The sequence below is a fragment of the Delphinus delphis genome, chromosome 6 (genome assembly GCF_949987515.2).
Source record: "Delphinus delphis chromosome 6, mDelDel1.2, whole genome shotgun sequence".
NCBI classification, from domain to species: domain Eukaryota; kingdom Metazoa; phylum Chordata; class Mammalia; order Artiodactyla; family Delphinidae; genus Delphinus; species Delphinus delphis.
This window is the reverse complement of record NC_082688.1, coordinates 12,403,827-12,528,251: the sequence shown is the minus strand read 5'-3', so window position 1 is coordinate 12,528,251 and position 124,425 is coordinate 12,403,827. Positions and strand designations below refer to the sequence as shown.

The following is a 124,425-nucleotide window of genomic DNA, read 5'->3' as shown; positions in this document are numbered from 1 at the left end:
CATTACCTTTTAGAGATGGGAAATCTGAGGTTCAGAGAAACTAAGTGACCTGCCCTAGGTCACACGGCATTTGAATCCGAGTCTTCCTGAAGGTAAAGCCCAGCTGTTTTTTGTTTGTTTGTTTACTACAAGCTGCCTGCCTTACCAGTCTTGATTTCACAGGGCAGTAGGACAGGATGACTGTGCCCAGGCTCACAGCTGCTATCTTCCTGTAAGCCCAGAAACGATTACCCAGGACTGCCTCTTCCTCTCGGAAGCGTCCCTATCTGAGCTTCCTACCCTAAGCACGGAATCGGTGGGGTGCCACAGACAGAACGCAGCTTCGGCATCATACACACCTGGGTGTGAATCCCAGCTCCATCACAGGGTATCACACAACCTCGGGCAAGTCACCTCACTTCTCTGAGCTTCAGTCTCCTCATTTGTAAAATGTATGATGCTGCTTAAACCCATAGGGTAGCTATGTGGATTGAATGAAACAATACAATAAAGGAGCTGGCTCTTAGCAGGTATTCAATACCGCTTGCTTTAAAAACTAATCCGTTAGCTGTGCATACAGAGTAATTATTCCTCAGAATCACCCCCAGGGATCTCACGTGTCAGCTGAAAACCAGCAGAGGAAGGGGTAACACGTTCCAGGGCTGTACCTGGGCCACAAGCAGCCTGGATCACCTGGATCTTTGCGTAGCTTTCCCTCCTTAGAGGCTGCGAACCCTGCAGCCCCCTGCGCCTTGTCCCCTGGCTCACCAAGGGCTGCTCAGGAGAGGGAGTCGGGCCTGGGAGGGCTTTGCCAAGGTCGCAAGGGCAGGAAGCTAGCCTTTGATCTAGGGCCCCATGAGCGGCCTGCTGAGCCAGGAGTCAAGGGAGACCTGGGCCCGCTCAGCTGCGACACAGGGATGGGGGATCACCTTTCCCCGCCAAGGCAACAGTCACTCACCTCAGTAGAATGACAGGACTGATGTCCACTGGGGGTTTCCAAACTGTGTTTTGAAAATAAAGTATATTCATGTAAAGGAACACACACACACAAACTTCCTTTTCAAAGATACACACATATCTAAATATCTAAATGATAAATGGATTGGAAGACAAGGATGGGGTCAAGGATGGAGAATGCAACAACTAACCGGGGGGCCCTGCAGGGGCGATGGCCACGTACACCCTGAGCTGAGGCTTCGGAGTGACTCTGTGCGGGGCCACGGGGTGAGGTTGGGGCGCCGGGGAAGCCTCTGCGCCAGGCAGAGCCATTCCACTCCCTTCCTGGTGGGCTCTGGTTTGCACAAAAGGTTCTGCTGCTACAAGAACATCTGGCGGCCGGCAGAAGGATGCGCTCTCCCACTCCCCAGATCACAGGGTGGCTCTGGAACCCGATGAGGCCAGTATGAGACCCAGACTCGTGTGGAAGCTGGAGCCCTGTGGCCCTGTCTCCCATCGCATATTCCCTTTCACTTCGCAGTATCAGATTCTCCCCCATCTCCCACTCAGGCTCCTCTGTGCCTCCCTCCCTGGTCCCCCAGCATCTCCTCCATTGAACTTATTTCCGTGAACTTCTCATCTAAGGGTACAGCTCAAACGCCCCCCTCCGTCTCGACAGCACGTCGGAGGGATCTGTCTGTCTCCAGCATTTGCTGGGCTGAGAGCCCCCCTTGGACCCTTCTGAGGCTGCAGGGCTGGCACGGGGCCCAGCAGAGCACGGTCAGGAGTGGGACGGAGGACAGCAGCCAGCCTGATTTCCTACACAGCTCAGATTAGAGAAGAAACCCACCGCCATGCCTTTACAACGCTCCGTTTCCTAGCTGGGAAACAGAACCAGTCTTCCGGGAAGGGGTTTCACTGTCTAGCAGCCCAGATATTCTGGGGGCCAGGCCTGAGCCTGAGCCCTTAACCAGAGAGCAGGAAAGAAATGGAATTCCATCGTGCTCCGGATGTCAGTGCCAGCACTTCTACTTGCATTAACTTTATTTATTACACAAATAAGACATTTACAAAGCACAACATGAAAGGTATGTAACAAAACAGACATTGGTTTTACAAAAAAGTGCTTACAATTTTTTTCCGTGTGTGTGTGTTTTCCTCCTTTTGTTTTGTATTTAAATAAATAGTCTTGATGGCCTGTACGTTCCCAGGCTGTTCTAACAGGCTAGTGGAGACGTGTCTGAACCGCAGCATGCTACGACCATGTGATCCACGCAAGGAACAGACCCTGGGGGGAGGCTCAAGGCAGAGTGGGTACTGGGTGACCCTGGGCATGGCTCGGCTGGCCACTGACCACGTCAAAGGAAAGATTAGAGCTCCCCAGTCACCAGGAACTGGGCCCAAGCTGCTCCGGTTAACGTCAGCTCCAAGGGTAGGGCCAGGCACACTCTATTCACCGGGTGAGTTCTGAACCAAGCTGCACTGATCACATTCTGAGGGGTGTCTTTCCTTTGCCCTGAGTCAGCTGGAACTGTCTTTGAAAGGGAAAAGAAGCAAGTTCCCTTCTTGGGCTGCACCCGGGCCCAGCCCTCCTCCAGGTCCCAGAGTAAGAAGAGCATATCGTTTTTCACGTTAAGTGCCAACTTCAAGCATGTGGATTCCGAACCCTTATCCAGACTCGGCGAGATAGAGAGTGCTGCGATCGATTAGCGATGTCTGCCATGGGTGAAACCGGGGCAGCAGACACCTAGGTACCATGAACTTGCTTTCCCTGTCCTAGAGTCTCCTTCCGAAAGCAACATATCAGGTTAATCAAAGCAGGAAGGAGGACTTGGGCTGAAACATGCTTACTAGCAGCCTCTAGTGGGAAATGCATCAGGACACCCAAGTCATTCTAAAATTACAGGATTAGCCTGGGACAAACGGGGTCCCCTGAAAACATAAATCATGGTCTTGTGTAGCCCAAGCCCTTTTGTTTGGGGTGGAAGAGCTGCAGCGGGACAGGGTGGATGTGAGCACAGCTGTGTCTGGCCTGCGTTCTCAGGAGTGAGTGGGACTGGCTCTGGGCAGGGTTGGTGGGGAAGCCCAGAAGTGCTAGCTAGAATCCTGGGGTGCTACCACCTAGGCAGCAGGCACCCTCTCTCTACTGAGCCAGGGGCTGAGCCAGGGCCTGCCCCGCCTGGTAGCACCCCAGAAGTACACTCACCTAGGCAGCAGGCACCCTCTTTCTACTCAGAGGTGGGTCTAGAATGAAAGCTCTGCCCTTTCCCTGGGCTCTGTTCCCCAGCTCCCCCATGAGAGGTCCCCCCAAAGAAGACGTGGCCCAAGCACCCCCATCAGGAGTCAAGTAGCCAACAAGGGTCCCCAACTCTAACTTGTCCAAGCGTTCAGAAATGTCACCACACAGATCAAACACCACCTCTGCTATGTCTCCTGCACATATGCTGGATAACTAGGTGAAAGCAGGGTCCCCGACACACATCCCGAGTTTCCTCTGTCCTCTCCTTAAAATGGCTAGTACTTCTCCCAGCCCAGTGTGCCGCATCCTTCTCCTGGGCCTCCAAACCCATGGGGGTCCTTGCCCCGCCCCCTCCCCCCGGCCCCCGCTTTTCCCCCTGCCTCTTGGTCTGGGCAGGCCTCCATCTGTGCCCTATTGGGCCTCTCAGGGTTGGTCAGTGTCTCTTCTCTCTCTGAATTAACTTGACATAACCAGACAGATGGAAATGATAAAATTAGAACATAGCTTTCCTTTGGGGACATCCCACAAACACTGTAGAGTTTTCCAAACAAAAGCAACAGAGTGGATAACATTGGGGGTTGTCCGCTATTCAGAATTCAGAGATGGTTCCAAGGAAGTAGTAAATAAAGGCCAATATGGGAGGAAAGAAAACCTGTAAATTGGAAGGCTGTTGGCGTCGTGCGATTCAATTCGGCCTTTTGCTATTGTAATCAGCTTAAGTTGAAGACGACTCCTGTCTAAATGGGAAACACAGGCTGTTGTTTTCACCCTGGCTCCAAATTTCAGGGAGCTCTGCCTTCAGGGAGGAGGGCTCCGCGGTGCTCCTGGCGGGTTCTGGTTCTCGGCAGGAGAGGGGAAGGCCAGGCCCAGGGGCCCAGCTGGTGGTGGGCAGGATGGCGGATGAGGGGTGGAGGCAGAGCGGGTGGATCCCTGGCAGCGGCTCGGACTCCGGATTTCAGCGGCTGAGGGGCAGCTGCCGGGCGCCCATGCTCAGATGCGGAAGTGCCGGCAGCGTTAGTACTGAAAAAGGATGACCTGCAAGAGGAGGGCGTGGGAGGGGGCTGAGCCAGGGCCTGCCCCGCCTGGTAGCGCCCCAGAAGTCCTCGAAGGCATGGAGAAGGAGGCGGGCCCAGGGCCCACATCTAGGTTCAAATCCTGGCGCAGACACTTACTTGCTGCGGGGCCCTGGGCAACTCACTCCCCCTCTCTGAGCCTGTTTCCTCATCTGTAAAATGGGGATGACAACACCTCTCTCTCAGAATGGGGAGGATCTGGTGAAATCCAAGAGCAGCAGCAAGTGTCTCCTGGGCACTGTACCCGGCACTGGGTACAGTGCACACTTGCACGATTTCACAGAAGCCTCACCTCAGCCCCACGAGGGTGTCCCACCACCATCTCCTCTTTACAGGGGAGGCCGCTGAGGCTGGGGAGGTGAAAATCAGTGAGCCCGCAATCACACAGCCAGGAAGAGGTGGACCCAGCACTGCAACCCAGGCCTAGGCTCTAGAACAAGCTCTCTTCATTAGACCCACTGCCTCTTCCTCTCCAGGCCACCCTGACATTTACCCGCAGTGCCTATCAAGCACCAGGCAACAGGCCAAGCCCTTCATGCAGCCAAACACCTCGACGGGCAGGTGGCTCAGACACGCCAGGTGCCCGACACACAGTGGGTGTGTTCCCAGGTCTCAAAGAGAAAAGGTGGCTGAGCTGGGGTCCGGTCTGCCTGACTCCAGAGCCCACATCACACGGCCTCGCCCACTCACCCCACCTTGGGCCGTGCTCCCCTCTGGTCTCTGGGATGTCTGCCTGACTTTGGACTCTTCCGAACAGAAGCCCTCTCAAGAGGGGTGACTCTGAAAGACGCTTCCCCTCCATAAGCCTCAGTCTCTCCATCTGATCGATGACGGCCGGGCCCTGATTTCTAAGAGCCTTCCAAGCTCTGAACTGTGGGATCTGGGCCCATGACCGGGAATAAATGTGGTCCTGGGGCTTCCCTGGTGGCGCAGTGGTTGAGAGTCTGCCTGCCGATGCAGGGGACTTGGGTTCGTGCCCCGGTCTGGGAGGATCCCACGTGCCGCGGAGTGGCTGGGCGCGTGAGCCATGGCCGCTGAGCCTGCGCGTCCCGAGCCTGTGCTCCGCAATGGGAGAAGCCACAACAGTGAAAGGCCCGCGTACGAGAAAAAAAAAAAAAAAAAGTGGTCCTGGAAGCTCACAGGCAGGTGTGGCCAAATGATGATGTGGTGGAGGCGGAGGGTGCTACCCCAGATGCCCACAGCGCTGTTCTCCCGGCCAGGCCAGTGCTGGTCTTGATGAGTGGGTTCAGGGGGCTGCTCTAGGGGGCCCTGAGTCTCCTCCTCACTAGGCTGGCTCAGGCCCGGAGGGACTTGGGAGAAAAAGCCCATGCCGTTCTGCACTGACTGGCCATACACACAGCCCGCCAGGCTGGCAAGACGTGGACAGAAAAGGTCCCTGGCCGCTGGCAGGAAGGTCTGGCAGTGAGAGGGCGGAAGGTCATGGAGGAGGCGGAGACATTTTTCTGCAGAGCCGCTGGACACGAAGTTGGGGATATGGCCCAGCAAGAGAAAAACTCTGGCTCAGCAGCCAAACCCAGGGGCCAGAAAACTTCCACGACCAAAGCTGCCAGACCCCAGACCGGCTCATCCTTCAGGCTGAACCAGACATAACCACAGGCTTAGCTGAGAAACCAGGAGACGAGGGCTCGACTCCAAGAGCTGAGCCCAGCCCTAATCTGTTGCAAGGCTCCCCTCTCCCCTCCAGATAATAGCCGCTCCCAGGCCCCTTGCTTGAAGGTGCAAGGCCTTCATTATGTGACCGCCTGTCAGCTCCCACCCCACCCAAGGCCTCAGCCGCACTAAACCCCCCACCATCCCTCAAATCCAGGTCCCTCCAAGCCTCCTTGCCTCGCACGGGCTCCTCGTGTCCCCTGCTTCTTCCCGAGAGCTGGCCACTCCCTCTTCTGAATCCTCGAAGGCCACGTGCATCCCTCACCGCAACTGCCCTGTCAAGCTGGGATGTGGCTGCCTGCCTCCTGCTCTAAGCCACCCACCCCCTCCCTGAGGACAGGGACCACGCCAGCTCGCCTCTGCAGTCCCGGTGCCAGGTCTGACAGGACAAACTCTCTCCCACAGGACGGGGGCAGCTCCGAGGCAGGCAGTCCTAGGATGGAGGCCAGCTGTACCCACGCTCACTGTGTGACCCTGGGCAAGCTGCTGCTCTGACTGAGACCCAGTTTCTGCAGTTATGAAATGGCATCAACCATAGTCATCCTCCTAGGGAGACAGTGAAGGGCGAGGTCAGAGAGAGCGCTGTGTAAACTGTAAAGTGCGGCACAGAAGGAGGTCACTACTGAACCAGGCGGACTTCAGAGTCTGACAGACGTGCTGCATCCCCGGACAAATTGTGTCACCTCTCTGAGCCTCTGTTTCCTCATCTTTACCGTGACGATGCCATCCTCATATCCACAGGGTGACTGGGTGGCATCAGACAACACGTGTAAAGTGCTTCAACCAAAAGCAGCTCTTCCTGTATGACTATCTCGGAGGGGACGTTCCTGGGGCGTGCTCACCCGCCACTGGGGTCTGCGGGATGTGGGGCTGAAGATGTACTACCATTTACTTATAAACCTACTGCTCCTACTGGGCTGTCCGTACCTCCGCACCATCTACTTTCCCCACGGTACCCAGCACAGAGCCCAGCACAGAGCCCAGCACACAGCAGGTGTTTAATTAGGAGGCAGAGTAAGAGGGGCTGTCCTGGAGGAGTAGTCCCACGCCTGTCTGCCTGCCAAAATCACTGGGGCTGGGTATTACACCCGCAGATCGCGGGGTCCCGTCCCAGAACTCCCCACCAGCTCTCTAGGGGCGAGGCTGGGGAATCTGCATCTCTACACGCTGCCCAAATGATGCTGCGGCACATGAAGACTGCACTCAGCCCGAAGGCCTGGCCCTGCCTCCGTGGCCCAGCACACCCAATGATTCCTGGGGCTCCCTGCCTCTCCGAGGACCACTATAGTGATGCTTCTAAAAGAGGCCTCCAGGGCCCACCACGGTCCCCACGCCTTCACCTGGCAGCCCAAGGCCCCCGCCTCTCACTCTGTTTCCTCCCAAGCCTGTGTGCCAGCAGCACTGAATTGCTCTGGGTTGCCTGAGAGCCGTGGCGGCTCATGCCTTCCCGGCTGAACTCTGAGGTTCAGACGTGCCTGCGTCCAGGAAGCCTTCCTGTGTCTCTCCCGAGCTGCGCCCCACCCCCCAGCTCCCTTGGCCTCTGCGTCACAGTTTGATCACCCTTTGGTGTAACTGTTGGCCTCCTCGAGGGCAGGGACTATGCCTTCCTCATCTCTGTGCTCCTGGCAACTGACTCGGGGCTCGCGGGCACAGTCAGTACATAGTGAATGTCGGCTGAATGAGTGAACGAACCAAGGCACAAGTTCTCATTCAGGCTCTGTGACCTTGAGCCACCTGGGCCTCAATTTCCCCGTCTCTAAAATGAGAGGGTGTCTGAGAGCAGTGGCTTTCAAGGCTCGCTGGGAAGTGTCTGGGAGCTGAGCCGGAGGTGAGGGCCCTACTCACTCCGCAGTTTCACCCAGAGCAGCTCCACCCCCTTTCATCTGCATCTTGTGTTATGGAAAAGAGTAAACAAACGGGTTCCCGGGCTTAAAACAAAGCTTTCAAGCCACTGGACTGAGCGATGTCCAAGCACCTTTCTGGGTGTCCAGTCCTAATGCTTGAGACAACTAGAGATCGGGTTCCACAAAGGAGGCCTTACCAGTTGACCACGATCACTGGCTGGCCTGCTGTCCCCGGGCCCCACCAGCTCGGGATATTCACTCCCAACAGACAGGAATACAAAGGAGGAAGTAGGAGAAACCCGTGAGGTGGTGGGAGGCGGGGTGGTGTGTGATATAAGGCCTCCTCGGGACCGCCAAGTTTGAGCAAAGTAACTAAATCCACAAATCTGAAAAAGAGAAGGCCAGCCATGGGCGGGCGCGCTGCGAGGAGGCTGGCCATGCGCACCGAACACACTGGCGCCTGCTTGGGGGACTACTACCTCGGGGGCACAGTGGGGGCCTGAGTGTCTGGGCAGAGGGTCTGCCACAAAGTGGCATGGTGCCTGCTCAGCGATGAGAATCCTGCCAGGAAGCCATTCCTGGCAAGGTGGCTCTGACCCACCCAACCCAACCCAGCTCCGTTTACCTTCTCACCCCGGTTGGAGAGTGGCCCATCCATATCGGCTTTGAGGTGGACGGGGGGCGCGGTGTAAGGCAGCCGGCAGTGCACCTGCCCACACTGTACCTGACCTGTGGACGAGAGGATGCCTTGGAGCCCATCCCCCAGCCTCCATGCAGGATCCCACCAGCCCCAGGCTCGGTAGGCTGGAGCCCTGGGGCCAGTTTCACCTCTGCCACTTACCAGCTGGGTGGTCCTGGGCAAAATTTCAATAGGGTACCATTTTTCTACGTGAAATTCTTTATGAGCTATAAAGTGTTACACGATAACTGTCTAGCTCACTGATAAATAAACTCAAAAATGAGTATGGACAGGCACCCCTATGTTCATAGCAGCGCTATTCACATTAGCCAAGACATGGAAACTACCTAAATGTCCATCGACCGATGAATGGGTAAAGAAGATGTGGTACATATAAACAATGGAACACCACTCAGCCATAAAAAAGAACGAAATAACGCCATTTGCAGCAACATGGATGGGCCTAGAGATTATCATACTAAGTAAAGTAAGTCAGAAAGAGAAAGACAAATACCATATGATATCACTTATATGTGGAATCTAAAATATCACACAAATGAACTTTTGTGCAACAGAAACACATTCATAGACATTGAGAACGGACTTGTGGTTGCCAAGGGGGGCTGGGTGGGAGAGAGGTGGAGTGGGAATTTGGGGTTAGCAGATGCTAACTGTTATATATAGAATGGATAAACAGCAAGGTCCTACTGTATAGCACAGGGAATTGTATTCAACATTCTCTGACAAATCATAATGGAAAACAATATAAAAAAAAGAATGTGTGTATGTATATATATATATATATATATATATATACACATATATATGTACATATATACACATATATATATAACTGAATCACTTTGCTGTACAGCAGAAATTAACACAACATTGTGAATCAATATTGAAATTAAAAAAGTAAAAAAAGAAAAAGAAACGAATATGTACAGAACACCTCCTACACGCAAGGCTGTACCCCATCCATTAGAATCCTCCCTTGCTGCACTGTACCTTCTTATCTCCCAAGAATCACCAAGGCTTTACGCCCACACCCTAGAGGACTCTGCACTCATATGTCACCTTCTTTATGATGCTCTCCCTGACCATCCATTTACAACTGCAACCCAACGCCAACCCTACCCTCCCTGTCATCCTTCTCAGCTTTATTTTTCCTCTTTAGCACTTACCATCATCTGACTTACTGTGTATTTTTATTTTTTATTTGATATTATCTGTCTTTGCCAGCTATAATGCAAGCGCCAATGAGGGCAGGAATTTTTGTCTGTTTTCTAGATTCTAGATCTTTGTGGATTTCCAGGATCTAGAATGAGGCATGGCATCTAATCTGTTGAATGGGTCTCTGTACAACACCTAAAATGGCGGTGGCGGGGGTGGGGGGAGTCCATCCTTATGTCTGACCCAAATCTCTCATGCTTCAGCCTCTTTACCACTACAGTGGAGAAGTCTATGGCCTTGCTCTTCTCTGCACTTCATCCTCTTTGGTCAGAGGCGAAAGAGCTCTGTACAGAGACTTACAATTGATATGTAACTTAGGACAAGTCACTGTTCCTTTCTGAGCCCCAGTTCCCTCGTTTGTAGAATACGGTGGTTGTATAAGATGGGGGATTCTTAACCTGGGGGGTTTTAGGGGTCCACAAACAGCCTGAGATTACATGGGAAACTGTGTGTGTGTGCACATTTCTGGAATCTGATTCCAAAGCTTTTTTATCATATTCCAAGTTTGAAGTCTCCGGGAAACTCAGGAACCTGTGAATTTAGTAAACGGCGAAGAAGAGTGCTAGGGTGACCTTCAGTCATGCAGCAAGAGGCAGCAGGTCCAAACACCCTTGATGCCTCCTGCCCTGAGCTGGGTTCGCCTTAAGGGGAAAAGGAAAGGTTACCTCAGCCCCTTCTCTAGACGTCCAAGACAGTTCTAGACTTGGCCGACAAACTGTGTGGGCAGAGTCCTGGCACAGCTCCGGAGGCCATGGCCCCACTCTCCACGGGGCCACCTAGATCCATTACCAACTCCACAGCAAGTGCCGGCTGGTGGCCCAGACTCCTGGTACCTAGAGAGCCCCTGGTCCTTGGCTCCTTTAACAGATGAACTAGATCAACAATGGGCTCTCTGCAGCCTCAACATGTCATTGTTTCAAAAAGAAAGGGGGAAAAAAGTCCCTCCTACTAAGCAGATGGTTCAGAAATGCAACAGAACAAAGAGACACTGTTTGCAACTGACAGCCTGGCGCGGTGAGCAGGGCTCTACACTCTCAGCTCCACCAACCAGAGCCACTGCCACCACCACAAGGGCAGCTAGTACTCATCCAGCACTTACTAAATGCTGAGGACGTTAAGTCAATGATCTCATTTGATGCTCGCAACACTGCTTTGAGATACGTATTCTTTCCGTTTTTTTAAAGGGCTTGGATTCTTACTGTCCTCATTTTTTACAGATGAGGAAACTGGAATTCAGGGATGCTAAGAAGCTTACCCAATGTCACACAGCTAGTAAGTGACAGGGACGGGATCCGAAGCCCCACAGTCTGATGCTAAAGCCCACATTCAATCATTAAAGAACCTGGCTCCCACTAACTTACTGTTGGCCCTTGGTTTCCTCATCTGTACAATGGGATGGTGATGTTTAGAAACATGTGGTAGGACAGTGCCTGGCACATGGCAGGGACTCAGGACACAGCTGTGCTCTCCCTGACCTCCCTTCTCTTTCCCTTGGAGCCAGAGAGGGAGGGTTTGAGTTTGTGGGTATGTTGTCATCACTGCTACATTTCTGGTCATGCCCAGCTTTGAGGAAACAATCAATAGAAACAACCTCAAAGGGAAAGAAAATCTGTGATAAGCACCTGCTCAACAGCAGATTCACTGAATGTCCATCCCCCAGAAATGCACAAGCCTACTCTCTCTCTTTCCCCCAGGTTCCTGCTCGAAGGTCACTCCACCACAACCTGCCACCCCCTCTCCACCACTGTGCTCAGTCCCCACTGACATGCCTGCCCTCCATCCTTTATTCGTTTATTCTCTCTCCCCACTCTCCCGTCCTGCAGCGTGAGCCTTGGGAGCACACAGGCTTTGGTCTGTTGTGTTTTCAGTTGTATCCCAGAAGGCACAGAAGGCACTCAAAAAATATTAACTGAACACATGAGTGGATCCTCATAACCCTGTGAAGTAGGCATTATTAATGTCCCAGTTTACAGATGAGGAAACTGAGGTTCAAAGAGGTCAGGTGAATTGCCCACGGCCTCACAACCTTGGGTACTCCTGCCACCCTGGCTTTCTTCTGCAACCCCAAACGCACCCATGCCACGCTTTCTGCCTGCATTCGGTTCCTCTGCTGCCTGCAGCCCTATTTCCCCACTCCTTGTGTCTCACTAATTCCAACCTATCCTTCTGGTCTCAGCCCACTGATAGGCAACATCTCCAGACACTCCCAGCCAGCATCTTGACTACAGGAATCACCACAATTAACACCACACGCTCATCTATCTCGTATTGTTCCATGTCTCTCCCACCAGAACCCAGGCTCCCCAGGACAGGACTTTAGCCATCTTGTTCTCTCCCTAGTCCCCGGGGCCTGGCACCGAGTGGATGTTTGGAAAGTACCAATATTTTTTGAACGGCTTAATGGCTTGCCTCTACTAAGGGTCGAGCCCCTCTAAGGCAGAGCCGGGGCACTTAACTCCTCTCCACAACCACTAGGTCCGAGGGACTGCGGAACCCTCGTCTGCACGCACGAGGCTCCCCATGCCTCCGCCGCCCACGAGCGCTCATCTACACCCCCCTCTCCCACAGGCCGGGCGACCAGGCTGTGGCGGTCACTTACTCTCAATGTAGCCGTGCAGGGTGACCATGCGAGCCCGCTCGGGGCTGCTGAACGGGGAGTAGTGGATGTCGTCGGACAGGGCGGAGGGGAGGCGGGACGGCGGCGCCCCGGAGGGCGGCACGGGATGCTGTGGTGTGTGCTTTTTATGACGCGCCCGGCAGTTTTGAAACCACACCTGGAACGACAGCCTCAGCAGCCTCAGCCTCGCGGAAGAGAGTCGGACGCACCGCCGGGGGACCCCAGGAGGGACTGCCTCGTCGCCAACTCAGGAAGGGCGGCCACGTGCGCCCCGAACCCGCAGCTCCGCAGCCCAGCTACGCGCTCGAGGGCCCACCCCCAAGGTCCCTAGGCCCCGCCCCAGACCCGAAGGCCCCGCCCACCCCCGGCCCCACCTGGATGACCCTTCGGCTGAGGCCCGTCATGTCCGCAAGCTTCTGCAGCGTCTGCGCGTCGGGGTTGTTGTCCTGCGCGAACTGCGCCTGCATAACCTGCCAGGCGCCGCGGGGCGGTGAGGCACGAGCCCGCCGAGGTCGCCAAGGCCCCGGCCCAATCAGAGGCTCCGGCCCGGAGGCCACGCCCCAGACAGCTACAGCCCCTCCCCGCCACCCGCGGGTCGGGCAGAGGGGCGGAGTCAGGAGGCCCGTTCAGCCCCGCCCACTCCGAGGCCCGGCCCACACCCGGCCACTCGCGGCCCGCCAAGGTACCTGCAACTGCTCGGCGGTGAAGGATGTCCGCGCGCGCTTGGCCGGCTTGGGCTGACTGTCCTGTTCCGAGGGCACTGCCCCCTCCAGCGTGAGGCCGTTCCCTGAGGGCGACAGAAGTGGCTGACCACGCGTCCCCATCTCTTCTAGTGGCAGCCTGGAAAGGACGGGGGTGGGGGGAGCTGGTCCCTGGAAGTGTCGGGAGCGGAGTGGGCTGGGAGGGGGGATCCCAGGGTCCTAGTCCCTGAGCTCAGTCTTTGGGGAAGGGGCTTCCACTTCTGAGCGTCTGCTCAGTACCAGACGCTTCTCTTTCGGTGTGCCCTTTATGTCTCACAGCCCTGAGCACGGGCGACATTATCCTCGTGTTACAGCGGAGGAAACTGAGGTTCAGAGAGAAGAAAATCCCAGCTCTGGACCTTTCGACTGGTATTCTGACAGCTGGCTGACTCTAGCGCCCCAAATCGGGCTCCCTCCTTGATAAACTGGGGAAACCAAGGGCTGGCGGAGATGGGAAGCAGGCAGGTTACAGAACTGTGATCCTAATTTTGTAAAAACAGATGGGAGCAAAAAAGGTTGGAAGGATATACACCAAAGTGTTCGCAGGAGGGAGTGCAATTATGAGGACTCTACTTTCAATGTTTCTGCAACTTTTGAAGTTTTTTCAACAATCACGTGTCTCATCACCTTATTTCTCTAAGGTTTAACTTTGTTAACTGGAGTATACGTTAGTTATTCTCTTTCCATTTACATTACTTTTATAATCACACTAAATGTATCCCCATTTTAGTTTTTAGTACCTCATTTTTTGCAATGCAAAGGTAATAAGATGCTCCTTGCCAAAACCTCAGAAAATTCAGGTAAGCACAAAGAAGAAAATAAAAATCTCCAGGAATTCCACCACTGTTCATAATTTTTTTAATTAGGAAAAACACTAAACAAACACTCCAACATACAGACATAGAACGAAATCTGGGAAGATAGACACTAAAATATGAGGGGTGGTGGCATTCGAAGTGGTCTTTATTTTCTTCTTTTTGCTTAACCATCTTTTCTTAATTTTCTATAATGGGCATGTGTGTGTTTAAGATTAAAAAGTAAACCAGTAGCCAAAACTGAGGGCTGCTCAGTAAAGGAGTCCTGAGACCATAAGCCTTCAGGTTCCCTGCGTGGTAGGAGTCTGGAGTCAGGCCTGACTGTGAGAGCTGGAGTGTAATCGGCAAGGTTGTGACTAGGGGTAGTCCTGGTTGGTCCAGGTATGGAAGGAGCCTGGAGTCACTCCTGAGCCATGGTGTGGGGGAACCTCTAACGCCTGGCCTTCCATCCCAGCTCCACAACTGACTTGCCCAGTTACTTGCAGGTAACTTCAGAGCACCCCAGCTTCACTTGCTCCCCACCTAGACCCACTCAGCCCTGATCCTGGCTGGAGAAAGTGATGGCTCTGCTGTGGCCATGGCCAAGAACACTCTGGGGACGTCTAGACTAGTTCCTCCTCAGAGGCACTGGGGACGGGGCAGACACTTTATGACTCAGCCCCCATGATCCCAGGAAGACCTGGACCCTGTCCCTGAGCCTAAGTGTCTTGGGAAATCACAGTATCAGAGCCAGAAGAGATTTAGGGATCTTTCTAGTCCAATATCCATCTTGAAACTAGGGAGACTGAGGCCCAGAGAGAAAAGGAAACTTTGTATGTCAGCACAACACGCCAGAAGCAAACCTGAAGCTTGGGTCTCCAGACTCAAAGGCCTCTGTCCTTACAGTCCAGGATGAAAACCCCACCCCCAAATCTCTGGCCTGTAGCTGCTGCGGTGGGAGTTGGGAGAAGAGGGTCACTTCATCTCTTGCAGACGGGCCCAAGCCTGGTTCCAGGAAACTGGAGGGGATGAGCCTCCAGGCCAACCAGAGCTGTCCAAAGGTGGACTAGGCTGCCCCATTATGAGAATCATCTCTAGGGTTCACTGAGCGCCTCTCGGCTTCACAGCACATCGGCTCATCTAGCTTTGAGGTGTCCTACCATCAGCCCCATTTTACAGATTAGGAAACATAATTTGCAAGGACCGGCTGTGACTTCCAACTTTCAAACAAATGGTGGAGCCAGAAGCGGCCAGATCTGTGTGCAGCCCCACCCCCATGCTGCCTGCAGGTGATAAAGGGGGCAACTGGCTCTAGCGAAGTGTGGGCAGTCCCTGGGGTGCTGGGGGGGGTGGTCAGAGAAGGCTGGGGAGCCGAGGGGCGGCCAGTTTCAGGGCGGGGCGGGGCGGGTTGGGTACCGTTCTCGGCGGCCCTCTTGAGATTCTCAATCATGGTGTCGTAGTGGATGCGGCAGAGCACCTTCTCCTCGACCAGGCCAAACTCCTCGCCCGTGGACAGCTGGCGCTTGCACGAGAAGCAAGCGAAGCAGGCCAGGTGGTAGGCATTGCCGCGTGCCCGCCGGACCCAGTCGCTGGCGTAGATCTGTCGGCCGCACCTTGCGCACTTGGTCCCAAATCGGCTGAAGGACACGGGGTGGGGGTGGGGGGCGAAGGGGAGGGGGTGGCGAGGCTCAGACAGGCCATCCAAATCCTAGTGGCCCGGCCGTGCCCAGGTTCCTGAGGGCCTTCACGCGTGCATTTCCCTTTGCCTGGATTCACCACCCCCTGCAGCCAAGTCCCACCTAGAAGGCAAGCTGGTAGGTGGTTTTTATTTTCTTCCTGGTGCTTTTCTGAGTTTTCCAAATTTTCTTCAATGATCACTTAACATTTGTATATAGTATTAACCTGCTCATTAAAATATAAGTGTTAGGGAAAACTTAATAGTAGTAATAATATAGGCAGATTTATGAGCACTTAACCACTTGCCCAGCAAGATTCTAAGTGTTTTATGCTGATCGTCCCAAGTAATCTTCATTTTGCAGATGAGGAAAACGGGGACCAGAGAGGTAAAGTAACTTGCACAAGGTCACACAGCTTGCAAGGAGAGAACTCCTAGCCAGTATGACTCCAGAGGTGAATAAACTGTAACCCAGCTGTAGAGAAGCTCAGAGTTTCTTGGAAGCATAGACAGATATGCCCTTACTAGCTTTGTGACCCTGGGCACGTTGTTTAACCTCTCTGAGTTCTCATTTTCCTTGCCCTGAGCTGAACTAGGTGACAACAGCAGCTACGGCTATTTGTTTAGTGCTTTGTAGTCTATTAAGTAACCAGCTAGTCCCAGACTCTGGAGTCCTGTGTCATTCTAACAAGACAAAAAAGCCCAGATCAAATGCCCCACTCTCCCTTAAGCCTTCCTTGATTCTGCTTCTTCCCCTTCTCCCTCCCCCTTTGTGGTGTGGCTATTTGGGTGTGGCTGCCTCCACCACCAGACTGGGAGCCCCTCCAGGAAGCAGCAGTCTGATTTGCCCTGTCCCAGAAGTCAGCCCAAGGCCTGTCCCCAGAGCACCAGGGAGAATTTGTTCTTGAAGTGAATGACTCACTCTGTGACCCTGTCCGGACCCTCTGAGCCTCAGTTTCCACTGTTTCAGGGAATGGTGCTTTCACCCATCCAGCCTCTCAAGCTTAGACACCTAAATCATACACTCCTCCCTCTCCTCCATCCCCCATCCAACCAATCATCAGGCGCTGCTGGTTCCCTTTCCTAAGTATCTCTGGGACCCATCTCCTCCTCGCCACCGCCACCACCACCCTCCTAAACCAGGCTCCCACCATGCGCCCCTCGCTGCCAGTCTCCACACCCATCCTCCACGTAGTGGCTACAGGGAAGTTTCCAGCAGGCACACTTTACCCTGTCCGCTGCCCTGCTTAAAATCCTCTGGTGGCTCCACTCTACCCTCAGGATCTGGTCCAAGATCCTTGGGAGTTTACAAAGCTCAACAGACCACATCCTCTCTGGCTCCTCTCCTCCCTAACCTTCCCCAAGATCCCTCACCCTACACTCAAGCATGAGCCCCAGTCAGCTACAGTGGAAGGTTGGTTCCAGGTCTTATGGCCCCCTCTGAAGCACTTTCCCACCCCAGGCCTTCGCACAGGCTGTTCCCTCTTCCCACCCTCCCCCCACACCCCCAGTCCCACGGCTCCCAGCACCACCTTCTCAGCAATGATCACACCGGTTTGTTAATGTCAGGTTTCTTGGCTCTCCCTTCCACCCCTGGTATTCCTGGGAGAGGAGCTAGAAGATTTGCCTCTGTGTCCCCAGAGGCACATTTCCACCCAAAAGAGCACTCGGAAATGCCTTTGAGTGCGTGGAGGAACCAGCCCAGCAAATGCGCCCTGGTTACAGCCTCGCCTGCCTTGGCAAATGCAAGCAACTGCCGGTTGAATAAACGGTCTCGGGTTGAACTGAGTGCAGCAGAGCGGAGGCCTCTGCCAGCCCCAGCTCTAGAAGTACCCCCAGTGCCATGCCGCTCTGTCAGACAAGGAGCCCTAGGGGACCCTGTCGGCGGGCGGCGCGGTTCGCTCAGGCAGCGCTGCGCACCTTTGCGGGTTCGGTCAATTGCCTCCCAAACAGAAGTGGTTCCCGACCCCGGAAATTCGGCTTCCCCGGCACAGCCCGCCGTCTCCGTTCCCAATCTCTCAGTAAAAAGGAGAGGAAACCGCTTTGCCCACCGGAGCCTCCTCCCGCCGAGGGGCCGACCCCAAATTCCGAGGTCCGGCTCAGGATTGGGAGAACTTCCGGGCCTCTGAAGGGAGGAAGAAGGGCCAGCCGGGTGCAGAACCCTCGCTGCGCTCCAGCGTCCTGGGGCGCAACACTTTCTTTGCATCCCCCTCGCCGCAACCACGTGAAATGGGGACTCTGGCACCCAATTTGCACACGTGGAATCGGAGGTTCAGGGTGGACAAGTGACTTCGCCAAGACCACACGGAGTGTGGGGCAGGGGTTGAGGTCCCCTCCGAAGTGCAAAAAGAACCCCTAGAACCTGCGAAAGCAGCCGGACGGGAGATGCGTAGAGTTGAATCCCGGTGTATGAAAAGGAAAGGGGCCTGGTCTGACCAAGTCGCAATCCCCACTCCGGGCCTTGGGACCTGGAAACTCCCGCGCGCAAGGCATTGGAACCCTCAGGGTCCGGTAAGCTGGGAGTGCGTTCCCAGGGAGTTGAAAGGGCCGGGAGGCGAAGGTCCGGGCCCTCAGAGGCCGGCAGGAGCCGTTGCGTCTCCAGCCTGTCGTGTTCCGGGATCAGTGCGCTGAGCCAGAGTGTAACATCTCGGATCCCGGCGCTTGGCTCTGCGGGATGCCTCGTTCTCGGCCAAGACGCATCCAAGACTTCCCGCGCATCCCTGATCTTCCCGCTCCACGAGCCCCGACGCCCGGGCGCGTTCTGCGCCTACGCTGGCGGCTCACAGTGCCCTCATCCCCTTGCTCTGAGGCGGGAGCCGCTAGCGACCTGTCAGAAAGTTTCTCACCCTCCGCGTGTCACCCTAAATGCCAGGAGCTGTCCCCAGCTCTAGGAGCTCCCTGCGCTCGCCGTGTCTCCGCCCAGTCAACGAAATCATCCTCCCGCTGGATCCTTGGATGGAGTTGGGGGGTCGTTTTGCAGTTTTCGGGCCGCTCCTGAAGCGTGTCCCCCACCCGGGGAAGGGGTCAGTGGCACAAACAAGGGGCACGAGGAGGCTTACAGATCCAGGCTCTGACAAACCGACAGACTCCTTCCCAGGCGGGCTGCGAGGCCCGAGCCGCCGGATTCCGGAAGCAGCGAAATCGGCGGCGGAGACAACGAAACTTCAAGAAAGGGGTGTTCGGGAGCTGCGAAGGGAGCGCCAAAGCGATTAGGGGGCTCGGCCATCGCCCGCCACCCCCAGTCTTGTGCGCGCCCCTCCCTGGGTCCCCGCGCGCGCCACGGGGCAAAGGCTCAAAGCACAAAGACGCTTTGAGGATGGAGAGATGTTGGACGGAGGCTGCGCATCCTGGCAACTGCTGGAAGGAGCGGAGTGGGCCACGCGCACCGCCTTGCCCAATCTCCCCGGAGCAGGGAACGGAGACATCTGGGTGCTAGTGGCTCCGCAGAGGGAGCTGTGCGCCACTGACCAAGTCAGGCTCGCTCTCCCGGCCTACCTATCCTGGATACCGAGTAAGAGCTCGGAAGTCATTGGTTGGGCGAATGAGCCTCAACGAAAGAGCCCATCGGAATTTCACTGCGACCCCTGCCCATTACTAAGCTACCCCTTTTCTGCATGAGGAAACCGAAGCTCAGAGTGGGAAGGGCAATGTTAATTAAGAAGCTAGGGAGCCAAGGCGGTGCCACTCAAACCAGGCTTCCCTTGTTTTGCGTTCGGGACGCTCGCTTGAGGGCCTTAGAGCGAGTCTATCAAGCAAACTGGGGGGATCAGAGGTGGAGTCCTTCCTATTCCTTCTGCTCCTCCCCTTCCCGGCAAACCATTCGGAGAAGCAGCCAGAAACAACAGAACCAGCAACTAAGAGGTTAAAACGGCCCACTCCTCGGAGGTCCCAGCGCAAGGCCCCTCCCCGAACGCCTCTCTCAGCTCCCCCAACATCTGTCCCCCAACAGCTGGCGGACGCTGAGCTGCTCTCTGCCGCGGTGGGGGGCGGCTTCCCAGCTCTGAACCTCCCGGGGTACCCTAGCTCCGGGGGAGGGGGTGGGGTTCTCCCGCTGGAGTCCGAGGTCTGAGCGTGGGTTCGGGGCAGAAGGAGGGAAAGAAGGCTGCGGGCTTGTCCTAAGTGTCTCGTGCCAAGCTGGGGACAGCAGTAGGTAGGGCCCCTCCCAGGCCCAGCCCGGGGCACTCTCTGAACCCCACCCGCATAAACACAAGGAGAAGCAGTTAACCCGTTACTCCCCACTCCCATGGTCAGGAGGCAAGAGGGCTAGAGACCCTGGTGACCCGATCCTGGCAAAGTTGCTCCAGTCACTGGGACTCTGAGGTCACTTCACTCCAGCCCTAGTACTCCCAGGGCCCACCATGGAGAGTCACACAGCACAGCAGGTGCTCCCTGTGGGAGCCCTAGGGCCACGGGGTGGGGGGTGGGTGGGGGGAGGTGGCCTTTGCCATTGCATGGGCCCCACCTTGCACAGGGTGGGGCCCTTGCACCTGCTGACATGTCTCAGCTATAAAAGAAAAGTATTGAGTATCTAGACCCAGGAATGGTGAGTCAGGCAGCCCCGGGGCTTATCGCAGTTCTGCCGCTTATTAGCTGTGTGACCTCACCACTCAGGGCCTCAGTTTCCCCTCCTATAATGTAGGGATTATGACAGTAGCCTACTCACAGGGGGAATCTGAGGAGTCAATGACATAAAACAATGAGATGTAAAGGGTTAACACAGCTCCTGGCTTAGAGAAGAGCTCCGTAAGGTCTCCTGACAGTGTCCTCGTCCCTGTCTGGTCCCTTCTTCCACTCTCTCGCTGGTGGGACCCGGGGCACAGCACTTTCCACTCTCTCAGGACATCACCTCCCCCACTCTACAATAGGCAAGACGCTTCAGGAGGCCAGGAGCTTGAAGGGCACTGCAGACCAGTCCGTGCCTGCCTTTGGGGGGCGGCAGCCACAGGTTGGTGGGCAGGAGGAAGCTGTCTGGGGTTTTGATTGCTGAGGGCAGTGGAGACATGAATGCCCCAGAAAGGAACGCTATTTTACCCCCAGGACTTTTTTTTTTTTTCACTTCTTGGAAGAAAATAAAAAACAGTCTTAAACCCAAAAAAGTGAAGAAATTAAAAGCAATACACATTTTCTTGGTGGTAGTTTTTTTTTTTTTTTTTCTGCTAGGACTCAGGGGGTTAGGGGAGGTGGGAATCTGGTTGAAGCCACAAAGGCTGGTGAGGTCCCTCTTTGGATGGCAAATGGAGAAACTGAGGCAGAGAGGTCCAGCGACCTCACACTGAGGACACACAGCCAGTGGAAAACCAATCCCTTCCAACAATGCAAAGCCAGGAGCAGCATTGGACCCCTGGACCACCTCCCCACCCAGGCTCTGCAGCCTCCTGCCCCGATGAGCTTGGAGTGCCTTCCTAACTTCTAGCTTCCTGAGTCCCCAACGCTGCCAGCTCTGCCAAAGGAGATGGAAGAGGGGTCTACAGGCCAGTGTCAAGGAGGAGCAAGATAGGGGATAGAACTGAGAGGAAACGTTTCCCTGGGGAATAAGACCAGAGCCAGAGGACCTCGGAAGCTACCAGTGCCCCCTCCAGGGGGTCTTGGCCACTTCCTCCCTCCCTGCATCCTGTCCAGAGATCTTGGCCTCTCTTTGGGGTGAGCGCTCCAGTCCACTTCCCATCAGACTCTCGACCTTGGGCTTCAGGAAACAGAGGGCTAGAGGATCTGAGCGCTCAGCCCTTTCCTGAGCCCCAGCTCTAGAGAGGGGCTCTGTCTCCCGTGCTCCCATTCCTGCTCTCTCCAGGAGGGGTTCCTTCACAGCAGCCGCCCAGAGCCTGGGCTGCCACGCGGGGCACTCAGTAGTCCCCGCCTGGCGCTCCGCCTGCTTTTTTCTCTCCCTTTCTGTGGGTTTTATTATTTTTGTTACAGGTGGGGCTGCCAGGGATGAGTTATGCCTGCAGGGAGACCTGGCTGGGGGAGAAATGATCAGAAGAGCCACAATTCTTCTCTCATCCCAAGGAATGTGAGCTTTTATTCTCTCCATTTTCTTAACCAAAAATCTGTTTTAGTTTTGCTTTGGGGGCTCTTGTCACTGCTGGAAAAGGATTAGCGTTCAGAACCTGCAGCCCAGAAATGGCCCATCCCCATCCTGGCTCCCCAGACTGCCTGAGGAAATGCCATTAGGGGATTATGTCTGGAATCCTGTCACCAATGGTGACAGTGGTGACATCCGTAGCACCTACACTTTAGGGAGCCTCTGCTGAGCCTTCCTCCCTTCACTGGCCTCCTTGGCAGCCCAGAGAGATAACCCTGGTCGGAGGACACTGAGGACAGAAAGATGCAGGGATTTGCCCAAGGTCACACAGTGATCAGGGCTGGCCTGGTGGAGCCTGGTCTCTGTGTCTCCACAACAGCTGGACATCCCATTCCCCACCCCACCGCAGTGGGAAGGGGGACTCCACAGCCGGTGAGGTGCTGAACAGTGAGATCAGGATCTGAGTTTTGACTAAGCCTTGAAGGTCTAGGAAAGCACGTCAACCACGGGGGCTTGGTCCAGCCTGGGCATGAGCTGGGGCTGGAGCTGCAGCAAGGACATGTGGCTCACAGGGTGGCAGGTCTGTCCCCACCAGGACAGCAAGGAGAGGGGGCCAGGCCTGCGTTACTCTACGAGAAGAGGCCTGCTGGGTTTCCCAGGCCTCAGCCATGTCCCTGGATAACTGATGAACCCAAGGAGCCCTGAAAGAGTAGCTGGCTTGTTTTTCTTTTTCTTTTCTTTTTTTTTTTTACCAACTGGAGTCAGGCCTAGAGTAGGGCACTGGCTACACAGGGACCCTAACCTCCCTCTCCTGCCCTGGCCAGCTAAGTGTCAGATGGGACAGTGGAGGGGAGACATCACACTCTGGTTACACACCACACAATGATAAGCCCGCTCTCACATACACACACACACCACAGCCCACATCCACATCCACAAATCCACATTCACCTCACACCGTTGAGCCCCCAATGCCTGGGTTAAGGCTGTAAGCAGAAATGCCCCCTCAGAGGAGGGCTGTGTGGCGGTATGGGGAATGAAGGGATTTCAGAACCCTCACCTGCTCACCTCCAGATCCCAGTCCAGATGTGAACTTGTCCTGACCACCTTGCACAACACATACACACACACACACGTGCACACGCGCACACACACACGGTCCCGACATTCACACAGCCACACACTCTCTACACTCACACATAAACTAAAAGACAAATGCTTGTTGTAAAGGAACACCTACGCTGTCCACACACCCCTCACCCTGCTCAGTGACACATTCCCCCAGCGCCACTGCACAGATCCGGACAAGACAGACACACAAGCATCCTTGAGTCCCATGAGTCCCAGGCCACCTGGCAGAGCTGCCCCTCCCCATGCATACCCCAGCTGCACTGCCACTCACAGCCATGCACCAGGAAGAGTCCGTTTTTTCGAACCAGGCTTCCTAAGGTTTCCTTAGAGTACCCCAGCCCCCAATGCTGCTAGCTTCTTCCTAGATTCAAGGTCCTCTCTTTCCAAGTTCCCAGAGACTCAATGCCGGGGAAGGGGGCGGCACTGCCTTCTACTGCATCCCCTGACTCAGGGGATCTTTCTGGGGCTGGGGTCTTCCCAGGGAGACTGAAGCCATGACGTCTCCCGAGGCAAGGATGGGAAGGATGTCGGCGGACTGGGGAAGGGGGTGGTGGTGGTTATAGGGGAGTAGCTTTCTCCACTTCCTGAGAAAGCCCTTGGGAACAGGCGTGCGGCCCAGGAACCAATCTCACTCTGCTCTCTTTGGACTCCGTAGGCCCGCTGGACGGGCTTCAGGCCTGCTTCACGCTTCCCGCCGGGATCGAGCCGGCAGCCGCTGCTCCTCTGACCTCGCAGTGACCTCGACCCCGTGACCGGGTCAGGCCCGAGCTGCGCGGTGAGAAGCCAGGCGCAAGCGACGGAGAAGCGGCGGGAGGACTAGCCGGGCTGCTGTTGAGAGCTGAGCGGCGGGGACGCGGCACCGCGGCACAGAGAGCGCAGCCCAGGGTGATCCTACTCGGGGCCCTGGCTACGGCGCCCGACTCCCCCTTCCTGTGCCGGCGGCCCAAAGTCAGAGCCTAGACCCCAGAGAGGCTGAAGCCGGGGCCCGAAACGACGACGGAGCTGGGACTGGAACAGGCACCTGGGATGCAGGCAGAACCCAGACTCGAAACACTATACTCGAGCGATGCCGGGGTCTGAGTTGAGGCGGAGCCGGAGACCGAGGTCGGGAGTTAGATCGATGAGCTTGAATATGGGTTCGGATCCGAGACCGATGCGAGGCTAGTGCTTGGGGACGGACCAGACTCGAATCCAGCCTCGAACCCGGCCGGGGTAAAAGCCGAGACCAGAGCCAGGGCAAGAGTCTGGAGCCCAGCTCAGGGTCCTGCCCGGGAGAGACGCCGGCTTGGCTGGAGTAGGAGTAGGGTTGGAACCCAGAGCCGGAGCGCACCGGAGATGCAGCCAGGTCGGCTGGGATACGAGCGGATCGGGGCAAGACGGGGACATCAGAGCTCGACCAACGCGCTGGAAGTCGGAACTTGAGCCTGAGACTCGGGCAGGATCCGAGACCGAGCCAGAGACGCGACCAAACCCGAGTGGGCCACAGCAACCGGAGGCGGATCAGCGGCCCGAACCTGTGCTGGCACCCGCGCTCGGCCTGGAGCTCCTGGTTCGTGGCGCTGAGAGCCGGTGGGCTGGGCCCTCGCGGCGCGCCAGAGCATTCGGGACACGGGGGCTCCGGAGCCAGAGACAGCGCGTCGCAAAGGCGGCCTCCGCGCGCCGGTGGCCTGCCTGCGGCGACATTGCTGGCCCAGCGGCCGCAGCCTACCTGAAGTAGTCCATCTTGCAGAAGATTTCCTTGTTCTTGATGTAGCAGCTGTTCTGCTGCCTCAGCGACGTGCGACACACGGAGCACTCGAGGCACCGCACGTGCCAGATGAGGTTGTTGACCTGGGGAGGGGGTGGAGATGGGGGGCGGCTCAGCGCGGGCCTCTTTTCACGCCCGGCCCCAGCCTCCCCGGCCCCATTTGCAGACAGATACGCCAGAGCTCTGAAGGTTCATGGGACTTCCACCAGTTTTCTTCTGTAACACAGACTCAGGGAGGTAGAAATCAACTCTGCCCATTTTTCAGACAGGAACCCGGGAACGCAGAGAGACGCTACGATTTGCCCGAAGCCACGCAGTCAGGCAGGGATGAGCCAGGTTTCGAATTTAGTGGACCTGGCGCCGGCATCGTTTCCCTACAGTCCTCTGGGTTGCAACCCACACCCCGCCAACACACGCAACACTCCGCCCCTGTCTCACCTTGAGCAGATATCGGTCCAGGATCTCGAGGCCGCAGCTGGAGCAGATGTTCTTGCCGGCAGACGGCACGGAGGAGGCGGCAGAGGGCGGTGAGCAGACAGATGGCGTGCTGGGCGTACAGGGAGAGGCCCGACCCTCGTCCTTGTCCAGAGGGCCTGCCAGGGCCTCAGCGTCCGACTGAGCCTGCAGTGGGGAAAGAGGGAGAGCCGCGCTCTGAGCTGAGGGCTAAGCCAGGTGCCCAGCGTTGCTGCTGCCTCGGAGACAAATCTGGGGCCTCAGCGAACCAACTAACAACGAAATGCCCCCGAAACGACAAGCCGCGGGCTACAGGACAGGAATGGAAGGGCCTACTGGAGAGGACAGGACGGCTCCAACTTTTAGCACGCGCTTCCTAGGTGCCAGGAGCGGTCAAAGCTCACATTCCCGGCCAGAAAACCGAGGCTCAGAGAGGGGCGGCGCCCTCCGGCAGTCCCCCAGCGCACGGGCAGCTGTTCGGGGCCGGAAAGCCGGGTCAGCTCCCCAGGGCCCGGCCGCCGGGAGACCGGGGACCGAAAGCAGGGCCGAACGAACTCACCATGGCGGGCGGCGCGGTCCCTTCAAGGCAGCGGGTGGTCGCTTTGCAGCCGGACCCTGGCTGGGCCATCACCTGGGGGAGGGGGGAGGGAACGCAGGCGGCGGCGGCTGCAGAACTGGCTCCGCGCAGCCTGAGCCCAGCGCCTCCCCGCGCCTGTTATATAAACCGGCGCGGAACAATGAGTCCTAACTTTGTAGTGGGCATTTAAAGCCCTTCCCCACAAAAGCGGTGTCTCTCTAATGAAGCAATTTGAATTTGGATTGGATTTTTTCCCTCTCTCTCCCCCTCTCCCTGCACTTAACCCGTGGCTCTTGAAGTAATCGCTTAGTTCCCTTGCAATACAAGCCTCTGAGGGGGAAAAAAAACACGCGCGCACATACAAACTACCTGCAATTAGAAATTGTCGTGAATGCCCAAGATAAGAGGTAGCCAGAGTGTCAATTCCAACTGTCAATCAGTGAGATCCATCAGGCCGCCCAAAGAATTGCAAATTTGATTTTTTAATGGTAGTAATTAAAAATCGAATTTTTTCTCCCTCCACCCACCCCCTTCCTCGCTCCCTTCTCCTCCTCTCGACACAAAATGCAAAAAGGAGAAAAGAGAGAAAGAAAGAAAAGAAAGAGATGGGGGGTGGGCGCTTGAGGAAAATAAAACCGGGAGCGTTGGGAGCACCAGCCCGTCCACCCCGCGCGCGCGGCGAAATCGGTGCGGCGATACCGACTCGGATTCAGGCGCCTTTCGCGGGCCAGTCGGAGGGAAACCCAGAGCAAAATAGGGGCTAGATCGGGGCCGAAACGGGACCAAAAAGAGAAAACGGAGACGTCCAAGAAGGGGAAAAAGCACCCTCCAGCCCCTCGGAGCGCCCGGGACCGGCCCCGCGCCGAGATTCTCAGCCTTGCGCCCGAACAACCCCCGGCGCATTGGCGCTATCAGCGCCTATTCAGACGGACAATACCCGCCTCGCCTCCTCTTGATTCGCCTGTGTCTCTGCTAAATCGCTTTTTGAGAAATTCCTTCAAAATTTGCATAATGTGTTCCCGCTTTCCGCGACCCCCCCTCGCGCTCCTGCATGCTCACACACTCACATACACACACTCCCGAGCGCACCCCGGCACCCCTCCGCTCTGCGGCCGCCCGCCACCCGGCCCGGCCCGGCTGGGTCTCGGCCCCTGTCCGACCCCGGCCCGGACAACTCACCCACTCGCTCTCTCGCTCGCTCACCTGGTCGGTGGCGGGGCCGCCCTCGGCCGGCAGCCGGCAGCCCTCGGGCAGCGCCGGGGCGGCGTTCTCATGCTTCCAGTACATGGGCAGGGGAGCGGCGGGCTCAGCGGACGCGCAGCGCGGAGAGCCGCGCCAAGGGGGGCCACGGCCGCAGCGGGAGCAAAGGCTGAAGCAGGAGCTGGAGGAGAGCGGAGGCGCCGGCCCCGCCGCCCCGGGCCCGGTCCCAGCCGCAGCCCCCGCCCCCGCCCCGAGCCCCGGCCGGTACGCAGCCCTGGCCTCCCTGGCTGCCTCCGCCGCGGTCTCGGAAGAAGGTCCCGACAAACTTGGAGAGGCCCCCGCCCCCTCCTTCTTCTCCTCCTCTCCCTCCTCCTCTCCCTCCTCCTCTCCCTCCTCCTCGTCCTCCTCCCCCTCCAGCTGCGGCTGCGGCTGCCCTGCCGCTGGAGCCCCGCTCGGTTCAAGATGAGTCATGCGTGACCAATCCCCTCCCCGCCAAGGGAGAGCGAGACACAGCGAGGCAGCGACCCAGAGACACACACAGACATATAGACACACAGAAACTCAGAGTTGCTGACGGAGAGACTCAGAGACACGCTGACATACAAAGGCACCCTCAGGCACACACGCACCCAGCTCTCACCACCGCCCCTCCCTCAAGGGGCACCCACAGACCTCAGGCACAGCCCCACTTACTGGTACAAGAGGGATGCATGGTCACACCTCGGGCCGAGCTGGGTTTCATATAAAGTCACACATTATACTCCGTTGATGCAATCCATGCCTCCTACGTTTGTGTACATCTGATGCGAATGATGACCTGTTCGCAGCATTACAGGAGCACAAGACATCTACACACACTCACACACCTGCGCAGCTGCCTCTGCTCCATAACAGCTAAAGAGCACACCAGGTCCTCAGGGCCTGGGCTACATCCCATCCTAAATGGGATTGGGCTGGCTTGGGGGGGTGCTCCCCTGAATTCTCCAGGGAGGGATTGCCTGGGACACCCCCTTCTTTGCAGAATTTGCTGAGCTATCCAGTCTAATGCCATCTCACCTTCTCTAGGGTTCTACTGATAGTGAGAGAGGTGGGGAAAGCAAGGAGGCCCAGGCATTTAGATAGGAGAGACACAGCCTCCAAAAACTCAGGCACAAAAGCCTCAAACTCAAAGACCAGGCCTTACACACACTAACATACTACATACACGCACAAGTGGACACTCACAGCCTCAATGCCCTTCCCACACGAACTGAGCTTAGGGAGACATGTAAATATACGTCATCTTCTGAAAACAAACACGCACACTTAGATCTGGCCCTACAGACACTGCACACCCCACCTCCACCAAGTCGCACATACCATCTCCTCCCTAACTGCCCTCATTTACAAATGTAAACACCCCACACAACTATTCTTACGTGTGTACACACATCCATAGTTAAGAGAGCACGGACTCCCATGGAGCTCCAAACCCATGGAAAACCCCGTGTCCTCGACTCAGACACCCTCAGATATACACACATATCCCTACAGATGGCAAGGTAACCATTTATAGTCAGAAACAGCCTACACACCTCTGCAAACAGAGGATTCCCCGTAGTCACGGCTTCAGTCATGCAAACACATAGGCACATCCTAACAGACACAGGCAGACAAGGGTATCTTCCCTCCAGTGTAATACTAAAGACTCACACCTGTATCCTCGAAAGAGACAAATATCTGTTTTTTTACAGACACCAAGGTACACGAAAATGGCCCCAACCTCAGCCAATGGCATTTCCCACCCGCTGCATTTCCAGCCATTTATTGCTCTCAGATACAGACATTCAGAGTGAAAAGTTTCTCTTCGGACTCTAATCTTTTTTTAATATATAAATTTATTTATTTTATTTATTTATTTTTGACTGCATTGGGTCTTCATTGCTGCACACCAGCTTTCTCTAGTTGCGGCGAGCGGGGGCTACTCATGGTGGTGGCTTCTCTTGTTATGGAGCATGGGCTCTAGGCACGCCTGAGGCATGGTAGTTGTGGCATGAGGGCTCAATAGCTGTGTCTTGCGGGCTCTAGAGCGCAGGCTCAGTAGTTGTGGCGCACAGGCTTAGCTGCTCCGGGGCATGTGGGATCTTCCCAGGCCAGGGATCGAACCTGTGTCCCCTGCATTGGCAGGTGAATTTTTTTTTTTTTTGCTGTACGCGGGCCTCTCACTGTTGTGGCCTCTCCCGTTGCGGAGCACCGGCTCCGGATGCGCAGGCTCAGCGGCCACGGCTCACGGGCCCAGCCGCTCTGCGGCATGTGGGATCTTCCCGGACCGGGGCACGAACCCGCGTCCCCTGCATCGGCAGGCAGACTCTCAACCACTGCGCCACCAGGGAAGCCCCTGGCAGGTGAATTCTTAACCACTGTGCCACCAGGGAAGTCCCTGGACCCTAATCTTTTCTCCTAAGAGCACAATTGCAATGTGAAAGCTGGTGCATATGCAAACACATACACACACATACACACGCACCCTCATACATCCACGTGACCACAGACGAACAACATCCTCTTCCTCAAATATCTTTTTTGAACATAATAAACCCAGCAGCCACTCCTTGGAACTTTACTCCAGGACAGGCTTCACATTTTACAATCATGACTTTATTATCTTTTTCACAATAACCCAATGAGGTAGTGTCTCTTCTTGTACCCATTTCACTGATGAAGAAACTGAGGTTCAGAGAGATCATGTGATACATCCAAGATGGTGCCACATGGCTAATAATTGTCAGGTCCAAGAGCTCAAATCCAGATTCATCTGACATCAGAGTTTATGCTCTTGATTTCTAGGCTACATACATGACCATGTCCACTCTATGCATACACACAGACACACGTGTGCCCCCCCCCCCCCACAGACACATTTTCCATATTATCTGTCAAAAGACCTGGATATGACTCCTGGTCTCATCATTTAAGGACTAAGCTTGCTTTGTCATCTTCAAAATGGAAATAATGGTCGGGCGACTTTATCTCCTTGTTCTCCTCCCCTCTGGGTAGCTGGGGGAAGCGGGAGGTCATTGAACATTATATGAAGCTGCACATATGTCAGATGTGTGAGTGCAGAAAGACTCCAGGAAAGAAGAGGCCATGAGGATGGTACTGGCTTTGCAGGCAAGAGGTGCAGAGGAGGCTTGAGCTAAAACGAAAGGGCAGATGAAATATGGGTGCATTCATGGGAGAGAAGAAAGTATTCCAGGTAGAGAGATGACGGCCAAGATTCAGAGGCTGGACAAACAAGCTGTTGTTGTCCTATGAGAAAGAACGTGAAGGATTCGCTCCCTAAGTGGTGGTGGTGGTAATGATAATAATAATAATAATAAAACTACTGTTTATTGAGCACTTATGTGCCAAGCACTGTTTTACATGCATTATCCTCTTGACCTCTTGCAATAACTCTGCATGGAGGTTATATTATTATACTTATTTCATAGTTGAGGAAACAAGCTTACAGAAGCCTCATTTCAAGCTCTAGCACTCAGACTCCAGAACCCAAACTCTTACCTACTATGCAATTCTGCTCCTGAATTCTGATATGGCACTCAGAAAGTCAAAACTAGAATAACAGGCATTAAACTCAGTAGGGAAGCACAAATACCCTGGAGTCGGACTGCCATGGTGCCAGTCTTGACATTGCCCCTTACTACCTGGAGGACCCTGGACAAGTTATTCAGCCACTCTTCAGCCTCAGTCTTCTCATCTGTAAAGTGGGAATGATAGCAGAGTGCACTTGTTATGCTTGTGAAAATTAAGCAAATGATTCATGTAGAAGGGCTCAGAACCGTGCGTAGCACACAGAAAGCAACCAATAAATATTAGCCATTGTTACTATGGACTGGCTGCCTTTTCCAGTTGTTTTTCTAGTAGGTGCCACATCAAAGAAAATTTTTATGGAGGAAGGCAGGGCATAAGTCAACCAAAGAATCAAATATTCTCCTGAATAACTGCAGGACCATTATTCCAACCCAGGGCTTGCCTGACTTCAAAGAGGACAGAAGTGAAATTGATCTGAAAGAGAAATCTCTTCCAGCAACTCCTGACTCCAGCAGGAAAGAGAGTCCGGATAGGAGTGACCTTGGCGAAATCAGGATTAGCAAATTCAGTACATTCTATCAGAATCCTGGGGTTCTTCCTGTGGGCAGGTCACTTAGCTTCTCTGAGCCTCAGTTTCCTTACTTGCAAAAAGGGAATAACAGTACTTCCCTCTCAGGATTGTGGTAACAATTAGCCGTATATTAAAAACTAAAAAACTATTTTAAAAGTGTTGCCTCTACTTCTGGCACAGTATAAGCACCTTCCGTGTATAACGCCATCAGTAGTCCACATATATAATGTCATCAGCATCCTACATGTACGACGTCCTAAGCGCCCTGCATGTATAATGTCTTCTAGTTCTCACCTCAGTCTTTCTCCTGGTCATTTAATAGGATGCGGTCATCCCATCCCCTGGGGTGAGTTTTGCAATCCTTCTCCACCTGAGTCACAGTCCAAGATTTGGGTTTAAAAAGAGGCTTCATTAGTAACTGGTGAATTCTGTGGGAGCGCCCCCAGCAGCGGTTCTGCCCCACCGGGGAGTAATTCTAGGAAGGTAATGTGAGCTGGGGGAGGCTGGAGACCCAACTTCACATTTATTTACTGTGACAGCTAAATTGGTGAGCACGGGGGGACATCAGATGAAAGGCATTTCAGAGTAAATACTAAATACAATATTTAAACATACAGGTTGTGACAAATGGGAGGAGGTGACAGGAGAAGACACGGGCAGCGCTCCCCTCCCTGGCTCAGGACCCAGTCCTCACCTGTCACCTTCCTGAGCACTTCCTGTTTGAGTAGAGGAAAGAGCACAGGATGCAGTACGGACCACATGACCCTAGGCAAGCAATTGACCTCTCCTGGCCTCGGCGTCCTCATCGGTAAAATGTGTGTGTGTTATTTGAATCAGATGATGGTGGAAGTGATGGAGAGACCACTAGCCTTGGAGTCAGATAGACCTGAGGTCAAATCCCAGCCCAGTCACTTCCTGGCTGGGTGAACTTGGACTAGTCACTTATCAGCTTCCTAAACTATGGGGATAATAACCTCAGAGGTTACATGAGATAATCAGTGTGCGAGGGCTTTTAGACTTCAAAGTATATTGCAAATGTGAGCAGCTGTGATCACAAAGTCGTTCAGTCCTCTTTCAGTTGACGTCCACTGTGTAAATTCAAGTCAGCAGACATTTATGAAGCCCTGACTCTGTGCCAGGCTCCAGACGAAGCACAGGGAACAGTAAACCATGAGGAGCCCCGTCTACAGGGCGAGAAGAGAGCCAGCATTTGCAGTGTAGCAGGACAGGTGCTACACAGTGGGGAGCACAGGTGCTAGAGAAGCAAGGAGGAGGGGCATTGAAACTGGCTCATGGGGTAGGGATTAGAAAAGTCGTCCTAGAGGGGGTGACCTTTCAGTGCAGTCCTAAGGGATGAGTAAGTCTGAGGCAGGCTAGGACTGGGAGGGGTTGGATCAGGATGGAGGGTGGGTGCCCAGTCAGTGGTTTGCTGCGGCAATGTTGGGAGATGAGCTTGGGGAGGTGGCTAGGAGCCAGATCGGGGAGGGCTGAGCGCTGAGTGGAGGAGCTGGGATTCCTCTTGAAAGCTATGGGTCTACGAGTCAACAGTTGTACAGGAAGCAGCATCCTGTCCCTGCAGACGCAGCATGATGCAGTGGTTAGGGAATCTGGGTTTGGAGCCGGGTCGCCTAACACCTGAGTCTATTACACACTGGCTGCAGGACCTAAGGTGGGTGACAAACTCCCTGAGCCTGAGTTTCCTCAACCACAAAATAGGCCTTAACAGAGAACTGATCTACAAGTGCTGTGATGATTCCAAGAGAGCAAGACGAATCTCTGAGTTGAGAGGTTGGCACTGGCCTGGCATCCAGTAAGCACTCAGTCACCGAGTGCCATAGTCATTGTAAGAAGAGGGTGTAATGGGGCACAGGAGGCTCTAGCTAACTGGGGTGTCCTCAAGGGGCTAGATGTCCCCTCCTCAGAGAATTCTGCCCTGGCCACACTGTTTGAAATGAATCTCTCTTATTAATCTTTTTCCAGCAGAGGGTAGATGAGGCTTAAGTGTAGGCTAGCCTGGGATAAGTCTTGTATAGCCTGCTAAGGCATTTCAACTTCAAAATATCAACTGTGAAGGGCCACGGTCAAACTGTGGCCTTGGAAAGATGACTTAGGCAGTGGCTTGAGGATAGATTTGAAGGGGATGAGTCCTTCCCTGAGTCCTGAAGATACTGCAATAATCTAAGGGAGAGGTGATGAGGCAGCTTCAGGGACAAGGATGGAAAAAGGGCATATAATGCAAAGTTAATTATTATGTGTCACTTTATTATGTTATACATGATCATATATTATATACATTTATAACTATACATATAACAATAACACATCCAGTTTCCTAATCTTTATATATTTAAGCTGTATATGATATTCCATAGGATCATATATAAAATATTGATGTAATATATGATTCTATATAACATCATATATAATTTTAATATATAAAGTTGACTATTTAGGAGACTGGATTTGGGGAGTGAGGGAAAGGAAAATGTCAAAGAAAACTCACAGGTTTCTAATTTTTAATTTATTTTTAATAAACATTATGTTGTTCCCAAACACAAGGAACACAGGAGTAATTGGGGAGCGGCAAGGGGGAGTAACGAGCTCGGTTTTGGTTCGGGTACCAGGGGAATATTCAGGTGGAGGTGCCCAGGAGTGAACTGGACAGATAGGTCTGTAGCTCAGAAGAGAGGCTGGGACTAGCTCAGAAGAGAGAAAGGAACTTCAGAGACATCAGTGCAGGGATGGCAGTTGAAGTCAAAGGAGCTGAAAATTTCCAGCATCCAGGATTAACTCCACATACAGAAGAGAGTTGACTGGTGTACTTTCCGAGTTCACGGGGAAGCAGCTTGTCCTCAAGCTCGTCTATTTTCAGTGAGCATCATTTTTTAAATTATAAATAAATAAATCTCTATATAGATAGAGTGATGAGTCCTAAAGCAGAACCAGGCACTTAAGAAGCAGAAAGGCAGTGAACTTCCTTGGAGGGGGTGTGAGGATGGGTAGGGAGGTGTCTGATAGACAAATGGGGTCGAGGTGCACGGAAGAGACTTTGCAGGTAGAAGGAACATCTTGTACAAGGACACGGGGAACTGGGAAGTTGCATGGTGTTGGGGTGTACAATTCTCTGGTTAGGGGGAGAATGTACATTGGGGCACACTGCAGAAGGCCTCATACTCCTGGCTTATCCTGTGGGTAGAGGTATTCAGAAGTCTCTTAACTCCTCCTATGATTAGCTCTCGTGATCACTTCATTGGGCTTTGTTCTCCCTCTGACACTCTTCTTAAACCTTTTTGCCTGGCTAGTGTTTAAACACCCTTCAGCGCTCAGCTCACCTGCTGCTTCCCCTGGGAAGTCATCTCTGCCCTCACCTCCCTTTCCGGCTTGGTTAAGGGCCCACCTTCTGCGCTCCTGCAGCTCCCAAATCTTCCCTTTATCAAGGCACACGATAGTGCACAGGGACCATGCCTCCGCATCTTTACACCTTCCACGCCTGCCATGTGTAGATGTTTGAGGAATGAACCACTTTCCTTTTGCTGAGGTCGCTGGCCAGAATTTTTGAATGGGGAGAGGCCTGTTTTCAGCGAAGGTAAACTTAATTTTGTTTTTTAAGGTTAAATTTTAGATTCTATTTCTACCTTAGAAAGGTCACAGGGCATATCAAAAATAAAATGCCATTCTGTATAGTCAGAAATCCTCGCCAAGTAAGACCGAAAGCAGAGGAAGGAAGATGCAGCCCCATGTCCTGGGAGAAATTCTGAGAGGTCTGTTTTTTTTTAACTTGGGATTCAAGTCTCTCTCCAGAGACCATTAAGGAGAGCCTGCCTGAGAACGAAACTAACCCGGAGGAAAACACAATCAAGAGATAGACAGATTCCTGACCGTATCATTCGAACACCTGGTCTTTTTAGTTCCCTGAGCCAATAAATTTCCTACCAGAAGGTAGCTGGGGTAGGGTTTTTGTCACTTGAACTGAGTCCTGACTAACCTGCTTGCACAGCTGGGGCTAGAACACCAAAGCTCTTTGCGTCTTGTTTCCTCCTGCACAGCGAGGGAATTTAGCCTGCACTTGTATAGTTTTTTTCAGTAGTGATGCTACTAGACTTGGACAGCCAGTTAGGGGGCCAGAGATGTGATAAGGAACTGACACCATTCTCCCGCCTCTGTGCTGCTTTTATTCTCTGCTTTTAACACCGGAACTGTTGACACTGCAAAGGTTTAGAAAGACATTTCCACAAATGGAATATACTTTAGAGCAGCGGTTGGCAAATATTTTCCATGAAGGGCCAGATGGTAAATATTTCAGGCTCTGCGAGCCATACAGTCTTTGTTGCACTAAACTCTGTAACTGTAGTGGGAAAATAGCCATGGACAATATGTAAATGAATGGACATGGCTATGTTCCAATACAACTTGTGGATACTGAAATTCAAAATTCATCTAATTTTCCTATGTCACAGAATAGTATGCTTGACTTTTTCCTCAACCATTTAAAAACGTAAAACCCATTCTTAGCTCTGTGGGCTGTATGAAGAGGACACAGGCCAGTTTGCTGATGCAACGAACACCGGACTAGGATTCGACCTAACGTTCTTCCGTTAACTACACGATCCTGGCCAAGTCACTTTGTCTCTCTGGGTTTGTGTTTTTTCCATCTGGACGGTGAGGGGGCTACCTGGGATGGCCTTTCAAGGTCCTTCAGTTCTCAAGTACCACGATTCTGATTTTTCATCAACAAATATTTATTAAGCCTCTATGCATACCTAGCATTGTTTCCAATGTTGGGGACACAGCAGTGAAGAGAATCCTGCTTCCATAGAACTTACATTCTAACGGAAAAAAGAAAAAGAGAGAAAATGAGTTTATATATGACGTTGGGTAGTGATAAGGCCTATTTAGAAAATAAAGAAGGAGAAAAGGATTAGGAAGTGACAGGGCTGTGATTTTAGAAAGGGAGGTCAAGTAGCCTCTTGGACATTGACCTTTTTTTTTAATTTCTTTTTTTTATTTTTTTTAACATCTTTATTGAGGTATAATTGCTTTACAATGGTGTGTTAGTTTCTGCTTTATAACAAAGTGAATCAGTTATACATATACATATGTTCCCATACGTCTTCCCTCTTGCGTTGGACATTGACCTTTGAATGGAGACTTGAACAAATGAGGGAGTGTGGGCTCTGTGAGCAGCCAATGCCAAGGCCTCGTGGTAGGAGCTCCCTGTATCCAAAGAATAGCAAGGCCAGTGTGGCTGGAGCACAGTGCACAAAAGGGATAAATAGGCTGTAGGGTCAGGCAGGTTGTCAGCGACAGGTCATTTAGGGCCTATGGATTTAGGTCTTTGGATTTTATTCTAGGTATGATGGAAAGCCCTTGAGAAGGGAATGGCACACTCAGATTTAGAAAGGATAGCTTTGGCTACTGTGGAGGCAGGGAGATAATTAGGAAGGTACTGCAACAGCCCAGGCAAGAGATGACAATGGTTTGAACAAAAATGGTAGTGCTGAAACGTGGTGAAAGTGCTTGGATTCAAGATTTTTTGTTTGTTTTTTCAAGATGTATTTTGAAAGCAGACTTGGCAGGATTGGTTGGAGGACTGGGTAGGAGGAGCAGAAGAGAAAAAGAGAAATCAGGGATAAATATGATGGAGTCAAATCATATTTTACATAATCATATTCCTTACATAAAGGAAATATTTAACATTAACTTGTAAGGTAAGGATTAATCCTATTATTTTATATGGTAGTACTAAAAAAACACAGATGTACTCGGTGATTTAGAAATTAACTGTACATACCTTAATAGACAAGGGACAGCTCTAGAATATATGGTTTTAAAAACTTTGGCTGTTGATTTTTGATATGCTTTGAAAAATCTTTCCTCATGTGATTCTTTTCCCTAATACTGAGATGCCAATTATAGAAAATCAACTGGGTAGGGTTACAGTTTGCATTTGATAAAATAGGAGCTGAGATTAAGAAGGTAGTTCCCTCAGTTCTTCACTCTTGTATAAATCAAAATTGTGACTTAACTTTAGCAAAACAGTAAACCGATAAATAATTTTAAAGTACAGGTAACTTCATAGCAGTTGACCAATTAACACTTATATTTTAGAAGCGTTTTACCAAACCGCTTTCAGCATATTTATGACACACACATTTATTCTTTTGAAACCCCTACTTTGAAAGAGGGCCTAAGCACATTATCATACTTCAGGGGACTTCCATTAACAACTTCTTTTCAAATAGATTTATAGTGAGAACAGCTAGTCTCTTTACTCATCTCTAACAGAAGTAGGCAGGCAGAAAAGGTGGACAGAACTGCCTCTGAGGTCTGAGAAGGCACTTAGAAACAGCACCCCGCCTGGACACGCCGGCCCACGTCCTGAGGGGAAACCAGCCTCTCCGAGAGCCGTGGTCTTCACTGCAGGAGACGGACAAGAGAAGACACAACCGCAGACACCGTCTTGCATTTATTCACACAGAGGAATAAGAATCGGTACAAATAACAAACATTGCTTTAAATACAAATAAATAGCTCTGGTTTCTAAAGGAAACAACTCTAGATAATTCAAAGTTAAGTATTTTCTAAGTTCCTATTAAAAATAGAAGACTATTTTGCATTAATTAAGTCCTACTCCACCATAACTCTCTGAGGACTTAAGGATAAAATGGTGAATTCTATGCTCTCAGAAGTCACCAGAAAAATGGGAGATAATGCTCCTTCCTCCCTGACCTATCCCCCAAGTGGAAAGAGAGTTACTCGCATCTTAGACTGAGCTCATAAACGCAGGAAGTATTTAACATTTAAAGATATCTGAAAAGCTTTACCTTGGGAAAGGTGATAAGAATTTCTCTGAACCGGTTCTGTGAATTCTGAAACCTCACTATGCTGAAGTTTTGGTTCAAGTGTCTTAAATTCATTTATGCTCATAGGAAGACTTAAGTTCCTATAATGAAAGCTTCCTCTTGCTAGGAAAAATGACGGTAAACAGTCTGTACTCACTAAGAGTGGCACGTTGGGTAACAAAATGATTTACCTGGTAAAGAAGCAATGGTGCTGCCCAATGAAACAGTCTGTCAACTTTGCACCAAAATGACCAACCAACACTGCTGACAGAAACACACTCCCAAATCTGTTGATTTCTTTTTCTTTCTCTACTGTTATATTTAAAATGTTCACAGAGGCAAAAAATATCTAGGGAGAAGTAGGTTCTAAAAATGAAGAATCGTTTTAAAGTCATGCAGTCTTTCAAGCCTTTAAAAACCACATAAAACATGAGGTCATTACAATCTCGGTGCCAGAGCAGTGCCTGCTCCATTGACTTTCTGTGTCCACTGCATGTCCCCACCTCACCCCACATAAGAGAATTTGATTTCTTCTACTCAGACCTCTACACAATTATTAATAAATAACATGTTTGTTAGAGATCAATATAGCAATGTTTAAGTTTTCAAAGAAATTTTGCTTTTCTATTTAGATTGACCATGATACAATTCCAAATAGAACATCCTCATGCTATTAAAAACAATCTCATGCAATAAATGCAATTTTAAAAGTCCCATATTAATAATGACATTTGGTATTATAGAGGCAGGATTATTCAGATTCTTAAAAAATGATCCCAGTAGAAAAACTGGATTTCCAAACAGAACTTCCATTGTGGTGTAAAATGCTAAATTTCATTCTACAGTTTTGTCAATGCAAACAATTTTTTAAGATATACACCATATTTTCCTAGTTGGGATTTTGAAACAATAAGCATAATTCTTAAACATATTACCACAACATTTGCTCAAAGAAACAGCTCTTTTTGCCAAGAACCTTTTCTTTTAGTCCAGTTGGAGGGATTTCCATAGAGAATTCTGGAACAGCAGTTCTGAACACGATTCAAAAATCTCTCACTTCCCTCCCTGTCTTTTACTTCTTCTTTATGTTGTAAAGACACTTGAGTACAGGAAAATGTTTTGTTTGTTTTTTTTAAGACGGATATTAATAACTTAAGTTTCCTGATTTAAATAGTAACATTTTTTACGTTTGCCTTTCTCTCTGGCACACTATATACTGTTTCTGGAGTTACAAATCCAAACAAACCAGCCAACTAGAGCATCCCAGTGTTCAAATCACAGTTTTGGATACAATCCTATTTATTCTGGATGATGCTCAATTCCACACATACTTCAGGGAAAAAACATCCATAAGAACATCCAAAGACGTTATGTTACCAAACTCTAACATGTGACTGTGCTCTGTCGGATAGTACCATTCACAGCTACAAGCACAAAGGCAGAGGATTTCAGGTGTGGACACCAATTTGCTTTTGCTGTTATGGTAATTCATAACCATCATCTTCGAGATTTCCAAGCTGTTCTAGAATAAGGAGTAGTCCTTTTTTTATCTGGTGGCTTGAAGTAGGAATAAACAGGTGCTGCTGGATACTCTGCGTCAGGGTTTTCTGCCATCATTTTCAGCTTTGCTTCAATGGCTTTTATCTTTGCAGTGACACTGGAAAAAGGACAGCAGAGGATCAGAGTGGGTACGTTCAGAGAATACCTGTGTCTTTCATCTTCTTTGTGCCTCTTAAGCATATCAGAGTAGCAACAAGATACTCAAACACAAACATGCAAGCATTTCACAGAAAACACATATAAAAACAATTAATGTTCTCATTTTAGGAAAGAGATCAAGTCTGGTCCATCTATTAAGTTTTCTCTGTAAGACACTGTTAGAAGTACTTTGCATATTGCTACATTTAAACCTCAGACACCAACACTGATCAGCACCTTAGTGTCTGTAGATAGTAGGCACTCAAAAATAATTTGTGTAGGAATTCAAAGCAGAGTCTGGAAGAGATGTGTACACTCATGTTCATGGTAGCATTGTTTTTTTCATGGTAGCATTATTCACAATAAACTGTGGAAGCAACCCAAGTGTCCATCGAAGTATGGATGGATAAGCAAAATATGGTATATACATATGCTACAATGTGGATGAACCTGGAGGACATTACGCTAAGTTAAACAAACGTTAAAAAGTTAAATACTGTTTGATTCCATTTACATGAGGTACTTAAATGAGTAGCCAAAATCACAGAGACACAAAGTGGAATGGTGGTTGCCAGGCGCTTGGGGGAGGTGGGAATGGGGAGTTAATGTTTAATGGGTGTAGAGCTTCAGTTTTACAAGAGGAAAAGAATTATGGAGACAGATGGTGGTGCTGGTTGTAAATTATGAATGTATTTAATACCGTTGAACTATACACTTAAAAATGGTTAAGATGGTAAATGCTATATTATGCGTATTTTACCACAATTAGAAAAAATGGAAGAAATGATTCACGTACGTTATATTCTTCACTTTACAGATAAAGAAAACAAGGCATAGAAAGGTTAACTTAGCTAGTGTTATACCGCTAGTGAGTGGCAGAGTTGAGATTTGAATACAATTGGACTCCAGAGCTATACTATGAGCTATATTATACTGTACCACCTTCTGAATCACTAAATAATAATGGGAAAAAAATCCTGGAACTCCTACAAAGTCCCTGTTTACTGACAAATGTGTGTTTAGGCTATCATTTAGAGTGCTTACAATGAGCCAGGCAGTGGTCCAGCATTTTACTTATATTGTTTCTAATCCTTGCAACAATATTGCAAGGGTTTTGATCCACATTTTACAGATAAACAAATGCACAGAGGTAGGGATTCACCCAAGGTTCACACAGCTAAGAAATTGTGGAGCCAGGATTCAAGCCCAGTTTATCATCAAAGTCCTTGTTTTTTCCTCTCCATTAGGTTGGGAGCTGAGTAGCCATGTATTAGAGAGAAGGGGTGAGGAGACACTGCAGAAGTTGTGAGGAATTCCCTTCTGATCAAGGTCACTGCTATCCCTGGACCAGAATGCAAAGCACTTAGGCAGAGTATTTTTTGGCCCACGACTCCCTTTATTTTCCATTCTGATGCTGTCAATGGTCTACAGTCCAGGACAGAAACTTGGGAGGGAATGTGCACATGGCCTTTTAGAGATCCTCAAAAGGCATACATCTGCACATACTCATGACTTTACACCGGCAACGTAAAATTAAAAAACTAAGTTGCAATAAAAAAGAACCCTGGGGGCTTCCCTGGTGGCGCAGTGGTTGAGAATCTGCCTGCCAATGCAAGGGACACGGGTTCGAGGCCTGGTCTGGGAAGATCCCGCATGCCGCGGAGCAACTAGTCCCGTGAGCCACAACTACTGAGCCTGCGCGTCTGGAGCCTGTGCTCCGCAACAAGAGAGGCCGCAATAGTGAGAGGCCCGCGCACCGTGATGAAGAGTGGCCCCCACTTGCCGCAACTAGAGAAAGCCCTCGCACAGAAACGAAGACCCCAAACGAAGACCCTAGTCTAAATAAATAAATAAATTAAAAAAAAAAAAAAAAAGAACCCTGGGCTTCCCTGGTGGCGCAGTGGTTGAGAGTCCGCCTGCCGATGCAGGGGACGCAGGTTCGTGCCCCGGTCCGGGAGGATCCCACATGCCGCGGAGCGGCTGGGCCTGTGAGCCACGGACGCTGAGCCTGCGCGTCTGGAGCCTGTGCTCCGCAACGGGAGAGGCCACAACAGTGAGAGGCCCGCGTACCGCAAAAAAAAAAAAAAAAAAAAACTCTGAGGTCTCACTGAGATGCATTCCAGCACCTTTTTCCATTAATGGAAAATTAACAGCCAGCCATTCATTCTGTATGAGTCACAGGGAAAACAACCTTCTCTAATTAGGCATAGATGTTAATCGAAAGATGTAAACTGAGGTTCTCTGGATTAAAAAATAAATGGAAAACACCAGGCTAGATTATCTAGTAAAGAGAGCAAACAGTGAAAATAAGAAACTAAAGACATGTTCACTGTACCATGGAGATCACCAAGCATAAATGCAGTCGTCCCTTCCTAACAGGAGTTAGATTTATGAAAACCTCCATGAAACCAATCTGTGATCAAGGAGGTTTACTCTCATGGGGAAAATAGGATAGCCGAAATAAGTTCCCAGTGAATCTACAGAAGTCATTGGTTAGGGAAAAAAAAAAAAAAAATTGGGAGTATAAAATAAAGCAGCACAAAATTAAGAAATATCAATGATATTAGACAAATTAGTAAGTATAAAATTAATTTTAATTTACCAATTTTATCGCTCCTGAAAACATTTCAGGATCACCTTCCCCTGCAGTTTAATGAGATGCCTGTACATCTGTTTTGTTTGGTGCAAATATATAGGAAAGGTTTTTTTTTCCCTGTCTGGCCCTCTGTCCAAATAGGCATCACTTTCCTGACTTCATGACACTGTTGATTTCCTTTTTTTTTTTTTTTTTTTCTTTTTTTCGCAGTGCGCGGGCCTCTCACTGTTGTGGCCTCTCCCGTTGCGGAGCACAGGCTCCGGATGCGCAGGCTCAGCGGCCATGGCTCACGGGCGCAGCCGCTCTGTGGCATGTGGGATCTTCCCGGACCGGGGCATGAGCCCGTGTCCCCTGCATCGGCAGGCGGACTCTCAACCACTGCGCCACCAGGGAAGCCCTTTTTTTCATTTTTATTGGAGTATAATTGATTTACAATATTGTGTTACTTTCAGGTGTACAGCAAAGTGAATCTGTTATACAAATATATATATATATCCACTCTTTTTTCGATTCTTTCCCCATATAGACATGTTGATTTCTGATCCTTATGGAACACTGATGATCTTTCACCTATCTTCTTCCCCGCCCCTGGAACAGGCTTTAGAACAGTAGTCCTGCATTTACAGCCTGGAGTTTCTTTAAAGCAGTAATTAAAAGACTGAATGTTTAAGTCCAGTAAACCTGTCTTTGAATCTGGACTCTGCTATTTGCTACCTGCGTGATCTTGGCCAAGATATTTTACCTCTCTAAACTTCAGTTTCCTCATTTGTAAAATGAGTACAACTGTACTTTTACCAGAATTTTTATAATTCAATGACATACGGCATGTAAAGTGTTTAGCACAGAGCCTGCTTCACAGTGAGCTCAATAAATCCTGGCTTTTGTTATTGTTAACATTTCTCCCTAGGCTACGATGCAAAGTAAACCCCTCTACTTCTGCTCACCCATCTACTTAACTTCCGCTTTCTCTACTCAACCCTCAATTCCTTCTGTTTTGAATTAACTCCAAGGAAGGAAATGATAATTTGTACTTACTAGAACCAAAACTGTTATATTTGCTGAAATCGTAGATAAAATTAAAGTGCTACAAACCCGAATTCTGTATAAAGGAACTCATAGCTGGGGAGGAATTCGTGTATGATGACAAATGCTGAAGATAATCAAGGTCTTATTAAAATGCCTGTTTTTATGGCAAGGACTGAATCTGCTTTACCTTTGCATTCCCAGTGCCAAGTATAATGGCAGGTACATGGTAAGTACACCCAGCCTCTTTTGAGTGTATGAATTCTGTAAATGGCTGGTACACACTCTTAGGCGTATGGGAGGAGGTGAAATGTATACATTCTGGAGACTAACTGAACACACTTCTCAGCGTGTCAAGTTAGTAGATTCTACTCTAAATTAAGAGTCCGAAGGTTTACTAGAACCGGAATGAAGGTTAGAATGAAGAGATGGCTCAAGCTCTTGCGTACCTGCTTGCGTCTTCCTGTAGTACACCTTCTTACCTTAGGTTAGACTGAGTGGGCTCAGTGCTTGAGGATGGCTCAAGACTAATCGGAAGGACCTTATCATTCTTGTTATGATCGTATCTCTGCAAGTAAGAAAAAGGCAAATTACCTCACCTGGGCAGAAACCAGCCCTCTACTGCAGTGCATGTGTTCAGAAATCCTAATACCATCAGTGTATCGTTAGATTATTTTTCGACAATCTTAGGACTGCTTTATGTTTAGAATTAATGTAGATGTCCAGACAGTTTTGGCCTAAAAGTTATAAACTGAGAAATTTAGAAGAGGCTTCCCATCTAGCCATCAGTCCTCCTTATTTGGTAGGGAAAGAATTTCAGCCTTTAAATTCGCAGATGGTACAGACACACAGCAGGATTGCCCTCTCACATTCTTATTCTGTCATACGTCACCTCTTACAATATTTATTTTGCTTTATTCCAAGCACTTTAAAATTTTGCTAGATTTTTGCAAAGTACCAACCATAACATTCAACTCTTAACAGACCTAAGTGGAGAAGAAAAGTAGTAACAGCTTTCAGCCACTGATATAGAAAACATTCTCCAGGAAGAGTAGTTTATTTGATGTCAGATAATTATATACTTCTTTTAAAAGGTAAATACAATATTAAAGAGCGATCAGGAGCCTCTGGTCAAAAAGATGTGTAGGAGAAGAGAACTGCAGGGCACAGAGATTCTCAAATGAAAGACAGAACGAAGGATGATTTATTTCTCTTGCATGTCTTTTCAATGAGATGCAGAATGAGAAAATGACAGCCAGTCTGGCAAATGAGACTTGATTTTCTTTTGAGTAAAAAAGCATTTGGTAATTCTCTTTGCTGCTTCTATTTTTAAGGCAATGGGTCCTAGAAATTGAGAAGGCTCTGTGGTTACCTGGAATACTCATAAAGATCCAAAGTGTCTGAGCTCCGTTCTTCAGCTTGGACACTGAACTCAAATGTTCTATTTCTGTGACTCTTTACTGGGAAGCTTGTTGGGTACAGTCTCTGATTAAAACTCATGCTCATTTAGCTAAAGACTGAGGCTCCAAATCTAGCTGTCACAAATCTTTTTGCAGACAGGTCTGTAAAGACCACACTGCAGGAGGAATAGAATCAACTTTGGGGATTGCTCCAGTGCACATACTTCACCTGTGCTGGCTGTAACAGAAGACTGTTCTTTTTTTTTTTTTTTTTTTTTTAAAGTGGTTGTAGATTTTCCCAAGAGAACAAGTAGGAGATGAACATGGCAGTTCACCACTGCTTGGGCCTTGGAGTCAATACAGACACTGCAAAGTCCCACAAATAACTCTTAAAATCTCTGGAGTAAGGAAATGTCAGTGCTTTAAGCACTCTTACAAACTACCCATTTCGCAAGCATTTAGAATAAACAATTCAAACTCTCCAAAGAACTGAGAGGCTGGGAAGAGTCTAACAACGCCTAAAGCAACTAATTTTAAAAATAAATACATTTTTTCCTCCAAAGAACAACCCCCACCAAAAAAATGATAGAGGTCTGAGTATACATATCAGTCACATGGAAGAATCAATCAAAAACAGAATCTGTGGGTATGCGGAGAGAAACGACGAAGGAACTTAATCCCTCCTGAGATGTTTCTCAAAAGAAAAATCTGGCAACACACATGGTAAATACAAGTAGGAGACCAGAGTATGGCTGTTCCAGATGTGCAGAGGCTTGGATGCAAACAGGCAAGTGGACAACTGTCTTTCGGAAGATTCATTTAGGATGAGCTGATGCTGTCTTTCTAGTCTGTTAGACTCACCTTCACTTGTGCGTGTGCCCATCGCACCACCAGCTTCTTAGACAGAGCCAGCTTGCCATTGAGACACTGGATGGCTTGTTCTGCTTCCTGTTCAGGAAAGGGATTAATGTTAGTCAAAGATTCAAATGCCTCACTAGCTTTGATGGCTGAATTTCTAACTGTTTTGTTAAACAAGTGGCAAGGGTTTACAAGAAAAAAAAAAAGGCAGAATAGTAAAAAGGGTATGAGTTTTTGTAATCTCAGTCAAACAAAAATTCAAATCTTGGCTCTGCCACTTACTGGCAGCGTAATATTTAGCAGGTCAGTTAATCTCTCTGGATATTATCTTTTTCACCTGTAAAATATGGACATTGCTTGTTCCTCAGTGGTCGTGAGGAGTCAAAGAGCGCATCTAGAGCATGGAGCATATGGTAAGCACTCAACCAACGTCAGATTATTAGCTGACCGTTGTGTGGCCTATTGGGTGATATCTTTCTACATACTTCTGTTGGTTAGAGTAGCACCTACTGTGTCAAGAAATTGTACTCCACCAGGGACTCTGAAACCATATCCTGGACTAGGGCTTATACTCCCTGAATCCAAAGTGAGAAACAGTAATGGCTTCAAAGGATATGGGAGTGAAGGAAACCAGGCCGGAAAAAGCAGGAGTGAGTCAAAGAGACTACGAGCAAGGTATCTCTGTGGGCCAATCTCTGCACCTGGTTTTCAGAGCCAGAACTTCCCTGACCCTGTCCCCATCAGATATAGGAGCAACGAGGTTGAAAGGAATTCCTGAGGCTGGGTAATAGGCACTCTAGGACATTCCCAGGAAGCCTGGCTGTACTTTTCCATCCTGCCAAGCCTTCTCTGCTCCATTTGTATCCATGAGGCATTCGGCCAAGCGTAACCCACGTTTACTGGGAGTGAAGAAGCCCTTAAGGAACAGGAAGAGGAACAAGGAGAGTCCGAGGCTCAGTGTAGGACATTCCAGTCTGGTTTTCCCAGTGACTCTCTTATTCCTCTGGATCCTGCCGGTATGACATTCAACAAATATCTGAGTACCTACTACGTGTCAAGTATTCATCCCTGGCATCCTTGCCTCACTATGGCACGCAAAGTTAGAAGGACAGATGAGACATTTTATTCTTAAGTTTCACTTAGTGAATTAGAATTTACATGACACTTTCCATTAATTCTGTAGTATCAACAGTCATAAGGTGCCAGCAGGTGATAAATGTTTGAAGAAAGAATTTCCCGTCTCTGTAACTTGTTTCAAAATTCATGTATCCAACATTATTAAATGCCAAATGTGTTTTCATATAAACCCTCACCTATTCTCCCAACTTCCTAAAAGGTAAGGAGGGTGTGTGTTTTTAATCCCCAATTTTAGATGAAAACTGAGGTCAAAATAAGTTAAAGAGACTCGCCTAAAGTTAATAAATGGAAGAGTCAGAAATAACAGGCTTTGTGACTTCAAGTTTAGTGTTTTTAAACCAGCATCTGGGGCTTCCCTGGTGGTGCAGTGGTTGAGAGTCCGCCTGCCAATGCAGGGGACACGGGTTCGTGCCCCGGTCCGGGAAGATCCCACAAGCCGCGGAGCGGCTAGGCCCGTGAGCCATGGCCACTGAGCCTGTGCGTCCGGAGCCTGTGCTCCGCAACAGGAGAGGCCACAGCAGTGAGAGGCCCGCGTACCGCAAAAAAAAAAAAACCCAGCACCTGTCCTCAACATGACCATTGATTTTAGTTGTCTATAAAAATCCTCAACATGCTCTATCATTAGGAAAGAACAAAGTACTTTAAACTGCTAACTATATAGAGCACATTTTCAGTTCCCTCAAAACAAACCTTGAACAATTAGAACAATAATGAATCACGTACTGCCTATCACATTTGCAAAAATTAGGGGAAATTAACAAAAAAAATTCCCAGCACTGGTAAGGACAAATGACACTCTCAGACAGTTTCAGAACATACTGACACATCACTTCTTGAAGGCAATTTGGCAGTCATATTACGAAAAAAAATTGTGGCCTTTGTTGACACCACTCCATTTCCATGAATATAGTAAATATGTACATAGAGCTAAAGAGACGTTCACTGCACTGCTGACACGTGTGGAGATTAGTTAAATTACCATACGTTCACAGAATATTATGCAGTCATCAAAGGTGACACTGGTTAGTTTTTAAACTGAGGTCTAAATAATAAAATTATAGATCAGTGAATTTTTACATATATCTACAGCTACACCAGTGAAACCACAATATGATATAGAATGTTATTTTTTTTTTTCTTTTTTTGCGGTACGCGGGCCTCTCACTGTTGTGGCCTCTCCCGTTGTGGAGCACAGGCTCCGGATGCGCAGGCTTAGCGGCCATGGCTCATGGCACGAGTCCGTGTCCCCTGCATCGGCAGGCGGACTCTCAACCACTGCGCCACCAGGGAAGCCCCAGAATGTTATCTTGATGTGTATTAGATGACAGAAAAAATTTTAATTTTCTTTCAGTGGTAAATAGGATATATAATTCTGTTTGTGTGTTATAAGCTGCACGTTTTTTTTAAAAATTGTGTACATGTGTTTGTGTGCATGTGTATGTGTGTATGAATGTGAAGAAAGAAGAAGGGACTACAAAGATATACAACTAAATATTAAAGAACTGATTATTTCTGGGTTTTAGGCTAATAAATGAAATTACTTATCTATATTTTCATCTGTAAGAAACAGGTATCACTTTTACAGTAAGAAAAACATACAAATACAATTATTATTAATAAAACAATAACTAGGCAATGTTCTCACACATGACTAATAAAGTTATAGAGCTATAAGCAGTGTCTCCATATTTAATAACATTCAAATTCAATTCCTTTATCAATGCATGTCCCCTCCAAGGACTAAATTTTAATACGGATACATGGATACATCATGGTTGAAGCTGGAGGTTCTCTTTCTCTGTATATATTCAAATTTGTCCACATTTATTCTGAGACATTGAGAAGAAGGATACATTTTTAAGAAATAAAAATAAAAGAGAGTTTGTGGGCGGCTCACCACAGAGAGGGAGGGCTTCTGCACCACGGGGCAAAACTACTGAAAGAAAAGGAGGCTTTGTTGGCCAGCCACTAAAGGAACAAACAAAAGAGAACAGGGAGGGGCATGTCCATGTGCTTAATGTGGGCATCCCAAAGCATCTGGTCAGAAAAGTAGGTCAGCTGCCTGAGACTGCCAGCCTGGGGAGGGTAGACCTTGAAAGCTGTTCACTAATTCAGTTGTTTACCGAGGATCTCCTTTAGGACTCAGAGCACAGCACACAGAGATGAATCAGACATGGCTCCTGCCCACAAGGAACTGCTACTCTAGTAGTCAAGAGGGATGCACAGATAATTATGAGAGCGTAAGTACTGGGAAAGGGGGAGAAGTTCAATTACCTGCTTAGTTTCAAAGTTAACGAAACAGTACCCTCGAGGCTGTCCCTCCAAAGCACCTGACTTGTGGAAGAGGAAGTCGAACTGCTTCACCGTGCCAAACTTCTGCAGGAGCTTGAGGAGGTGGTATCTATGGAGAAAGAACAGCCCCTGAGACACTCTGGGAATTTGGTCAGCCTGCGAGATAAAAGCAGGAGATAATTTACCCCAGGGATAAAATCTCACATCACTGCCCCCTGCCTTCCTCCAAACTGCCGTGTTAGTTTATTTGGCAAACAGAGTTGTTTGCCTCTATTTGGAATGGGGACTAGAATTGTCATGGCTATGCGTCTGTCCAACACAAAAATACCAAACAAAAAAACCACACCTAACAAACAGCTGTCTGGCCCACAAGCACCATTTGTTTTTCTTTTGGAGAATAGCTCAAAAATTGTGTCGATTTATTTATTTTCAATTTCTTGGCAATGAAATAGTATTTGTGAATAACTACAACTCCATCAGAAACACACACTCACACTCCAAATGCAAAGGCCAACCCTACCTCAAAAATAAACAAAGTAACACATATACATTCACACAAACAACAAAACAATCCTGGAAGACTTCCCCGTTAGCTTTCATAGTTAATCATTAGCCCCAAACTGCACTTGAGACAAATTCTGCCAAAAGCCAAACCACAGCTAGTGGCACTTCCATAAGTGCTTGAGAGTTTCCATCCCTGACGTGACCGAATGACAGGACAATGTGGAACCGCAACGTGATGGAGGCTGGTCTCACACAGGCAGGGGAACCTGGCCGGTCCTATAAATCATCCCACTGCAGGTAACTACCCAACCTCAGTTGCTTCAATACGATTTATGCTCTGGTGTGGCTGAATAAAGAATCTAGCTGGCCAAGGAGGGCATGTACTACTGGCAGGAGGTTTACCCCAAGCTCTTTCTTGCCACTCTGCCCCTCACCCTCTTCTTGGATTCCTTTCTCTAAAACTTACTTGGTTTCTATAGAGCTTTTAAGTTATTCAAACAGATGTGGCCTTAACAGGTTGCTGTGGCCAATCTCAATTCCGACTTCCTGTCATCTGATGTAAGGGTGAGACAAACCAACAGCTCTCCCGTTTCCTTTTCCTTTGGCCTTCCTCCTGGCATCCTCCACGCTATTCAAATGGAGTCAAGGCTTTCTCTAAACAATGCTGTCCCTGTGATACTAAAAAGGTATCAGCCCACATGCTAAATCTGTTATTACTGGGAATTCTACCCCACAGGGAGTCAGTAAAGCTGTCTTTACAGCCACATTCATATTCACATTGTTTTCTAGGAGAAAACTCATCAAGATTTTATTCCTGAGTAAGAATCTCCTTTGGGAGGCAGGAAGATATGAAATGGATCATAAGCTACACTAAATTTGAGACAATGCACATCAACAAGCAAGCCCATTATCCTGGATCAGGTCCTGACACAGTGGAGCAAGGAAGACATAACACAGGTCTTTTACTGGGGCAGGGGGCAAGGATCCCAAGGCATACAGTGGATATTAATCTGGTCTTTAGATCTGTTTTGAAGGAGAAAACAACCATAACCCTCTAGTTTCCAAACTCTCAATTCCTATCACGATACCTCAACTGCTGGTGAGAATGAATGAGGTGATTCTTCAGGGGAAAGGAAGACACCTAAAGTGCAAATTTCTGGTTTTACTTGGTTTTCTGAATATGCTTACAGCAAGGGTGGGTCTCTCAAGTGCGCAGATGGGCTAGAAGAATCTCTCTCAGCGTCTTTAATTCACAGCTGCATCTTCCACTTACTATACACATTCAAACCTCAACACTGCACCAGTTGCCATAAATGGTGGGTCAAATCTTTTTTTAAAAAAACAACCTAAGGGCTACTGTGGGCCGGTCATCTTTTCATTAACTCCATTCTGCTTAATAGCAGGAAGGTAAGGCGATCGGCATTTCCTAGGAAATGAATTTTAATTTACTCAGGGAAAAAAAAAAAAAACTCCAACAGATTATTCTTTGAAAAGCTAACAAATGCGTTCTGCCCGAGAAGTGCGACCTTAAGATTCCAGGAACATCTGCTTAGGTCAGTGTCTTTCAACTTCTCCAGGATTTCTTTCCTTGTTTGATAATTTCTTGAAATTATCGGAACACCGAAACAAAAGGAATGAAATGTTTACTATTTTGCTTCCTGGAGATGGAGACTGCAAGCTCTGATAGTGAAAAAAGCCTGGAGAATCTTGCTTTCACATCTGCAAGCACTTTCATCTGCTGCTGAAGTATGGGAGAGCTCGCTACTCATCAGAGCCTTGCTTCACTTAATGAAATGTGGGCCCTGCAGCCTTCGGGAGCCGGAGAATTAGTACACCAGTCCCATACATATTTCTGCAACATAATTAGTGTTTTCTGTAATGGGTCTTTAAAATGGCCTTCCTGCCTAATGGCACAGAGGGAATTAGTCTATATGAATTAGATTAGGTTAAGATAGACACCTACAAATGTGTCAAGAATTGTAGTATTAGGCACTTGACTATCCAAATGAATACAACTAAGTCTCTGTCTTCAAAGACCTGACATTCTGGTTCGAGGACAGAGAGATGTAATCAAACAATTTTAAAAGTGTGAAGCTTGCACACAGAGGTATGTACGTGAGCACACAGATGAAGAGGACCAGCTGTGCAGGGAAGGCGGTTAGTGAATACCCTGTGTAAAGACATAAAGGTGAAAAAGACTGAGCCAACGGCAGACAGTGGGGGCTCTTAGACAGTAAGTGAAGAGGCTAAAAGGCAGGCAGGGGACAGGTTGGGAAAGATGTGTGCAGGAGGGAATTTTAATGTGATGCTGTAGGTACTGGGAAGCCAACGAAATGACATTTAAGATTCTTTTTAATGCACAATTTGTTTTAGAGAAAATTTTTTTCATAAATTTACAGAAATTATTATGTGGTGGGTCTTTATGTTCTATGCCTTATATGTTTTTAAATGGTCTTACTTTGTTTCAAATTTAAATAAGTAAATAGTAAAGGCTGTTTTATGCAAACCAAAGCATGAGAAGCAGCACAGGTCATGGAGGAAAAACAAGGAATGGGCTGAGAGAGAAGCGGGCGTGTCTTCAGGTGGAAACACTCTGTTCTTACATGCTCATGCGTTTATAATCCCTTGAGCTTAGCTCTGAAAGTCTACATCCGAAGGACACTTCCACCCAGGTGGCTCTCCATTGCTTTTAAGTTTACTTAATAACGCCAGGCCTGACCTCCTCCTCTCCACAAACTATGCCTCTTTCCAGCTATTCCGCTGGCTGGTGTGGACATGATTCTTTTCCATTTCTCAGGCAAGAAACATCAGGATCATCTTTAGCTCTCCGCTCCTCTTCAGTCACCTTCTTCATCTCGCAGACTCCACCCAGTGGTCTCCAAGTTCACTGTCTCTATCTAGGTGATATTAATGGCAGGTCCGCAGCTAATCTTCATCTTCAGTCTTTGCCCCTCCTATTCATCCTTAATACTGATGTCTGATTTTCCTACTAAAACATCACTTTCATGATGTTGGTCTCCCACCAAACACTCACGAATCTCTTCTACGTGAAATTCAAACTTGTCTGAATAAATTTTATAGATCCTGTCTTAATCTGATAGCATTCTCTCTCTCCAACTACTATTTTCATTATCGTTTAGTATTCAACCTCCCTTTTAGTCAAAAAGGTCTTCCCGATATTCGACTCATCCATAACAATACTTCTTTTTTTTTTTTTTTTGCGGTACGCAGGCCTCTCACTGTTGCGGCCTCTCCCATTGCGGAGCACGGGCTCTGGACGCGCAGGCTCAGCGGCCATGGCTTACAGGCCCAGCCGCTCCGCGGCATGTGGGATCTTCCCAGACCGGGGCACGAACCCATGTCCCCTGCATCGGCAGGTGGACTCTCAACCACTGTGCCACCAGGGAAGCCCAACAATACTTCTTATTCCTACTTATGTTCCTTTATTTATGATTCACCCTCCATCCAGAATGTTCTTTCTTTTAGAATTTCTACTGGCTTTGTTCTCTCTCATACTTCTCCTTATACATAACGCAGTGGCTATTAATTTGGCTTTCTATACAGCACATTTAATATTTAAAAAAGAAAGCAGTGTTAACCCTCTCAGAAGAAACCATGGTATAGAAAATAGATGTCTAAAGACATTAATTTTTTCAGCTTCTCTATTGAAGGCACTAGTAATAATATTTAAAGTTGTTGTTTTTACTCTTACAGTTAGACTGGGTCCCATAACATTTAAAGGAAGTCCTTACAATGAAAAATTTAGAATAGAATACTTTAGGTTATGACTGTCCAGTTACATGGACTGTTAGAATATTTGTGCAAAGAGCCCTATGTTAGGTGCCAGGAACTTAGTCCTATCATTAACTACTTAAGTGAACTGAGTCAACTCCCTTTACCTTTCTTTACTTATAAAGTAGGGAAGTGTTGTCTGTTCTACCTGCCTCACAAGACTGTTGCAAGCTTAAATAAGAGGAACTAAAGAAATATTAGAGCTAGAAGACATTTCCAGAGCATTTAGTTGAACAGTCTCACTTTATAGGTAAGAATTATGAGGTACAATATAGTTGAGAGGAATCCAAATATAGTCGAAAGAACATAGGCTTGGAATCTGCTACCTCCATAAATAAGAGTATATCATCATTCCCTTAAATCCAGATCTCTAAGATCTATTTAGTTATACAGATATTCCTGGCATGTAACATGGTCCTAAAGTGGTCAGTATTGCAACTACAAACTGAACAGAGTATCAGGGTGCTAGACAGTCGGTCAGCAATGCGTATTCTGTTGAGAAGAGGCTGATGGACATCCTACTATAACTTGAACACAACTCAGATTAGTAACAGGCACACACGCACATAAGATGAATAGAATTATTATAAAATAAACTTTGAAAAACTGAGCGGAAAAGGTTTTTTTCTTTAAAAAACTTCTGTCAAGAGTCATTAGAACTTTAGAGATTTGGATTCAAATAATATTTCCTGAGATTAGACTACAAGCTGGGTACCACATGTTCACACAAGTTTCATCATGCAGCCCTTCAATGTTTGGGAATGACTGCATTTCAATAATTAGTCTAGGTCCATCGTTACCTACATCTTGAAAGGAACAGGATCTAGAAGTTTACGTACTTCAAAAACTTGGAAGAAAATCACATATTTCTACAAGATGAGACCTACCTTACTATAATGTCAGGTTTCTTTGCTGTAATTAAGTAAATTAAATGAAGTAACACTATGCATTTCATGCTAACCATAAGCTACAACTGGTAGTTATGTCATTAAGAAGAAATTTAATAAATCAGTTTGTTTATCGAGAAAATATTTTAAGATAAGGAAGCCATATATGAAATACAGTAGAAATGATCTCTGGTAATACAGAGGTGGGAAGTCACAGGTGGAGCCAGCAAGGCCCTGATCTGTAGTCTAGTACTGGATGTCCACCTTTGTCCTGATATGAGAAGAGCAGAGATACCAGTGGGAGAGTTTTTGATTCAATGTTCCTGTTAATGCTGTAACTAAACAAAACATCTACATACTCCCACTTATGACATAAACTGAGGTGGCAGATGCCCATTTGAACCTTCCTGTCAAGCAGCAGGATACAATTATAACAAGAATATCATTACAGGGAACCCCAGCTAAAACAATGAACATTGTTTCCACACTCCAGATTTCCATTCAGACAAGAAGAGGTGGGAATGGAAACCACTCTTGGAAGCATCCTCTCACAGCCTGGGTTATAGATGATGGAAACAGCTTCTCTGTTTAATTCCCTCATTAACTGAGAGCTTGGGCAGGTTCACACATTCATCCTCAACGCCATAAGTCATAAAGAGAGCCAAAATAAATGCACAGTCTATATTTAAGGGCCCCCGTGATCAACGTAACATAATTAGGGGGCAACACACCTTAAATACCATCATAATTTCTAGAGCGACCCAACGGTGTCTACACTTAGCCAGTTTGAGCTTGAGCAGGTTTAAGGAACTGAACATTCTGTCATGATCCTGATATGTTAGTTTACATCTCTTTCCTCTCTCATAATCCCAACCCTGTTATACACCTCCTCTAAGCAGATTCCCTTGTTTCCTCTCTCCTTGCTTTTAACACTATTCCACAGGGAGTAACTTCTAGGACTGAGGCTGTAACCCATGCTTGCTTCAAGCGTTGACCCCAAATGGCTCAATCCACCCACGCTTGGCTATCCTGCCACCAACCACCACCTGCCCCTACCGAACGACTGGGGGAAGGAAAAACCTCTCAATTCTCTCTGCGAAGAAATTTCACTCCACTATAATATCCACAAAGGAAAGAGTGGGGAGTCAAGACAATTCAATTAGCTTTGTCACCATGGACAAGGCACTTCTATCTCTTGGGCTTCAGTTTCCTCTGCTGTAGGATAAAACAGCTGGAATATATCAGAGTCTTTCAAGGGTGCTCCACGAGTCCTATAAGTGATTGCCAAAGAAAGGGTGACTGCGGCCCAAAGGCACTGGGTACACCTTGTCCTCCCTTTAATCAGAGCAACTCTGAGCTTTTATTTTATATCTAGGTTCTGTACTTTAATAAGACAAGGCTCCTCAGATTTAGAAACTTTGAAAATTGCCTAGCATGGCACTTGGCACAGAGTAGGCACTCAAATCATTTAATGAATGAATGAAAACCAAAGTGACTGGGGTATCTCTAAGATTCCTTCTGACTTTCCTTGGTTCCATGGCTGCTTAACATGAATTAGAGTCAAGTGGTACCTCTCTGCCTTTTTGTGAAAATACTGATACTTCTTCTGTTTGTTCCTTCATTTTGGGGAATGAAAGTATGCCCATGGCTGCTTTTAGGAAATAATTTCCTAGTCACTGGGTACAAGGATTCGGAATAGTTGAAAATTAGGAGAACATCTTAGGCAAGCAGGAAAAACAAGTAATATATGGTTTAAAGGGTATCTAAGTCTGTGTCTATGCAGTAGAAGAGTCCAAATGTAAGAAAAATGACAAGATGACATGCTAAAACAACATATTCCCTTCAAAGATAATTAAAACATAAATAAAAGGGCCAAAATATAGCCTATATCCCTTGAAAATTCTTCTGAACATCCTCACCACAAGCATCCCAATTTTGTAGGTAATGAATTAAAATATATTAGACTCACTCTGTGATTTTGGGGTCCAGGTTGCCAATCCATAACCGGTGCCCTTCCTGTAGGGAACCCTCTGAAAGGATGGATGCATTCTCCAGGGGAAGAGTTTTGGTTTCTGCTTCCATCAATCTCTACGAAATACTAAAGGAAATGTGAATATTCAGACAGGAAAGGAGCAACATGTTGTGAACATGAGACTTCAAATTCAATTCAACAAACATTTATTCAAGGAGGGCATGCCCTGGGCAGTCCTTCAAAGGCTTCAGTTATTCCACAAACAGGGCCCCAGCACCAGTTCCCTTGGGACAGCTCCTCCGGCAGCCAGAGAGCAAAAGCTTCCATTTAAGGTGAAAGGGGTGTGGTTCTGTGTGTAGAAACTAGTTTTTCTCTTCTGAAGCCAGAGGCTGACTGGGCAGGAGGCCAAAGTCTCTACTACTACATGATACTCCAGTTCAACAACCGTCACCCAAAATAAGCCTTGGAAACCACCAGAAAGTGAGTCTTAATGACACTTAAGGGTATGGGTGGGGAAGAACAATAGTAAGTAATCAATTAGCTATTATCATGTCTAATATTTTGGGAGACACTGGGAAGAAGAGACTAACTTGCTCTGTAGTTATTCCAGTTCCATTATTTACTAGTTCTGTAACGGTGGGCAAGTTACTTAACCACTCTGTGTCTCAGTTTCCTCATTTGTAAAATAGGGGTAATAAAGAGCTATGCAGATTCACTGAGTTAATACACCAAAAACATTAAGAACAATAAATGCATGGCACCTAAGAAACATTCAATTAATTTTAGCTTAAACTATTACCGACTTAGCTCCTGAAACGTCTCATATCACAGCCACAAAAGGAGGATGAGGGTTACGATGGAGACAGTAATGTAAAGACCAAAAACCTTGCGGTCAGAAGGCCTGGTTTCAAATTTTGGCATTTCCATTGGAAGTCACTTCATTCTTAGCTTCAGTCTCCTCACCTCTACATAATAAACCTTGCCCTGCTTCTAACTTAGAGTTGCTGAGAAGACCAAAAATGACACAACAGATGTAAAATAAAGCTTTAATGTATGATGTGGTAGAGGAAGGAAAATAAAGGGGCTGGGAAGATGGCAGGCTGTGACAGACTTCATAACTCCCTGCTAGAGAAAACATGTCCTGTAAAACCAGAAGTGCCTCCGAGATCAGTGTTGCAGGAACTGCGTCTTAATAACAACAGCTGATATACTGAACACTGCCATTACCTCTTATTCAACTCAGCACAGCTTATACAGGCTAGCACATAGCAGCCCCTCAGGTAATTGTTTGTTAAATGTGTTTATCTACCTCCACACATGAGGGTATTTTTCTTCCTCTCTCATTCACATGTTCAATCTGTTCCATAATGTGAGACAAGCAACTAATAACTGCTAAGCCCTGGACTATGTGCTGAAAATAGAGAGATGAACGAGCCATAGCTCTTGCTCCTACTTCCTGGGAGAAAGGTAAAACAGGCATAAGTAGAATCCCAGGTGTGGAAACTGGAGAGGCGAAATATTTTGTCCTTTCCTGTCCTTTCCTTCTACTTACAGATCATTCATTCAAAAAATTTTTATAGAGCCTCTATTTTCCAGGCAGTGTCTAGGTACTGGGGGCAGAGCAGTGAACAAGCAAGGTCTCTGCCCTATGCATGCTTATATTTGGAAGAGGGGCAGGACAAGACAAAAGGAAAATAAATAATCAAGATGTAATTTGTGATAAGTGCCGCAAACACAGTTAAGCAAGGGGATTTGACAAAGTCTAGGGATGGGCTACTTTAGAATTAGTGGAAAGGGAAGACCTATAGGAGATGACATTTGAGATGAGACTTGAATGATAAAACCTTCTGATACTAATACCAACAGGAAATAGTATCACACGAGGGAACCATTTTTAGTGGGAAGAGTGCAGGATATGGGGCCAGAAGAGAGGCACTCAAATCCTGGCTTTTGCACCCAGTTATTTTGTGACTTTAGAAAGTCATGACTGCCCCTTAGGTGTCCCCTCCTCAGAAAAGCTTTCCCTAATAGAGCAGAGCATCTTGTTAGTCTCTATGACAGCCACCTTTTTCTTTCCACATAATACCAGCTCAATGTATCACATGCTAGATACATTGAATGTAAGTTACTGGAGGACAGGGCCTTACCTATTTTGATGATTCTATTCCCGGCACTTAGTACACTGCCTAGCTCCTGGCTGGTACTCAGTATTTACTGAATGAATGAATGAAACAAGCCACTTCCCCATTCGGAGCCTCAGTTTCTTCCTCCTTCCTACAAAGGGCATAATTATCCCTATCTCAAGGGTTGTTATGATGCTTAAATATGACAATACACGTGACAGCTCGGCACAGCACTTTTTGAGGAACGGTAAGGTGTGGTAAGTGATCAAGATGCCATATGACAATCAAAATCCTTTGGGTTCGCAATGGCGACAACCTCTTATATTCACAGAATTCACAAAACGCTCCCGCCCACCCCCCCACCCCCCCCGCTGAGCTACAACGACCCTGGAAGCCACGAACAGTCATTTGGGGAAACTGAGGAGCAGAGAAGCAGGCACTTGTTCCTAAAAGCTAACGGTAACGGTGGGGTCAAGCCTGGAATCCGGGCTTCCCGATCCCTGGCCGCGAATTCCCAGATGCGATGGGTCATTACTCGGATTGTTATTTCCGGGCCAGCAGCGGGACAATCCGGGGCGGGGCCTGAGAAGCCGTCTCTCTAGGGCAGCCTCCTCTGGGAGCCCCTCGCGGGGCCGGCGCTAAGATGCAGAGGCGCGTCGCGGCCGGACTCACCTCGTCACCTCGGCGTAGTCCCCTCGGCTCATGCCCCCAAAGCAAAGCCCCGACTCCACGGTCAGACAACCCTCTAGACGCGTCCACCTCAGCGCCGCCAGCTGCCAGGCCACCCGTGACGCACTACGCCTGCGCCGCCGCCCCGCCCCGTGACGTCACGACGCCCGCGCCGCCGCCGTCGCTGCGGTCGTGCGAGTCTTCCTAGTAGACTGGGCGGTAGCTGGTGAGTGGCCTCGGTACGGCCTCGAGGCGCGCGCGGGGCCCGGGTGCCAGAGATCTCTACTCAAGGACCTCTGGGGGACTGAACACCCGGACGCGTTCCATTCGAATCCGGCTTGACCTTTACGGCTGAGGGCGGGACCTGCTGATCTGAGCGAGTCTGGGGGCGGGGCTCATCTCATCAGCTAGGAACTTCCAGGGTGGGAGGCGGGGCTTACTAAATAGGGACAGCTACTTAGTAACTTGCCACCTGGCTGGAGCATTTAATTTTCATAACAATCTTTTGGGGGTAGGGTTTTTTTTTTTATAGAATTAAGTCCATACCCTTTATTTATTTATTTATTTTGGCCGCGTGGCATGTGGGATCTTAGTTCCCCAACCAAGTATCGAACCCACGCCCCTTACTCCCAGGGGAGTAGGTATTTTTAATCCCCCATGCTGGAGAAAGGGAAGCTCAGAGAAATAACTTCATCGGGTCACGTGGCTAGTGAGTGAGGGCGCCCAAATTCCAAAGCCTCAACTTTTAACCATTACTCTGTGCGGCCCAGTGGCAAAACAGTTGTCATTTGAATAGCCCTTCTATATTTACAAAGTGCTTCTGCAGCTCTTATCTTATTCGATCGTCCTGATAACCCTGATAAATATTATTGTCATCTACAGATGAAATTGAGGCCCAGAGATTTTGACCTGTCGAAGGTCACATACCTAGGAAGTGCTGGAACCAGCACTCTTTCCCAGGTCTTCTCTAAGTTTGATGCCTTTTTCCTGTCACCCCACTCTCTCGCATTCTCAGAATCTTGGAGAGCTTTATAGTTAGAAAGAATGAAAACCTAGTCTGACCCTTCGTTTTATAGTTGAGGAAAGAAAACCTAGGTAGAAGAAATGACTTGATACAAGTCTCAGGTCATCAGCAGAGCTTACACAAGTGCTTTTTGAATACAGGGTAGTTATGAATCTAAAAAGGATGGCTGGCAGGGAGTGATGAGACAGGAATATTGGAATCCAGCCCTCCTAGCTCTTAGGCAAAAGCTCTTTCTCCACGTGTTAAAGTGTCTCATCTTTCCTTTGCCTGTGTCAGGGACATGATCCTGCATAGAGTCAGATACTGTAAATGCCTTCACATGGCACTGAATTTAGAGAACATGCCCTATTATCTCTACGTGAAAAATCTGGCAAACCAAGAGATAATGGAAGCAGTGGGAAGTAGAGCCTAGGACCTACTGTCTGAGGCTTAGATTTCAGTTCTGGTGCCGGCATTGTGACCTTGAGGAAGGACTTAATCTTTATAGACTTTCGCTCATGGATTCTTCACATTTATTCAGTGTCTCCTATGTTCAGAACTGTGGTAGGGACCGGGGAAGCAGCCGTGAACAAGACAACCATAGATTAGTCCTTGTACTGCTTATAGTCTTATGGAGGGAATTAGACAATAATCAAATAACTACACAAATATTAACTGGTATTGTTAAAGTAGGTACTATGAAAAAGTACAGGGTGCTATGAAAGTGGGCTATAGGACGTTTGACCTATTGGGCTAGAGGAGATAGCCAAGGAAGGCATCCTCTGAGGAAGTGATGCTTAAGCTGAAATCTGAAAGAAAAGTGTGAGGTAGTTCATTAAAGAGGTGAGGGAAGATCATTCCAAGTAGATTCAACAGTAGTTTTGAAGACCTTGGAGCAGGAAGAATATTCAAGGAAATGAAAGATCAATTTGCATATTTGTAAAATGTGGGTGATTATCACAACCCTGGTTACTGTGAAAACCAGGTAACACATGAAAGTATTTTATATACAACAAGGACCTGCGTGTGTGCACACCCACATTTATAAAAGTCTACATATCATAAACTAATATACAGCTGGATTGGTAGGGGTTGCTGGGACAGTGGATAAACCAGGACTTTGTGTTCCTCATCTATTTCTTTACAAAATTAAAGTGCACCTTCTATGGAAAAACAGGAAAATTCAAGTTTTGAGAACCTCGACTTTGGATAAAGAATGTGTGCTTCAAGTAGTTTTAAAAAATGTTTCAACAGTTGGAAAAATAATGCCAGTAATTATACTGCCTTATGTACACAATCTAGGATAGTGTTTAAGAGCACAGACTCTGGAACAAAAGTGCCTGAAATAAAATCTTGGGCAAATTATTTATCTTGTGCCTCTGTTTCTTTATCCGTAAGATGAGTATAATGATAAGTAGGTATCTCCTAGGTTATCATGAAGCTCAAATGAGTTAATATATGAAATATATCATTTAGAATTGTTTCTGGCACATAGTTATAACTATATGATTATAAGCTATTGTTTCATTATTGTTATAATTACCTTTTTAAAGGCTCATTAATATCACCATGAGAAAGATGCAGTGGAAACTGTAGCTCAGAGAGGCTGATGATCTCCCTAAGGTCACACAGCTAGTAAATGGGCAAACTGAGATTCCAGTTCAAGACCGCATCCAAAGGTCAGATATTTCCTGCTGCATTTTTTTTTCTGAGTGTAGGTTCATTTTATTGTATAATACTTGGGCTCCCATAATGGTTCCTTTCCTAGACCTTACTTCTCTGCTGAACTGAGTGTTAATATGCATGTTCTTAAGGTAAAGGGTCCAAGGGATTGCCTTTATTGACCTTCCACTTTGAAGTTTCCTGACTTCTGTGCAATTAAAATCTACGCCTTAAGCATTTCAGCAGTGTGGTTTATTTATAGAGTCGTCTTCCGGTTCACGTGTACTGGGTCTGCTTTTGGGTGAGTTTTCTGTCAAAGGTTGTTTATTTCTAACCCATTTTGATTTCCTGTTGCTTTGTGGATTGGTATTATGACCTGCAACAGGAACACCAGGAAACCTGTCTTAATGAAACAGCCAGATTGAGACCCTGTAGATTAAAAAAAACAACTATATTATACAGCCATATTTGGATATAAGTGTGGGTTAGGCATTAGCTGTATTAGGCAAAAACTTACGTATAGAAACCTCACTTAGAGGCACATTTCTGTGAACAGTTTTGCTGCTACAGGGCGGAACTATTATCTCCATGCCCTTGGTCAGTGACAGTCTCTTTGAGCCTCAGCTTCTATAAAAAGGAGATTATTATACTCTCTTTGTGGCATTTTTGAGAGGATTAAATGAATAATATGGGTAAAGCAGGAAGCCCAGGCCTGACCTCCATTAATAGTAGGTATTAATAATGTGAAAGGGGAAAAACTTTTTATTTTTTTATCTAGCTCTGTCTTTACTGACGTCCACACACTGTTCACTGACATCTAGCATCTCTTGCTATTAAAAATTCCATCGGGAGAAGTTATTTGCCTTTGTGCAACTCATTTGCTTTTCTTTAAAAAAATAGTGATAGTGATAGCCAGCTTTTATTAAACAGGTACTATATTCCCAGCATGCTACTAGGTTTTTAATATGTATTCACTATCTCATTTTACTTTAAGAACAGGATTATTTTTTTCATTTTGCAAATGGGGAATGTGATGCCCAGTAAGTGGAATGAATTGCCCGAAGTTGAAATTTATATCTAGATGTGACTGACTCTAGGCTTCCTTGTACTTTAGTAATGACATGTATGATTTCTTTGTTGTGTCTGACCCTGGCATGGAAGTCTTTGAAAGGAAAGGTGACAGCTGTCAATAGGTACCCTTTTGGGAAACTCCTGTCTGCTAGAGACTGTGCCAAGTGTTTTACTTACATTAACCTATTTATTCTTCCCAAATCTAGGAAATAACTATAATTATCTCCATTTTACAGTTGAGGAAATCAAGGTGCGGAGAGGTTCAGGGGCATTTAGTCAGTGGTGGAGATGGGATTGGATTCCAAGTCTTATGGCTGCAAAACCCATGCTCTTATTCAGTCTGTTATACTGCATCAAAATTTTAGGATGAGAGTTTTAATTTTTTTAATGAGGTATGGGGCTGTTTTTCAAAGACGGTAGCTTCCAGGTATTTGCTGCTAATCATGCTTAATTTTTAGCTGAGTAATAATAGCCAGATTCCTGGCAGAAGCTATTAATGCTACATTTGCCAGTAAGCTAGAGCTGTGTTCTATCCCAGAGGTAGCTGTAGGCTCTAGCATCTCTTCCACGGTCAAAGCCCTCAGAAGTATAATGTGTAACTTGTGTTAACACCAAGGAGGGTGGCATTTCCCAGAGCTTTAGTTCTATAACATGGAAGACCTCAAACCTCAGCCATGCTTCAGACTCACAGTAAAGTGCATTCTAATTGGTAATCGGTGCATAAGGAACCAAAGAAAATTTTAATTAAATGCTGTTGTGTGAATTTTCCAGTCATTTTATGCCTGTTGAAATGATTTTATTTAGTTTAAAGTCTTCTTCCAGTGCTCTGCCCTTCCTCTTTATAGTATAAGTTTATCAAGATTTTGTGCCTTTTCTCCTAAAAGGGTTTAATTACCATCATTAAGGATTTAGTCTGCTCTACATTTACTTAACTCTGTTCCCTGTGTGCTAAGGGGCATTTGCTGTAGTGGAAAGAGCATGGCGATTTGGAGTCCTACAGACTGTAAGCAAGTTACTTAAATCTCCATGAGCCTCAGTTTCTTCGTAGTATAAAATGGGGCTAATCATATTAAGTTGTACAGATGTTGGGAGGAGGATTAGAGATAACGTATTTAAGTTCCCTAGCACATACTCAAAACTGATTGACAGACTCTGCTGAGAGGATTTGCTTGCTAACTGGTACAGATTATTTTCTGAAGTTGTAATAGGGTCTGTTTTACTTTGATCTCCTTTTTGTCTTGTTCTTTTTAGTGGGTGTTCACAAGAATTGTCTTCAGTCATGGCCTTGGGTTTAAGGTGCTCCCGCTTGGTCCACCCTGCCTTTTGCAACTTCCTTGCAGCCTTGACCAGACCTGTTTCAGAAGTTACGCTGAAGACAGTGAGTGGAAGACAGAATGACCACAGGCAATACCTGGCCTATCCAGCTGTACCAATCCGTCATTTCGCTACCAAGAAAGCCAAAGGTAGAGGCATGACCTCCTCACCCCTGTCTTATATTTAGCCCTTGAATTATCATAGCTGGAAGGGATCTCAGAGATGTTCTGAATTTCTCCCCATGCCTCATGAGGAAACGGTATCTCAGGTGGTTCAGTTGATTAGCTTAAAAGGTCACAGTGACAGAGTTGGTATTAGAACCTGTTTTGTCATTGCCACGCCGCCTCTTTTGTTATTATGGCTCAGAAAATGCCTAATTTCTTTTAGATTTAGAATTAGAGGTATAAGTGCCAAGCAAATCAGAATACTTGTGGCAGGGATCAACCTGCCTTCTTCTTATAGGAAGATCTGCGTTGGAAATAATATTAAAAGCAGAAGGTTGTTGGGTGAGGAGATATTAGAGCCGTGGATTTAGATGGATGATCTTAATGGCTTGTGTCATCCAAGAATGAGACCTTGATACAACTCAGGTCTCAGCTTAAATGTCGCTTCCTCAGGGAAGCCTTCCCTGACCTCTTAGGCTGGGTCAGGTCCCTTGTTACATGCATTTGTGCACACTGTTACTTTACCTTTGATGTACTTAAGCACAGCACTCATTAATTAGTTAATTATTGTTTGTTATGTCTTCCATACTGGACCCTGTGAGGTCTATGTCTTTCTTGTTTAGCAACTAACAGGGCCTGACACATAGTATGTATCAAAAAATTTTGTTGAAGGAATGAATGAGTGACAGAAAATTGTCAAGCAGACCTGCTATTTGCAGTGGTGGGTCAGGGATTCCACTCCTAAGGATGGTGCTTGAAATACCCTACTGAATATTTTTCCCACTGCTTTTCTTTTATGGTTTCATGCAGACCTTTTCCTTTTCTGTTAATAGGAAAATTAACAAGTTGCCAAAAGAACTTTAATGCATAGAAGCCTTATATTCAGTTAATAACTTTGATCTATAGGTTGCATTATATTTTTTAAATTCACATACATTTAATAATTTAATTTGATCCTTATAATTATCCATTGAAGGAATTGTAATTATCCAGTGAAGAAATTCTTCTAATTACCTAGTGAAGCACAAATCTCACCATTTTGCAAATGAGGAAACTGAGGTCCATATGTAAGACATTTGCCCATGATCATACCGAGTTAGTGGCAGAACTGGAATCCAGGTCTCCTGATGTCCACAGCATTGCAGTATTCAAGTGCACTAGACGTTAGCTGCAGCGTGTAAGCAGCATCTTTTCATATTTCATTGGCTATTCAGTTTTTGTCTTCTTTGATTGCCTCCTAAAAAGTTGGTTGACTTTTTCCTTTAGATTTATTGGATTCTTTCTATATTAGGAATGCTAATCCTTTGTTGATTGTATATGTTGCAAGTATCTACTTTGCCTTTTTACTTTATGATGTCTTTCATTGAACATAAGTTTCAATGTAGTCATATTTTTCAGTTCTTTCTTTTTTCATTTGTGCTTTTTCTGTCTTAACAAACCCTCAGCTATCTGAAAGTCATAAAGCTATTCTTCTGTATTTTCTTCTAAATCTTTTAAAGGTTTTTACTTTCCACATTTGGGTTTTTAATCCATATGGAATTTATTTCTGAATATGATGTGAGGTAGGGAATCTATTTTATTTCTTTTTAAAATGGATAATAAGTGTGTCAACCTTACTTATTGAGTAGCCCTTCTTTACTCCCAGATTTGTAATGCTTCCTCTGTCATATGGCAGGTTTCTTTATAGGTATGATTTATATCTGAGTTCTTGATGTGTTGAACTACTCATCTCTCCCTGCACTAAATTCCTTAATGCCTGAATCACAAGTCTTGAATCTAGTGGTACAAATCTTTCCCCTCAGAACACGCTAGCTTTTTCTTTTCCTTCTTCTTGGCCTTTTGCTCTTCTCTATGAAACTTGTATTGTCAGGTTTTCTCCATAAAGATCTTGCACAGTTCTTTAATCAGGTTTATTTCTAGGCTATCATCATTTTTGTCACTTTTGTATATGATGTTTTTTAAAGTAAATTTTTGAGTGATGTACACAGAAAAGTGCATACATACATTGTAAGTGTATGGCTCAGTGAATTTTCACAAAGTGAACACAACCATGTAACCATCACCCAGATTAAGATATAGAACGTCACTTGTACTCTGGAAGCTTCCCTCATGTCCTTTTAAGTTGTCACTCTTCAAAAGACAGGCCCCTCTCTGGACTTTACTACCACAGATTTGTTTTGCCCTTTTTGAACTCAAGATGTATTCTTTCATGCCTGGCTTCCTTTGATAGCAATCTACATGTGAGATTTGTCCATGTTGTTGCCTGTAGTAGTTGTTGGTACATTTTTATTTCTTTATAGTACCCCAGTGAATGCGTATACCACGATTTATCTGTGTTTTCTATAGTTGATGGATATTTGAATTGCTTCCAGTTTTGAGCTAAAATAAATAGTGCTGCTATGAACATGCATTTTGATGCCCATGTGTATGCCTTTCTGTTGGGTGTATACCAAGAGGAGGATTGCTGAGCCTTCGGTTATGCATATATTAAGTTTCGGTTCAGTTTCAGAACATACAATTCTCCAAAGTAGTCATGTCAGGTTACACTCCTTCCCAGAGTGTTTTAGCTTTCTATTTGCTAAGTACCCACTGTATGCTTGTGAACACTTGGTATGGTCAGCCTTTTTAATTTTAGCCATTCTGATGGGTGTGCATTTATATCTCATTATGGTTTTAATTTATATTTCATTGATGAATAATGATGGTGAGCACCTTTTATTTGCTTATTGGTTATTTGGATATCCTCTTTCCAGTCTTTTGCCCATTTAAAAAAATTGACTTGTAAGAATTGTAATGTATTCTAAAGATAAGACTTCTGCATATATATATGTATTGCTGATAATAATTGCCTTTTCACAGTGTTTTTTTAATGAACAGAAGTTCTTAATTTTAATGTAGCCCAATTTATCAATCTTTATCGAGTAGTGCTCTTTTTTTCCTTTTTAAGAAATTTTCCCCTACCTTAAGGTCATAAATATATTCTGTGTTATTTTATACAAGATTCATTGTTTTAAGTTTATATCTTTTTAAAAATTGTGTTTTCTATTTGGTTGCTGGTGAATAGGAATACTTTTTTTTTTTTCTTTTTTGGCCGCACCATGCAGCTTTCAGGGTCTCAGTTCCCTGTCCAGGGATTGAACCCAGGCCACGGCAGTGAAAGCCCAGAATCCTAACCACTAGGCCACCAGGGAACTCCCCGATTTTCTCTTTGTTCTTGAGTTAGTTTTAGTAAATTATATGTTTATAGGAAGTTCTTGGCATAAAGTTGTCCATAATAGTCTCTTAAGATTATTAAAATCTCTACTGTTTTGGTGACTGTGTCCCCTTTTTCTTTCTTAGTATTATTTATTTGTGTCTACTTCCCTTTTTAAAAATAATTAATTTATTTATTTTTGGCTGACTTGCGTCTTCATTGCTGCACACGGGCTTTCTCTAGTTGCATCAAGTGGGGGCTACTCTTCCTTGCGGTGCACGGGCTTCTCATTGCTGTGGCTTCACTTGTTGCGGAGCATGAGCTCTAGGTGTGCGGGCTTCAGTAGTTGTGGCCCGTGGGCTCAGTAGTTGTGGCTTGCGGGCTCTAGAGCACAGGCTCAGTAGTTGTGGCGCATAGGCTTAGTTGCTCTGCAGCATGTGGGATCTTCCCAGACCAGGGATCGAACCCATGTCCCCTGCATTGGCAGGCAGATTCTTTTTTTTTTTTTTTTTTTTTTTTTTTTTTTAAATAATTCTACAGCATTTCTATTGATTGATTGATTGATTGGCTGTGTTGGGTCTTCGTTTCTGTGCGAGGGCTTTCTCTAGTTGCGGTGAGTGGGGGCCACTCTTCATCGCGGTGCGCGGGCCTCTCACCGTCATGGCCTCTCTTGTTGCGGAGCACAGGCTCCAGACGCGCAGGCTCAGTAGTTGTGGCTCACGGGCCCAGTTGCTCCGCGGCATGTGGGATCTTCCCAGACCAGGGCTCGAACCCGTGTCCCCTGCACTGGCAGGCAGACTCTCAACCACTGCGCCACCAGGGAAGCCCGGCAGGCAGATTCTTAACCACTGCGCCACCAGGGAAGTCCCTACTTCCCTTTTTTAATCAATTATTTTTGACAGAAGTTTGTCAATTTTACACACCTTTTTAGAAAAAGAGCTTTTAATATTTTTGATCTCTCTTTTTTAAAACTTTATTGACTTCTGTTCTATATCGTTTACTTCCTCCCATGTTCTTGTTCTTTTTATATCCTTTGAGCTGGACAGTTAGTTCATTAATTTTCGACTTCTTTTCTTGTAAGCATTTAAGACTGTAAATTTATAAATACAACTTTAGGTACTTCCTACAAGTTTTTGTTGTGTAGTATTTTTATTATTGTCATTTTAAATATTTTAAAATTCCACTGTGCATTTTTCTTCAGTCCATAAGTAGTTTTGAAGCTCAGAATTGTTATATCTTTCTGGTGAATTTTTTCTGTTTTTATGAAGTGCTCCTCATTGTTTCTAATAATGCATTTTGTTGTAAAATCAATTTTGTCTTAATATAACTACACCAGCCTTCTTTTGATTAATATTTGCTAGGGTTATAATTTTCTCATGCCCATACATTAAACTTTCTGTGAGCTTATATTTTTGTAAAATCTCTTGTATATATTATATACGACTAGATTAAAAAAAATCTTACTGAGAGTCTCTAACTTTTAACTGGTTCTTTGGTCTGGGTACTTGTATTTCTATTATTTTGTACTACCTCTTTATTGAGGTTTTCTTTGTTTCTTCTTTTCTCCTTTCTATTGAATTAATCAAGTTTCTTTATTCTTTTTTCATCTCTGCTGATTTGGAAGGTATACATTCTATTTCTTATTGTTTTGGTGGTTACTTTTAATTTCTTTTCTATGTTTTTATAAAAATAAAGCACCTAGGGCTTCCCTGGTGGCGCAGTGGTTGAGGGTCCGCCTGCCGATGCAGGGGACATGGGTTCGTGCCCCGGTCCGGGAAGATCCCACATGCCGTGGAGTGGCTGGGCCCGTGAGCCATGGCCGCTGAGCCTGCGCGTCCGGAGCCTGTGCTCCGCAACGGGAGAGGCCACAACAGTGAGAGGCCCGCGTACCGCAAAAAAATAAATAAATAAAAAATAAAGCACCTATGGAAAAGTGCAGCTATTATAAGAAAATAATAATAAGCTTGATAATTTTTACTTATGTAATCAGCACCCAAACCAAAAACCAGAGCATTCCCAGCATGTCAGAAGTGCCCTTTTGCTCCCTTTTAGTAACTTACCACCCTCTACCCTTTGCAGGTAACTATTATTCTAACTACTAATGATATAGTTTTATCTGTTATACTGTTTAGTATATGTTATTGTACCTGGATTTTGCACTGTACAGTCTGGATTCTTGTGTCTAGCCACTTTGCTTAACATCATGTTTGTGAGATTCATTTAAATTCTTCTTTGTAGTTGTAGATCTTTTCTTCTTATGGTTGTATAGTATTTCATTCATAAAGAATATTTATCCATTCTAATATTGATGGGCATAACTTAAAATTTTTAACATGCATACTTGGTTTAACACTAAAGTTGAAGATATTATTTCCATTGTTTCTAGCTTCTGTTGTTGCTCTTGGAAATTATTTCTAGCTTCTATTGTCGCTATTATTCTAAATTTTGATCCTTTATGGATAATTTGTCTTTTCTCTGGCTGTTTTCACAATCTCTTTGTCCTTGGTTTTCTGCATTCACAAAATGTCTAGGTGTGAATTTACCTAGAATTTTATTATCCTGTTTGGAACTTGTGTTTCTAAATCTGAAGATTCACCTCTTTCATCAGTTCTGACAATTCTAAGCCATTAGCCCGTTAACTTAAGACCAGTGAGATTTCAAGCAAGATGGTGATACAAGCAAGTAAATGTTCAAAAAAAAAAATCACTCTGCTGCTAACTGGTTGGTTACTTTGGGCAAAACATTTAAATGGCTTGTGCCTCAAATTTCTCATCTGTAAAACGGGGACAATAATAATCTCTGTTCTTCCTAAATCAGAGAGCTGCTTTGAATATCTAAAAGAAGAATGTACTTGAAATTGCATTGCAAATTGTAATATGGTATATAAATAGCTCAGGATCTAGCTCACTGTAGATGTTCAATAAAATTTGTTGTGAATGATCTCAATCAGTATTTGTTGAATTCTTAATAAATAAACTAGTGTAGGATAATATTATTTAAATATTTTTATTCTTTTTCTCCTTCCCACACCCTCCTTAAAGAAATGCAAGACTATTTGTGATACTCACGGGAGTGATCTATGTATGCATATACACATTATAGGTGCATATGAAAAATCGCTATGATGGTTTAGATATAAATTAGAATTTTATTCAGTTCTCAGTATTGTTGCTTTCTAAAATATAAGCCATTGTCACTACTACCGGCGGTGTTTAATGTTGCTAAGCTACTGTTGTTTTTTTTGTCTGTACCAGCCATCAGATACTTTGCATATCCTTGTCTTAGGATTCATTTTTAAATGAATTAATATATTTTATGTATCTCCAATTACATTTTATGAAGACAATTTAATGGAAATTTCATGGGTTTAAAATTAGGCACATCTGGGACCAAACCTTGTCTTTACTATTTCATGACCTTGTGACATTAGGCAAAGTCACTCTACCTTTCTCACCTTCTGTTTATTTTTCTGAAAAATAAGGAATTCATTCACTTATGGAGTGTCTGCCATGTGGATAGTGCTCTTTTAGGTATTTGAATTACTTAATTTGTGTCCCTGCAGCAACCTGGCAGTATAGATATTATTCCTGTTTCATAGGAAAGGAACCTGATATCAGAGAAGTAGAGTAACTTGCTCAAGGTCATAAAGGTCGTATGCATTATAGCGCATATTTTCACCTGGGTGTCTCATTATAAAACCTGTGCCTTCACTAATATCTGAGAAAGTGCTTTGTGTGATGCTGGGTCCCAGGTTGACAGTAAGTGTAGGCTCTTTTTCAGGGCCTACACTTAGTGACAATGTTCTGTAATTTTCTAGCACTTGGCTTTTTTCCCTGCACATAGTAGGTACTTCTTAACTCATTGTTTATTGTCTCTGTTTATGCTGCTGTTTTTTTTTATTCATTGAATGTTGACTTTCTAGCCAAAGGGAAAGGACAGTCCCAAACCAGAATGAATCTTAACACTGCCTTGGTTGAGGATATAATCAGCTTGGAAGAGGTGGATGAAGAAATGAAGTCGGTGATAGAAGCGCTCAAGGATAGTTTCAATAAGACTGTCAATATAAGGACCTCACCAGGTTAGTGACTGAACCTGTGTTTTGGAGAGGGGCGTAGTGGCAAAAACATCGCTTTGGCAGAGCTGGGTTTTAGTCCTAGCTTTATCACTTACTAATGGGTGACCATGGGCAGTTACTTCTCTGGTTTTCAGTTTCCTTGTCTAATTCCTACCTTCTAGCTTTGGGATGGGTAAATAAATGAGGTAACATGTGCAATCGTTCTAGCACAGTGCCCAGCACATGTTAACACTACATTTATCCATTTAGCAAATACTTGCCTGCTATGAACTAGGCGTTGTGCTGGTATAAAGTGAACAAAATAGGTATGGTCTTTGCTCTCATGGAATAATACTCTCAAAAAATGGAAATTTTATTATTGCTGTACTCTCTACACTTGTAGGTATTTAGTTTCATAGTAACTGACATCTTTGGTCTGATTTTTCCAATTTGTTCTATTTGGCCGTTCTTATCGCTTACTGGGAACCAACTGGCTGCAGACCTGCCCACCTGAGGCATTTCTGTACCCCTGAGCTTGACCAGGAAGATTCCGTTTGGGTTAATAACTTCCTGAAAGTGGCTTTCCTAAGTGGGAAATGTCAGAACTGTCTAGGAGAACTGTTTGCAGATGTGATGGAAGAAGTGAGTTGTCAGCTAATGGTGCAGGCAGGCAGGAAAAATCCAATTGCTGTTAAATTGGGCTTTTGGAAATTGTCATCATCCTAGAGTCAAGCCCGGGACCCCCTCGGAAAGTATCTGTGGGAGCTTGCACTGCTCCCACTCACATCTTGCTTGGGGTAGTTCACAAGGAAACTAGAAAGTATTTCATGAACTTGTTCTTAAGAAAACCAAGTGAAAAGTATACGGCTTCATTTATAAACACCAGCAGAAACATACAGAGTTCAGAGACGAGATCCAGTGTGAAACCAGAAGACCATTCCGTCATTTGTCAGCCCTGGACTGGGGCATTTCTGCCTTTGCTGACAGTAGAGCGTGCCATTCAATCTCTCCCAACTGTTTATTTTAAACTTGCTTATTATTTTAGGTATGAAGCTGATAAAGTGCTTTGTCTCCCCTGTGCTTTCTGGCCTGTTAACATTCTGCAGCCGAAACCAGAGAGCAGTTTGAGAGGAGCTCAGGGAGAAATGTGATACTTAAAATTAGCCAGCAAGCTCCACTCTTGTTGAACTTAAAAAGATGATGGGCCTGGAAAGAGGTTGGGAGTGTAATTTGTTAAATGTTAACCTCTGCGAAAATGAGGGGCAGGAATGAGGCTGAGGGAGATTCTCGCTGGGGACAGATTGAGGGAAAAGGATTTGATGCATTATGTCGATACGGATTTAGGGAATGGGAACCACCACAACTGCGTACTGAAAAGCCCATGTTGGGACTTCTGTGGCAAAGGATCTTATGGCAAATCAGGAAGGCTGAATTAAGATCCGTTTTCAGAAGGCCTCCCATTGGTATTTCCTCTTTGCTTCTTTCTCTTCAGGGTTATGTCTGTGCAATGTTCTGTGTAGAAATTTGGGCCATGAAGAGACTTGGGTGAAACAGGCTAAATAGACTGGCTAAAGACTTAGCCAGTCTTTTATTTTATTTTATTTTTTTGCCAGATTCTTCCATACCATCTTTCATTACTATCTGAACCAGCAGGCACTTTTCCTCTTACACGTCCATCTACCAGCAGTTTCTGTCTCCAAGATAGTTGATTGCTTTTAATAGTTGTCTAGGCCCTCCCTGGTGGTGCAGTGGTTGAGAGTCCGCCTGCCGATGCAGGGGACACGGGTTTGTGCCCCAGTCCGGGAAGATCCCACATGCCGCGGAGCGGCTGGGCCCGTGAGCCATGGCTGCTGAGCCTGCGTGTCCGGAGCCTGTGCTCCGCAACGGGAGAGGCCACAACAGTGAGAGGCCCACGTACCGCCAAAAAAAAAAAAAAAAAAAAGTTGTCTAGAATACAGATTTATTTCTTTGTTCATTCTTGTCCTCTCATTCATTCATCCATCCATCCGTACATTCATTTATTCATCAAAGCATTATTGAGCACTTATTCTGTGCTGATTAATAGGTGCTGTAGATACAGAGAGAAAAGACATTGTCCCCACCTTCCAAGAGCCTAGATCCTAATGTGAAGGGATAGACAAGTAAACCAACATGTGTAAAACCATATAGCAAAGCAGAGTGGTGAAGACCATGGCTTTGGAGTTGATCAGACCTGGGTTTGAATTCAGCTCCATTGTTAAGAGCTCTTGTGACCTTGGACAAGTTATACTCTGTGCCTCAGTTTCCACATCTGTAAAATGGTGGCACTGTCTCATAGGGTTATTGTGATAATGAAAGCAAATAAATTACAGAAAGCATTTAGCACTATGTCTTGCCATGGGAAGTGTTCAGTAAATATTGGTTGCCATTATTGTAGAAGTGTGCATAGGATCCTCGGGAGCCCATAAAGGCTTTGTAATCCAGCCTAGGAGGTCAGACAGGATTTCTGAGATTAGATACAATCATAGCTGAGTGTTAAGGAGTGAGCAGGAGTTAGCTGAGCAGAGAAGGGCATCCTCAGTAGAAGGATCCTGAGGCAAGAGAGAACAGGCTGTATTAGAGAAATTGTAAGTAGGTTAGTTTGGTTAAAATATAGGAGAAAGTTGAAAAGTAATAATAATAGCATTTATTGGGCACTTACATATGCCAGGACACAATTATAAGTGCTTTCCATAAACTCTTTCATTTAACCCTCATAACAACTCTGTGAGAGAAGTATGATTTTAATGCCCCATTTAGAAATCAGGAAACAGACGCCCAAAAGGTTGAAGGGACCTTCCTAAGGTCACACAGTCAGGAAGTGGCAGGGTTGGTATTTGAACCCAGGTCACTGGTTTTCAGAATCATGGACTTTTCCAGATTGAAGCCAGTGGTGTCAACAGCCTTCTATCTTGTGATGGTGAATTGAATACTGTGCTTCAAATCAGATCTTTGGGCCATGGTATGGTACTGCATTATTCTAACAACAATTTGCTGGGACAACTCCCAATTTGTTTAAAATACTGACCTCCAGCCCCCGACCCTTTACTCTTTGTGTATCAGAATGAGCCATCTGTGAGTGGTTCTTAAAGTGAATGGTAATGTTTCCTTTTAGTTTTCATTTGCATAGGAAATCAGGGAGTTTGAATAACACCCCTTTTCCATCTGTAACTATATACTTGCCTTCTTGACGAGAAAATTTTGCCCAGGGTTTTCCATAATTCAGATAGAGACAAAGATCAGATCCAGGATAACAGTGAAGTGGTAATAGTTGGTGGGGTTTTTTTGTTTGTTTTATGTTTTTTGTTTGTTTTTCTTCCTAAAGGGAATCTAAGTGCCAAAATCAAGGTGGTATCAGGGAGCAGTTCCAAACCTGGCTGCATGTCAGAATCATGTGGTGATCTTAGAAAAACTACAAGCTCCCCCAAAATCACAGGCTCCCAAGCCCCTGCAGAATCAGGCTGTCTGGGGGTGGGGCCGAGGAATCTACGTGAAAAAGCTCCTGACGCACAACCAAATTTGAATTCCACTGATAAGGGAAAGAGCCTTGATTAGAATTGGAAGTAAGCACACCTGGGTTGGAGCTTGGCTCTTCCTCCTTTTCCTTTCGTGAGCTCTGTGATTTGGCCCATTTAACCTCCCCAAGTCTCTTTCTCTGGTGTCAAGTGGAGACAGTGATAGTGTTACAGACTAGTTGTGAAAACTAAAGGGCCTAATAAGTGGTTAACTATTTTTATGTTTATTTTTTGGTGCCTGTGGTGTACTTGCTTGTTTATATTTAGTTATAATCCTCACTTTAATCCTGTATTTTTTAATTGAGTTGGAAACCGAGGTACCGAGAACATGACTAACTTGCCTGAGGTTTCATGTTAGTAAATGGCAGTGTTGCTGGAGGGGTGACCAGCTCTTTCCAGTCTCAGCTCTCAAAGTCATGTGTCACAGGAAACCGCTCAGGGCCAGGCAGACCAGGACTGTTGGCTACCCTGGTGCTGGTAAGCAGTTGCAACCTAGTTTTGTCAACATTTCAAAGCTCTTTCCATCACGTGGCACCACGGCTCCTGTGGAAGCCCCTTGAACCATCTTTGCCACATTAGTAAGGGATCCCTAAACATTAGTTGAATCTGAATTGATAGCGACTTAGATGTGGGGCTACTAAAGTCCTTCTGAATTCGAAGACCCTTTATTTCATTTTTCTTTTAGGATCCCTTGATCATATCACTGTGGTAACTGCTGATGGGAAACTTGCTCTAAACCAGATTGGCCAGATCTCCATGAAGTCGCCACAGCTGATTTTGGTGAATATGGCCAGCTTCCCAGAGGTAAGGTGGCCTTGCTAAAGGGGTCCTTCTCCATGGTCTCTTTTGGAATGCAGGAGGCTGAGTCGAGTCAGGAGAACGTGTTCCCTCTAGTTTGGGATGAACCAAGAGAGAAGGCATAATAATGGGAATTTCAGGATAAGAAAAGCTCTCTTCCTGTTTGTAAATTCCTTTTCTGTTTAACTCAAACACTATAGAGTCCAGGCAAGTAATTTGAATACTGACACGGGCCCCATCTAAGACAAACGGTAGTGGCAGTGCAGTGATGGAAGGGCCGGGGTAAACTAGCTCCCGTGCCCTGTCTGAAGGGAGCAGCCTTTGCCCAGCTATTGCTGATCCTTCCCGGGCAGGAATGCAGGCCTGGTCATTAGATATTACCAGGCGTTAAGGTGTTTGTTTACAGAAGAAGCCAGTAACCCCAATTTTTATGTAAGATCTTTGTTAAATGTTGATAACTAATGCCCTTTTTTGTGTGTTTTGTTTTAAGACTATGACAAAACCTAATGGGCCACGTTTGCTCTGTGGGCCACCAGTCTGTGACTTTTGCATTAGTATTTGGAGCAGACCTTCCAGGAATTCACATTCCTTTCAAACTGGACTGACCATTGCAGAATATTGCACAGAGCACAGTGCTTCCAAGGCTGGAAGGTGGGTTGCATTAGATCATTGCAACCTGGAGGCTATGATTTTAAGTCTGGTTGAGGAAGGTAAATGGGTTTTTCCTTATTGGTCCAGTAAGAATTGACCTGGGTTGGGAATCCTTGAGGACCTGGAATCTGGTCCCACCTGTCCCGCCAGCTGGCTGTTTGACCTTGTGTAGGTTGTGTCACTTTCTGGGTCTCCCATTTCCTCACCGGTTAATATGAGGTAAAGGAATCTGAAGTCTCTCCCTATTCCGATGGTCTGTTTCAGTAGTTCTAGCCCAAAGACAGAGACCAAAGTTGAAACTGCTGGATTTGACAAACTGGGCTAGAGATATGAGTAAGAGAAAGCCCTTGCTATGAGCAGGCTGTTTCAAATCGGAGGGCTCTTGTAGCTGATGTGCTAGGCACATTTGTGAGGGGTATTACTCACTCCTCCACCAATCTATTCTCTATACTGCAGCCTGAGCGAACTTGTAAAGATGTCTGTTGGATTATGTCATTCCCAGGCACCGAGTTTATCAGTGGCTTCAAGTAATCTTTAAATAAAAGATGACTGTGGCCTAGAAGGCTTTGCATGAAATGGCCCCTGCCTGTCTCTGCAGATTCTCCAGTCTTGTGCCGCTGTCACCCTTGCACACGGCTCTAGCCGCACTAGCCTTTCAACTCCTCAAACCCTTTGCGTCCTCAGGGCCTTTGCATATGCTCTTTCCTTTGCTCGGGACACTCTTGTCTGGCTAATTGCTACTCACGTTTTGGATCAGAGCTTACATATTACTTTCTCAGGGAAGTCTTCCCTAATCTACCCAATCCCAATTATTCCTCCACATTTACCACTTTTATACAGCCCAGTTCTTTTTCTTCATTGTACTTGTCATTATCAATAGTTATACAGTTTTTTACATCTTAATTTTCCAGCTCACTTTCACTAGATTGTAAGCTTGGAATGTAGGAATCATATCTAACTTGCTCTGACTTACGCCTAACACTGTGCCTGACACATGGATGCACTCAGTAAATTTTCCTCAAACGGTTGAATACTTGTCATTAGGTTGATGGAAGGGAGACACTCATTCCTGGTGTTACCGAGGAACAGAGTAATGGACAAAAAGGGAACTGTCAGCTCTTTGCCTTTCTGGCCCCTCTGAACCACTGAGGCCTCTCTGCCTTGTTCATCTAATCCCACAGGCACTGCGGGCCAATTTAGGGAATAGCCTCCTAATTACACAGTTTGAAGACCTCATCAGGCAGATTGCTTTTCAGAGCCAGCCACTTCTGTTATTAAATAGCAAATGGCATTCACAGAAGAAGCACCTGATTGGCCACCAGAGCATCTTATGAGGCAGGAGGAGGTATTAACAGCTTAATTTTTTCTTAGGAAGTTGGAGTATATCTTCATTTTTCAAGCAAAGCATCTTTGCCATTTCTCCAAGTTGAAATTCTGTGGGTTTTGAAAAAAAAACATTTACAGTCATCTCACTAGAGAGGTTCTTTACAAGGACAGAGTGAGGAAGTGTGAGTTACATTGTCTTTTGAATTCCTTTATCTCATCTGGTGTATATATTAAACAAATAGCTCTAACTAAACATTTCCTTCCTCCAGTTTAGAAGCTGTCCATGCAGTACCCAGGTTTATAGCTTCAAAATGCTGAGCTAATCCTCACTGTGTTTATATAATTCCTTTCTGTTTTATATGCGGTTGGCTTTCTTTTCAAACCTGAGCATTTCTGTGTCATGCCCTAGAGACATGATGCAGATTTACATGCAGAATCTTTTCAGATACATCAAGGACAGAAAACTGCGTTGCATTTGTTAAGCATGTGTCCTGCTTGATAAATGATGCAGTTGCTGCCTTCCATAAACTTGCCTGCAGCTAGAGTTAATGATTGGAAAAAAAGAAGGGAGTAAAAAAACCACAGCATGATTTGAACAAGGCAAATGAAAAAAAAATTCTGCAGGCTCCATTATTGCTCTTGTGGCAGTAAGAAAGCAAATGTGTGGTGAGCGTCTACGGTGTGACCAGGCACTGCTTTCTCATGTTTTGCTTCATGTGATCAACACGGATACTCTTTATTTTATTATTATTGTTATCTTTATCATTAAAAAGTGTTTTTATTTATTTAATTAATTAATTTTTTTACATCTTTACTGGAGTATAATTGCTTTACAATGGTGTGTTAGTTTCTGCTTTATAACAAAGTGAATCAGCTATACTTATACATATATCCCCATATCTCTTCCCTCTTGCGTCTCCCTCCCTCCCACCCTCCCTATCCCACCCCTCTAGGTGGTCACCAAGCACCGAGCTGATCTCCCTGTGCTATGCAGCTGCTTCCCACTAGCTGTCTATTTTACATTTGGTAGTGTATATATGTCCATGCCACTCTCTCACTTTGTCCCAGCTTCCCCTTCCCCTTCCCTGTGTCCTCAGGTCCATTCTCTAGTAGGTCTGTGTCTTTATTCCTGTCCTGCCCCTAGGTTCTTCATGACCATTTTTTTTTTTTTTTTTTTTTAGATTCCGTATATATGTGTTAGCATACGGTATTTGTTTTTCTCTTTCTGGCTTACTTCACTCTGTATGACAGCCTCTAGGTCCATCCACCTCACTACAAATAACTCAATTTCGTTTCCTTTTATGGCTGAGTAATATTCCGTTGTATATATGTGCCACATCTTCTTTATCCATTCATCTGTTGATGGACACTTAAGTTGCTTCCATGTCCTGGCTGTTGTAAATAGAACTGCAGTTAACATTGTGGTACATGACTCTTTTTGAATTATGGTTTTCTCGGGGTATATGCCCAGTAGTGGGATTGCTGGATCATATGGTAATTCTATTTTTAGTTTTTTAAGGAACCTCCTTACTGTTCTCCGTAGCGTCTGTATCAATTTACATTCCCACCAACAGTGCAAGAGGGTTCCCTTTTCTCCACACCCTCTCCAGCATTTATTGTTTGTAGATTTTTTGAGGATGGCCATGCTGACTGGTGTGAGATGATATCTCATTGTAGTTTTGATTTGCATTTCTCTAATGATTAATGATGTTGAGCATTCTTTCATGTGTTTGTTGGCAATCTGTATATTTTCTTTGGAGAAATGTCTGTTTAGGTCTTCTGCCATTTTTGGATTGGGTTGTTTGTTTTTTTGATATTGAGCTGCATGAGCTGCTTGTAAATTTTGGAGATTAATCCTTTGTCAGTTGCTTCATTTGCAAATATTTTCTCCCATTCTGAGGGTTGTCTTTCCATCTTGTTTATGGTTTCCTTTGCTGTGCAAAAGCTTTTATGGATACTCTTTAAAATTAAAGTTTATTCCATTTTATAAATGAGGGAACTGAGGCTCAGAGAAGTAGAATCTCTTCTGCAGGTTCACGCTGCTGTGGTAAAGCCAAGATTTGAGCATGGGTCTGTTGGACTCTAAAGGCTGTGCTCCTTTCACCATCCATTCGTTAATTCCACAAATATTTTTAAGTCCCTGCAAGTCAGCTGTTGACTGGAACCCAGATTGTCAAGAATTTGTTCACCTGTCTACAAAAGTTTCATCATCTTTTGTCCTGTAGCGTAGACATGCACATAGACGCGAATGAGTTAGATTTATTAGTTTAAGAACAGTAATAGCAGACATTGCTAATTGATTGCAGCACGCTTGCCTGCCTGACCCCAGGTGGGGTCTGTGATCTTTCTCGACCCAGTACTCCAAGCAGCTACAACCAGTGAGTCAGTGTTATCACTGGAGAGCAGCCTACTGGTGGGCATCCCTTCAAAGAGGGGGTAAAAGCTAGGACAGGGAAATGCGATAGAAATAGGTGCCTTTTTGTCTGAACCACGAGTAGTTCAGAAGTCATGTTGGGAAAATGACTATAATTCCCTAAGTTTCTGTATCCTTCCATATCAAACTAAAATATACATGTTTAGAGTATTTTAGAACTACCTCTTTTAGTAGATACCTTTGCAAATGAAACCCCTCTTGGTTCACATTTTTTCTGCATGTGAAAGGACACAGAACATGTATAAAATAGTATAAAATAAGGGTTTTTTTGTGTGTGGGGGGGTTATAAACATGAAGTAAAAGTAAGGAGATGAGTTTTTCTAGCAGGTCTGAGTCAGCGCATTAATATACTTACTCAACAAGCTTTTACTGAGCACTTAGCACGCACTAGGCCCTGAGCCTTGGACTGGGACTATGTAAATACTGAGACATAGTTCCTGCCCAGCTTGGAAGCAGCAGTGGGTACTCCCTTGCTTGCCTGGGAAGGCTGTGTGGCAACACTTGGGTCAGAGTGTGAGAGGAGGGTGGTGGTGGTGGGATGATCCAGCTGAGTTATCAGTCAGTCAGTGAGAAGCTTCAGAAAAGGAAGGTTAGGAGACTGGAAATCAGGCCACTCCTTCCAAGTGGTCATTCTCCTTTTATTGGGAACTTTAGAAATCTGTGTTTCATTTTATATGGACGATGGCAGTTTTCTTGCAGAGGAAAATTTCATTTCTTCATCCAGCTCTTTTATTTACCTTGGCCATCCCCTTTATACACCAGACCTAGTTCCAAATTCTTTTTGGCTATTAGAAAAAAATCAAATTCCCTGTGCCACAATTACTGAATACGTTGAGCTAGGGGATCTGGAAGGTAACGGAGACAAAGTAACATCACTGGATGGAGTGGTCACTGGCAGCATGACGAGCGAGGTCTTCACTCCCTTGCTCTTGGTTTTCAGGGACTGTATCTCTGTATGAGGGATGTGACCTTTACCAGCAGGTCTCTGCATTCGTAAGGAAGGGACTGTACCCGGTTATGTCCAAGGTCCCTTCCAGCTCCAGTAGTCTATGGTCAGAGGTACATTTTAAGAAGTTACAGTTTTAAGCAGTGGACACACTGTTAAATTCTGTAGCCCGAGGGGATGATCTGTCTGCATGTGGAATGCCGGTTTGTCTTTTTGACCTTATGATAACGTGTCATGTCCCTGTAGAATTCAGGTCATTCAAAAATGAAAGGGATGAGGTTTTTAGGCACTCCCTTAAAAAACAAAACAAAACCTGGGAAAGTAAAATAGGTGTGCAACACACCCCATTTATTTAAACCAGAAAGTCTAGGGAGGAGCTCAAGGCCGGGAATTGGCTCTGTGAATCCAAGCAATGTGGATTGGCTCTGGTCAAACCTAAAATTCTTTTGAAAATGTCAGAGGCCTTGTTTTCATGAATTCCACATTGTCATGCCAGTGAAATTATCTGTCTTCCACACTGCTTTCTTTTATGCTTTAGGATTGCAAGCCAGGTGTGGTTATAATGTTGCTTGAGGTGAGATGAGGCACTTGGGGAAATCAGCGTACCAGTGTGCCACCTGGCATGTTAGAGAGCAAAGCTGTGTCAGAAGAGACCCTGGAGGATGTCAGGACAGCAGTGCATCAGGGAATAATATTCAGTATTCTGAAATAAGCCATAATGGAAAAGAATATGAAAATGTATGACTGAATCACTTCGCTGTACAGCAGAAGTTAACACAACATTGTAAAACAACTATACTTCAATAAAATAAATTTTAAAAAAAAAAGAAAAAGAAAAGAGGGACTTCCCTGGCGGTGCGATGGTTAAGACTCTGCGCTTCCACTGCAGGGGGCATGGGTTTGATCCCTGTTCGGAGAAGTGAGATCCTGCATCCCGCATGCCTCGTGGTGCAGTCACAAAAAAAAAAAAAAAAAAAAAAGACAGCAGTGCATCAGCTAAGTGATGATATCAGCTCGTCGTTATTTGGGGGTTTTGTGCGTTCTTCATTTATTGAATACGTTTATATAATAGCGCCCCTTACCTGGGTGTTACAGGCACCCAGGCACAGAACAAGATGCGTGGCTCATGTTACCTCATTTAATCCTCTTTGAGGTACAGTACCGCAGGGTCTCAGATTACAGCATGGAGGCTCAGAGGAGTCAAGCTTGTTGCCCAGGGTCACATGGTTAGCAGAGCTGGGATTTGAGCTGAGATCTTTCACGCTACCTTTCTTGGTGCACACACCAGCAGAGATTCATTGCTCATGCCAAAACATGAGTGAGGTTGGTGTGAGCATAGATGCGAATGAGTTAAATTTATTTACTCATTTCAAATCGGCACTGGTATATTTTGAGTGTAAAATGTCAACTGGAATTTTTAATGTATAAAATCTTTCAGCTGCCTTTACACCAGTCTTTGCACAGATCAGCCCTCCTCCCTTGAGGATTTATTGTGGTTTTGATTTGTGTTGCCTCAAACCATTGAAATCTTTTCAAAGAAGCAGAGCTGTTTTCTTTTTCTTTTTTCTTTCTCTTTGCTTTTTCCCTCCCGCAGTACACTAGTACCAGGAGTGGACATAGTTTGCTATTCAGCTTGATCAAAGCACTCTACACCAATGTAACTTCCTGATCTTACTGGTAACAGAACTAAATGTTTCCATGTTCTGCCAAGATGGGTTGCCAGTTATCGATGGAGGGCTTGCATCTGGTAATAATTATTTACTAATTCTGTTTACCTTTTGATCTGGTTTTCAGTGTACAGCTGCAGCTATCAAGGCTATAAGAGAAAGTGGAATGAATCTGAACCCAGAAGTGGAAGAGACGCTAATTCGGGTACCCATTCCCAAGTACGTCTGGCTGAAATTCACATATTTTGACGTAATGGGGCAGTTGTCTTTGGAAGGAAACCAACACGCCATGATCCTGTTAGACCGATAGGGTACTTTACCTGTACGTCTCATCTTGGCAGACTCCAGCATCTTTTGAGATCCGGTTTACTTATTCAGATGCGGCAGTGAATCTGACAAAGTTCTTGTCCTCATGTATTTTACATTCTGATTGGGAAGATAGGACACATAGAGAAAGTCATTCCAAATAATGAAATGCTGTGAGGAAAGAAAAGGCAATGTGATCCAGTAGAGGGTGCCCTGATGAGAGTGATGGTGGCAGGGACAGCTTTAGCTGGGGAGGACTCTAAGGGAAGTCACATTTTTACTGACAGTTGAATAATGAGGAAGAGCCAGCCTAGGGGAAGAGCTTTCCAGGCAGAGTGAACAGATAGCCCAAAGGCCCTGAGTCCGAAAGATTCCCGACACTTGTAATCTCTAACCCAAGTTTCTTGAAGAGTCATTTTCCCATTAATCCTCACTTGTTGAAGAACTTTAGGCGTAAGAACAGAATATTGTTAATTACGTAAATATATAGAACTTAGAGTTTCAAATGCATAAAATGTATGTTTATTTTTAAATTTAAAAAGAAATGATAAGACCTTAGTATATTTGATGAAGAGAAAGCCCTTGTGTCTGAAACTCAGTGAGGGAGGGAAAGAGTGGGGCTGGGGGTGATGGGCTGGTGAGAGGAGGTGCTTCAGGCGTTACAGGCCGTGGTGAGGGGTGTGGGCTGTGCTCTCATTGTAGTGGGAAGCCATTGGAAGCACTTAAGCAGAGGAGTGATATGATCTGATGTTGACTTTTCGGAGGTCTCTCTGGCTGCCAATTAACAAGTGGAATGTAGGGAGACAGGGCAGACGCAGGGCGCACAGTCGGGAGGCCACTGCAGTAGTCCAGGTGAGATATAAATCTTCTCAGATTCCATAGCAGGCAGAATCAGTTTCTCCTTCTGTAATTTCATTTCTTACTTGTTTCCAAACCCCTGTTCCTACACAGTGCCTCACATCTAGCAAGTCCCAAATAAGTGTTGAATTCATTCATTCAGTCACTCAACAAATATTTACTAAGCACTAACTACATGCCAGGTCCTTTCCTAGTTGTTGAGATAGTGCAGTGAACAAACAACAAGAAGTCCCCATCCTCCCAGGGCTTTCTTTATTGTCGAGTAGGCACAGCAAAAAGAAAAACAAATAAATATGTAATGTAATGTCAGGTGATGATAAGGACTATGAAGAAAAATCAGCAGGCTAAGGGGATAGAGAGAGTTGGGGGTTTTATTGTAGGCAGGAAGGTTCAGGAAGGAAGTGACGTTGGAGCAGAGACCTAAGTGAAATGAATGAATGAAGCTTCCAAATAACTAGAAGAGAAGTGGAGTGTGACACTTGTTGAGTCATTGTGTGCCACACTTCATCCTGTATTCCTTTATATAGATTGCCTCATTTGTCACGCAATCTCTGTGAAGTAGGTTTTTCCCCAGGTGTGGAAATTTAGGCTCAGAGAGGTAAAGTAATATCTCTGAGGTCACACAGCTTATGCTGAAGCTGAGACCTAAACCCCGGTTTAGTTGATTCTAACGCCTCATGATGTACCCATGCTAGCAACAAGAATTAGTACCAACACTGAGAGTCCAGGAACTTTCCCACTGAACTTGTTTCTTGCTTTATGGCCAGAAAATGGCCTCCTTATTCCATTGTGTACTCGGTACTCTGTAAGTCAGAATCAACACTCTGCTTTGAAATCATGTTAATTGGGAGCAATATAACCTAGTGTTTAAGAAGCAAATAAACCTGAGTTCAAGTCCAGTACCTGTTTGCTTGGTTAGTTCATTGATTTGCTTGGCAAATTTTCTACAGATGTGTAATGTTCCAGCCTCTGTGCTGGGCGCTGGGGACGTACGTGGACCTGATGTTTGCCTTTGTGGAATTCAAGGCTGTGCCGGGCCCCTTGTTTATATTACTGGCAGCTTACTTGTGGAGTTTACTCTTACCCATAGTTTATAGATGAAAATATTGGAATTCAGAGAAGTTAAGAGACTTGCTGAAGATCACGTGGCCAGTTAGTAGCAGTCAGGATTTGAATCCTGAGTTTTTCTGTTACCAAGTCCAGGCTCTTTCTCCTGCACTCTCTATATAGATGGGTAATTCTGGAAAGTGCCAAGTGTACTCATGGACATCAGAAGCAAGACTTGCAAGTGGAATGGCTAGTAGTCAGCAGCTTTATCTTTTCCTTCTTGCTCTCCTGTCTGTGAAATCTTGGAAAAGCCACTTAACCTCCCTGAGCCTTGGGTTCCTGATGCACAGGATGGAGGGGTTGTTCTCAGTGGTCTGCCAGGTCCCTTCTGGAGCTCCAGAATGCCGTGATGCTGTGAATTTATGCCACTAAATGCTCGTTGCTGACTTGGATTCTTCTTAGAGTGGCCCATTGTAGATCATGTGTTTCTTTCAAAGAGCTCGTTGATATAATGTGCACCTCTGCAGCCCCACACGAGTTAATGATTGCCCTTGTGCATTGTATATAAGTTTGAAAGATCAGTGCGTTTAACTTGAATTTCCAAAGACACGGGGATCTGTTACATTATATTTTGCATTATTTTATGTTGGTTAATGGGCGTAATCCAAGAGAAGGTTGACGGACCAAAACCGTCTGCTCCTGCAAACCTCATTTTTTATATACTTTCTTTCCTTTGACAAGGTGGTAAGGTCATGAGGCCCCTCACTGAATTATACGTTTGGTAGTTTTCCAGATAAAAAATGAATGATCTGTTCTTTATTATGGAGGCTGTGTCATGTGAGAGGATAAAGGCTGATTTAGATGTAAAGGGGACCAAGGTTTTTATTTGGTTTTGGCAGTAACTTCCATCTGACTCTGGGCACGTCACCCTAACAGCTTGCTGCCTTCTAGCTCCTTATTTGTAAAATAAATGAAATAACACATAATGATAGCTAGAGCTTTGGTGAGATTAGCAGAGAAAATAGATTAAGTAGCGTGATCTCCTTAGAGGAAAGAAGCTATATAAATGTAAGATACTAATATTATTTCAGTAGACATAAATTTTTCCATATATACATAATTTTACTTTAGGAGAAAAGGAAGGAGTGAGAACGGGGACTGATATGTTGAGTACCTACTACGTGCCAGGAACTGTTAGGTGCTTGACATATACAGGAAAAGTGGAAAAGTCTAACGGTTAAATTTGTGCCTTGTATCACAAAAGCATGAAACTGAGTTCTGACTCTTCTGCTTTTTAGCTGTGTGACAATGGCAACTGTCTCTACCTCTCTGAATCTCAGAGAGCTCTTCTGTAAAATATTTATGGGACTGGCCTTATATAGTTATTGGGAGATTTCAGTGAGATAATGTGCACAAAGCTTTTGATGTTTAGCAAGCACCCAGTTAATGCTAGCGAATGTTCCTTCGTTCCTTTTCATAAATAGATAGGCGCATCCCTCCCTTCAAAGGATGGGGAAACTGAGATTCCAAGAGGTGAGGCATTGGCTCCAGGTCACACAGCTGGTAATTGGCAAAGCTGCAAGGAGGAAAATAACACACTAAAGCTTATGGTGGGAGTTTGGGAGGTGGGAGGGAATCAGAAGCATAAATTCCCATGATCAGTTTCTGATGCTAAAATTTCAAGTTTAGTTCTATAAAAATTTACCTTTCCTGGGCTTCCCTGGTGGCGCAGTGGTTGAGAATCTGCCTGCTAATGCAGGGGACATGGGTTCGAGCCCTGGTCTGGGAGGATCCCACATGCCGCGGAGCAACTGGGCCCGTGAGCCACAACTACTGAGCCTGCGCGTCTGGAGCCTGTGCTCCGCAACAAGAGAGGCCGAGATAGTGAGAGGCCCGCGCACCGCGATGAAGAGTGGCCCCCGCTTGCTACAACTAGAGAAAGCCCTCGCACAGAAACGAAGACCCAACACAGCAAAAATAAATAAATTAATTAATAAACTCCTACCCCCAACATCTTAAAAAAAAAAAAATTTACCTTCCCTGGTTGATTGTGATTCTTCCTCTGCCGGAGGATAGTCTGCAAGTTTGCTTTTTTGCCTTCACTCTGGATGCTGCCCAGAGCTAAGTTGTATTTTCAGTTGCAACAGATCTCACCTGGTACCTCACCCTCATCACACTCGTCTGATTCTTATATTCTTATTTAAATGAGTCTACTGAGTACGTGACTCTTCCTATAATCTGCCTCTGATCATTTTGGGAGGTAGGCGGAGAATAAATCCTAAAGCCATAACAGGTCAAACTCGGAGCCTGGGTGGTGCCTATCACCAAGCCTTCTTTTCAGAGCCTCTGCGAATCCAGCTGTGTGTGTGGCTGTGTGCACGTTTTTCTCCTGGCTGTCCTCAGTAAAATGACATTGGACCTTACAGGCTCTGGGTTACATTCGTCCGCAGTGACACTGTGTATAGCTTTTGTTTTCTTCTCTGGCCAGTGTTCTTCCGTTTAGAGCCGTCCGTCAACTGGACGGATTCTTTGAACATTCCTGTTAATCAAGATTCACTGAAATAGTTTCTTCTATTTTTCTTTCTTATTTATGTAATCAAGTTCTGGGCCCTATTTATAAACCACCTGCACTACAGGTGTAATGCCTGGAGGTACTGTGCTGAATGCTTGAGGGTTTCTCCCTGAATTCTCACACCACCGCTCTGAAGTTGGGAGACTGCTCTTGTGCCCACTTGCCTAACGGAAGACCTGAAGCTCCCAGGAGTCAGTGCCCGCTGTCATAGGGCTACCAAGGAGCAGAAGCACGACGGAACTCAGGTCTTATTTACTGCCTTTTTCCCTGTTCTTTTCTCCGGATAGCAGCTTTTTCTGGTGTATCAGTCTTCCACTTCTTAATCAGGGACCCTGAAACGTTTTGAGCAGTTTATTTTGATCAGAGGCCCCACCCCATTCACATCTTCATTGTGCCCCAAACAAACAAACAAATACTCCCTTACTTAACTGTTTTACCAAATATTGATGAGAAAACCACACGAAGTAGAATGAGGGTGCTTTGGTTTGAGAACACTGAGTTCATGTCTGGCTTTAAAGAAAGCTGTGAGGAATCATGATTTCACCGAAGAAATGAAAGTGCTTAAGATTGACTCATTCCCCCCACGAAGCTACATCCTTCCTGGATTGTCCTCCTCTTTCATTATTTCTTGTCAGTGTCTGCGTTGGTTTTGCTTTAAGTAGGATTAAATAAACAAGTACCTCCATCCTGTTCTCCATAGGGCACTACTTTTAGCACCGTGATTTTCCAGATTTTTTTTCTGTTCAACTTCAGACGTGTAAATCTCCTTCTCCATCTTTCTTATAATGGTATGGGATTATATTACACGCACTCTTATGCAGTTGCTTTTCTTTCCTTTTTTTAAAAACTTATTTATTTATTTATTTTTGGCTGTGTTGGGTCTTCGTTGCTGCACGCAGGCTTTCTTCTAGTTACAGTGAACGGGGGTTACTCTTCGTTGTGGTGCATGGGCTTCTCATTGCAGTGGCTTCTCTTGTTGCAGAGCATGGGCTCTAAGCGCCTGGGCTTCAGTAGTTGCGGCACGTGGGCTCAGTAGTTGTGGCTCGCGGGCTCTAGAGCGCAGGCTCAGTAGTTGTGGCGCACGGGCTTAGTTGCTCCACGGCATGTGGGGTCTTCCCGGACCAGGGCTCGAACCCGTGTCCCCTGCATTGGCAGGCAGATTCTTAACCACAGTGCCACCAGGGAAGCCCCTGCAGTTCCTTTTTTTTAACTTAATGTGTCATTGCTCTCTCTGAGGAGAGTTCTTCCTTACTCTTTTTAAGGGATACGTAGTGCTTGCGTGTTACATATAACATTAAATCGTTCTCAATTGTTGAATATCTTGGTCATTTAAAATTTTTTCTCTTTTACTAACAGTGTCATAATGATCTCCTAAGGATCTTCCTGTTCTTCTGCTGGGAGTGGGAAGTGGTAGAGGCGGGACTGTAACTGGGGAAGAAGTGAATGGAATGTGGGGGGCCTTGGTGTAGCTTTTGTTCCTTGATTGTCTCAGTGCTTGTTTGCACCAGTGTGCTGCATATTGCTGAGCTTCTTGGAGACATGGACACTTCAGGGCCAGACAACCATCCGCAACACACCCGAGTGACCCCTCCAGTGGTCCTCAGAGCCAAACTTGACGTCACTCTCTTACGAAACCCCATTGATATTTGAAGGGCCTTCCTGGCTCACTGCATGGCAATAATAATATTAAGCAAAGTGACTACTTACTGAGTGCAAACTATATTCTAGGCCTTATGCTATATTATTTAAGTCATTCTGTTATTCCCTATTTTTTATACATGAGCTAAGTAAGCCTGAGAGAGGTTAAATAACTTGTTCAGGTTCATTAAGCTAATAACGATAGAATTGTGCAGGATTTAAATATGGGTCTGCTTGACATCAAAGTCTATTCTTAACGTCTATGGACCTCTGAGAGCACTTTTTCTTTTTGTAATAAGGGGCAGTAATTGGTATTTTAAAATTTAATTATATACCAACCCAAAGCGTGTGGAGCATAAATGGCCAAAGCTCAAATCAGGATGCATAACCTGAAGTAAGTTTATGGGCCACTTTCTGGTGTGAGAAGCACTCTGGAATATAAAGTATTTTTTTTTAACTTTATTGAGGTGTAACTTACATACAAAAAATGAACCCATTTCAAGTGTACATGATGATGAATTTTGACAAATATAGGTCAAATATATATCTTGACTGTAACCACCATCTCAGTCACGTTATAGACCAGTTCGGTCGTCCTGAAAGTTCCCCATGACCCTTTGCAAGTCCTCTGGCCCCAGGTGACCACCTAACTGCGTTTATGAGAATATAAAGTTTTTATGCTGAAATGTGAAACTTCTAGGGTATTTGTAAATTTATTCAGCAGATATTTATTAGCACCTACTATGTGTCAGGCATAGTTCTAGACATGGAGGACACAGCAGTGAATAAGCTAGACAAAGCCTCTGCCTTTGTGGAACTTCTACTGGGGAAATGGACAGTAACACACACAGGCAGTGTGTGTGTCAGCTGGCCATATTTTTCTCTATGTGGAGAAAAATAAGGCAGTGAAAAAAAATAAAGGATGTCATAGATGGGGCTAGTGAGTTGGTGTAGTTTTAAGTAGTGTGTTCATGGCAGGCTTCGGGGGAAGGTGATAACTGAGCAGAGAACTGAGGACATGAGAGAGCAGACTAGGCTTGTATTCAGCACTAAGGCAGAGGAAGCAGCAAGTGCAGAAGCCCTGAGGTGAGAGTCCACCTAGGGTGTTCAGGGAATAGTGAGAGCACTCATGTGTCTGTAGCAGAACAAGGGAGGGGAGAGAAATAGGAGATGAGGCCAGAGTGAAATGGAGAGGCCAATACCATGTAAAGTCTTTCTATTAGTCAGTGTTCTCCAGAGAAAAAGAACCAACAGGGTATATATATCTCCATACACCCACACACGTGTATACATACATATATGTAGATAGATGTATGTAGGTGTGTGTGTGTGTGTGTGTGTGTGTGTGTGTGTAAAGAGACTTATTATAAAGAATTGGCTCATGTGAATATGGAGACTGACAAGTCCCAAGATCTGCCATCTTGGGAGACAAACTGGGGACTCGGGAGAGCTGATGGTGTGGGTCTGATCTGAGCCTGAAGTGCCTGAGAACCAGGAGAACCGATGGTGTAGTTCCAGTCCAAAGGCCAGGAGGCTTGAGACCCAGGAAGTGCCGATGTTTCAGTTTGAGTCGAAGGCAGGGAAAAACCATTGTTCCAGCTTGAAGGCAGTCAGGCAGGAGGAATTCCTTCTTATTCAGGGGAATTCCCTATAATTTTTGTTTTAATGCAGGCCTTCAACCGATTGAATGAGGCCCACCTATATCAGGGAGGGCAGTCTGCTTTACTCAGTCTATTGATTTAAATGTTCAACTCATCCAAAAACACCCTCATAGAAGCACCCAGAATAATGTTTTATCAAATATCTGGGCACACTTGTGACATATAAAATTAACCATCATAGTCCTAATAGACCCTCATAAGGATTTTGGCTTCTACTTGGAGTGAAATGTGAAGTCACTGGAGGATTTTGAGCTAGGGAGGGATATGATCTGATTTAGGTTTTGAAAGGGTCATTCTGCCTTCTATTTTGAGAATTATACTGTAGGAAGGCGAGGGTGAAAGCAGGGACTGGTTAGGAGCTATTGTAGTAATCTAGGTATGGTGCCTGGACTAGTGTGGTAATGGTGTTGGTTAGAAGTGGTCAAGATTCTGGATACATTTTAAAGGAAAAGCTGCCAGGATTTGCTGACAGATTGGTTGTAAATTTAGGAAGAAGGAACTCAAAGATGACTTCAAGGTTTTTTGGCCTGAGCAACTGGAAGGATGGCGTTGCCATTTACTGAGCTAGGGCAGATGTGGGAGGACAGGCTGGGTGTGAGGGAAGAGCAGGTTTTGTCCATATTTATTCTGAGATTCTACTAGACATCCAAGTGGAGAGGTCAAGTAGGCTGCTAGGTATGTAAGTTTAGAGTTCTGGTGACAGGTGTGGGCTCAAGAGAGAAATCTGGGAAGCATGAACATGTAGAAGAAGCCATGAAATTAGATGAGATTATTTTAGAGAGTAAATACCGATAATGAAGAGAAGGGTTTGGGAACTGAGCCTTGGACAGTCCACATCAAGGTTTATGGGTTAGGGTGATAAGGAGGAACCAGCAAGAGAGACTGAGAATAAGCGGCCAGAGAACTAGGAGAGTGTGGCGTCCTGGAAACAAAGGAATTGTTTTAAAGGGGAAGGACTCATCAGCTACACCAGATATCGCTGATTGGTCAAGGAGGAGAAGGTCTAAGAATTGATCATTGGATTTAGCAACATGATTTATTTATCAGTTAATCTCTGGGTATAAAGGAAAGCACAAAGGCTTTGGGGTTAGACAGACCTAGGTTCAAATCCCTGTTCTCTCATTCTCTGGGTATATCAGCTTGGGTCCTCTGAAAACAGATGCCAGGACAGAATTAGATGTGCAAGAGATTTATGGGCAGAAAGGCCTGTGAAAGAGACAGGGTGCAGGTCTGCCACTGGTGAAGAAAGGAAAAGAGGAGGACTGGGTAGAAGACACCTCACACTGCAGTGCATTTCTGAGAAGGTCAGCCGGGCTGATGGTGCGTTCCTGAGCGAAGATTGCCCGTCAAAGGAGTCCCTGTGCCACGGGTGGCCATTGGCTGACAGTGGCCTGGGGAATGTGCTCACTGTAGTGACCTTGGGCAAGTCATTAACTTCTGGAAGCTTCAGCCTCCTTATCTGTAAAATGGGCGTTATTTCTATGATTTTTTTGAAGAATAATGGGATATTATATGTGATACTCCTAGTGTGAGGCCTGGTGTGTCATAAACTTTAATTCCTTTTTCTTACAGTATTTGTTATTATCTAATTCTCCTGGTTAAGGAGTTCTTGGAAACATTCTTTTTCTGATTATTTGGGAGTAAAACCAACGATATTTTCTTTCTGGTTGCTGACTGCTCTTTCAGTCCTTAACACTCTCTTTCCCTCTTTTCCTCACTAGCCCCCTCCCCCAGCCCCATGTTCATTTTTTTTTCCTGTCTTTTCCTCCATTTTTAGGGGTGGGAGGACTTGAGTCATTATGTTATAATTATCTTGGAATTTAAGTTGCTCAGGAACGCTGTAGTTTGTTTGTTAATGAGTACTTGGTTTGTTCTTTGAATATGAATTGTGGTGACCAAGACCTCCTGGAAGGTATATCCCAAAGAAGCAAATCCGCTGACTAGTGCTGCCTGTGGTGTGAGATTTGCGTAGTATTTCTGGAAAGGCCAAGGGACCGTGGCTCTTCTCACCCTCAGCCCAGTGTCAGCAGTTCAGCTTGACACTGAATTGCTCCCCAAGGCCTCACAATTGTGGGATAATTGCCATCATTGGCTCCCACTTTTCCTTCAGGCGTTGTTAGTGATCATAGACCTTATGCCTAGGCCAGGCTCCTGCCCTCAGACTTTGTTCCAAGGTGACAGCAGGGAGGAGAATTCTCCTTGGGATCGGACCAGGCAGTTTCACCAGATTACAGTTAAAAGCCCTGGGTTGTGGGTCTCCTAGGCTGGATTCTCTTTCACAGGTGTATTTTCGTAGCACAGGCTGATGTATGGTCTCTCATGGATGACGACCAGGTTTTTCTAGGGCGAGCAGCTGATACGGCAGGGTGTAGGGTCCCCAGGCTGACTTAAACAGGGAGGGGTAGCTGCTGTGCAGCCAGGGAGAGCTGGACTTGACACCTGGAGGAGCCAGGCTTACAGTCAGAACAACTTGAATAAGAGAACCAGTGAAATGAGTTGTGTGACCTTAGGCTAGTTACTTCAACGCTCTGAGTCTCGGTTTCCTCATCTGTAAAATGCGGTAGTAGCAATATTTGCTTTTCTGAAAAGTTATTGGGAGAAACTCTTGTGGAGGATAAGGGGGAGAGGGAGCGGCAGTAGACAAGGAGAGCCTTTAGACCGTGATGCAGGTCTGATACCAGTGAAGAAAGGAAAGAAATTCACTGAATGAGAAATAGTGTTATTTTTAAAGTCTTCCTTATCAAGTTAACTGTTGTTGCTGAGTGTTCGCATGACCTCTTCTGCATGGTGATTGTTAACTGTTATGGGGAAGCAGTCACCGCCATCCCACAGGTGAGAAGATCGAGACATGCTGCCTGCCATCAAGCTTTCCACCTAGGAGACAAGTACTGTTCAATGACGAGAACCAGATGGGCATATGGCATCTTTCAGTAGCTTTATTGAGATATAATTCACCCATTTAAAGTGTATAGTACAAAGGTTTTTAGTATATTCAGAGTTGTGCAACCATCACCACGTTCAGTTTTAGGACATTTTTCATCACCCCACAAAGACATCCTGAACCTACTAGCAGTCACTCCGCACTTCACCCCAAATCACCCTCCTAGGGATTGCTCGAGGCAGCTACTAGTCTGCTTTCTGCCTCTATAGATTTCCCTATTAACACTTCACATGAATGGGATCACACAGTATGTGGTCTTTTGTGACTGGCTTTTTTCACTGAGCCTAGTATTTTCAAGGATCATCCATGTTGTAGCATGTGTCAGTGCTTCACTCTTTTTTATTGCCACATAATATTGCATTGTGTGGATATGCCACATTTTCTTTATCCTTTCATAAGCTGACGAATATTTGAGTTGTTTCCACTTTTTGGCTATTACGTATAATGCTGCTGTGAACATGCTTTCGGTTCTCTTGGGTATAGACATACAAGTGGAATTGCTGGGTCATGTGATAAGTCTGACTTTCTGAGGATCTGCCAAACTCTTTTGCAGGGACCACACATTTTACATTCCTACCAGTAATATTTAAGGATTCTAATTTCCCCATCTCCTTGCCAGTACTTATTGTTGTTACTGTTATTGTTATTATTATTACCATGCTAGTGGGTATGAAGTGGTATCTCATTGTAGTTTTGACTTGCATTTCCCTAATGTTAATGATGTTGAGTATCTTTTCATGTGCTTGTTTTGCCACTTGTACATCTTTAGAAAAATATCTATTCAAGTCCTTCACGCAGTTTTTAAATTGGGTTGTTTGTACTTTTGTTGTCGAGGTGTAGGAGATCTTTATATGTTCTGGATACTAGACTCTTATCAGATATATGATTTTCATCTCTTTAATTATAAAAATAATACACATTTATTGCAAAAATTCAAATCCTACAGAAAAATAAAAAGTTATTTTATTGTTCCCCAAATATTCTTCCCAGAAGTAACTGTTGGTAAGTTTAATATATATCCTTCCAGATTTGAAAAGATGCATACACACACATACACACACACCACACACACACACACACACACACACACACACACACACACCCCTACATATTTAGTTTACATAAACGGGATTAAGTATCTGCAGTGCCACAACTTGCCTTTTTTGCCTTAACAGAACCTTCTGTACATCTTTTCATGGCGATCTCATTGTTTTTGTGCCTGCAGAGAAGTACCGTTTTGAGATGGGTATAATACAGATGAGGAAACTGGGGTTCAGAAAGTTAAGTACTTTGTTCAGAGTCACAGATTAGTAAGCAGAGGAGTCATTATTCAAATTGAATCTGTTTCCAAAGCCATGTTCCTGCCACACTATCACACTGCTTTACAGGCTGCTGACCTGGAGCCTCCCTCCTTCTAGCTCGGTGGCCTCTTTGTCTAGCTGCTGTATTGCTTTGTGGATCTCGTATCAGGGATGGTGTGTATAAGTTGCACATTCCAGGAAATATCGATAGTACCCTTTTCTTCCATAAGTCGCATACATATAAACCTTTAGTGATGGTGAAAGAAAAAAAAATCAGAGGAGACCGCCTAATGACCTCATTTGGGCTGGGGCAGCCACCAGCTGCATTTGAGCAACTGTAGCTGCTTTTCCAGCCCTTTTCATGCCCGCTGCCTGTTCGCCATCGCTGCTTTCCAGGGCCGTTCATTCATTCATTCTGCTGGAGGACTTCCAGCACGGTACGTTGTTTCTCTCGACTTCCAAGCCTGGCAAGCCTCCCTGCAGTTTTAGGATGGCTGCTTTCTCTTCACCCAGCCTGTGGCTTTTTAGGAGAGCTTCCTACTATTCAGGTCCCAAGTGTGTGGAATGGGGGCCCCCTCCCTGCACAGATGTTCTGTTTGAAACACACAAGAAAGTGCAATCAGGAAGCAAGAGCGGAGCGTGGGCTGCGGAGAAAGTTGCCATCAACACCTGTGCAGAAGCTGCGCCCAAAAGGACAGACTCCTCCTCCCCCCACCCCTCTTCTGTTGTCACCCTTTGTGTCCTGCACCTACTTACAGAACCTGGCAGTTGGCCGCTGGAGATCAGCTCACTGTTCTACTGCCCACCTGTGGGGACTCGCTCTCTCCTTTCTCCCCGCTGTGCTTAGACTTGTAGGGGAGCCGGCGGAGTAGCAGTGAACTGTGTGTCTAAGCAGGCCTTAGTGAACGAGCAGTGCTCTCCACGCCACTGCAGCTAGTAAGATTAGCTGCTTAGATTTGTCTAGCATCAGCAGGGAGACCTGGAATTCACGAATCAGGCTGCACTGGGCTCAGATCCCAGGTCTACCAGGAACTTGTGTGGCCTTGGGCAGATTACTTGATCTGTCTGAGCCTCCCTTTCCTAATCTGCAAACACCAGGTAATAAGACCACTAATGTCATAGGAATGATGTGAAGGTTCACTCAGCTAATGCACAAAGTGTGCGTCATCTCAGAGCTTGGCATGTGGGAACAGCTCTGCAAATGTTAGTCATTGTTATTCTGATTGAAGGGGAGCAGATGGCACTGGGGCTAGAGGACTAGGCAGTTATCCGTGGGTCCTTGCTGCGATCATAATGTTTCCTCTTTCTCTCCCTATCTTGCTTTATTTTCTTCATAGCACTTATGTGTCGGTTTATAGACTTACGTGTACTCTTTCTCTCCTTCACTAGAACGTGACTAGGCCAGTTTATTTATCTCTTGTTAAAATAAAATACAGTGTGTGTTTGTGAAACAACAAAAAAGAATGTGAGTAGGTGGAGCGTCGTCAGTTTGGTTCATTGCTGTATCCCTAGACCCTGAAACAGGAGCAAGCGCGTAGTAAGGACAGTAATGCAGTCAGTGTGCCCACTGCTGCTCCAGGTGCTATTTGTATACTAACTGCTATATTCATAACAATCTTTTGAGGTAGGTATGTCATTACCCCTATTTACAGATGAAGACGCGGAGTCACAGGGGAGGGGAGTTCTTTGTGCCCAGTGTTACACAGTTAGTAAGTGGAAGGACAGGCGTCTTTCTCAGAGCCTGGGCCTGTAGCCACTCTGCTCTGCTCTCTTTCTCTAGTGGGAGACTTCACTATTATTTTTATTACTGATCTGATTGACAGCTTTTAAAATAGTCAGTACCTACACATGCAGAATTCTTTAACCATCATCTGTCATTCGCTGTTAACACTAACTGTGGAAGAAGAAAGGTAACATTTTTATTACTCCCCCCGCCCCCATTTACAGGTGAGCACACAGTAACAGATAGTGTTTCTTGAGCAGGTCACCATGACCGGCACATTTAGTAACTCTTTTAATCCTTACAACAATCCCATTAACTTAGTGGTATTATACACATTTGACAGATGGGAACACTGAGGCATAGAGGCAAAAGTACTTGCCCAGGGCCATACGTCTAAGCAATGATAGATCTGGGCCTCAAACCCTGGCAGTCTAGCTTCAGAGACTGTTCTCCTAAACACTTCAGTAAACACCCTTCTTTGTGATCTAGGGAGGAAAAAGTAATTGTCCACAGTTACCCAGCCTGTAAGTGCAGAGCTGGGAGTGGAAGTCAAGTCTACCTTGACCGCCAAACCTGTGCTCTTTGTCCTGTACACGAGAGCTGAGGTAAGAGTTACCTCCACATATCCCTGGACTTGGGTTTCCAGCCTTCTGTGGTGACAGGGAAGGAGAACGTGAGTGACTTCATCAAGGTCACCCAGCTGGGAATGTGGAGCTGTGACCCCTGACCTCAACCTCGTCTCTCTTTCCATCATGCTGGGCTGTATTTCAGGATGGCATGTCTGGTTTAGCCAGGCCTCAGTCACAGGACAGGCCTTTGAAAGCAGGTGCCCACTTGTGTCCCCAGAGAAAATTGAAGGTACTGCTGATGGTAGAAGTCCTTCCAAAGTGTGTGTGTGATTTCCTTTGGGCTAGAAGGACATCTCGTGTCTTTATGAGACATGTAAGACAGGCTGGTGAGCTGGGGGGGTGGGGTAGGGTGGGGACGGGGGCTGGTGAGGAAAGAGGGGAGGGAGAATTGTGTCCCTAGGAGCATAGGAAGTCTGGCTGGGCTACACAAACAAAAACATTTCCTTCGGGGCCAGCGGCCCCAAGGCATTGGGCAGCGCCCACCAGCAAACAATAAAGCAGGGCATGTGTCTGCTGCTGATTGCAGGCGATGCGCTGTTGGCGGGGAGTCTCCCAGCAGCCCATGGCGGAGGCGGGCAGCAGGCTTTCTCTTGGTGGAGCTGTCAGAGATGCGCTTCCACAGGCTGTTTGTTCCCTGGAAGTGGGGCACCCTTCTCCCTCAGCCTCCTGCCTCCCGTGGCCCCCATGCCCGCCCTCGCTCTTCCCGTTCTGCCCCTCGCTGCCCACCAGCCACTCAGTAGCCTAAGTTCCTAGTGACTGAATCCGTTTTGACTGCCTTCTCCCCGAACGCTCGCATCCTGTCGTCCCCCAGCCTTGGAGATTCTGTAGTAAGGAAAGCGGCCACCCCGTATTGGGCTGCTGCAGTGCATACACACTGGCCATGTGCCGAGCCCTTGCCACCATCATTTCATTGAATCCTTGCTTCCGCCCTCTTGGTAATATTCTTCTATTTTACACACGAGGAGACTGAGTCAGAAGAAGTTGAACAGCGCGTTCACGGGTCTGAAGCTAACAAGTGGCAGAGCAGAGATGCCAGCTTAGGTCTTCCTGGCTCTAACATGTGTCCTTTCTACCTTTTTAAGTCCCCTTTAAGTGACCAAAGATCCTTTTGAAGTCTGACATATTATACTGGGCAGGCCAAAAAGTTCGTTTGGGTTTTTCTGTAAGATGTTAACGAAAACCCAACCAAACTTTTTGGCCAGCCCAGTAACTGGTTTTTACTGCAGTTGCCACGCTGAGCGTAGCTTCCTCTGATGGACACCTGATGAATGGCTTTGCACATGTCCCGTTCTCGTTGAAACCATAGGAAGTATCATTTCAGTTGGGGGGACTCTCTGCTTCGTGAGTTACCAGAGGGGCATGCCCCTCGGCTTATTGTTCATGGGAACATGCTCAAGGAATTTTTCAGGAAGCCCCCATCCAGGATGTTACTGGAAGACTCGCCTGATGGAGTTTGTACAAACAAAGTATGACCCTCCCAGCTCAGCCAAAACCCCTGCCTTATGCGGGGAGGCTCTCTGACCCTGGCGGAAAAGGCTACTGTCTTCATCATCCAGCCGAGAAGCCACTACAGGCTAGGCCCTGCACTCCCCATCCGCGGGCCTAGAGGCTTCTGGGCAGACTTTCGCCATATCCTTAGATCTGGTTTGTACATTGGTTTCTGCACAAAATACAAGTCTGATCATGTTTCCTCTGCCTCACTCAGACGTCTGTGATATTCCATGTTGTTCTTAGAAACAATCTACTAAGTCTTTTTCTCTCCTTCTTTTCTTTTTATTGTGGTGAGATATACATTAAAAATCTACCATTTCAGTTATTTTGTTTTTGTTTTTGTTTTCATTACGCGGGCCTCTCACTGTTGTGGCCTCTCCCGTTGCGGAGCACAGGCTCCGGACACGCAGGCTCAGCGGCCGTGGCTCACGGGCCCAGCCGCTCCGTGGCATGTGGGATCTTCCCGGACCGGGGCACGAACCCGCGTCCCCTGCATCGGCAGGCGGACTCTCCACCACTGCGCCACCAGGGAATAACTGCACCCTCAGTTATTTTTAAATGTACGGTTCAGTGGTATTAAGTACATTCACATTGTTGTGCAGCCAATCTCCAGAACTCTTTTCGTCTTGCAAAACAGTAACTCTGTAGCCATTAAACAACAACTTCCCATTCCCCGATCCCCCAGGTCCGGGATAATCGCTATTTTACTTTCTGTCTCCACGAATTTGACTATACCAGGTACGTCATATAAGCAGAATCCTATAATATTTGTCCTTTTGATTCTAGCTTATTTCACTTAGCATAATCTTTTCAAGGTCTATCCGTGATGTAGCGTGTACCGGAACTTCCTGCCTTTTTAGGCGGAATCGTAGTCCACTGTGTGTACCTACCCCATTTATGTGTCCATTCATCCATCAGTGGATCTGCTAAGCCTGAATACGGCATTGAAGGGCCTGCGTACTAGTCTCGCCCTTGCCAGCCCTGCCGGCCTCCTCACTGGGCACAGTCTTTCTCAGCTTTCTGTGCTGCAGCCACACTGCCTTTCTTCAGTTCCCCCAGAACTTTACCTGGAAAAAGGCCTTTGTTTTACACGGGCCATTCCTTCTAGTGGGAATGATCTTCCCTAGCTTCTCCACTCCTCTTCATCTTAACCTGAATATCCCTTAACTTAAATATATTCACACTTTCTTCTGGAGTCCCACAGGAGAGCTTGCTCAGCCTCCTTTCCCCTGCTTATTTTCATAGAGCTCAACGTGTCTTTATTATGCTTCTTACCACTGTAACTTATTGATTAATTGTGCATGTGTTTTATGACTGCCTTCCATGCCAGACTGTAAACTCACTCTGACATAGTGGCTGGAATGCAGTAGGTGCCCAGTAAATAGCTGCTGAAGGAAACGACAAACTAAGCGAATGAATGAATACCAGAAAGAGAAAAATTCATGGCTATATGCTGGGAACATTTGGATTTTTAAATGTGCACAAGATGTTAAATTACTAGTCAGATCTCAGAAAGTCATCTTGCTGGAGCACAGATTGTTTGCCCTGTCATCTCTCTGTTGATAAAAACTTCCATGAATAAACTGTTCATTATTTGAAGATGCCTCATAGTCGCCAAAACATAAACAACAATAGCAGCAAAGGCAGCTTACGTTTTCTGATTGTTTCTATCAGGCTTTGTACTGTGTACTTTCCATATATCATCTCACCTAATCCTCACAAGGTCTCTGAAAGGTGGATGCTGGGGGTTTTGTTTGTTTATTTTCAGTTTCTATTCCCAGATGGAAGGACCAAGGTGCAGAGAGTTTAAATTGCTTGCTTAAGGTCACTGAGCCAGTAAGTGGCAGGTGCAGAAGTGGAGGGGCATCAGGGTAGGATGGAGTACCATCCCCTCCCCTAGTGCCCTTCCCCTCATTAACGGAAAGAGCTTTTTATCCATTTTATAAATGGGGCCTCTGCCTTGCTTTTCTTTGAAGCCAGGGTTTTGTGGCTAAAGAAGAATTTGAAAACTCCAGGTCCACAGAACAAATTTGACCCTGATGCACCTCTTTCAGGCTCATGCCTTCCTGCCGTTACATCTCCCACTGTGCTTCTGCCTGGAGTGCCCTTTCCTTTCTTCTGCAGCTGATGAGTTACTGTGCGTCTCTGGGGCATTTGCCAAACCTTGAGACAGAATGAGCTGTACTCTCTGCATGCTCCTCCTGCAGAAGGCCTGTCCATCCGTCCTAGCAGCAGTCGTGCTCTTCCAAAGTAGAGGTTGACAAGTTTGTCTACCCTGCTGGACTGAGCCTCTGGAGAAGTTGGACCAGGCCCGCCTCGTCTCTGGTGCTCCTCAGCCCAGCCCGGGATCTGGCAGGGAACCCCGGGGCCTCAGCCAGTGCTTGATGAGTGAATGCATGCCAAGTGCAGAGCCGGTGCTCAGAACCAGCCGGCTGAGACCAGAGCCTGGAATACAGCTAGCCTGTACTCACAGAACCCTGTGAATGCGAGATGGAGACGATCAGATGTATTAATCACTGGTTTGGAAAGGAATTAAAATATTTCCATAATATAGTATGTTTCTTTTCTAAAACAGATGTGCCTTCGTTGTTTCATGAGGAAGTAATTAAGTGTGTTTGATTAAAACATTCATAAACACGATCAGATTTATTCAAGGCTACTATATGCTGCTATCTTTATTGTTGGTACTTTATATAATGTTGTGTGTGCATCTCCCAATCACCCTGTAAGGTGTTTCTATTATCTTCATTTTAGAGATGAAGAAACTGGGGCTGAGAGAGATTAATTAGCTTGCCCAAGGATAGTCAGCTTCTGAGTGATAGATACAGGAATAAAATGTCTGTCTTGACTTCAGAACCAGTGCCTTTCCATCATCCTGACTGCTTCTGATCTTGTAATTTGGATACGTTCAGCTCAACACCCGGAACCACCATGCAGAGACGCCTCTCTTCTTCTCAGCCCTTCCTGTGCCTTGTGTCCCCTCCCCCTCCTCCCCCCACCCCGCCCCCGCCCCCCGCCACTGCACTCCCCTCTCCATTTCCTTAGAATATTACCTCTGTATTTGCATCCTGAAACTGAAATATTTTTGTCAGTGTCAATAACTGAATACTATTATATATGGAAACTGGTGTTAATAGTGTAGTAAGGTCACATTTACATTAATAGATATAAAAAATACACTTTATTAAGGCCAAATTACATATATTATGAATTTGTTTTCTTTATATAGCCATTTATTCTTAAGGGTTTTTTGAGTCCCAGTTTATGTATTTTTAAATGTGTGATTTTTTTTTTCCTCCATGTTAAATATAACAATGTAGTGAAAAAGAAGTTGGTTAGATAATTTTTTTATTTTATTAAAGATTGCCTAAAAAGCAGGCTACCTATTTCAAGTTACATATGAAATATAAGATTGAAATACTTCTCTGTAGAGAAGTTAAAAGGTTTCTTACAGACTTAGATGCATTTATTTTCTGCCCCTCCTAGTATTTCAGCAGGATTAAGTTTTTTGAATCAGTGGATCAAGTTTTAATTTTCCTGTTCCTTCCTTATACTGACATATGCTTTGGCAGAACAAAAAAGAGACCTAAACATGTCAGCATGATTTTTGTTCAATGAATTAAAAACCATAAAAGTAACAAGATCTGATCCAAATCCCTAAACTCCTGACATGGTGGTTTTGTCCTTTTCAGTCCCAAGATTCATATTACTGACTTCGAAAAAAGCTTTGTGCCTGGAAGCAGAAGTTACGGCGGCAGCGCATAATTTATTTGAAATAGATTGCAAGGGGTAGGCAGCATGGAGTAGTGGGAAGAATACAGGCTACAAAATTCTGGATCTGAATCCCAGTTCTGTCACTCAAGCCCATCTGTGTACCTCAGTTTCCTCATTGGAAAATGGGGGTTTTAGAATCTAGTTTGATAAGTTGTGAGGTTCAGCGAGGTAAAGTACTCATCTGGCATTGAGGGGCTCCGTAATGGTAGTCATCAGGATTATTTTTATTTTGAGAATGTTTCTAAGAATTTGAGAATTCCGAGAATTCAAATAGCTGGATCCAGAAGGATTTATTTATCACATAGTCGTCCACTTTGTCCTCAGAGCTTATTCTTTCCCAAAATCCTTTAATTTTTTTTCTCATCCCATCAGGAAAAGAATACCAGGTAAATGCCACTAAATGTCCAACACCTGTTTGCCGCTGTTGCGCACGGAACATATGCCCAGAACTTGGGATGATCCTTACTAAACCGGAACCACGTAGATTTGAGGATCAAGAACCACATGCCAGTGATCTGCAATTCAGGACCCAGGAGGCAGAGGAATTTTTTCATACTAAGAGCATTGGCTTTTGAGACAGGCCAGCCTAGGTTTGACTTTGTGTAAGATAACCAAACTTCTTTGGACCTTATTTTCTTCATCCATGAAATGGAGTTCATGATCTTACAGGACCCTCTGTGATACAGCTCTCCAGCCTCTTTTCTTGTTACTCCCTTCTCTGTTATCTGTGCTCCAGTCAGTTCCTCACATGAACATGATCTCGTTGTAACTTAAAGCCTTTGTACGATGCTTGTTCTTCCTCCTGGAGATCCCTACCTGTATTGGCAACTTTGCCCTCATTCTTTAGATCCTTGTGGTGTATTAGTCAGGATAGGATGGGCAGTGCTCTAGTAACAAGCAACCCCCAAATCTCCATGGCTAAAACAACAGAAAGTTATTTCTTGCTCATGATGCATGGGGCACTGTTCATCATAGCCTCTCTGGGGCCTAAGCTGATGGAAGCTCCCTCCCAACTTGCACTGCGGCCAACAGAAACAAATGTGGTGCAGTGCACGCTGGCTTATAAACCTTCTGCCCTGAGGCGACACCCATTCTGCTCACATCTCACTGGCCAGAGCAAGTTGCACAGCCACACCGAACTTCAGAGCGGATGGGGAAGTGCATTCCCACTGGAAGGAATAAAAACCAGAATATTAGTGAACAAACCTAATGACTACCATGCTTAGATATTATTTCCTCAGGAAAGTCTTCCTCCCCAAACTGACCCCTCCCCAAACTCAGACACGCTCTATTGTAAAGGTCTGTTTACTTAGCTCTCTCCCTAGCTAAGCTCCCTCAGAACAGGACAGAGGTCTGTCACCTTCATCGTAGCACACTCTGTGCAACCAGAACTCTGACAGGTAGTAGGCACTCAGTGCGTACACGACCAAGAAATGAAGGCAGGACGAACATGCTAGACTACTTTGCTGGCTTGTTGTGATGATTAAATGTGAAATAGGAATAATAACTGCTTCATACAGTTGTTGTAAGGGTCAACTTACAAAAACTTATAAAGTGCCTGTCGCAGGTGTTTATAATAGCCCTTCAGTGTGCTCATTGTTATTATGATGAGGATATTAACAGTAAAAATAACTGACATTAAGCATTTTTAATGTGCCAGACACTCTCATGGGTACTTTAAGGAAGTTAACTGGTGCAGTGGTTCTCACATGTTGTGTCTGGGTCAGTGTTGAGGTGATTCACAAGTAATTTGCTATAATAATAGTTAAGATTCTGAAGGTTGCTGCTTATTTGTTTTGGGTGATTTAGGGGTATAGAGATGGTGCTATTTCTGTAGCTTCATCATCCATTAGCACTGCTTTCTTTAGCTGGAGACAAAGGGGTGGGATTATAGCTAATAGTTGCTTCCTTTTATTGAGCACTTAAAATGTGCCAAGGTCAGCGCTAAGCAATATACACGCATCATCGCATAATCAATCTTCACACCACCCATTTAAGTCAGGTACTGACTATCCCCATTGTACAGACGGGAACTCTGAGGAGGGGAAGTCAGCTATGCATCTGGTAAGGGGCATGGCCAAGATTTGACTTCAGGCCTGCCTAGACTCCCTGGCTCATGCGTTTAAGCAACACTCTTCTTACTGGCTGTTCTCAGCTATCTCACCAGGAACTCTCCTTGACCTTGAGCATCCCCATGGGCGTGTGTCAGGAACGTGAAAGACCCTCCACCGGCAGAGAGTAAAGTTACAAACTGCTGAGCTAGTGGGCAAAATGATGTTGAATTCTTGGCTGGCTGTTAACGTGTGGGATGATCTTGTTGAATGTTCTTTCGTCTTTTATCAGAGTAACCAGGGAGCACAGGGAAATGCTGGTGAAACTGGCTAAACAGAACACCAACAAGGCCAAAGACTCTTTACGGAAGGTTCGTACCAACGCAATGAATAAGCTGAAGAAATCGAAGGATAAGGCCTCGGAGGACACCATTAGGCTCATAGAGAAACAGGTACTGTTGCCAACAGATGTAGTGCTTATGTATCTGACCCAGAAGATCGCGTGTTCATGCCTGAAGTGAGGAGAATGAAAATGGAATACTCCTAGTTCTTTCACTGATGTGATCGGTGTTGGCTGAGTCTCTGTTCTGGACCTGGCCCTTCACTGGACCCTGGGAATAAGGAGGAGGAGAGGTAGCTGCTGACCTTCCACTGTGTTCCAGGCTCTGAGCTGAATGCTTTACAGCACTTCATTTATCCTCATCACTACAAAGCTGTGAGGTGGGTGGTGAGGAAACTGAGGTCCACAGAAGGTAGATAACTTGCCCAAGGTCACACTGCTGGTAACTGGCAGCAGTGGGATCCAAAGCCAGCAGACTGATCTCAGAGGCTCTACTCCGATGCTCTCCTGTCTATGCTTGGCTGTGTGGGTGTGGAGAACTGGGGACTTGGCACTGTTCTTAGTGTGCTGAGCAGTGGCACTTCAACAGGGCTTAAAGGAGCTACTGGAGTGAAATAGTGAGAGGCGAGGAGGAAATGTCGAGCCGCATATGTAAAGGTATGGTGTTGGAAAAGAACACCATTCAGTTAGATAACCGAGGCTTGGACCTGGGATGACACTGGGAATGGACAGAGAAGACACAGTGGCCAATTCATAGCAGGTCTTGTATACCAGAGTGAGGAGTCTGAACTTTAACACGTCCAGAGGTTCCCACATTGGCTCTGCGTCTTTATCAGTCATCCGTGGCCACAAGAATGCCATGTAGCAAAGTACCTCAAAACTCAGTGACTTATATATCAAGCACTGTTTCTTATTCTTGTTTCCGTGGGTCAGCTGGGATGTAGCTGTTCTAGGCTGGGCTCAGTGTACTTGCCTTCAGATCTTGGGTGGGGCTCAAGTCTGCTGTCCACCTCTCCAATCTTCTGGAGTCAGCAAGCTTCCCAGGGCATCTTTTCATGGCAACGGCAGATGCCAAGAGCCCAGCTCCTCAAGTACATTTTAAGCACCTGCTCTTGTCACAACCCACAGGCCAAGCAGATCTTACGGGCCAAGCCCAGCACCACTGGGGCAGGGAAGTATATATGTTCATGGAGGTCTAGGGGAAGGAGTGAATACTTGTTGAACAATAATCTAATCTAATCTATCATCACAGCATTCCAGTCACTTGAGGAGCTAATAAAAATATGTATATCCTCCCCTCCCCTCCCCCTCCACTCCCAGAGACTGAGTCAGTGAGTCTGGGGTGGGGCCTAGGGGTATGCATTTTAAAATGCTCCCCAGGTAATTCTGAAACAGGAGCTCCCTTGAACGATTATTTTTTCAGACAGTGGGGCCTCACACTTGTGTTCAAAAGATGACTGCGGTCGGTGGCTGGGTGGAAAACGGATGGTAAAGGGCAAGAACGGAGGCCCGGAGGCTGTTGCAGAAATCCAACCAGGAAATGATGGTGGCCTGAACTTGAGTGGTACCAGTGGAATTAAGATGGGAAGATGAATTTACCAGTCTTGAGGAGATAGAATTTTTAATGTTTAGCATAATATAAAGGGCTTTCCCAAAGCCTCCTCGTCCACAATAAAAGCATTATCTTAGGAAGATTGAACAGGAGTGTGGGCAGGATGGGGAGTAAAAAGGGAAGATGCGGGAGGCTAGGAGAGCCGTTAGGGGCTCATCAGGAAGAGGCCATAAACTGGCTAACTACTCCCTTCTCTTAGACTCGCACTTAGAATGCTAGTCGTCGACCAGGCCCAGCAGTCACCCAGGGGAGAATTTTAGGTGGATGCCCGGCCCGCTCCTGCATTTTCTGATTCAGTAGGTCTGCCTAGGAATGTGCATTTTTAAAGAACTCCCAGATATGCGAAAGCAGACAGGAAAGGTAGCGACCTGGAAGCATTGCAGCATACCCCTGTAACGGCACCAGTGTTAGAAAGAGGTGGTTCCGCACTTGATGTCTTATAACCTTGGAGAAGTTACTTGACTCCTTGGAGTCTGCTTCCTCTGTACAAAGGGATTCGTAATTCCTCCCTTGAAGGGTTGCCCTGGGATGCTAGATGCACCATTAGAGTAGGTGACACCAGCCCCTCGGAGCACCCTTCCTGACCTCTTTGTTCCCTCCTCTTTGCCTGCATTAGCTCACAGAGGTTCAGAGACTAGCCCGGCCTTTTCTGAGCACTGCCCAGGCCTTGGAAGAGTCTAGCTGGGGCAGCTCCTTGTCTGTCTCCCAGGGGATTCCGTCGCTGCAGTTGACACTTGGCCTTTGTGTTGCTTCCTGGTGGTGAGCCTGTGGACCTCTGGGGCCTGTCAGGCACTCCTCACTCAGCAAGTCTGGGCATCTGCCTCAGGGACCAGAGCCCACGCTCCTTGAAAAAAGAAAGAATGATCAGATATCCAGCAACCTCCTTTTTCTTTTTTTTGTAATCTGTCTTCTTGTACTTTTAAAAAAATTATTGAGGTAACATTGATTTATAATACTATATGTTTCATGTATACAACATTATATTTCGACTTCTGTACACACTACAGTGTGGTCACCACCAAAAGTTTAGTTTCCACCCATCACCATACAGTTGACCCCCTTTACCCATTTTGTCCTCCTCCCACCCCGCTTCCCTCTGGTTACTACTAAATCCATTCTCTTTATCTGTGTGCTTGTTGTTGTTTTGTTTGATTTGTTCACTGATTTTGTTTTTTGGGTTTTTAGTTTTATTATTTTTTTACACCAGCACTCTTTTTTTTTCTCTTTAAATTTATTTATTTTTATTTTTGGCTGCGTTGGGTCTTCGCTGCTGCGCGCGGGCTTTTCTTTACCTGCGGCGAGCGGGGGCTCCTGTTCATTGCGATGCGCAGGCCTCTCATTGGGTGGCCTCTCCAGTTGTGGAGAACGGGCTCTAGGCACGCGGGCTTCAGTAGTTGTGGCTCGTGGGTCCCAGAGCACAGGCGCAGTAGTTGTGGCGCACGGGCTCAGTTGTTCTGCGGCCTGTGGGATCCTCCCGGACCAGGGCTCAAACCCGTGTCCCCTGCATTGACAGGCGGATTTCTAACCACTGCGCCACTAGGGAAGCCCCTATACCAGCACTCTTGATAAAACCTACTTGACAAAGATCTCGCCCAAAGCCTTCACTCATTAGCACCTGCCTTTTCACCTTCCTCTTCAGATTAGATTTTTTATTCCGTGCTTATTACTGCTGATTATTATTATTTTCCAAAATGAAAACAACTTTATTAGTTTTTTTCTTATACTAAACTAATAGATGTTTAGTGTATATTAAAAAATTAAGGGCTTCCCTGGAGGCGCAGTGGTTGAGAGTCCGCCTGTCGATGCAGGGGACGCAGGTTCGTGCCCTGGTCCGGGAAGATCCCACATGCCGCGGAGCAGCTAGGTCCGTGAGCCATGGCCGCTGGGCCTGCGCGTCCGGAGCCTGTTCTCCACAATGGGAGAGGCCACAAAAAAAAAAAAAAATTAAGAAGAAAGTAATTGGAATCTCATCACCCAGAGATTACCCTTGTTAACATTTTCTTACAGGCCTTCAAGTTATCTCTGTAAACACATATGTAATATTACAAGAAAAAGGATCATACTATATATATTACATGATATATCCAGTGCAATAATCTTTATTATTTAAGATATTATCACTTAACTGTTAGTTCTTACCATTGTTCTTAATAACTTTATTTACTGTCATATGGTTAAAAGTTTGCACGAGAAAATACTCAGTTGGGACTTCCTGGGGGTCCGTGGTTAGGACTCAACACTTTCACTTATAGGTTCCGGGTTCGATCCCTGGGCGAGGAACTAAGATCCTGCAAGCCATGTAGTGTGGCTATGAAAGGAAGGGAAGAGGGAGGGAGGGAGGGAGGGAGGCAGGGAGGGAGGGAGGGAGGGAGGAAGGAAGGAAGGAAGGAAGGAAGGAAGGAAGGAAGGAAGAAAGGAAGGAGGGAGGGAGGGAGGGAGGATATACTATTACTGTTTTGTGCCTAACCTTTATGGATTTTTTTCCTCCACATATCTGAGTAAAGCCACTGTAATGATGGTCATTCTTATTCTTTCATTCAGATAAGTGTTTTCTTCATCCCACACTGAAGGGATATGTGAAACAATGTTAACATTTTTGTAATGCCTTCAAATGAGGATCATTTTGTTTAACTTCTTACAGAAAAGCTTGAGTAAAGTAAATATTAATTGTCTTTTTGCACACTTCATTTTGTTCTTTTTCCCCAACAGAAGGCACCGATCTGGAGTTTTGGGTGTGATTTTTTTTGTTTTTATTTATTTTTTTTAAATAAGCAAGGCAGGGGCTGATTGTTGCTGATTGTTGCTTTATCAAAAAGTTTTTTAAAATGTATTTGTTTACTTTGTTTCTGAGCCGTGTAGGCTCACTGTAGAAAATGTAGAGAATTCAGAAGACCGTTCTTAAAAATGGAGAAAAATTCACCCCATAGTCCCACATTTGGGGATGTTTCTCCTTCCCCCTTCCCCTTTTTTAACTACATAGTTTTTAACGTGATTGAAAACTTATAGTTTGCGTACAGTTTTGTATCCAGCTTTTTGTTTTCTGTTGAGCATTGACTATTAGCAATAGAAGTCTTTGTAAACAGCCTCATTCTGATGGTTGCAAAATAGTCCCTCTTGTGGTTATACCATAATTCACTTTCATAAGCCCTCTTGTTGAACATTTAGTTTGCTTAAACATTTTTTGTTATAAATAAGGTTGCAGTGAATATTTTTATAGATAAATCTTTGCTGAAATGACTTCCCTAGGGTAGAGTCTCGTGTGTGGAATTACGGCATAAAGGGGATGCGTATTTTTAAGGTTCTTGATACGTGCTGTCTAAATCACTTGCAGGGTGTTTAGAATACGTACATTTTAAAAACTTTTTGCCTTTCTAATCCCTAACATTTGAACCTAGAATTTTTAATGTGAACTTAAAATGTTGCTCATCTTAGAAGTATTGTTTTTACTTCCACACTCCGCAGAAAATATTTATTCTTTCTATAAATCCATAAACCTTTCTAGAGGATAATGTAGTGTATACCAAAACCCATACAATTTCTGATTCATTGACTTAGGGATGTATTTAAAATAAGTTATCAAGGGCTTCCCTGGTGGCGCAGTGGTTGAGAGTCTGCCTGCCGATGCAGGGGACACGGGTTTGTGCCCCAGTCTGGGAAGATCCCACATGCTGCGGAGCGGCTGGGCCCGTGAGCCATGGCTGCTGAGCCTGCGCGTCCGGAGCCTGTGCTCCGCAACGGGAGAGGCCACAACAGTGAGAGGCCCGCGTGCCGCAAAAAAATAAAAAATAAAATAAAATAAGTTATCAAGAATCTTATCTACAGCAGTGTCCATTGATGTATTATGTATAATAGAAAACTGGAAACTGTCTAAATTTCTGATAGTAGGAAAATAGCTTGTTTTACATCCATTCACTGGAATCTCTCTATATAGACAGTTATACTTTACAGGTGCAGTAAATGCTTTTGGAATGTATTTTTTTTAAGGTAGGTTACACTATCATCCATTTTTATAATGAAAAAGTATCATGTATGTGAAAAAGTTGGCAGCTTATTTACTTTAAAATGTTAATGGTGGTCATTTGGATTATGAACAATTATAATTTTATTCTTTGTGAAATTTTCTTTTTTTTTTAATTTCCAAAATTCTTTTGAGTCAGATTTTTTAAAACTGTATTATAAAAGTGTTTCATCTTTTGGTATATAAGAATAAAAGGATTCAGTTGTAGGTCCTATTCCTGCAGTCACGTCTGATCCCCACCTCTCCTCTACAACCTTCCCAACCCCCAGCCCAGGCCAGCTCTGCTGAAGAAGGACCAGGGTCTTCCCACTTGGGACTCTGACATCTGTCAGCCTGCTGTTTCACCTTCACTTTAGTTTGCTCTAAATGGGTCTGCTGAACATTAAAGCACTTGGCAGAAACCACCAGTAAATCTGGCCAAGATCCTTTCACTGCCGCTTTTTTCTGAGAAACAGAGCCGCTCTAAAGTGAAGCTGGGTGCTAGTGGGGCTGAAGGGCTCCTAGCAGACTATGCCGGCAGGCAGGCAGGAAGGCTGGACTGAGTGAGGCAGTGGGTGGGAGCAGCACCCACCGGCACTGTGGGCGTTCTGAGCTTTGCTACCCAGGCCTGCCCCAGGGGTGTACTGTGTGCTCTCACCCGTCTCCCTTTTCTGTCTCTGCCTTTCATTTTCCTGAACATATAAGGAGCCAACGTGATGATGATGATGATCATGACCATGACAGTGACGATGATGTTGATGATGACGTTATCATCTTTATGAGGCAGCATGTTGTAATGGAAAGGGCTCTTGCTCTGAAGTCAGACTAGGCTGGATTCGAATTCTAGCTCTTTCACTTCTCAGCTGTTAAGGTCAGCAAACGGCTTCACCTTTCTGGGCCCGTTTCCTCATCTGTAAAGTGGGAGAAGTAATGCCTATCTCACAGGATTGGTAAGAGGACCAAATGACGCAACACACTTTAAAGTAGCCAGTATGGTTGCCGGTCTTCAGTAATTGCCCGCTTTGCCATCCTGCTCCTCTCTCTCTCAACCTTATGGCTTTGAATATGGGAACGGGATTAACTGCTTTAATGAGTCTAGCACAGCCGCCCTTGAATGAGGAAGGACTAGGCCAGGTTCTGTGGGCTCCCCAAAGGGAGTAGCAGCATTAAACTGGCAATCAGGGGTAGGTGAGTTCTTGGCTCAGTCATACCACTGACTTTTTATGTGATCTTGGGCAGGTTAGTTAACATCTTATGCCTTCGTCTACTCCTCTGTAAAATGGGGATAATACCTGCCCCACCTGCCTTATAGTATAGGTATGTAACATTGTTGGATTTGAATGAAGTAACAGAGGACAAAACATTTCTGCATAGTGTGAACTACTGTGCAACTGTCAGGTGAAATCATTAATATTCACAGTATATTAAAGGGAGATAATAATAGTATTTCATACATTTTGAGGATTATGTGAAATAATGCATGTAAAGTTTTTAGCCCAGTGTTGGGCTCCTAGTAAATAGATGCTGTTGTTGGTATCCTTGTTGTTGTTAATCATCGTTATTTTAAGATGGAAAAATGAACTTGCAGGTGGACTGTCCCAAGGGCACTTTGTGCCTATAATATGGCAGAGAGTTAGTAAATATTTTCATCAATTGATTAATTTGAAAAGAAGTCAGAAAGTGATAGTAAAAATCAGAGTAACACAAGCAACATTTGCATAGCAAATAACCAGATAAACGTACTTGTATATTCATGATTTTGTTTAACCCTCACAGTTACTTTCTGAGGAAGGGAGTAGCATCCCCATTTGAGAGATGAGGAAACTGAGACTCAAAGTGGGAACTTGCACATTGTCACCCCACTGAGAATTTAACCCATGACGCATGTTATCAGATTGTTCCTGTAGGTACTCTTCCTCCCCCCAGTCCCAGTCTCTGGCCCCAAACACCATTTTTCCAGAGGAGGCTTGCAGCCCTCGTTCCTGGCCATCCCAGGCTGCCACCCTGCAGGTGCTGAAGTGCTGCTGGGCACCACGCCACACCCCATGCAAGGCGGCTGCTCAGGGTGGGGGCACAAGAAGCCTGCCAAGGGTTTGTGTCGGCTGAGTGAGGAGGCCCAAGCGGCTGTTTCAAGCTGGTCCTGTTCCGGAGTGCCCAACAGCCCCAGTGGAAAGCCTTGTTCTCCCCACTCCAAAATGTGCAGCTGCTGCTATGGCGAGAACCTGGCTGTCTCCCTGCCTGGAACCAATTGCTCCAAATCCTTTCCAGTGCATTTATTTCCCAGTTCCTGGCCAGGGCCTGTGGTCTGCAAATAAAGATGTCACACAGCCGCTGTGCGGCTGAGCACACAGATCCTGGGCACCACGCAGCCCCCTTCAAAGCTTCCTGCCTGAGGCTTCCTGCCTGAGGTCCCTTTAGACATGAGAGGGAGGCTGCAACACTCACTAAATTCTGTACTGTGTTTTGTTTTTCATTCTTTGAGGGAGTATATGTTTATTGCAGAAAATGTGGAGAATATAGAAAAGCACAGAAAACGAATAATGATTCATTTAGCAAATACTTCCTGAGCACTTGCTATGTACTAAGTTTTATGCTAAATGTGACAGATACCGACATGAATAATCCATTTCCTGTCTTCCCATCACTAAAAGATAATCACTATTAACATTTTGACACATTTTCTTTTAGTTTAAAAAATACGTGTATTTTTAACATATTTGAGATCATTTCTACTACGTATATACCCATTTTGTATTCTGCTTTTTCTTTAATTCAAGGGTAACATGAGCATGTTTCCATGATATTATAAATAATATCTTGAAACATTATTTCTTTTTCTCTGATTACAAAAGCAATCCAGGCTTGTTATAAAACAGACATTTCAGAGCTATATACTGGAATGTTATTTATATTTATACCCTCTCCATGAGAAATAGACAGTCTTAACCCTTTTTAACAGCTGTATGTATTCAATTACATGTGCTGTCATTTTAAATTTTCTGATTTATGATTATAAGCTTTGGTATATATCTTTGCATATAGAACTTAAGAACATTTTCTCAGATTCCATTTGTGTGGTAATTTCCCAGTTGAGAGAGTTTGGGGTTAAAAAATGGTAATAAGAACATTTGCATCAATTTGAATTCCTATCAGTGATATGTGAGTTTATCCATTTCACCATAGCTCTGGCATTGAATATTATAATTAAAAACCACAACATCAAATTTTGTTAACTATGGTAACTAAATTATGTCTTGTTTTAATTTGCACTTCTTCAGTGTCTATTGAATTTTCCATGTTTGTTAACCAGAGGTACTTCAGCTTTTTTCAGTACTTTTTTTCTGCTTGTCTCTTGGGATCTTAATATTCTCCTTATTAATTGGTATGAGGGCTTTATATAGCAGAGTGTCTGAGGTGTAGGAAATTCTAGATGTTCATTAAGGGACAGATAAGACTGGCTTCTCTGTACTCTGTAATAGTAGTTAACTATTTGGGGCTGTGCAGTCAGACTACCTGGGATTAAAGTCTGTCATGGCTGCGTTCTAGCTGTGTATCCTGAACAAGTGATTTTAACTGCCTCAGTTTCCTCCTCTGTGAAATGGGAATGATAATACCATCTCATGGTATCCATTTCTTGCCGTTAGGAGTCACTAAGAGTACGTATACAAAGTTCTCTAGTAGAGTGCCTGGCTGGGATGCAATTCATGTGAGCTTTTGTCACCATTATTATTTCCCAGATAACCTTTCATAGTTCTGGAATATTTCTTCCCCTCCCCTTCTCAGCCCCAGTTATCAGGTTGTCTCATTTTGTGTTTCTGCAGATCAGCCAAATGGCCGACGACACAGTTGCAGAGCTGGACAGACATCTGGCAGTGAAAACCAGAGAACTCCTTGGATGAAAATCCCCCAGGGGCCAGCAGTGCTCCCAAGCCCAGTTTCTAGTAGGTCCCATGGGTGGCAAATTGGCACCTCTCTACCCCATCCACACGGAAGGCTGTCCCCACGCACTTGTCAGTCCTTGGAAGGCCCAGCCTTCCAGTGGGACACTGTTGATTCCCTTCCTCCTGTCCCCTGTCCACCCCATCTGCTCTGGACCTTCTGGCCTGGGTGGCCCTCAGAGAGTCTCTGTTGCTGACAGAGGGCCTTTCCTCGGGCCATTTGCCTTGACTGTGTCATCACCGAGCTGTCAGGACCATTGGCAGGCTTGGCACTGCCTGCGCCTCACCTTGGTAGCCTCCTTTTCAAACAATTAGTCAGGCCCTGTCCCCACCTTTGAACTCTGCTTGGGCCAATGTGGGCCTTCACCTGTGCCTGGATACCTTTGCTAGAGGCCCATTTTCTAACCAAACAATAAAATCTAAATAAATTGATTGGAAAGAATAACAACCGCAAAGGAAAGGATGGACTCAGTCTGAATTAATGATCTCTGAGTACCTATGTGTAAGCATCCAGAGCAGCGCTTTTGCCTCCGAGTCATCACACGTGCTCTTTTCTCTGCCTGGACCATTCTCCCACTCCTCACGTGGCTGGTCCTGTTCATCCCTGGCTCTCAGCTTGGATAGCACTTCCTTGAGGAAGTCTTCGTTTATTCCCCCAACCTAGGACGCCTGTTATTGGCTCTTCTAGCACTGTCCACTGCTTTTATCTGAACCTTAGTTGTTCTTTTTGGTAATTAGTCTGTATATTTTTAGTTTCCTTAGAAGTTAGCATAATGCCTGGAACATAGTAGGCATTCAAATGTACTGTGAATGAATTGCACGTAGTAGCTACTCAACAAATGCTGGCTTTTTCCTTTCTTTCTGGTCTTAACACAGTTATTCTGTCATTTTCTACTCTTTCCTTTGTCCTCAACATTTACTTGGTAATGAGATCCCTGTCCCCAGAGCCTACCTGTTATTGATGGACAAGTGGTTTATTGTGGCTCATCTTTGGGTACTAGGTTAAGTTAGGTTTTCCCCCCAGTAATTTTTTTTCCTTTGTTCTTTTGTTCATTCATGCATTCATAATATAGCCATCATGAGCTAGATACAGTTCTAGGTAATATTTTTAATCTTCACAGTAAACTCACAAGATGCGTATTATCTCCATTTTACAAATAGGAAAACTAAGACTTGACAATATTAGATAACTTGCCCAAAGTGTTAGAGGGTTTCATTATTCATTGTCAGTCTCATTCTACAGAGAGGGGAGAGCTCAGAGAGGTTAAGATTTTTTGCTTGGGGTCACACAGCTAGCAACTGGCAGACCTGGGAGTCACACTGAGGCCTGATCTCAATTGTGCTCCTCCCACTTCGTCCTGCTGCTGTCCCAAACGGTGAGCACCAACTTTGTGCCGGGTACTGTGCTCTGTGCTGGGAATACAAAGATGGGTGAGATGTGACCCCTGTCTTTGAGAGGTGCATGGTCACGGGCCTGAGCTGCTGTCTATGATGTCTTGGGTGGAAGGTGGGAAGTTTATTCCAGTTCTGCCAGATGTCTGCCTTTAGAAAGGAGCCCACTCTGGCAGCAGCAGGGCCTGGCTGCCTCCCTTCGAAGCAGCATCCAATTGCTGTTTGACTCCTCTCAGACTCTGTCCTGTGCGAGAGGTAATAGGGTTGCACTTCTCCCTCTGCTTGTACTGGCAGAGCAGCTGCAGGACAGCCAGCGGGATTCAAGGTCAGAATTAGGTCAAAGATGAAAGAAGCGAACCATAATCTCCTGCCCCGCTTACCTGTCCTCAGTCCAACCCCATTCACCAGCCCTGAGCAGCCATCACACGATCGGAAGTCAGCTGGGGGAGGGACAGGGATAGAAATAGCAATCAAGGAGCCTTTTTTGGAGTAAGCCACATGGCAGGGGCTTTGCAGCAGTCTTTTGTGAGTGGCCGAAATCCCCCAATCACTGCAAATGTGCTTCTCAAAGATGCAGGATTTTTTAATAAACAGAGGAAATGATAAATTATGTTGTAACTCCACTCCAAAGGCATTTGGTTCTTAACAGCCAAATCCTCTGTAGTCTTTAAATAAACAAAAACTTATTTGGTGAACAGACCGGGGAGGGGGGGTAGGGGTGTGGGAGGAGGCGGGAATGAAAGATTTTCTGTACTTGGGTTCCACATGTCAACAATTTCTCTCCTGTGTGTATGTTGGCCAAAGCCGTATATCATGATAAATGAATAAAGGAAAACCTGGAGCCCAGGGCAGTCAGACAGCTCAGCAAATGGCTTTCAGCTGATTGCTCTATTTCAGTTGACATTTATCAGAGAGTTTCTCTGCTACTCTGTGTGTCAGGCCTGCAGTGGTGGCAGGGACAAGAGTGAGACTACCTGTTTGGATGTGCTGAGGAATGAGTAATGCTGGAGCAATTCATTCTCCCTCCTTCAGTCTCTCTCTTTCAAAAAGAAAAGCTGGGTATGGAAATTCTCACACTTGCCAGAAGAATTAACCACCTCCTCTATTCAGTTCAACGGCTTTCAAAGTCCCACGAAAAATACAGGCCAAAGGGAATTTGAGAACTTTTTTTTTCTGTTTATTTTTTTTCTTCTTTCTTCTACGTGTGTGTGTGTTAAAATTACAAAAGAAAGGTATGTGAGAAGTTAAAAGAGACACTTATCACAAGTCCTGAATCGTACTCCCTTTAACAATTAGATGTATATGCTTCCAGACCTTTCTCTATGCATGTATAATTTTTAAAAAACAAGGATGGGAACTATTCTGTTCCTGTTTTGAAGCTTGCTGGTTTTTTTCCCAGCATATCATGGCCATCTCATAGCCATGTGTGAACAAGTAGATAAAATTCATCCTTTTTCATTGTAATACAGTATTCCTACGGTATTCCACAATAAGAATGTACTGTAACTTATTTTACTATCACTCATATGATATTTTAAAAAATCATTTCACATGCACTGGAAGATGTTTCTACTTAAAAAAAAAAAAATTTTTTTTTTTTTGAGAAAAAAGAACCCCTAGTCTAAGTTTATCTCTTTGGTAAGTTCTGCTCTTTATCTCTTTGGTAGATTCTCGTCAGCCGCAGACTAATGTATATTAAGTGTCTCTGTGGACCAGGTACCATGCTGAACACTTTACATGCAATTACTACATTTAAACTTCCGAACAATCCTAGTTGGTGTAGGTATTACTCCTATCTGTGTTTACGTATTGGAAAACTGAGGTTCAGAAAGGGTATTTAACTTGCCCAAGTCACACAGGTAGTAAGTGCCAAAGTGAAGTTTGAGACTCAGATCTGACTTCAAAGTGGGCTCCTTGATCAGGGTGCTTCCGTTTGTAACTCTTCACTGAGCGCCTACTCAGAACGCACCCAGCACACTTGTGGGCCCTGAAGGTGATATAAGAGAAGCAGAAAGCTCGCTTTGATAAAACAGACAGCTCTTTCTAGTAAAGGACTGCATGTAAAACAGTACAGTGGCTGGCACATAGTAAACAATGAAGAAATGGCAGCGCTTATGGAGCCAGTAAAGATTACATATTTATACCTCCCCTGTTTGACAGACTCCTCTAGAACGTGTCATAGAACCAGGGAGAGAGCGGAAAGATCACCCAGCAGTGAATAATGATAATAACAACAATAATAGTATTGACAGCCTCAGTAACTAATGTTGGCTAGGTGCTTTTTCATTTTCAAAGTTCTTCTACATCCTTTATCCCATAGAAACCATTGGACGAAGCTTTGCAATTTCTTTTGCTCTAATAATCGTCAGTTTTCATGATGTGTATGAAAAGGTGTATTCTCTATTTTGGTGGGGGAGTACAAGTTTTGTTACGTCTACAGGAAATGTATTTTATAGATTATGTTGTTCAGATTTTCTGTATTTTTACTGATTTTTTGACCCCGGATGAGACTTGGGCTGAAAGTGGTATGTTTTAGCCTTCTGCTAACGAGCATCTCTATTTCTTCTTGCATTTCCTGTAATTTCTGCTCTGTGAAAGCGCTGGTGTGTTGTGGTGCTGCAGAGATAGTCTGACTCTTATCTTCTTCGCCCCATTCAGTGCCAGGAGTCTGAGTTCTGTTTTGTCATATATCAAGATCACAGCCCTTGCTTTCCTTTTGTTTAAGTTTGCTTGGTGTATCTTTCCCATTCCTTTCTTTTTAGCCTTTTTGAATCAGTATTTCAGGTGTATTTCTTTTGTAGAGTTGGGTTTTGTTCTATGAACCATTCTAAAACTCCTTTCTTATTTTTATCTTTATTTTTAATTGTTGTAAAATACACATTACATAAAATTTGCCAATTTTAACCTTTTTAAAGTATACAGTTAAGAGTGTTAAGTACATTCACATTGTTGTGCAACCAATTTCCAGAACTCTTTTCACCTTGTAGAACTGAAGCTCTGAACCCATTAAACAACTCGCATTCCTCCCCCAGCCCCTGGCAACCACCATTCTACCTTCTGGCTCTATGAATTTAACTGCTCTAAGTACCTCATATAAATGGAATCACACAGTATTTGTCTTGTTGTGACTGGCATATTTCACTTAGCATAATGTTGTAGCGTGTGTCAGAATATACTTCCTTTTTTTTTTTACTTTTTTTTTTTTTTTTTTTTTGGTGGTACGCGGGCCTCTCACTATTGCAGCCTCTCCCATTGCGGAGCACAGGCTCCGGACGCGCAGGCTCAGCGGCCATGGCTCACGGGCCCAGCCGCTCCGCGGCATGTGGGATCTTCCCGAGCCGGGGCACGAACCCGTGTCCCCTGCATCGGCAGGCGGACTCTCAACAACTGCGCCACCAGGGAAACCCCTATCCTTACTTTTTAATGCTGAAAAATGTTCTATTGTCTGTATATATGAGACTCCTTTCAATAGGTGACTTCAACCCGTTTATATTTATTGATAATACTGATATGTTTAGTAGAACCCATTTACTCTTTCTTTCTGTGCAATATTAACACTAGGTGACTTGGTGGGGGGTTTTTGCTTTTTTTTAAAATTTAATTTAGTTTTTTTAATATATATACAGCAGGTTCCTATATTAGTTATCTATTTTATACATATTAGCATTAGGTTGAGAAGGGTTGCTTCTGCAGAGAGGAAGTTACTTTTTGTTGAATGAATAAATGAGTGATGATCCTTGTCTCTTATATTCCTTTCTTCTGATCTCTGTTTTTTGGTTTTTATTTTTAATTTATTTTTGGCTGCGTTGGGTCTTTGTTTCTGCTCGCAGTCTTTCTCTAATTGTGGCGAATGGGAGCTGCTCTTCATTGCGGTGTGCAGGCTTCTCATTGCGGTGGCCTCTCTTGTTGTGAAGCACGGCCTCTAGGTGCGTGGGCTTCAGTAGTTGTGGCACGCGGGCACAGTAGTTGGTGGCTTGCGGGCTCTAGAGCGCAGGCTCAGTAGTTGTGGCACACGGGCTTAGTTGCTCCGCGGCATGTGGGATCTTCCCGAACAAGGGCTCCAGCGGGTGTCCCCTGCATTGGCAGGCGGATTCTTTAACCACTGTGTCACCAGGGAAGTCCCTAGTCTCTGTTTTAATCCATCCTGTGCTGTTAGGTTAGATCAACCTGAAACATAGCCTTTATGATGTCACTCTTTTACCCCAGAACCTTCCATGGCTCCCCATTGCCTGCTGAATTATGTCCAAACTCTTCTCCCTGGCATTCAGTAACTTCTGCAGTCTCTCTCTTTAGCTGTGATACACCTCCCACGACTACTCTATTAATACAGCTAGTGCCTACGCTGAATGGAATTATTAGCTTTTCTAACATTTTGTGCTGCTTTCTTTCACCTCCATGTCTTTTCTTGGGCTCTTTTCTTTGCCTGGTGTGTGCTCCTTTAAATCCCTGCGCAACCCAGTAGGCAAAATTTCTCTCTAACCTTTAAAGGCCTTGGTCCCGCATCCTTCCTTGCACCAACCTATCCATTTCTGTAACGATTCCTCCTCATCCTGCCACCTGCGTATGCATATTGAGCATCTCCACTTGGATGGGCCTCATGCACCCGAACTCCGCCGGCCCTGCTTGGATTGCACGTGCCCCCCAGGCTTGCTCCCTGTCCTGCGTTTCCTCGGAATGGCATCACCTCCACCCAGGTGCCGAGCCGGGACATCAGGAGCCACCTGTGCTCCCCCTCCCTCACCCCCTCATCCAGTAAGTCACCAGGTCCTGTCAGTTCTGGCTGCAAAGTGCTCTGCTTTCCTTTCTGGGTGCACCCTTGAGTGGTGTGAACCACCCTTGAGTGGTGCGACCCCGGGAACAGATGTGGCACGTGTCCCAAGCGGGTGTTGCTGGGGTCTCTGGCCCTGCCTCTGAGGCAGAGCACCACTGGCACTAGGTGAGCCTTGTGTAAGTCCCCTGAAAGGAAGCCCCCTGATTTTTAACCTTCGGTCCCCTGACTAGCACAGTGCTGGGCGCAGAGCAGGTGTTAAGGAAATGTTTGTCCGATTGTAATGCGCCTGCCAGGCCTTGAATACAAATGAAGTCAGTTTGTATCAGTAACCCAAAGTTTCTCTATAATTACTCTCACCTGCTTGCTGAGACCTCCAGCCTCGCCTCGGGAGTTTCTGGGCATCTCCTAACGGCTTCCTCCCAAGCGTCCAGGATCCCCGGCACCCACCATACTCCTCTCCCACCCAGGCTACCCTTGCTGGCGCCTGTGGCCACGAACGCCACCTGAGCGGGCTCGCCTGTGCTCCTACTGGGAGTGTCAGCTTCGGTGACAAGAGTGTTGGCTTCTGGGCTTGCGATGCCTGAGCATGTTAGATGGGATCTCTGAAGAAAGGGGGAGACGTTTCCTTCCCTAATCCCAGGCTGCCCTCGGGATCAGCTGAAATCACCCCCTCTTTGCTCTTAAGAATAACAAGTCCTGGGCTTTTGCTATGTATTAGGCAACTCTAGAGATTATTAGTTTGCTCATTTTAGAAATGAGGAAACATGAAGCACAGAGAGGTTAAGTTACTTGTTCAAAGACACACAGACCAGAGGAAGACTTAGAACACAGGGAGTCTGGTGTCTGCCCACCTCCATACATTATTTTAAGTAAGAGACCAGAGGAGCTAGAAAGGACCTTGTGAGGTGCTGAAGTGGCCAGTGAGAGCTCGTGGGCTGTCCCAGTTTTGCCCTTTCCACCATCAGTAAAGGTCCTGCCACTTCCCTATGGGTAGCAAGGAAGGGCTTGGACAAGATCAGTGGTTTCCACCTCAGCCAGAGAACCGCTGCTGCTCCCTGACAACATTTACACCCATTTGAGGCAAAATAAGTAAGACAAAGGCAATGTAGCAAATGTTTCCATAAAGTTAAATTTATTAAACTTAAAGGACTATTCTGTATTCTTTATTTTATTTTATTTTTTTGTGGTATGCGGGCCGTACGCGGGCCTCTTACCGCTGCGGCCTCTTCCGCTGCGGAGCACAGGCCCCGGACACGCAGGCCCAGCGGCCATGGCTCACGGGCCCAGCCGCTCCGCGGCATGTGGGATCCTCCCGGACCGGGGCATGAACCCGCGTCCCCCGCATCGGCAGGCGGACTCCCAACCACTGCGCCACCAGGGAAGCCCCTATTCTGTATTTTTACATCTTGCTCTTCCTACTTTTGTTTTTGGTGTTAAAATATTCTTTCTGTAATGGAATGGTAAGAAGTTGGTAATACTAAGAAAAAAAAAATCCTCACTTAGAAAACTCAACAGTTGGTCACCTTCTGTTGGTCCCCTCCATTTTTTTTTTTTAACTGTACCGATGCATGAATCCCAAAATCTGGGAGCTGTGGGACCTCCCGCCTACTCCTAGAGCTGACACCCCCGAGGCTGTCATCCCAGGGAAGCCAGAGCTGTAACCTCGGAGGCGGTTTGGCCTTTGTGGGTGTCAGGGACCCAGTGGGTGAGCAAGCAGTGGCGGTGAGGCAGGGGTTGGAACAGGACAATAGTCAATCAGCAGGGTTCAGAGACCCTCCAGGGAGGAAGGATGAGCAGGGAGAGGTGAGTCAGAGAGAGGAGAGAGGGAGACAGAGACAGACAGGGAGAGACAGAGAGATGCACGCAGGGCCAGAGGGAGGGAGGGAGAGGGGCAGAATCAGAGAGAGACAAAGACACGCCCGCCCGCATGCACCCCTGCACGTGTACAAGCACAGGGATCAGCAGGTAGAGACTGACAGAAACAGCAACAGATGGTAACAATGAGACCATTAACAAGTATTCCTAAAGAGAGACACTGGATAAGCAGAGACAGAGACACAGAGGGAGCTAGAGGAGTACACACAAAGAGAGAAGGCGACAGAAAGCCAGGGAGAGAAACACAGAGAGATGGTTTAAAAAAATAAAAAGGAAAGAAAGAAAAGAAAAATGGAAAGAGACACACACCTAGACGCGGGCTAAGCAAGGCAGGCAGAGACAGAGAGCGGGAGAGAGTGAGCCAGGCGGGCGGCTTTGCCGTGCGGGGCTCCCGGGTTTGCAGCGCAGGGTGTGGGTGGAGGAAGAGGCAGCACCAGCCGGGCCAGGGCTGCAGGGACCAGATAAGGGCGCCTGCCAAAAGAAAGCAGGGGAAGGAAAGACGTTTACGAATCCCCGGGGGGAGAAAGCCAGGGAGGCTGCCCCAGGCCCGGGAGAACAATGGGTACTTGACTTCAGTGGGTCATTAATGAGACAATTAATGGAAAGAGTAACAGAGGCCTCCCCAGGGAGGACTTGGAGAGTGGATAAGTGGAATTATTGTGAAGGCCGTGCGGGTGGTTCTAAGGGGGGGCCTGTCCCCACAATCCCAGATGTCCAGCATGTCAACTGCAGATTCCTGGCCTGAGGCATGGGACCTCCCCCAGCTCCCCCCTCAAGGGCCCTGTGCTCCTGCACCCTGGACCCCTGCCAGCCCCAGATGGGCCCCAGCCTCCCTATCCCATGCTTTTGCTGCTGTTGCTCCGTCTACCTCGAGTGTTATCCCTTGATTATCTGCATCCGTGGAAACCCTACCCATTCCAGGGATAAGTAAATGCGGTGCATCCTCCAATGCAATGATGAGTCAGGGCCGTATGTTTCAATAAGAACAGGGCTCCCGAAACATATTCTAAGGGGCAGCGGAGAAAGCAAACGGAGTCATATAAAAAGTGTGACACCACTTATGTAAATTAGAATGACTGGAACACAAAGCAGTTCTTTTTTAAACTATGCCTGTCTTTATTTTGCAGTATAAAATTGTCTTTTTAAAGGGAGGGTCGTGAAGGGATACTTTCCAAATTCATAATGGTAGATTGCTACTGGGCGGTGGGGGGATGACTTAAAGGATACCTAATGTCATCTCACATATATAAATATAGCTGAAAACTTGACAGTGTGGTAACTTGGGGTTGTGAAAATAGAAGTGGTTGTTACCTTCTTTTCTGTCTTTTTTTTTTTTTTCCTATACTTAAAAAATTTTTTTGATAGAGACAGAGACATCCTGGCCATCCTACAGACACCTCCTACAGGAAGCCTTCCAGGAACTCACCTCCCAATCAGATGTGGTCTCCCTTTGCCCCGGTGCCAAACTCTCAAGGCTCACAGCACTTTCCCTCTTGTGTTTCCCTTTGTGACTGTGTTTCCCATGGACTGTCTTCTGCACCGGGCTCCCGTCAGCACAAGGCTGGCGCAGAGGTAGTGCCCAGGGATGCCTGTGAGACTGAACCTCATTCTCCCTCCCACCGCTATAGGAGGCAGCCCACCAAGCTCTGCTCACATCTTAGACCCAACACACAATTGATGTTGGTGGGGGGGGGGGGGGGTCCTGAAAGTCAAAACATGGCTTCCAGAGTGGGGATCTAGGGAGGAGAGCAGCTGCCATTCAAAAATGTTCCCGGAGGAAGGAGGAGGTCTCGTTTACTGTGACCAGAAAATCTTCCCACCCTGGTCAGCTGACTGTGGCGCCATTGCTAACAGAGCCTCAAGCTAGAGTCCCAGCAGAGTCCCCCCTGCATCCCCAGTGGGACATAAAGGCATTTGGCTCCTTCTACCCAAATCTACCCACTAAGCCCCCGAATTCGACCCAGTGAATCCCAGTTGCTGGTAAAATGGAGCCATTGTGGAGGCGGCAGGAAGGCCCAGTCCTGGCCCACCCACCCGGGCAGACATGGGCCCATCCATCACAGCAGCGCCGTTTACTGAGCGATTCCTCTATTCCGAGCTACATTATCTAATTTAATTCTCACAGTAACCCCTGTTTTACAGGAGAGA

The 124,425-nt window shown here is 45.9% G+C and overlaps 3 protein-coding genes across 8 annotated transcripts; 1 reads left to right on the top strand and 2 right to left on the bottom strand.

Moving 5' to 3' along the window:
• Positions 1-3,546: 3,546 nt before the first annotated feature.
• Positions 3,547-26,729, bottom strand: LHX6 (LIM homeobox 6). Of its 3 annotated transcripts, XM_060013311.1 has the most exons (10): positions 26,614-26,729; positions 25,393-25,464; positions 24,819-25,001; positions 24,342-24,463; positions 15,225-15,445; positions 12,961-13,061; positions 12,649-12,744; positions 12,257-12,431; positions 8,368-8,471; positions 4,055-4,189 (listed from the first exon to the last, which is right to left on the bottom strand). In XM_060013311.1, exons 1-10 carry the CDS (start codon positions 26,695-26,697, stop codon positions 4,169-4,171), a joined length of 1,179 nt encoding a protein of 392 aa, XP_059869294.1. In that variant the 5' UTR covers positions 26,698-26,729; the 3' UTR covers positions 4,055-4,168. The 3 variants fall into 3 exon arrangements, with proteins under 3 accessions (XP_059869295.1, XP_059869296.1, XP_059869294.1); XM_060013312.1 differs by lacking the exon at positions 8,368-8,471 and having other exon boundaries at positions 3,547-4,189; XM_060013313.1 differs by lacking the exons at positions 8,368-8,471; positions 26,614-26,729 and adding an exon at positions 26,263-26,313 and having other exon boundaries at positions 3,547-4,189.
• Positions 26,730-37,204: 10,475 nt separating this feature from the next.
• Positions 37,205-58,677, bottom strand: RBM18 (RNA binding motif protein 18). Its single transcript, XM_060014199.1, has 6 exons — positions 58,548-58,677; positions 55,750-55,878; positions 48,580-48,706; positions 45,172-45,258; positions 43,393-43,478; positions 37,205-39,250 (listed from the first exon to the last, which is right to left on the bottom strand). Exons 2-6 carry the CDS (start codon positions 55,860-55,862, stop codon positions 39,091-39,093), a joined length of 573 nt encoding a protein of 190 aa, XP_059870182.1. The 5' UTR covers positions 55,863-55,878; positions 58,548-58,677; the 3' UTR covers positions 37,205-39,090.
• On the top strand, positions 58,640-115,200 carry MRRF (mitochondrial ribosome recycling factor). Of its 4 annotated transcripts, none has more exons than XM_060014195.1 (7): positions 58,640-58,770; positions 63,532-63,743; positions 70,874-71,029; positions 75,224-75,342; positions 82,488-82,579; positions 104,645-104,804; positions 114,123-115,196. In XM_060014195.1, exons 2-7 carry the CDS (start codon positions 63,560-63,562, stop codon positions 114,198-114,200), a joined length of 789 nt encoding a protein of 262 aa, XP_059870178.1. In that variant the 5' UTR covers positions 58,640-58,770; positions 63,532-63,559; the 3' UTR covers positions 114,201-115,196. The 4 variants fall into 4 exon arrangements, with proteins under 4 accessions (XP_059870178.1, XP_059870181.1, XP_059870179.1 ...); XM_060014196.1 differs by having other exon boundaries at positions 58,724-58,783; positions 114,123-115,197; XM_060014197.1 differs by lacking the exon at positions 58,640-58,770 and adding an exon at positions 61,062-61,226 and having other exon boundaries at positions 114,123-115,197.
• The last annotated feature ends 9,225 nt before the right edge of the window (positions 115,201-124,425 follow it).

What these genes read in the sequence shown, in the direction of transcription:
- MRRF (XM_060014196.1), top strand. Translation starts at nt 63,560, where the DNA reads ATGGCCTTGGGTTTAAGGTGCTCCCGCTTGGTCCACCCTGCCTTTTGC. An exon ending in CAATATAAGGACCTCACCAG is followed by an intron (nt 71,030 to 75,223) that starts GTTAGTGACTGA and finishes TTTTTCTTTTAG; the next exon opens with GATCCCTTGATCATATCACT. An exon ending in ATTCGGGTACCCATTCCCAA is followed by an intron (nt 82,580 to 104,644) that starts GTACGTCTGGCT and finishes GTCTTTTATCAG; the next exon opens with AGTAACCAGGGAGCACAGGG.
- LHX6 (XM_060013311.1), bottom strand. Translation starts at nt 26,697, where the DNA reads ATGTACTGGAAGCATGAGAACGCCGCCCCGGCGCTGCCCGAGGGCTGC. An exon ending in TGGACCGATATCTGCTCAAG is followed by an intron (nt 24,464 to 24,818) that starts GTGAGACAGGGG and finishes CCCCCTCCCCAG; the next exon opens with GTCAACAACCTCATCTGGCA. An exon ending in CCTGCACGGCTACATTGAGA is followed by an intron (nt 8,472 to 12,256) that starts GTAAGTGACCGC and finishes TCTCGTCCACAG; the next exon opens with GTCAGGTACAGTGTGGGCAG.
- RBM18 (XM_060014199.1), bottom strand. Translation starts at nt 55,862, where the DNA reads ATGGAAGCAGAAACCAAAACTCTTCCCCTGGAGAATGCATCCATCCTT. An exon ending in GGGCACACGCACAAGTGAAG is followed by an intron (nt 43,479 to 45,171) that starts GTGAGTCTAACA and finishes TCTTACTTGCAG; the next exon opens with AGATACGATCATAACAAGAA. An exon ending in CCCACTCAGTCTAACCTAAG is followed by an intron (nt 39,251 to 43,392) that starts GTAAGAAGGTGT and finishes TCCTTTTTCCAG; the next exon opens with TGTCACTGCAAAGATAAAAG.